The 134,915-nt window shown below is 38.1% G+C and overlaps 5 protein-coding genes across 8 annotated transcripts; 1 reads left to right on the plus strand and 4 right to left on the minus strand.

Annotated features, from left to right (window-relative positions):
* Positions 1 to 14,434: 14,434 nt before the first annotated feature.
* LOC5566352 (neurexin-4) lies at positions 14,435 to 93,811 on the minus strand. Of its 4 annotated transcripts, none has more exons than XM_021841076.1 (11): positions 93,430 to 93,811; positions 71,918 to 72,037; positions 33,883 to 34,079; positions 28,655 to 28,796; positions 28,214 to 28,584; positions 27,627 to 28,147; positions 18,544 to 18,579; positions 16,821 to 18,370; positions 16,238 to 16,762; positions 15,540 to 15,674; positions 14,435 to 15,478 (listed from the first exon to the last, which is right to left on the minus strand). In XM_021841076.1, exons 1-11 carry the CDS (start codon positions 93,494 to 93,496, stop codon positions 15,288 to 15,290), a joined length of 3,855 nt encoding a protein of 1,284 aa, XP_021696768.1. In that variant the 5' UTR covers positions 93,497 to 93,811; the 3' UTR covers positions 14,435 to 15,287. The 4 variants fall into 4 exon arrangements, with proteins under 4 accessions (XP_021696768.1, XP_021696767.1, XP_021696770.1 ...); XM_021841075.1 differs by lacking the exon at positions 33,883 to 34,079 and adding an exon at positions 34,673 to 34,869; XM_021841078.1 differs by lacking the exon at positions 18,544 to 18,579.
* On the minus strand, positions 54,749 to 55,875 carry LOC5578957 (L-aminoadipate-semialdehyde dehydrogenase-phosphopantetheinyl transferase). Its single transcript, XM_001664086.2, has one exon. It carries the CDS (start codon positions 55,665 to 55,667, stop codon positions 54,789 to 54,791), a length of 879 nt encoding a protein of 292 aa, XP_001664136.2. The 5' UTR covers positions 55,668 to 55,875; the 3' UTR covers positions 54,749 to 54,788.
* Positions 93,812 to 99,250: 5,439 nt separating the features above from the next.
* On the minus strand, positions 99,251 to 103,686 carry LOC5578958 (chromatin assembly factor 1 subunit B). Its single transcript, XM_001664087.2, has 4 exons — positions 103,417 to 103,686; positions 103,153 to 103,345; positions 100,983 to 101,496; positions 99,251 to 100,920 (listed from the first exon to the last, which is right to left on the minus strand). The coding sequence occupies exons 1-4, from the start codon at positions 103,549 to 103,551 to the stop codon at positions 99,330 to 99,332; spliced, it is 2,433 nt and encodes an 810-aa protein (XP_001664137.1). The 5' UTR covers positions 103,552 to 103,686; the 3' UTR covers positions 99,251 to 99,329.
* Positions 103,687 to 116,097: 12,411 nt separating this feature from the next.
* Positions 116,098 to 117,335, minus strand: LOC5564626 (vacuolar protein sorting-associated protein VTA1 homolog). The gene has a single exon (XM_001648921.2). The coding sequence runs from the start codon at positions 117,211 to 117,213 to the stop codon at positions 116,221 to 116,223; it is 993 nt and encodes a 330-aa protein (XP_001648971.2). The 5' UTR covers positions 117,214 to 117,335; the 3' UTR covers positions 116,098 to 116,220.
* An 11,617-nt stretch (positions 117,336 to 128,952) lies between these two features.
* On the plus strand, positions 128,953 to 132,163 carry LOC5564627 (peroxiredoxin-2). The gene is made up of 3 exons (XM_021841080.1): positions 128,953 to 129,829; positions 131,743 to 131,908; positions 131,968 to 132,163. The coding sequence occupies exons 1-3, from the start codon at positions 129,279 to 129,281 to the stop codon at positions 132,022 to 132,024; spliced, it is 774 nt and encodes a 257-aa protein (XP_021696772.1). The 5' UTR covers positions 128,953 to 129,278; the 3' UTR covers positions 132,025 to 132,163.
* The last annotated feature ends 2,752 nt before the right edge of the window (positions 132,164 to 134,915 follow it).

A 134,915-nucleotide genomic window follows, 5' to 3' on the forward strand; every position in this document is an offset into this window, starting at 1 on the left:
GCTTAGGTAGCATTTTCGGCATCTTCAACCATGCGGACACAGACCTCGATAGGAATCGATGAGCCAGCAGTGGACCCTGGACTTGGATCAACGTGATATAGAAGAGGTGAGGAGATGCTTTTGTGTAATACACAGCTGTTTGAATGTATTAGTGCACCGCTTAGGTTTTCACGCAGCAATCCTTTGCATTTTGACTATGTGTGACGTCATACAGTTTGTTATCGAATGTTTCTGGGGCTTCGTTGCTAACAACCCTTCTGTTACCAAGGTTGTTATGGACTGTTATTCAAACAAAAACATGAAAAAATGCAGCACGCGAAGATAGTACTCCAGGTACCGTTTTGATTCATATTACGGACACTTAAGGCCTCAGTGAAGTATAACCTAGCAGAGAGCATACAAAATAAATCATTCTGTATGATTCTTTAGCGTTATCAAGCGTTGGAAGCCCTTAACTTTCGAATGGTGGGTAAAGAATTCGCTTCCGCAACTTGAATAATTTTTAATAAATCAAAATGTGTGGCCTTTTCATGATTCTTATTCCGGACGCTTCTTCACTTTTGCCTCATATTCCGGACACTTTGATTCGAATTCCGGACAGCTCATGATAATCATTAATGGAACAGTCAAATCATTAATTGAAATCGTCAAACCACTAAAGAGACATCTAAGGTAGTTGGGCATTATAAATTTTCAAAGATATTTATGGAAAATGCTTACTAAAACGAGCCTTGGAATCGAGAACTTTTAAACGGCAAAAATTGAAACATTTCATGTGAAATGTTTCCCATACAAAGTAGAGTGTCCGGAATTTGAAGCTGTCCGTAATATGAATCAAAACGGTAATTAATTCAATTTAGTTCTAAATTTGTTTTATTTTAGGACAAAACTTGAACGAAGGATATAGAGGGACCGTGTGGAACTGATTGAAGTGCTGGAATTATTCCACGTTTCACGAATACTTCGTGTGAGATAACAGGTTCATGGCTGTAGTGCTGAAAGTCCTTATAACTGGAAAAGTTACGTAACTGGCAAATTAGTCAGGGATTCGGAGATTCAGGGATAAAGGTCCTGAATAAAATTATAAAACTTTTGCGTCAAGGTGTTCGCTGTAGTTTTTTTTTTTCAGTTATGCTCTTGAATACTTCCACAATATGCAGCGTTTCGTACCGGCTAACGGCATGATGAAACTGTATGACGTCATTCCCCTTTTACATAATGTTTGTTTTGATATTACACTACACTAATACAAGCACACATTGACTATCTTGGACACATTGGACTTGGATATCCGAGCTTCGGATCATCACGTGGCCTGACATGTAAAGGTAGTTGCATAAGCAATAACGGTAAACAGTCGGGTAGTTTACAATTATCATTGATAAGGCATAAAATTCATTTTTAGTTGAACCATGAGCAGTGTAGATCGCGATTCATATATTTTTAAAAGCTACGAAACACCTTATTTATTTATTGGATTTTTTTTGTATAAATTTAGCTTTGGTAAGCTCCATTAAGGCTGGTAGCAGTTTTTTAGAGACTTGGCCACTATTTTAATGTAAATCTCTAAAAAGTTTTTTTTAATGAAAGGTCTCAAAGCCACAGTGTTATGCTTTCTCCTCAAGGTGAAGATGAATCGAAGCCAAAGTTCAAATTTTCAAGAGCACGGATCTGGAGAACCAAACATCCGTTTGAGCTGAAAACCTAATCGAATGGTCACCACCAGCTAGTGACCAATCGATTGAGTTTTCAGCTTGAACGGATGTTCGGTTCTCCAGATCCGTGCTCTTGAAAATTTGAACTTTGGCTTCAATTCATCTTCACCGTAAGAGAATCCTGGTTCAAAATTCTAGAGGCTGTAGAGACATGTTCAGAGACTATTACTCGTTTATGTAAAAGGTTCTTCAGAAACATCGTTTCAGATCCCTGTAGGAAATGCTCAAGGATTTTTTCTAGTGATTTCTTCAGAAATGTCTTCCATAAAAGTTTCAGGTTTCCTCCGAAATTCTTTCAGTGATTCCCCACAAATTCTCAACCCAGTAACTCCAGTTCGTCAATGGTTGCTTCAGAGGATTTTTTCTCCATAGTTTGCTAAACGAAATATAACTCAACGATCTATAACAATTTTCACAATTACTCTAAAAAAATAACCAGAGAATATTTCAGGATTTTCAACAGAGATTATTTCACTTTCCACAGTTTAAGAAAATCGTTTAGAGACTCTTCCAGGAAACCTCACGAGAATTTCAGGAGGAGTTCCTACGTTAATTTTTCCAATCGTCCAATCATCAGTAGTAACAGTAGCTCTTCCAGAAATTTTCCAGGACAATTTAATTTAGAATTTATATCTCATTTCATTCAGTGTATGAATTTGCAATTTGCGCAATTTTTCAAGTAATACCTCCAATCATGTTTGTACAAAGTACTTTAGGGTTTCAGTTTGATTTAGACATCTTTGGAGAGATATTTGCGACGGAAATGTTAAATGTTTGAAAATATCTTCAACGAAATTAAAAAAAAAAGAAATCTTCAGGAAGTTTTCAAATGAACACTAAATGAACTCCCGAAGAAATCTTCAAAGTATATCTGAAGGAAACATTGGAAAAATATCTAAATAATTATTAACCTTTGCGTCCCTGGACTATTTTACCATCAAATTTTTGTGATCTTTTGTCTCTAATTTCCATAATTTTCAGTCGATTTCAATAAAATTTTGACACAACACAACAACACTATTCAAGTTTTGTGACCTGTACTGGAAACCTCAGTAGGACGGTCGCACAGTGGCGCATGGCCGCACACTGGGGCAGAATCTGAAAACACGGAAATAACCTGTAGTTCTATACTACAGGTATATACGTTCGATGTCTTCTGCGAAAATGATCTTTTAAATGAGGCCGATGTTTTGAGGTAAAGTCATATTTTTTAATGTTATTCGCATTAATGAGTCAAATGCCATTCCGGTCAAATGGCAGTTTAAGTGTATGGTTTCTTCGGCAAAGTTGATCGTTATTTTATGCTGAAAATAATTGCTGAAGACATCAAATTTCCAAGGCCTACTATTTTTGAAATATAGGCATTTATTTTTAAAATGTGCTAAGAACTGAAATATTTGAGTTTTGTTCGTAATTTTTCAATTTAAATACCATAAATCGTCTACGACTATGTCATTAATTAACATAGAGCAGGTCTGGTGAAAATTTTCTGGTAAAAATAAAATTTTGTTGGATTTTTTTAGTAAAATTCTCAAAAAAAAACAGGGATAATGCGTATAGGCCATTCATTCGGGCAGGTGTTTTCATCACCATCCAGATACGAAAGGTCAGAGCATTATTGTCTAATTTTTCCAAGGATATGATATTTAATTTATTTTTTCTATGCGATCTGAAAGTATGCTAAGCTTATAAAAAGGTTCAAAATTATGTTGAATGTTGAATAACAATGTAACAGTTTTATATTAAAAACAAAAGTTCAACATAATCATGAACATTCTTACGGTTTACTGGTACCCGAGCAGAAGAAAATAACTACTGAATACCAAATTGAGGTATTCCATACCAGATAATTTCCAATACTTACAACCTCAATGAGGTATGGATGAGCTCTGCTTAAGAGGTAAAATACCTCAAATAATACCTTCTGCATATTCTACAAATACCAAGCTGATAATTAGATCAGGTATTGTAATACCTAAATAATACGTGATGGATTTTTATATAAAAGTGAAATATTTCAATAGTAGTTCAATATTTCCAGCAGTCCTCAATAGCTATCGAATACCAAAATGAAGTATTTTTAATCGTTTTAAACATTTTTTCAAATACCATGATAATACCAAAATGAGGTATTGACAACTGAACAATACCTAATTATGGTATGATACCAAAATATGGTATGAATAAGTTATTATGAGTTATCCTTTCCTCCTCGGGTAGCCAAGTGTATTTATCTATTGTTTGTTACATTGCTTGTATATTTGCTATTCACAAAAACGCCCTAAGCGCCAGACTCATTATGTTAAACCATTTCGGCCCAATAGAAATTTAGGTATATGATTTCTTAGGCAAAATCGTTATTTTATGCTGAAAACAATTGCTAAAGATGCCAAATTTCCAAAGCCTACTATTTTTGAAAGTTATATACATAAGGCTTGTGTTATTTTTTCAGTTTAAATACCATTGAATAAGGCAGAGCTGATAAGAATTTAATGATGAACACAAAAAAAGGATGATTGCTGCAAGAATAGTCTGTAAGCAACATCCATGTTATTTTTTATTAGTTTTTTTTTTGCATTGTTTTTTGTTGTTAGGGTTTTGTTCTACTTCGTCGTAAGCGCTATTATTCGTCGTATCAAACCTCAAAATGTGCCGGCGGATATTCCAACTTACCTGCAAAAAAGATTAATTTTCCAAGTGTATTTTTATGAAAGCTGACATGGGTTGTACACTTGTACACCAGAAAAGCAATAAAAATACTGTATTTCGTTAAATAACTTCAGTTCAATTATTCACTTTGCACTTTTTCACCGAAATCGCATGGACGAACACGATTTGAGAGAAATGCTTAACGATCGACACAAGTCACACCGCTTTATGATATAAGTTTCTTCCCGCCCCCCTGTGAGACATACTTCGCCAGGCACTTATTTTGACTATGGAAAACCTTCGTACTTCTTCACTGAAGGATTTCACTCCAATCACACGCCGTAAAAGTTCTGTAATTCACGAAATTGTATGATGTTTCCTCACCGACCGCGGAAAATTGAGAATGTAAACAAAGTTCAATCCGTCGTACCGAGAAAAAAAAAAAGCTTGTGCGCGATGTTCGACGTAAAAATACGGTTCCTTTGATTGTGTTGTTTTAATTGCACTGTGAGCAAATGCAATAATTGTACGGTCAATTTTGATGAATTTTGATGACGAACAATGAATTTCAAAGGAAATTAGTAAAATAATTAGTATAAATATATATCATGCTGAAGGAATGGAGGGAGATACCCTTGGATCTATATATTCTAATATAAAAAATACTCATTTTGCATGATACTCCCAGTGGAAAAAAATGAAAATTGTCGCGTGAAAGGGTTTACAATCATCAGATTTATGTCTTTTTCTAGGGTTTCAGAATCGACTCCAGAACATTCCTGAGTACTTGTAAATGACCCTATGTTGCAAGAAATTACTCAATTTGCATTTCAGTGCGCATCGTACCTTCGTGCTGTGCGTACACGAATTCTCTCTGCTCTTGGAAGTTTTCTTAAAAACTACCTAAAGCAATAAAACAGTACTTTTCAGTGCTACAAAAACAGTACTTTTCAGTGCTAAAATTAAAAACGGTACTTTTCAGTGCTACTAAAACAGTACTTTTCAGTACTATTTTTTCTACTATTGATCCCTTTACGATCCTTGTTTGGACCCGTGCCTTCGATTTTTCGTTGGACCCGTTGGCGAAAGCTAGCGGTGGTAATCCTTCTTGGACACCGTCTACGGAAAAAACCTCTCGAAGGTCACGTCTTTCTCGTTTATTAACTAAACATGGTATCAACAACTAACAAAAGGAAGGGTGAATCTCTGAATTCACTACTTCCTTCCAAAAAAGTGGGTTTTAAAACTGTCACTACACGTGGCAAGAATGGAAGAAAGGACGTTTCCCCGGAATGCGAACTTTCTTCCAAGGGTGAAATGAATAATTGTATCGAAATGAGCAATCAGTTCGATGCTCTAGACAAATTTTCCGAACACCAAATCGAAGCAGCCTCTAGCCCAGGCTCTTTGATTCAAGTGAGGAAGCAAAGAGTGCCGCCTATCGTGGTCAGTTGTTCCGAATTTGGGGGATTTAGGCAGGAGATCTTGAACTCTATTAGGGTAATCAAGGTTTCCTTCCAAATCGCAAAGAAAGGAGACTGTCGCGTTTTGCCGGAAACTCTTAAAGATCGTGAACTTCTTCTCAAACATCTTGAAGAGAAGAAGCACAAGTTTTTTACTTATGACGACAAAACTGAACGTTTGTTCAAAGTTGTCTTGAAAGGTCTCTCAAGTGACTATAAGTCTCCTGAAGAGATCAAAAATGGAATAAATGATTTACTTGGATTTTCCCCAGTCCAAGTAATCATTATGAAAAAGAGAACCCAATCTGGCATTGTTCGGAAAGGGCTTTCTCAAGAATGTTATTTAGTTCACTTTAACAAAAAAGAACTAAATAATATTAAAGCTTTAGAAAAAGCAAAACTTTTGTTTGATGTCCGTGTGACATGGGAACATTTCCAGAAACCTGGAGGAAATTACCAGAACCCCACTCAGTGCCGTCGGTGCCAAAAGTGGGGTCACGGTACAAAAAATTGTCGCATGGATGCTAAATGCATGATTTGCGGAGGTTCTTCTCACGCTAAGGACGTCTGTCCAGTGAAGGAAGATACCACCAAATTCATATGCTGTAATTGCGGGGCTAACCATAAGTCCAATTTTTGGAATTGTCCTTCACGCAAAAGGGTCATTGAGGCTCGTGCCAGGCAGATGAAAGATAATATCCGTTACGATAACGGTCGTTTCCGGAATTTGCCTGGTAGAGTATCGAACAATGCTAATTTTTCAGTTAACGATCGCTTGATCATGAATCATACCCATCAGGAAGATCATAATCATGCTCATTCACAAACTAATTTTAATCCGTCGGGTAGCCGTTCGAATCTTTCAATTTCGAATGTATCTACCCACGGTAAATCCTTTGCCGATATCGTAGCAGGAAATTCGAACTCCTCCCCTGTTCGATCCATGGGTACCCATTCTACTTGTTTCAAATCAAATGGAAAAAACCCTACCGCCACAGGTAACTCCGCTTCTTCGTCTACCGGAAATTCCAATGGGAAATCACATGACATGTCTGCCTCTGATTTTAATTTTCTAACTGAACAATTGAATCTAATGATTGATGCAATGTTCAAAGCCACCACTATGACTGAAGCAGTCCAAGTAGGTGTAAAATTTACAAATCAAATTGTTATTGGATTACGTTTTTCTAATGGATCCAAATAATAATTTAAATATTTTAAATTGGAATGCTCGTTCTCTGAATGGTAAAGAGGACGAGCTGTTTAATTTTCTTACGGTTAATAACGTGCATATAGCAGTTATTACCGAAACGTATTTAAAACCTGGATCTAAACTCAAAAGAGATCCTAACTTTTTTGTTTATCGTAATGATCGACTTGATGGGGCATGTGGGGGAGTTGCAATCATCATTCATAGGCGTATAAAACATCAACTGTTTTCATCATTTGAAACTAAAGTTTTTGAAACTTTAGGTGTTTCTGTAGAAACACAGTTTGGTAAATATACTTTCATAGCTGCCTATTTGCCTTTTCAATGCTCTGGGCAGCAAGTTAATTTGCTCCAAACTGACTTGCGTAAATTGACTCGCAATAAGTCAAAATATTTTGTCATTGGTGACTTTAATGCCAAACATCGGTCATGGAATAATTCTCAAAGTAATTCCAACGGCAGAATTTTATTTGATGAGTGCTCTTCAGGATATTTCTCAATTCAATACCCTGATAGCCCCACATGTTTTTCCTCTTCTAGAAATCCATCTACGATTGATTTGGTCTTAACCGACTCTAGTCATCTTTGTAGCCAACTGATTACTCATGCTGATTTTGATTCTGATCATGTCCCTGTTACATTTCAAATATCCCATGAAGCGATTCTCAATCCTATCAGCTCCACTTTCAATTATTTACGAGCCGACTGGAATGTATATAAAACGTATGTTGACTCTAATCTTGATGTTAACATTTCTTTAGAAACTAAACTTGATATTGACAATGCTCTTGAAACTTTAACAAATTCCATTGTTGAAGCCAGGAGCATTGCAATTCCAAAATGTGATGTAAAATTTGAATCCGTGATTATAGACGATGATCTTAAACTCTTGATCCGTCTTAAAAACGTGAGGAGAAGGCAATTTCAACGCACTCGCGATCCTGCTATGAAAATTATATGGCAGGATTTGCAGAAAGAAATCAAGAAACGTTTTGCTCAATTAAGAAACAAAAATTTTGAAAATAAAATTTCTCAATTGGACCCTGGCTCAAAGCCCTTTTGGAAATTATCTAAAATCTTGAAAAAACCTCAGAAGCCAATACCGGCATTGAAAGAGGAAAACAAATTATTACTAACTAATTGCGAAAAAGCTCAAAAACTTGCTATGCAGTTTGAAAGTGCGCACAATTTTAATTTAGGACTTACTAGTCCAATTGAAAATGAAGTTACTCAGGAGTTCGAAAATATTCTCAATCAAGAGAACGTTTTCGAAAATGCCTGGGAGACTGATTTGGAAGAAGTGAGAACTATTATTAAAAAATTCAAAAACATGAAAGCTCCTGGCGATGATGGAATTTTCTACATCCTCATCAAGAAACTTCCAGAAAGTAGCTTATCATTTTTAGTTGATATATTTAACAAATGTTTTCAATTAGCATATTTTCCTGACAAATGGAAAAATGCTAAGGTTGTTCCAATTTTAAAACCAGACAAAAATCCTGCAGAAGCTTCTAGCTATCGTCCAATCAGTTTGCTTTCCTCCATCAGTAAACTTTTTGAAAAGGTTATTTTGAACAGAATGATGGCACACATCAACGAAAATTCAATTTTTGCCAATGAACAGTTCGGATTCCGCCATGGACATTCGACCACTCATCAACTTTTACGTGTAACAAATTTGATCCGTTCCAACAAATCTGAAGGCTATTCTACTGGTCTTGCTCTTCTAGACATAGAAAAAGCATTCGACAGTGTTTGGCATGAAGGTTTGATTGTAAAATTAAAAAAACTTTAATTTTCCAACATACATTGTTAGAATAATTCAAAGTTATCTGTCAAACCGTACACTTCAGGTTAATTATCAGAACTCCAGATCTGAAAGACTTCCTGTAAGAGCTGGTGTTCCTCAAGGCAGCATTTTGGGACCAATATTATACAATATTTTCACATCTGACTTACCTGAGCTACCTCAGGGATGTCAAAAATCTTTGTTTGCGGATGACACAGGCCTCTCCGCCAAAGGACGAAGCCTGCGTGTCATCTGTAGTCGATTGCAAAAAAGTTTGGATATTTTTTCTTCATACTTGCAAAAATGGAAGATTTCTCCTAATGCTTCCAAAACTCAACTAATAATATTCCCACATAAACCAAAAGCTCTTTATTTGAAACCTTCAAGTAGGCATGTTGTCACGATGAGAGGGGTTCCAATACATTGGTCAGATGAAGTTAAGTATCTAGGGCTCATGCTAGATAAGAATTTAACTTTCAAAAATCACATTGAGGGCATTCAAGCCAAATGTAATAAATATGTAAAATGTCTCTATCCCCTTATTAATAGAAAATCAAAACTTTGTCTTAAGAACAAGCTTTTGATTTTCAAACAAATTTTCAGGCCAGCCATGTTGTATGCTGTACCAATATGGACCAGCTGTTGTAATACCAGGAAGAAAGCTCTGCAGAGAATTCAAAATAAAATTTTGAAAATGATTCTGAGGCTTCCTCCCTGGTATAGTACCAATGAGTTACATAGAATATCCAATGTTGAAACATTGGGACAAATGTCAAATAAAATAATCAATAATTTCAGGCAAAAATCGTTACAATCTTCTATTGCCACGATTAATGCGTTATATGTTTAGGTTAAGTTAGGTTAAGTATATTAAAAACTTTTTTTTTCTCTTATAAGCAGGTGAAATCAACTCACCTGTAAAAAATCTGAACTGCTACGGCAAATGAAATGTAATATGTTGTTAACAAAATGGTTATAAAATCTTAGATTTGTTTTACCAAATTAGGATGATAGTGTTGTCAAATAACACAGAACACCTAGATATAAGAAATGAATGTAATGTTTGGAATGATACTAATAAAGAAATTAAAAAAAAAAAAAAAACTCAATTTGCATTTTATTATACTTTGGGATAAAAATCTTGATGATTGATGTGTCGCATGACATGGGTTTCAATCATCGGATCGATGTCCTTTTCCAGTGTTCCGGAATCGCCTCTAGGATATTCCGGAAGTATTGGTAGATTGCCCATACAATTACTCAATATGCATTGTATTACAATTATGTTGTAAAATCTTGTCTCCAACTGATGTCCCAGGAACCGGTTCCAGGGAATCCGGAACTGGCTAGAATGGTTCCATATGAGTTGAAAGAAATGGAATGGGTTATTAAGTATTATGACTGACTTGCGACACTGACGAAACGAGTCTTCTCACTGTCATTAGACGTAGTTATATTTCATGTGCTCACTTCGTCATGTCGCAATGACGGAGCTCTCATAAGAGCAATTTTAATGCCGTTTTGCTATTAAAATTTCTATCTCATTTTGAAGAACTTCGGGAAGTAAATGTGTTTGATAAGTTAAATGGATATCCTCCCATAATTGTAGCGATATAAATAACAATCATACCAGATAATAAACTAAAATTTATGAAGTTTAATATTCTGTCACAAGCTATAGCGACGGAAAAATAAAAGAGAATTTGAAAAAAAAATCTCTGTCATTGTCTTGCTGTACGATGACGGTGAGGGAAGCATCTATCTCTATTTACATTGAATCGAAACTTCACATGAACTGGCTAGTTCAGCTACAAGTGAACCACGAGCATTGGAATCATGACTTCTCCATGCTTGATGATGCCCATTGCAGTCACCTAGCATAATTATCGGTGTAGAGATTGATTGTACCGTAAAACGGGGTATCTTTGATAATGCGGGTAACTTTGATAGTGCGAAACCCACCATATACTAAACAAAATATCATAATTTCTGTTAATCAGTTAAGCAAAACGAATGCAAAACTAAAGAATATTGGTATGACACTTCATGTAAGAGCGGTTTTCATTTGAATCAAGAACATTTGAAGCATTTTATACGAATATTAAAAATTGACACCATTTTAGCATTTTCGAAACGCTTACAAACAATCTGTTCTACGATCACTATTTGAAGTAGTTTTGAATAGTTGGCTACTTATCTTTGATAGCCTAGTTATCCTAGAACTTGAATACGATCTCCAATCTCTTAGCGAAAAGCATTTTCACAAACTGGGACCATTTTTGTAATCTAAGTCAGAAATTTCCATATAACGTTAAACGCCTAGGGTTATGCAATGCACTACAAATGTTCGTTTTTCATTCAATTTTGTTCGATTCATACTCCATTATCAAAGTTACCCCAAAACAGAAAACCAACTTTCCATTATATGAAAAATTATATATTCATTCAAAATCAATCTTTTGGCAATCTATCGACTACACTCGATAGCTAGAATGCCAGTACTTGTTTTAAAAATATAAATTATAATTATTTGAAACAGCATGCATAAATATTTAAGTTTTCTTCGAAAAAACTATCAAAGTTACCCCGTCTTACGGTATTACATTTCTTAGCTGGTTTTCAAGATTTGGAACATTTCCATTCGGTAAGTAAAAACTAAAAAAGATACTACCGTTGCCGAGAAGGGCTAATCTAGTCTTGCTGCAACTATAGGAAGATCGGTGCCCAAAGGGATTTCAGTAAATTTAAGTTCGGACGAAATACCCAACGCGACCGAATGGTATAGGGTAAATGCACCGGTTTTGGCCAGTCTAAGAGGAAATGTCAAAATAAATTAAATGGGAAGTCGTATTTATACTACAAATATGTCAAATGCAAGCTTTCAATCCATATTATGTGTGTAAATATCAAAACAGAGCTTAAACCATTTTTTCGCTTTAAAAATCCCGTTGGTCAATATAGGCCAACGGAACCAGTTTCAGCCAGAGAGTTAACTTCGATTCCTAAATTGGCCAATTGCATTGATTTCTAACAAGAGTGGCCAACTTAGGAGTGCCCTGGCCAAATTAGGTGTATGGGAGTTGAAATTATAAGGAAAATTAATTGTTTTTCTCATGTTTTGAATCAATTTGGATGAGTAAATGAATGTAGCTCTATCATATGAATGTGATCCACTAAACACAAAAGGTTTTATGCTGATTGGCTAGGTAAAACGGTGTATAATCCACTATGGCTACAACTGGCGTATGGCCAAAACCGGTGCTTCTACCCTATATTGTTACCAGATTTTGCTATCCAGTTATATCTGGAAGACTTATTCAAACAGACTCAAATCAGAAAAGTTAACAAACTTACTTTATCAATCCTACGTGTTTCGCAGACGAAATTCTACACGTTCCACTCTAAACTAACTCGATTTTTCACTTTTATAAGCGGTGTCTTCACCAACGCTTAGGCCTTAAACCTGGTTTAATCGAAAGTAAGATTCTCCACATTCGCAACCTAACCGCTACTTTCGCCGCTCCGTTGTATGGGAGACAAAGTGACTTAACCACGATTCAAAACAAAACACTACTTGAGTCGATTTTACACTGGTACAAAATCGTCGTAAGTAACAGATTGAAACGGCTTATCATTTTGTCGTACAATTTTTGTGGAAAGTGATAGCAACTACTTTGATTTGATGATATGATATGATGATTTGCTCTTCCACAGCAGGTAGTTTCTTTTCGCAATGATGAAATAGATTGGCCCCGTAGTTTGGGGAGCACCGAGTCACAAAATCTACCTACATGCACCGCTCTGCTATAGCACTACTTTATCGAAACAATATACTCGCACTCTATTCAGGCAGGTTGAAAAGCACAACCGTACGCTATGAACGATAGCTGCCGACTGGCCTCTTTGAGGTGTATTCTCAAAAACAACTATATTCTGCCGTGCCAGAGAATTAATTTTGTTAAGTACATCGTCACCATGTTTCAATCATATTTTATTATGAAAAATTACCCTTGGTTGATCCATAACTGTGGGGTGACTGTATTTTTAACTTGTTATATTTGTGCTATTGCATTGGTCAGTTTGTTGTAAACAGGCATTGCAGAATTCGCTCCCATTAGATTTAGAAGCACGATCAAAGCTAACGAAGAAAAACATCCCATAGGTATGTATCGCTCCATGATCGGCAGCGTTTGGCAAGTTGTAATAACGCAACTTGGGTTTAATGTCTATACGGCTTAAACCAGCCGACGGTGTTCTGAAAAAAATCTGAAGTTCGTAGACACAAAAGTCAATTTAGACAAATAGAGATGTAAAATTGTGAAAAAAAATGGAATCGTTCTGGAAGGCTTCGATCCCACGACTCCCAATACGCTAGACCCCGAATCTAATCAGAGCTGGAGCAGTATACGATAAACAGGTTCTCATGATATGCTGCAAATCATGATTGTTACAGAGAGTGATACACGGAAAAAACAGGTTACCTAATTTTTGAGTTGACTTTACTCAAAAATAAGTATATCGATTATTCTCTCAAGCCAAAATCTCTCGGTATTCTCTCTCTTCCCCACCAATGTTTTCATAAACAGAGAGAGCTGCACCTACCTAATGGGGGTAGTTTGGCCCAATAAGCCAAATTGGGGTAAATGCATTATTCTCAAGCTTGGGTTGAATGAACTCAATTTTGCGTTGAATCAAACCAAATTTAAGTAAATTTTTCTTATGGATTTAATGGCAAAGTACCTAATTGAGGCCTTGGAAGTTTAGCCAAATTTGGGTTATTGGGCTCAACTACGGTTTTGCGTTGAAACAACTCAGATTTGAGTAGATCCGCGTTGCCGTGTACGTTAGAGATTAGCTCATATTTATCAAGCTTCAATCCCTGGGTTTATTCACAAATTTCATAACGCTGAAGGGGGTGGGTGGGTGTCCTAAAGATGTTACGGCTCATACAAAATTTGTAGAATATTCATACAAAAAGCGTTACGAAGGGGTGGGTGGGTGTCAAAAATGGTCGTTTGTGGCGTTATGAAATAAATGAATGAACCCCCTGGTTGTAAATAATATCCGATGTTATGAACAGTACATATCATAATTTGCACAAAAAATAATTGCTAATTTGTATCGTACATGAAACAAACTCCGTAATACTTTGGATATAACTATAGTAGGATATGTTATATTCTCGTTCTATTTGGTGCAGGTTTTGTTATTTTAACTACTAACGGTACATGTTTAATAACAACTGATGATATATAAACAATATTTTAGAGAAACACATTAAGTTATACACCCCTGAAATACATGCGCTTTCGATCGGAAGCCGTTTTGCATTCCCGTTTACATCAGCAAAATCAACTGGGACATGTTTTCGAACGAATAGGATTCGATCGAAAGTTGGATCCGCTGTAAACAAGAATGAGGGTTGTTTCATCCGTCTGGTTAGGATGGCTATCTGGATGCAAATCATTTGACGTGCTTCAAAATATCTTTGATACTACGATAAAACGAAAAGTTTGGAATGAAAGTTTGTTTAAAGAAGCTAATTTAAAATTTAAGGCTTTTCAAATTAAATTTGGCTTTCTTTCAATGAATAACAAAACGAAAAAAGTTTTCTAATTTGTTTCAATGTATTTTGAAAAACTATTTACACATCAGACATGGCTTCAGCTGTAAACTAGTCTGAAAAGCCGCATTCTGCAAAAACATGCGATCTACGTTGCTCTAGAAGATTTTCCTTAGTAAATTTGTTTTGCATGGGAAAGAATGTTTTCCTGAAATGCTCTTCAAACCTGATAATTTTTTAATTCTGCGTTAGGCTGTGGTACCTATAAAAGACTTGTTAGCGAAATGAGATTCTTGCCTCAACTAACTTCGTTTTACTAAACCTACTGAAGAAATTTTCCACTCGCTTCTGGCGTCAGCTTTTCAAAATTTGTTTTGTTTTCGAACTTAATTACTTAACCTTACAAACTACAACTCAGATTATCATCATTCGATTGTTAGAAATTAATCGTTTTCCAAAAAGAAAAAAAAAGTACGATAATGGACGGCTAAAATCAATAGTAATAAAAAATCTATCGCCTTACGAAATAAAAATCAAAACAATCTAGAACTAATCGAAATGCTGCTCCCGTTTACGGTTTTGCCTTTTTGTTTTGTGTTCGCGCTTTTTGTGTCAAGGCCGGACTATTTGTTTATCACGACCATTGCATTTTTGTGGTGATGTTCATACTTGTAAATGACTTTCACAATTGGTAGATGTTGGGTAAATCAAATGAGCTAACGATACAGATGAAAACAATCAACTTCTAAACGGAAGATTTTTGTAGATGTACGCGTGTTGAACACATTATTTACAGCTGCTGTTAATTTGTTGGTTGCTCTCTCTCTGTTTTTTGGAACGAACGCGCCCGTTTTAGATTGATTTTTGGAAACACGGGCTTATATTAGCTAATAGATCATTAAATAAACCATTCTTTTCGTTTGGTCACTTGATGGCCAGTAGTCGACTGCACGACCGCATCGTCCGGATCCAGGGCCGCATCGGCTCCTTTGTCCTCTTGCGTTAGATATTCGCCCTTGTGGCGGTTCATGTACCGACTGATCAGGATAGCCATGATTATAAGAAGCAAGAATAGCACTGCCAGGACACCTAGAAGAAGATTGAACGTTTCGATCTGCACGAATGGCCGTTATGAGGAATATGAACTTACCTCCCAGTATAGCAGTGTCTGGACCGTAAGCATCTCGTAGCCTATCTTCGTCCACCTCTGGTGGAGGACGGGTTTCGATTTCGATTGGAGGATGGGTAACTGGTTCAACTCCACAGAAATCTTCCGTCAAAGGAGCTGTAATCAAACATTACAATAATTAATATCTGGAATTTTAAGCAATATATCCCCAAATAACCATAAGCACGAACAATAAGCCCTATATCAGCATTAGGAAACCATATAGACATGCACTACAAATGCAGACAAGCCAATTACAGCATTTTAACCGCTTAGACACCCTATTACTGCATCATTCGCATATAGATATGCCTGACGTAGCCTCGAAAGTCCATTAGAAAAGTTCAACATTTCCTGCAGTGAATGTTACATCTTGACATTATAATGACACCCTATTTTGCTCTTTCTGACGTATAATTACATCTTGAACGTTTATAAAGCTGGTAGGCATCAAATGACTATACTAATTCAGCAAAATTAAATAGATTATGATTTTTTTAGTAAATAAGATTGTTTGAATTAATCGATCAAAACCGGTTGTGGTAATTTAAAAGGAATTTGCCTTACTCTACAACGATCTATAAGAAATAAATAAATAAATAAATAAGTAATGCGCACATAACGCTGCCAACGTGCCGCGTTGTCGTGCTTACTGATTTCTTGGATCAACCAATACTTACTTCCCAACGATTTCACATTTGGTGGTGGGTTCTCCTGGAACAGGAATTTCAACGGATAGATATCGTCAAACTCTACCCTTGAAATACATCCTATGAAGCCATCCTTCATCGTTTCGTTCTTTCCGATGTACATGTACTCAATGTTGTTGAACTGAGAATCTGCCGAATCCTTGATATCGAAATGATACTCCTGAGGTTCGTAATCATCGATTTCCAGCACTGCAGTTGCTCCGCCATTCTTTCTCGAGAATCGTACGTCATGGTACTGACCAAGACCGAAGTTCTTCGTCGGATAAATTAACTCCTGTCGTTCAAAGCCGAAATCGAACACCACCCGAAGATGCCCCGAGTTGGATACCATGATTGTTAGATATTCCTTCGATTGACTTGAGAAGAATCCAAGCAGGAAACCCTTTGGATTGGTGGTCGTGAAACCAACGCGGATTCGTTCGTGTAGTGTAGAACGGAAAGCACCCTGGAAGTCGTACTTAATCATCGAGCTGGCCTTCATGTTGACTCCGATCTCTGTGAAAACATAGAATGTTAGAATGATTCCATTGAAATTTATATATAATTTACTCACCATCGGCACAAATCGGTCCCTTGAATGCACTCCAACGGCAATCGCAAATGAAGTTGTCATACCGTTCTGTACAGGTACCATTGTTCAAGCAAGGACTAGATTCACAACGTCCAACGCATCCAGGGGAGACGCCATACAACTTACGTTCCGCATAACCTCTCAGATCCACGTGGTTTCCATTGAGCAGGAATGCACGAATACAGCCAACAAATCCATCTCTGTAATCAATACTAGCTCCCAACACTAGCTCCGAAGTCAAATACAAGGCACGAACCGGACCAGGAGGTTCTCGCACTTCTGCCCGGATGGACCCATCAACCACCAGTCGCGCTTCCTTACGATTTCGCTCAACGCTCACCGAGTGCCAGCGATCGTCGCTCAGCCAATAGCTAGTTTCTACGTAGACCTTTTGAGTTCCCGTACCCGCTTGGTATTCGAACAATAGCTTCGTACCACCGACAATGTTCAAACGGATGAAATCCGTAGGTCCTCGTGCATTCAGAATAACCGCATCCTCAATGGTGGTCTTGAACTCGAAGTAGATATCTCCCGAGTGACCCATATCAAACGGTGGTAGATTGATCGTAGCATCCTTGATGCGGAACGTAACAACGTTGTTGAACAGATCATCTCCTTCACACTTCAGGGGACCCAAAGTGTAGCGACCTAACTTCTCATCAACTGGAGTTCCCGTGTCACCGAACCTCAAAGCCTTCACCGGTAGGTACTCCTTTTCCCTGATCTCTCCACCATCTTCTTGCCACTCCAAGCTGTTCGCATCGCAGTTACACCACTTGGTTGGATCAACACAGGTACCCAGAATACCGCACTCACACTTCCTGGATCCAGGCAAGGCGCCCGCCCAATAATCCATGGGCTGATTATGCCGCGAAACCCACCAAGAATACGGCCGGAACGTCTCCACTTCTGAAGGAGAGTTGAACAACCTAGACGATCGACAAGCGTAGTTCAACCGCTGCCAACAGGACTGCGATCGGTTCAGCAAAGCCTCAATCTGTGGTAAATCCGCCTCGTAGATGATGTTCTGCTCAAACGATCCCGGTTCGGCGAAGCCATCCACCCTAGTCGTATGCTCCGAGCTGTGACTCAACACCGTAATCACCCGTCCGTCCGAGTAGAACTCGCAGGTTACCGGGAACGGCGCCAGCGGGCCACTTCCGTCCACATCGATGTTGATCGTAGTCCGCGACTGCACCACGTTGACGTTCTTGTACGCCTGGCAGGACAGCGGGTTCAACGAGGTGTGACACACGGCTCCGGCATACCCGGTTCCCGCACAGTCACACGTAAACTCCAACGAGTTTTGCTTGCATACACCGTTGTGTTTGCACGGATTTGGATTACAGCGGTCAATCATGTGACATGCGTCGAACAACATTTCGCCCTTGCAGCAGAATTCTTCCTCTTTCCAGTCGGACGGTGGACGGATGTTGCCGTCGATGATGATGGTTCGCATGCAACCGACGAAACCATCCTTGGTTTTGCCTCCGCCGATGTAGTACAGTTCGCCGGTGTTGATGTTCAATTGTCTGTGGATGGTTACGTAACAGAAAAGAATTAGTTTTGTGGAATTAATTTGTATTAGGGGGGTGGTAAGCATTGTAAATCATTAGGAGCCACACAGCACTCTTCATAGCTTATTACGCAAAGCTTAGCAAACGATCGCGCACACTTGGAACAATTTTGCTTGAAATGTCGTTACCTTAATATAGATCTAAAACGGCCATTGTTAACATTCCTGCATGATTAATAAATATCAATGTTATCATTTTGTATAATCCAAAAGCTTTTAATTAATCAAAGATTTACTGCTAGCTTGTTTTAACTCTCAAAAGTCCGAGACGGAAACTGCGTACTTCAAGTGACTCTAGCGATGGAGCATCCGATGCACTGTTTGTCGCGGGACAAACCGTTTGTCGGTTGTTGTAACATGTTGCGATTAACATGAATCAGAACGCGTTCACGGCATATTTTTTCGCACAAATCATGCCCGATTGACTTTCGGATCAGAAAAGACATACCAGAAGGCAGATCGCGGAATAAAAGTTAAAAAATCCTCTAAAACTTATGACTTTGGTTTGCGAACAATTGATCGTTAGCACACATGTCGAGCGATTCATTTTTCGCTGAGCGGAGTTTGTTGTTAGGGCTTGACGACTAATGGTTTATCGTTGTATAGTTTTTGTCAATGATACTATTTTTGTTTATAGAAAAGACGAAAGCAGAGACGCAACATGCGTAAGAAATAGTCTAACTCTGAGATGATTATGACAGTCGAATTGGTTCCCAGTCAAATTTAGTAACGTTGTAGCTTTGCCCACAGAAGGGCCCACAAACACTTTATTTAGCTCTATCATGGTTATTAGATACAATAACCAATAGGGTGCCAATGGAATGTATGGGAAAAATTTTGCCATCGAATTTCAAAAAATGGTAGTGCTCAAAAGTTTCGACGCTTCGAAAAAAGTCCCCATGCAAAATTTGAGCTCAATCGGCCTTCGTTAAGTGGACCCCCAAAGCGGTCAAAGTTTGGCCATGAAAAATCTCCCAAGGGGGGGGGTACATGAAATTTCCGAAATCGATTATTTTTTTTGATGCCAGATGTCTTTGAAATGCATGAAACGTCGAGATCTGGTGTTATTTGAAAAAAAAAATTTTGAAAAAATTAACCTTTTGGGACTAAATTTAAATTTAAATTGGTAAATTTTTGAGTTGGGGGAGTGAATTGAATTTGAAATGAACGATTTGAATTCAATGGCTGAGAAATTCAAGGCAAGAGTATTGAAACGTATCCTAAGGACTGTTCATTTTATAAAGTGGACACCTTGTGCATGCTGTATCTTTCTTATTAATCAATGAAATTTCACTCGTTTTTTTGCACATCGTTCGACTAGTATTGTACAATGTTGTGATAATAAAAATTCTCCAAAATAATTAAATTTCACACGAATATGGAACAACGATTAGATCGGTCGATTTTTTGAGGTTATCAAAATCAATGATTGTAAGAAATTGGCTGGAAAATTCGATAATTTATATTTTCTATTTTCAAAAAAGGCTTGTTCTTCGAAAGCATCATCAATCAGAAGCCTGATGGAAAAAATCAAGTTATGTTTGGAGCAACAATTTTACAGATATAATTAAATCAATTTTCCCGTATATTTTTAAAGAAATTTGTCTTAAATTTGATGGGAATTGATATGAGTAGAATTTTTTGTGTAAAAGTACGTCCTGACGGAAGTCCTAATATAGTATTAATATGAAAAATAACTTACGCCTTCATAGAGTTACTTAGTAAGTCCCCACGTCACATTCAAAGCACAACAGAAACACAATTGTTTTATTCTTAGAGGACCTATCAAAGTACATTGACAATCATCAAAATTGGCAACACTGCTGTAATAAAATCGATTTTATTTTCCACATATTATTTTCATAATATGTTATTCTGAGATTACCAATTGAAAAATTCGGAGAAAACTGTTTACAATTTGCTGTAGATCGATAAATATGCGTACATGATTTTAAAAGTATGAGACTTTTTAGTAAAACTACCATAAACAGTAAAATTTATACTTAAGAATGTAGTTTAATCTCACGATTTAGCTTTCGTTTATACTAATATAGTTTCTTTAGTAATCCAAACTAGTTTTGAACACGCTTTTTACTTTTCTCTTTTGCTGGGAGTGAAAGGATGGTGTATCAGCAAATTTGGCCATAAATGGGTAAATCACTAAAGTTACCTAATGTCATAGAATGGTGGAATATAATTGATATTTTTAAAGCTTTACCTTTAGTAGAATAGTAAAGGATACAAACATACAATTTGTTCATAAAAATAAGGATTTTTGTTTTGCGAAAAATAATGTTAAACTTTGACGGACAGCTTTTTTTTAAGAGTTTTTGGAAAAACTATTTAGCTCTTCAACCAAAAGCATTTTCAAAGATTTTATATTTTCATAGCATTTTAGAATAATAGGTCAACGATACACAGAAAACCGATTACGATTTTATCAATAAATAAAAAAGATATAGCATTAACAAAGTTTCCACTTTATAAAATGAACAGTCCTTATATCATTGTTGGCCACTGAAAGCATATTATATGTGATATTTCATTAGGGTGGTTCATTTATTTTCCATTAGAGCGTTTTTTTTTATTAAAGACATTTTACACTTTTCAGTGCATTCGTGTCTGTCCTTTTTGTTGAAAAATTAAAAAAAAATAGAATTTTAATTGAATATTGAAGACAATAGTATTGGAACATCTCTCACATTGACCATTTTCTACATTTAATATTTGGTATTTTATTAGGGTGGTTCACTTATTTTCCATAAGGGTGGGCCTTTCTTTCGAAAATTATAATTTGAATGGGATATTAAAAACAATAGTATTATATCACCTCTTTCATCATCGTAGGCCATTTCCTTCATTCGATTCGTGATATTTCATTGGGAAGGCTCACTTATATTCCATTACGGTGGTTCTTGAAAAAAAATTGAGAATTTGAATGGAATAGTAAATACAAGAGTAATTAAACATCTCCTATGTCATCGTAGGCCACTGTTAACATATAATATGTGATAATTTATTAGGGCTATTGTCCTCAGTTTTGCATAAGGGTGATCATTTAATTTGTAAATTAAAAAAAAATATTCTCAACAGATCTAACAAATCAACTTTGTTTGTATAGTTTTGAATCATGATTCTTTATTGGCATGCAACTCTTCGTTAAGATATTTTCATGAAGGTTTTCTTTTGAATAGTTAAAATAAAACGTTCCAATAACAATAATCAGTGAATTCAGTGAAACACAACTCTAACTGCCATAATAAAAATACAGAAAAAAAAGGAATTAAATAATTTTTGACGTATTCAGATTATGACAATAGCTTGATGGGCGACGATGAAGCGCAACAAAAGTGTTTAGTTTATATTTTCAAAAGAGATTCTCAGCCTTGGGCTCCTTCATTCCCGAAACAAAAGTACGTTGCCTTCTGCTTGCTATAGTACACGCGATTCGGTTGTGACAACGTAGGCAAAGAAAATCAAATCGATAGATTTTTGTCTATACCTAAGGGTGTTCAAAATAGAAGCTCCAAATAAATTGTATTTCAGTGGTGAATAAGAAAAGCAATTCGTGTGTCAAAAAAATAATCAAGGCGTGTGCAAGCGTTTTTTGTTAAAAATAGAGGATATTTGGCTAGTTGGAAAATATCTACCTTTGTTCCCCGAATCTGCAAATATGCCGACATACAATGAAGTATTCCGGAAATTCATGTTTCATTTGCGAGCAGAGAAGCAAAAGCCTAGAGCTAGCGCCCAGTAACAACACAAGCTTTGAAGACATCATGGAACAAAAAGCATTTGAACCATTTGATCGACGACGTGACAGTGGAACAAAAAATCTTGCGATACTATGAAACTTGGAAAAGCTTGCAGAAGCACATACTAAGGATGTCGGCGAAAGAAACTGAAAAGAGAAATGAATTCTCTCATTCATTGCGGAACCTTTTCGACATCGCAAAGAAGTATAAACCAAAAAATAAAGAGGAGAAAAAAGCATCTCAGTATTTGCAAGAATAACGAGAACAATCTACTCTTCCAACAACAACTGAGACTGGTCCAACGGAAACTATCTCATGTAGTGATTTTGAGGAGGAAGCTAATCTACAGGCAACAGAAGAGACTAATCCGTCAACTAGTGAGCAGAAAGAAGCAAGTCTACAGCAAAAGAAAACATTGACTGATAGTGATTTTGAGTCCTCATCTCAAACCCAGAGTGAGTCCTTCACTTCGATCGGTACTATCGGCGAAGATTTACAGATACCAGGTAAGTGTGAATTGAATACATTGCAAATATGTTTTAAAATGTTTTTCATGGATTATAATATTTCTGATTTTCATATTTTCTTCTATGTCCTTCAAAATCATCTTCAACTCCTAAACCACAATTAAAAAACGTTATTTCAACACTCGAGCTACACTCGTTTGTACAAGGATGTCAGGATACTAAAAAATTGTTCCATGCTCTAGAGATTCCGGAATCCTTGTTGGAAACTAATATTACGCAGTGGAATTGCAAAAAAGAATATGAAGATGCCAAAAGACGTATTCAAAGTTTGGAAGTAGTAAATGACAATGCGGAACGAGGTATTGCATTAATTAAAACATATAATTCGAAATTGTCAATCGATGAAAATCAGACACAGTTCATTTTGCAATTAATCGAAGAACATCGAAAAATGTACAAAAGTCCAAACAAATCAGATGTAATTTAGGAAATATATGCGATGTAATGTACCAAAAACAACCAACATGATATTTTTTTAATATCACAATTCCTTTCCTCTCCCTTTCGTTGCTTACCTTATTGCTACTACAACCATTGCCAAATCTAACAGTTCCCCATCTTAAGGGCTTCTCATTTTTTTTATCTGAGCTTGCACAGATGGTGCAAAATTGAATTGGAAAGGTCACTGAGGCTCAATGCTTGATCTCTGAGATGAGTGCATCTGAAATCACGAAGTAGCAAGCGGATTTTGTATGAGACAAGGACTCCGAACTGGTTCAGCTTAGTGTAGTGTTGCATTCCGAATAAAAACACGCAAAACTTTTCAAAAGGACCTTTCTGACAATGAGAGGCTTTCTAGAAAACTCCTTTGTTGTTAACTAAGTTACCTTTAAATTTTTCGTAGATCATTACGCAAATATTATGTAGTAGTCCACACCATAATCTTTCGGTCTGTAAACTATACGAAAAATGATGCACCCTAATGGAAAATGAGAGAAACTCCCTAATGAAATATGTTAACAGTGTCCTACGATGATGTCGCATATCAAATGGAACTAGAGGCGCATGAATTCAGAGGAATTTAAAGCCTCTCTAAACAAAAATGAAGACTATTGTGCTAAAAAAAGGATCAAATTCAAAAATTTTTGATTTTCTTTAATTTTCGACAAACATCAATGGAAAATAAGTGAGCCACCCTAATAAAATATCACGAATCTAACGAAGGAAGTGCCCTACGATGATGAAAGAGGTGATAAAATACTATTGTTTTTAATATCCCATTCAAATTATGATTTTTCGACAGAAAGGCCCACCCTAATGGAAAATAAGTGAACCAATACTATTGTCTTCAATATTCAATTAAAATTCTATTTTTTTATTTTTTTTTTTTAACAAAAAGGACCACCCTAATTGAAAGTAAATGAACCACCCTAAAGAAATATCACATATAATATGCTTTCAGTGGCCAACAATGATATAGGATACGTTTCAATACTATTGCCTTGAATTTCTCAGCAAATGAATTCAAATCGTTCATTTCAAATTCAATTCACTCCCCCAACTCAAAAAGGTCGATTTTTTCAAAAAACAATTTTCCAAATAACACCAGATCTCGACGTTTCATGCATTTCTAAGTCATCTAGCATCAAAAAAATTCGATTTCGGAAATTTCATGTACAACCCCCCTTTGGGAGATTTTTCATGGGTCAAAAAAGCCAAACTTTGACCGCTTTGGGGGTCCACTTAATGAAGTCCGATTGAGCTGAAATTTTGCATGGGGACTTTTTTCGAGAAGACAAAACTTTTGAGCACTACCATTTTTTGAAATTCGAAAAATCGATTTTCATTGGCACCCTACTCCATATATCCTTACCATGCGCGCGTAATGAGCAGTTCAAATCGTGCTTTTGAAAGAGCGACGGCCCTCTTAGACCATTCAAACACTATGTTGTTAGTCGCTATCAGAGGCGCGTCCACGTTCGGAACCATGGGTAGGACAAACATTAGATTTTTTTGTATGCTGTGAAGCTAAGAAAAAAGTTAACCCTAGGATGGAAATCGAAAGTTACTATATTTGAGGGGCTGACTACCATACAATTCTTATAGAATGAAAAATTGCTGAAAAAAGTTCAAAGTAGATTATCACAAAACTCGCTGACATCCCTTTGCTAACCCTTCATTTTCAAGCCAGTTTTAGCACAAGACTAAGGAAGCTTTTCGTCGGGCTGGTAGACCTAATGCCAAAAAGAGATATAAAAGGAATCAAAAAGAGACCAAACAGGAACCAAGAAACAAAATGAAATATAATAGAAGCCAGAAAATAAGAGTTTGATTCTTCATAGTATCAGGGCAGATAATTCTATAATAACCTGGATTTTGGAACAGAAATGTTATTTCTCTAAAAAATATTTCAGAAATCATCTGAATTCCTCCAAAATATCTTCGAGAAATTTTCCAAGAAAGTCATAACTCCTCCAAGATTTTATCCAATGGTTCATCCATCGATTTCCCTGGGACATCCTCCAAGATTCCCGGTCAAAACGAAAGTTTTTTCAGTAATTCTTCCAGGAATGTCTCCAGGGCAATGCCAAAGATTTTTTTTTTTCTGAAAAATAAATCGGTGAGTTATTTCTAAAAAAAACTTATATAGTAACCTCTGACAAAACTTGGGTAAGTTTTGAAGTACCCCTTAATGGACAAGGATCTCTGAAATAACTTCTGGGATTTTGAAGAAGTTTTAGAAGATTTCTTAGATAATTTGCCAAGACGATAAAAAAAATCAATCGAAACTCGGGATAGTATTGTGCAGGATTTTCTAAGAAATTCCTGGAAAAACATTGAACAGAAACTTTGCAGAAATTTGTGAAATAATAGGACGAAATATAGTGAAAATTCTGTGAATATGAGTTGTTGTTTTTTTTTCTTTGCACCAAAAAGACCCGGCTATTTGCAAAAGTTTTCAGGAGAAACTGAAGATGCTTGAAAAATGCTTCATCCCGCAGAAACTCCAACAAATATTTCGCTGGAATTTCTTGAAGAATTCTACAAAAAAAATCTTTCGAAAAATCGTCATAATCTGCTGGATAATTTTAATTAATGATGCCACAAAATATCAGTAGGAATTTGATCAAATATTTTTTAAAGAATTAACTAAGAATTACTTTCAAAAAACTCTACGGCAATTCTGAATCAACCAAGAATTTCTAGACAGTGTGCTGTAAGAGTTCTATAGGAATTGCTCTGCAAATCATCAAGAGATTTAGCAATGCTTTGATAGATTATATCAAGAGATATCGCACTTTCAGAAATCGCAAGCACCATCACACTCGTGCTGTTTATAACACGGTGGTATTAGACTGGTATTAGATTAGCCCATTACTTCATTCAAAGTTTCTTCAATAATATTCTGATAATTATCTTTGGATGTCCCAGAAACTTCTCAAAAATTATTTCCAGGAATGCTCACGGCAATTTGTCCCAGAACATATACAGGATATATAATATATCTACGGCCAATATATTTAAGAAACCATCTATTGATTAATTCAGAAATACTATAGAGGATTACGCCACTTATTTTTCTAATAGTTGAAGAAGTTTCTTGTAGCAATTATTACAGTTAATTTCCCATGATTTTCATTACAGATATTCTCAATCAATCTTCTCACGAGTCAGAACTTTTGGGGGTCATGTACAAACTATGTCATACTGGTCATACTCTACTCGGCATGAGAATATTATGGAAAGTCGTAAGGATCGTGTTTCTGCTGCTCTAGTGTTTTGTTTCGTTGAATCGTGGGTAGGACAATCCTTTGACTGTCCTACCCAGGTGATTTCGTGCGTAGTACATGTCCTACCTGTCCTACCCACTTCCCGCGCCACTGGTCGCTAGAGGTGATTTTTTTCCATCCTTGTTCACTAACGTTTAAATGAAAAATGTGAATTTTTGGCGTTTCTACTAATAGTGTTGAGAAATCTCATTATTGAACAGAATTCACATGATTTTGGCTACATAAACTAAGTTTTTCAAAATGCATTGTGACAAGAACTACTTCATTTCATCAGTTTTATCTTATTTTGTCAACAAAACAATAATTTGAGAAAATTGTATGAATATTCTGTAGGAATCTGTATATGTGCACGGTGAATGGAGGCCGCACGGCGACTGGTGACTTGTCGGTATTTAAGCCAACGAAAAACATTTAAAAATTGTGTAAACATGTATTTCTGGCCTAAACTTAAGTGTTTGGTGCTAAAATTAGGACAGGGCTTTGGGACCCTATTCTCACCTCACGCCAGTCGTAGAATAAACCGAAGAATCAGATACAATTGTGCTTATTATGTGCGGCGTGTTAGGCGAGACGAGTCGAATGACGTAACAATTGTTGACTCGCTCCCATTCGATTGACATTAGTCGCCTCACGTCACCCGAGGTGAGAACGACTCGTTTCGACTCACACGCCGCGCAGAATAAGCACAAATTGCATGAAGAGACTGGGTAATTCGGTTGACGCCTACCAAAACAGTACTGAAAAGTTCTAGAGTAGCACTTTTCAGCACTATTTCTTTCGGTAGGAAAAGTAGGCCGTTATGTTGATCAACTTCTCAATGAAAAGTTGATTGATTTGCAACGGAATTGCAAAAAGGTCTTTTTATTTCCAAGGGCAAGGTAAGCAGTTGTTGCATAATTTTTCCGACCTTTCAGATCACTAGATCGTCGTAAAAAAAAACCTACAATATGTAAATTGCTCTATTCCGCTTTTAAAACTTTTCATTTTAAAATTTATGGTGGTCAAAAGCATAGATAGGCGCTTGCATAATAATTACGAAAATTAGAATGACGCACGTACTACCTAAATAAGTTAACTGCTTTCGTAATAACTTTTAACTGCCAATTATCAAAATCTTTTTCGGAAAGTTATTTGACCTAAACTGGTTTATCTGCTACCTAGCAAAATTAACGCATACGAAATTTCCTCTTTGTACTTACTTGGTCGTTTCCATCGGCCGTTCATCAACGCTCAGCACCAGACTGTTCTTCTTGATGGCCAACATCAGCGAGTGCCAATTGCCATCGTTAAACTGCTCGTCGTAGTTATCCAGTATGGTCTCCGGAGCGCTCTCTTCGTTCTCGGTCTTAAGTCCAACTTTCACCTTTCCATCCTCCAGGTACACCTTGACCGAACCTCGGAGGAAATCGTGGTGCAACATCAAACCCTTCTCCTCGTACGTTCGGAACGAGAAGCTCACGTTCAGCTGCTTGACGCTGTAGTAACCCTTCAGACGTGCGTGAGAACCTCTGGTCAGGAATGTTACAGGACTAATTGGAGGCTCCGGACAGTTGTAATTGACATTCACTTTCAGATAGCGCAAGTGTTCTCCTTCGTAGAAGGCTTCCTTCATATCTCGAATGAAGTTCGTCGCGTTGAGATACAGATTCTCTATGCAACCGGTGAAATTCTGTTGTACAATCAATCCGTCCTGCATGTTGGGGACACCTCCGATGTAGAACTGCAAATATAGAAGATTTAGACATCCATGACCCCGAACTCAAAATCACATTCACAAAAAACTCACCGCCCTGTTCAAATTCAGCTTGTCGAACTCCCCTTTGATCTTCTTCTCCACGATCACCCGATCCACACTGAACATGATGTCCCGTCGGTTCCGCGAAATGACCACATCGTGCCAGATGTTATCGTCCAGCAGGCTGCCCACCGACAGCGAAGTCATGATCCTCGATCCCAGATCCATATTCAGCACCATTCGGTTGTCCTTGATCTGCAGGGCCAGATAGTCTCCCTGAGTGCCCCTGGAGTACAGCAGAATGCCGTTGGCTTGGGCCGTTTTGAAACGGAACCGGATGGTTTCCCGCGTAGCGGAAATCGGTTCTCGCAGCAGGTCGTACCGGATGAGACCCGTTCCGTTGAGGTAGACGTTTTCCGATTCTAGAAGAGTGATGGGAAGAGTGAGTATTATCCAGAACATTTCAAATGCAAGGGAGTATAGAGAACTTACCATAGTGACATCCGTACAGTTCGACGCGCAGGGAGATACGGTTCTGCCAACGTGTCGGATTGATTCGGATCCACTGGGCTATGATTGGCACTTCGAACGAATTGTGGCGGGTGGAGTCACCGTCTTTGTTGCCTTTGAAGAGCTTTAATTAAAATACGTGGAGTTAGTTGATTTGAACCGAATTATTTAACGGACAGGAGATTGGACAACACAACGGAATGAACCTAGTATAATCTGAAACATGTTTTTTCAATGCTACGTTTAATATTGGACGTTACGATGTATATTACTGATCATGTAAAACTAACTCTATTGTGTTCTACAATTGCATGCTTGTTAGTAGATGAATATTAAATGTTTGGTACTACTTATTTTAATACTTCAATTATGCTGATCAAGAGATGCTACACATTTCATATAAAGTACACACGTGATCATAGATTTATCCTTGAATTGAAAATGTTTCCTATACTTCGGAAATCTGAAGTTCTTATAAATTGGTGTGAGTTCATCGAACAATTCAATAGTCTTTGGTAAAGTTGTGACTGACGAATGTAACAAACAGTATCAGTGTAACCCTGAAGAGCACAAGAAGACTGCCGTGTTTCTCAAACGTCTTAAAGAGAAGAAGCACAAGTTTTTCACTTATGACAACAAAACTGAACGTTCAAGGTCGTCTTGAAAGGTCTCTCAAGTGACTATGAGTCACATGAAGAGACAAAAATTAAATAAATAATTTACTTGGCTTTTCCCCAGTCCAAGTACCTAATCATTATAAAAAAGAGAACCCAATCTGGCATTCGTCGAAAAGAACTTTCTCGAGAATATTATTTAGTTCACTTCAACAAAACTGATCTAAATAATTGAATCTTTAGAAAATTTAAACTATCGAACATATCTGTCTATCATATCACTATCTCAAACATATTGAACATATCTATCTATAATATCACATATCTATCATATCACTATCTAGACATCGAATATAGTTCGTGTGACATGGGAACATTTCCAGAAACCTGGAGGAAATTTTCAGAACCCCACTCAGTGTCGTCGGTGCCAAAAGTGGGGTCATGGTACCAAACAATACCGCATGGAAAAAAATGCAAGAAATGCACGATTTGTTAAAGTTCTTCTCACGCTAAGGGCGTCTGTCCTATGAAGAAATATACCAAAATATGTATGTATATGCGCAAATTTTAGGGCAACCATAAGTCTAATTTTAGGGATTGCCTTTCGCGCAAACGAATCGTTGAGGCTCGTACCAGGCAGATGAACGGCAACGTTTTTTTTTCTAGCCAGAATTACCCAGACAGAATCCTCAACCACATAAGGTAAATTATAATCACGCTCATTCACAAGCTGTTTTTTTTTCGGTCGGGTAACCGTTCGAATCTTTTAATTTCGAATAGATTTATCCAAGGAAAATCCTATGCCAATTTGTCGCAGGTATTTCCAGTTTCCCCCTTCAAATTTTCTTTTTACGAATAACCGTTTTAATTTTTTCGATTCAAATAGAAATACCACTGCAGCCGTAAGAAACTTCTATTCCGCCTCTTCATCAACGGAAAATCCCAACAGAAATCATCACAAAATGCACATGTCTCCCTCTGATTCTTATTTGTTTGATTGAAATTGAAGCAATTTATTGATGCAAGTTCAAAACCACCACTATTGCTAAATCAGTCCAAGTTTGTGTGAAATTTACTTATAGTCTGATCGGATTACGTTTCTCTAATAGACCCAAATAATATTTTAATTTTAATATTTTTTTGAATATTTTGAATTAAAATGCTTGTTTATTGAATGGTTATTTAATTTTCTAACAGCTAATAACATAGCAGTTATTACTGAAGCTTATTTGATACCTGGATCCAAACTTTTTTGTTTATCGTAATGATCGACTGGATGGGGCACGTGGGGGAGTTGCTATCATCATTCATAGGCGTATAAAACTTCAATTCTTTTCGACATTTGAAAGTTTTTGAAACTCTAGGGGTTTCTGTTGAAACATAGCTTGATAAATATACTTTCATAGCTGCATATTTGCCTTTTGAATGCACTGAGCAGCAAAAAAAAATTGCCTTCAAACTGATTTGCGTGAATTGACTAACAGTAAGTCATTTTTTTCATTGGTGACTTTAATGTAAAATATTGCTCAACGGCAAGAATTTTTTGTCTTCTTGTCTTCTTGTCTTCTTGTCTTCTTTTCTTGTCTTCTTGTCTTCTTGTCTTCTGTCTTCTTGTCTTCTTGTCTTCTTGTCTTCTTGTCTTCTTGTCTTCTTGTCTTCTTGTCTTCTTGTCTTCTTGTCTTCTTGTCTTCTTGTCTTCTTGTCTTCTTGTCTTCTTGTCTTCTTGTCTTCTTGTCTTCTTGTCTTCTTGTCTTCTTGTCTTCTTGTCTTCTTGTCTTCTTGTCTTCTTGTCTTCTTGTCTTCTTCTTGTCTTCTTGTCTTCTTGTCTTCTTGTCTTCTTGTCTTCTTGTCTTCTTGTCTTCTTGTCTTCAATCGCACCATTATTTGACCGCTAAGTGCACCAGCACGATAAGAAATTACTGATATACTGATACATATACTGATTTTTCATATTTCTGATCTGATTTTTTCATCTATCTATCTTCTATATAAATAAAAATGGAATGGTGTTTGTATGTCACGAAATGGCTTACGAACGGGTCAGCGGATTTTGATGATTCTTTCTCCATTCTGTTCGTCAAGGGTTCCGACGTGTTTGTGTGTATAAAAGTTCCAGGATATTCACCGGGAAAGTCGGAAAAACGAGAGTGAACGGAACTGTCATTTTGTATGAGACGATTCGTAGCGGTTTTCAACAGCCTACTTGATGGCAAGACGAAGTTTGCCGGGACCACTAGTATCTTGTATAAAATTAGCTCAGCCCGAAGGCTAACGATGCAAATCGGTGGTTGCAAACACCATGAAAATTTAATACGGCCTTCAAATATTTTTTATTATTGCAAATGAAGCTACGTTTCCTACGTTTTCTCTTTCCAAAACTATGTTACTGTTAAGGCGTTGTTGTAGAAATTTCTGGACTATGGCCAAGAATAGTCGAAAATCGAGGGGCCCTCAAAAACTGTTTTGATTCTAACTACTGAGGGGTGCATCAATTTGGCCAACGGATGGCAGTTTCTTTACTTACTCGACAGGAGCTTTCAAATTAGCATAAATTTAAACATTTTGAAAGACGAAGTGTAAACAGTAGGCCGATCTCTGCGATAATTACTTAAGAACAGTTGAATAGAATAAAAAAATATTACAATCTACTTAAATTTTGCCATACAACATATTTAAACTTTCACTCAGCTTCGAATGAACATATAAAAAAGAAAGAATCTGAATTTAAAGCAAACAAACAAATCCAGAGAAGTTATTTGGCCTTCCGTACAGCTCCTGACTTTGTAACCGTCCAAAAAAGCCATTTTAGATATAATTTAGTTGAATTAGCACGATTTAATAATAAATGTTGTAATACAGATGAAGTTTGAATTTTGTGGCAAACTAAGCAAATAAATTGCCACACAGGCTTACAAACTTACCTGCAAGTTGGCTTAAAAAGTTAAATTTTTCATTATTTTAATAGCCAATATCTCAAAAACTAGACGTGCTAAGATAATTTTCAAAACGGCAATGGATTCAGCAACTCTTGATTAATTAAATAGAGTTTCGTTGCTTGAGACAAAAACTTGTTTCGCAATGTTTTCCTGTTTTGTTAAGGTGAACCCAAGATGGCCATCAGAATGGTCGTCTTGTGCCCCTAGTCACGTTTTCAAATCTAAAAAGAGTAGAGTAAAGTGGGGCAAAAGTTGGTGCAAGAGTTTCTTTTTTAAGATTTCTAGCTCAATTCAAACCTAAACATATAAATGTCATGACGGTTTGAATGCTATTCAAGTAAGTTCACTCAAAATATCATAAAAATCGATTGAAATTTGGAAAAGTTATGGTTATTTGTTGTTTTTTGACGTTAATATTGAAATTTTTGGTCAAACTTAAGTTGCATGGAACCAAATACAGATAAAAACTTTTTCAATATATTATGTAAGGGCATTTTTAGGACTATCATAAGGATGTTTTGAGATGTATTAGTTTTTGCATAAATACTTGGAAACAATTTTTGGCCCATAGTGGGGCAAAAGTTCGACCCATGTATAAATTAATGGAAAAAGTGCAAAATGCCCAAAATCCACATATTATCATCAAATTTAGCTTAATTTACCTGATAGTGCGAAAAATGTCACCAAAATTTCATATTTTCACTAAGTTTTGTCACAAACTGCTATTTTTGTGTATATCAACTAATCCGGTTTTGGGCAATTTTTTTTATTAAAATTTGGTGTGTATTTTTCAGCAAACATAAGTTTACGGCTGATATACAGTATGCCTGTCACATGGCCTGTCATAAAAGTATCAATAGTTTGTGTTTTGGCCAGCAAACTTTTGTTCCACACTAGTGGGGCAAAAGTTCGTTTAAGACAAGCAATTTTGAAACTGTTATAACTTAAAATTGGTAAAAAATCGAAACAAGTCTGTTTAGCAACTCCTTCTTCTTTTCTGGCGTTACGTCCCCACTGGGACAGAGCCTGCTTCTCAGCTTAGTGTTCTTATGAGCACTTCCACAGTTATTAATTGAGAACTTACTATGCCAATGACCATTTTTGCATGCGTATATCGTGTGGCAGGTACGAAGATACTCTATGCCCTGGGAAGTCGAGAAAATTTCCAACCCGATAAGATCCTCGACCGGTGGGATTCGAACCCACGACCCTCAGCTTGGTCTTGCTGAATAGCTGCGCGTTTACCGCTACGGCTATCTGGGCCCCTCAAGCAACATTATAGCCAATATGTTGAAGGTTCACTGTATGGTATTTTTTTTTTGTTTCAACTGCTATTATTTTTCTGGAAACTTCGATTATACCACTAAGGTCGAACTTTTGCCCCACCTTACTCTATGTACCGACAGACGTTTCCAACTTCAAGTTGTCCATAAATTCAATAAATCTTGCTGTTAGTGACTCCATATTGTATATTTCAATATATTTTGCTTATATTTGTCACAATGTTCAAATCAAATTAGTTACATCAAAAACATATAAGCATATCTATCCAAACAAAACGAAAGCGTAACTCAAAGTAAGTCACATCGATCCACCTGGGGCATAGGACATTAGAAACACAGAACACATATAGAGAGGATTATCCAACGCCTGCAATTACCTGTTCCTCTCCGTCGCTGTCGGAGAACGACTTCCACATTTCGCCGTCGTCCGAGTACTGCACGATGTACTCGGTGACGCACTCGTTGGTGGAGGCCCGGCCAGCCGTCGCAATCTTCCGGACCATCTTCCGCTCGCCCAGGTCGACGGTCAGGAAGTGGAAGTAGGTGTTCTCGACCGGTGTCCACGCCGAGCGAGCTTCCGTTTTGTTAGTGGTTTGTTATTTTGGTATAATGCAATCACGGTTCGGTTAGTTTGTTTGGTGAGGGAATGGTCCGGTATTTCGTTTTTTTTTTGTGATAATGTGGATTAGTTGGGGGCGCACCAACACGATTTTTGTATCGATTTGCGTTTCCGGTTTGCATAATGGAGGAAAAAAAAATATTGTCAAAAATTCCAGTATTAGTATGTATTGCCAATATGTATCTTATATGATAATCGGAAGAGTTGTCTTACAAACTAGGGTGTAACAATCTATAAGTGTGAATAAAAACCAAAAATATGTAAATCTAAATTAATCATCCAAAACCATTGTGTAACACCATCACCGTGTCAAATCCAAGTAAGCTTCGAGAGAATGGGTGGATTAGCAGTAGGCTCTGTTATGCAAATCTCAGTAGACAGTGACTAGTGGTGAAAGACGAAGAATCACACCGGAAACCCAAGGGTGACTTTGTTACGCCTGCTATGGTAATGCATATTTACAGGAAGTTGTGAAGTGGCAGTGTGTGAATGGAGCAGCTGATGGTTCATTCGTTGTTGACGCCCCGGAATAAGAGGGCCATTGTTACCTTAGTGTTGCCACCGGGTTCTTTGTAGTCGATATAATCCTGTCCATTGAAGCCGTAGCTGATACTGAACTCGGTGACGTATTCGTTACTGTGCGGACGGCCCTGGATTTCGATTCGGGTCACGTTGCGCACAATGCCCAGATCGATCATAAGCTGCTGCTCGAAGTCGGACTGTTGAGCGGTCCAGGCACTGCCGGCTGAAGTACCGGAAAGATAACATGCGAAATTTGTGAGAATGTTCAATCAGAGCGCAGCGCAGGATTTTTCGGTTAGCGAAAGCAGACGGGACATTCGAAAACTAGAACAATCGTGACAAATCGAATTGCGGTTAGACAAATGTGTGACAAATAAACGCACGACAACCAGAAAAAAACGACAACTAGAACGAAGGGGCAGAAATGACGGCACCTGTGGAGAAACGGTGCCTCAAGAAATGAGTGGCACCCCTCGATGAGAACATTTCCCCTAACAATGACCTGAGGCTCGATTCGAACAATTTGATCAGCGAAAACTCTCTTAAACGAACAAAATATAGGGTTACCTGACGACATGGAAGTAGCTAGGTTTTAATCAAGGGGTGGAAAGCGGGAGAATGACAAGAAGCAAAAGTTAGCAACCCAACACAAAGAACAAAATATAGTGTTCGTAATCATTTTTCCGGTCAAGTTAACTATATTTTAAGGTTAATTTGGAGATAACTATAAATATAGTTGATTTGACAGTATATTATTAAAAAATAACTATACCATATAGTTGTTGACAACTATATTTTTTGTTGAATTTAAATATGTCAAAAGTCAAAAATCAACTATAATTTAGTTAACTCAAAGTAAGTTTGATTGAGTTTACAATATTTTGCAATTTTTACTCAGCATTTTGTTCTGCTTTATCAACATATCTGAGAAGATTCGCTACTGCTTTATCGATCTAAAAAAAAACATTGCAAAAATCAAAACAATGTGCGCGTCGTCAAACTTGATACGTGATCTCCTGCGTGAGAGGTGGCCATCTTAGCACCTATACTATTCCTTGCGAGTTAAAAGTTGTGAATGTTTTCGGATAGTGGTAATTATTCAAATTATAATTGATATAAGTACAAGTGGATAGCTGAATCACTGAAGTGTGTATATTTGATTTGACATTAATTTAGTGTTGGCGTAAGTTAATTTTACTTCGAAACAACTATTTGTGTGTAAGTAAAAGTAAATAACTGGATAGTAATCTCAACATAAAGAATTTCTTCTGCGTGAATATTGATTCAACGTGGCGTCCAGTGTTTTTGTTTTTGATGGGTCAAAACCTATGTTTTTATGGGTAGGAGACATCAATGATACCACCCAGATGCGTAGAACATTAAACAAAATGTTAAACTAAGTTATCAAATATGACGATATAAAGCGATATGTTTAATTGCCAGAAATCAACACTAGCAGCACATGAGCCGTACACTCGAAAATCTGGAGTAAGACGGAGATATAGTTTAAACGGAACATCAATTTTTCTCTTGAACTTTTTATATCATGAGTACCGTAATTTCGGGTGAAATTGATCATTTTTGACGGTTTTTCTAGTCTGTTTTCTATAATGTTAACAATGCCAAACAACTAAATGCAGAAAAACAAGTACGTAGGTGAGCCTCATCGATTTATGTACCGAAATTTTCTAATAAATGTAATTTTAGTGTCAATACAAATACCTCTAAAATTAAAAATCAGAGGACCTCATTTCGGGGTGAAATTGATCACTTGTCAATACCATTATTGTTAGTTTCCAAAACAACTCTATATGATAAATTTGAGCTCCCTGAATCCGAATATGCTTGTAAAATTCTTAACAATGCAATATTTATATAAATAACGAATAGTTAAATTTCTAGAATAACGCGGAAAACGCTTAAATGTATGCAATTTCCTAAGGAATTCAATGATATCTAACAGAAATTCAATTATTTCAACCATATGAGCAAATTAGTACGAGTTTTGGTGATGAAATCTGGTTTGGGGATATATCTTAAGCATCCTCACAAACTTTCAGGTTTATACCATGTTCAAATGCTTGCTTATTAATAGAAGTTCATAGGTGTTTGTCAGTACTGCACCGTGCATGATTTTGAAATTTTAAGTTTTTTTCATAGAAATAAACATTCTTTAACGCAAAAAACTTCACAACACACAATTCGACAATAGTTACGACAAGCAACGTTCATTTACTGCAACTTACATTGATATTTGAGCTCCATTACAAATAAGTAAAATCGTGTGATACGATGATCAATTTCACCCTACTGATCAATTACACCCGATTTTACGGTACCTAGAATCAAAATTATACGCGTTACAATCAAGCATGCTGGATTTGCATCATTTTATTGATTACGTGTTTCCATATTTTTGTGATTTCTGCATAGCACGTAATAAACTACCGCCAATGTGAACTTTTCTCATGCTCACGCGTTTAATGGCTAAGAACATAAACTTGAACGGATCATAAGCAAATGAGTCTCGGGAGCAAGTTAAGGTAAACCGACCAGAAAGTGGGAACCAAAACGCGAAGTACCAAAACGATGTGAGTAAGCTCCTGAATGTATGCAGATGACAGCCATGTCAGTTATTTGGTGGCAATCGACCTCAAAATTTCATGTTGGGGAACATGGCCTAATGCGATCTGATAGGGTAAAATGGCTCGACTCATTGACCCATTCCTGGAACGATTAAATTTGTATTCTTAGCCAAGCGATGTTGAAATATATTTACCTCAAAGTTGACGCTACAAGCCTTGCAGATAAACCCAATAATTTTCCGTCAATTTCCCGATGATATTAAACAGTTAATATTATTGTAAAGTTACTATTAATTTACTTCGAATAGCGTTATAATATAGATATCTTCACGAGAAACTGACACAAATCCTTAAAGTGGCATTTTGGACAATTTTACACTATAAATTTCCACAAGTTCCACTGATGAATTTCACATATTTCCTTATAAATTTGGGATTGATTCATGGATAATAACCATTTTTTTTCGTGAATCAACCTTTTTTTTAATAATTTCTTCTATAATTATTTTTATCAAGAAATTTCTCATTGCTCTTGGTAATAGTTCTGAGATTTTGAAAAAAATGGTTCATGAATTTCATGAATAATTCCTATTCTTTCCTAAGAATACATGCAAGAAATCCCCTTCCACACAAGACTTTCAAAATAAGCACCAGCAATTACAGGGTGATTACTATTTCCTTTCAGTAAAATAAGTAATCATGGAAAAACATGGTTGTATGAATTTTAATTACAAGTCCATATCCAGTTTTGGACATCTATAACATTTCAGAAGCATTACAGTTAACTCGCATGTTATTTAGAAGCAGATATTTTAACTAAAAAAGACATATATTTTTCGCTAAAATTATCCATAATCAGTCTTGTTCTATTCCCTAGTAAGTCTGAAAGATTGTGGTAACATACTGTTTTATCAGGCAAATTTTTCACTTTGCCAAAACAAATTTTATAGATGTACAAAACAGGATGTACACTGGAAATTAAAACTCATACATACATCTATTATCTACGATCAGTTACTTTACTGACAGGAATTAGTAATCACCCTGTACTCTAGGAATCCAAGAATGGCCAAAATCCCGTCAGTGATTATTCCAGAAATTTCTTCAGGTACTCCTACAGAATACTAGCCTAACTTTCCTCAGAAGAGCATCTTAAAATTCCTTCAAGTCTAACTTAAAGAATGCGGGCACAGATTTCTACATAAGTCAACCCAACAACCCAATTCACAAGAAGTAATATTTTTTTCGAAACTCTTAAGGCATGGCTTCCCAACCAGTGGTCCACAGACCCCTAGGGGGCCGTGAAGTCTTCTCAGAGGGTCCGCGGGGCCATAGTGAATACATAACTGTCTCCTAAGTCAAATTGAAAATTAACTGACATTGTTGCTAAAAGTATGCATAGGAAATTTCTTGTGTACTTTCAGCTAAATCCTTGAAATCAACTTTCATCGGCATGCTTTCTAGATCATCATATTATTGTGTTATGGCTATAGCGGTCATGCGACTCAAATATAAAGGGAGTCTATAGAAGATTAGAATAGAGCGACTAGATTGAAATTTGATTAGGTGGTGAAAATTGAGCAAGCCATTGTAAAGTCGGTAAGCATCGAATCGTCCTGTATTTTGCCTAACTTCTCCACTGGAGAAGGCCTACCTATTCATTTCATTTACTTATTTATTTCATTTCATTTACTTATCTTTGGGAAAAATGGTGAGAACTTTGTGAATTCTAGTGGAACTCTTGAGGAAACCCTAAAAAATGGACAAATTTCGATTCAAATTTAGGGATGGTTCTCGAAGAAATTTTCAACATACTCCCGGGAATATATTTGAGAGATTCCTGGCGGGAGTTTTTGTTAGAAACTTCTCGAATACCGTTTCTTTTTGTTGGATTTTGAAAAAATAACCTTTTATAATTTCCTAGATTTTGCAAAAATGAGGGCAGTTGACTGTTTTACGATGTTTCATTCTTGTTTAAGAGTCAGGAATTTGTCTCACACCTCTGACTTTGGTAACGAACGGGAAGTATGCAACTCTGATACAACCGTCTAGTATTGTACCACTTACGTAATTCTACAAATTGCTCAATGTTAAGTACATCTTTAGTAGAACGCAAACCTGCCTCTGAGGGTGCCTGCAAATAATATCTGTTAATTCACATGGAAATGTTTGGAAAACTTCCATAAATATTCATTTCAAGAGCATTTACTCTTAGGGGACCGCGGGATGTTTGTAAAACTTGAATGGGGGTCGCAAGGTTGGGAACCGCTATCCTAAGTAATCCAAAAAACGAATTCTTGGAGGTTTTCCCAAAGCTATTTTTCATGAATTAATCTCAATACTAAATCCTACAGCAAGCAACTAAACTCCTGAAACAATCTCCTAAATAACTCCTAATGTATTCTTGAAGCAATTTTTGGAAGGCATCATGAGGAAAAATATAATAATAATTTACAAGGAAATCTGTATTTCCTACATAAAAAAATAATTTCAACACATTTAGACGAAATCAAAACACCTGATGTAGAGGATATTCTGGTTGAATGTCAAAATTAGTTTACGATGATAATTGAAATTGAAGAACTTTTCGAGTAACTAAAGTAATCCTTAAACGAACTTCTGGAAAAATTAAATAACTAGATAGAATTCATCGACAAATTATTGGTGGAATTCTTTCTGCGGAAACCGCTGTTATAATTTTCTGAAGTAATATCTGTAGTAAATCATTGAGGAACCCGAAAAATATTTAAGAAAAAAAATCTCGAGAAATTTCATTTATCACTGGTTTCAGCATCCTGAAGAATTCTAGATAGCTTTTCTAAGGAGATTTTTAGAGTTATGTTTCAAATAACTTGAAGCAAATCTGTAAGATTCCGTGGAATATTTTTGAAGGAAGTTAAAAAAGAATGGAAACATTTTTTAAAGAATTTCTTGGAATATTCCTCGAAAGAGTTCAATCTAAAGTAAATTCTGTAAGAGCTCTAAAATTGAAATAAAAGGAACATTTGGAAAAGTATTTCAAATGTATATCTAAGCCATTTTTCTATGGGTTCCATGATGCAATTCATCAAGAACTCACAAAAAATATGGATGAGATTATTTTGAGTATCTTTGATGGAGCTTCAGGCTTCACTGGAGAAATCATAAGAAAATAAGGAAAATAAAACTTGCGAATAATGCAAAAAATGATCATCAAAAAATATTATAGCTAGAAAATATAACTTGTAGAAGAGTAACTTCTGAACGAATTCGAGAAGGATTGTTTGATCTTGAAGAAGATTTAAAATAATTCAAATTGTCGTGGATCAAAGAATGAAGCAATTGTTTGTAAAAGTTTCTTAAGGGTTGAGTAGATTAGTTTTCGGAGAAAACTTCAGAAATTGTTTATGATTCATAAGAAAAATCATATAAATTCTTGAAGAAACTCATGGTTGAAGTTCGGGACAGATTCTTAGATAAATATCGGAGAAAATATATGGTGCTGTTGCCTAAAACTGAGAGGGATTCGATGCACTACCACAAAAAAAATTGTATGGAAGTGTCTCTGGAGGAATTCTTGAGGAATTCGTTGGAAGCGATTCTTGAAAAATATTTAGAGCAAAATATGGAGGAATTTCTGGAAAAAAATCTGAAAATTACAATAATCCTGACTATTAAGTGGGCTCGAAGTATTTTTCGAGAAGTTTAACATGACGCAATTATGTTATAGTTATGATCGTTGAAGATGATATTTGAAAAAAAAAATGGCCCACTCTAGCTACACCCCTGCCTGGCGATAGAAATTGGAAGCGTCCCTATCATAAAAAATAAACCCCTAGATAAAAACGAATATTTACTCACGCTTGAACATTTATGAAGTAATAATAATAATAAATCTTATCCTGCTCATAACTCGGCTACCAGGGAAACGGCAAACCTAGACGGAACATATTCAATGAAATAAAAAAAACACGGCTGTGAGAATCCTACAACCTACATTGTTTTCCGATCGAAGCAGGCGTGCTTGTATGACGCAATCTCTCGGTCGATAGGGATCAGGAAAAAACACTCAAAACGTATCCATGTCGAGGATGCTCGACAATTTTTCATTCAACATCCACTAGCTACACTCTCGTACAAAAGCTTTGGGTTATCCCCTTAAAATAATAAAAACAGTTTTTTGTCCATATCTCTGTGGTCAAACGTCTAACTGAAACTTTCTATGGCTCATTCGAAAGACAATGAGTTGATCTTACTTCGTGTGTATATTGACAAAAGCATTTTTGAGTTTTGATTACTAAGATTTTACTAGAAGTTGTGATACTTTAGGAAGATTACACTTTGAAATCTTGGTTAATTTTCTCAGCTTTTCTTCCACCAAAATTTAAAACCACCGTACTGGTTAGAACCAAAACCTCATAAAGAACATTTGCAAAACTTCGGTGGAAAAATCTGAAAACTATTCAAATGTTTTAGGTTACTTAAACTAACATAAAACGTGAAAATTCTTTGAAATCATCTACCAATTATATAGGGGAATTTACGTATTTTCGGCAGTCTAAGCCAACGCCTCGCTTCTTTTGTAATTTTCTCGGACATAAGCAGACAAATTAAGAATAAGAACCGCAGGCAAATCTATTCGACAGCTCAAAATCAGTCACATTTTGAGACGTGTTCTTCTCAATTGATGACATTTCTGGCGAAATTGTTTGTTCAGTCTCGGAAATCTCATCAGCGGCAAGCTGACAGAACAAAAAAATAGCCTGAATGTTTTCATTTGTGTGTTTTGATAGAAAAATACTGTGTATTTGACGTTTGAAATTTGGTTGCCGATAATAGTCGAATGGAGCCGAAAACGTCAATTACCCTGCGTTTGATTATTTACGTTTTGATACGGCTCCAATGCCGCATTTATAATAGACACGTTTTTCAGTGTAATTTTTGAAAAATGTCACATAAATTAAGTAAACAAAATTTTAAAAAATGTCAAAATATCTACAAAGTAAGATCAACTCATTTCCTTCCAAATAAGCCATAGATAGTTTCAACTAGACGTTAAATCACAAAGATATAAAAAACACACTTGTGTATATATTTAAGAGAGTGAAACTTTTGAACGGGAGTGTATACCTGAGCGGGATACATAACGCAATTCATACGTTTGTTTTACTAGGACGATAAAAATATTTTTCAGTCCCATAAATTAATGAGAACATTTCCGGTGGAAATGAAACGCGGAATCGGTTCGCACCCCTTCCAGACAACAGTTAACCTCTCAATTGGAATCGAACAAACAAATAACGCTCTAGAAACCTAATTATAATGCACACCATAACATGCGGTATTGGAATGAAATGCAGCACGCTTCCCCTGAAAAGAAAAACGGTCTAATTTATTCAAATCGGTTTTCCCACGTGCATGCCCCGAAGCTGAAGTAGGTATTTAATCCTGTAAACGATAGCGAAATAACAAAACAATTATCGAAGGACGTGTCGTACGACGAACCGAAATCAAGCTGCAACGAAACAGTTGAAATTCTAGACACATGAAAAGCAACTCCGTGACAATTTGGGAAGCAATCAGTTTGGGTTGTGCGGTTGTCCTTAATTCCGCTTCAGGTCGGTTGTAATACAAGCCTGTCACGGATCATCAACCAACTTGACTGCATTCGAGCTCCTGTTGGTGAGTTGTCGGAGTGTTAGGATGTCTAGCATTTTCCCATTTGGTGGGTTTTTCGTCGTGTATTTATCTTTGGCAGTAAGGCAGTAAGACCAGTAAGACGCTAGTATGTTTTGGCAAGCACTACCCCTTCTCTTCCGTAGTTTACTGGTTTATAAGCCAACTGCAAACTGTAGGCGCCACTAGTATTGATTTGACTAGGAAAATTATCTTTGCAATTCAAAATTAGGCTGAAATTTGCGATTACACAGGGATTTATTTTCATATTTTGACATTTGATATTCCAACCAGAAGAGTTAAGGTGAAACAGTTTGAATCTCAAATATCCGTAGTGGTAAACACACAGATATTCAGTAAGATAATGCTGATGGAGTCAAATCCGGTCCAGGATCATCTTGGGATGAAATTTACTCAATTGCAGAAGCCATAGAGTATGTTCCTGCTTGCCACACGATATAGAAATGCAGAAATTGTCGATTGACATAGAAAGCTCTCAGTTGATAACTGTGGAAGTGCTCATAAGAACATTATTGCGGCGCTCATTTTAAATCCACATCCAGCGGCGGCGGTAACGCGCAGAAGATATGCGCGCAATTCAAACGCAACGTCAAAACTCAAGTAGGCTTGGATTTTTTCGTTCTTCAAAGACGCAAATGTTTCAAATTTGATAAATTTGAAACATTTGATGAGTTTTATTATCACTGCGACGGTATATCGACATTTTCAAATAATCGCATTTCGTGGATTTATCTTGCAGAGCACAATACTAAGCTGGTAAGAATGCTCTACCCCAATTGGGACGTAATACCACAAAAAATAAAAATGTTGAAAATTGAAATGAGTCACAGGCATTTACTGAGCCACAAATCGAAGCATCCTCTAGCCCAGGCTTATCGATTCAAGTGAAGAAGCAAAGCGTACCACCAATCGTGGTCAGTATTTCCGATTTCGGAGGAATTAGGCAGGAGATCTTGAACTCTATCATGGCAATCAAGATTTCTTTCCAAATCGCAAAGAAAAGAGGCAGTCGCGTTTTGCTAGAAGCTTTTAAGGATCGCGAACTACTTCTCAAACATCTTTAAAGGAAGGGATCGATTTTTCACAGGCTAAAATAACATGGTTTCCTCCCCTAAACGATGTTCTGTAATTAGATCTTAGGTTGGTTCTGAAATCTGTCTAAAAATAATCTAAAGACCATTGTACTACATGTGAGCAACAATCTACAACTAGGAGGCGCTAGTGAGCTACAAAAAATTCAAACTCACATATCTCACGATGTAGACCAGTTAGAAAGTCGACGTTTTCGGCAAAGTTGTTCGTTAGGACCTCTGGTGTTGCATGCTTGATTAGATCGTCATTCTATAACTAGAATGTGCTAGTGAGCACTGAAAATTAAATATTTAAATATTGACCAATGTTTTTTCGATGGAAGATTGTTGTTTTCGGTAAAGTCGCACGTTAGATCAACGGCTATAAACTGTATGTCTGGGGAGGTATTATAGATCATCAAATATTTTCAACTTATATCTCACGATGCTAAACAGGTTTTGAGCCAATGTTCTCAGCACCATTGTTTGTTAAGTTCAGGACTATGTGTTAATGCGATATTCTATCACATAGTCCTGAGCCTAACAAGCTAACAAGAGCAGTAACTCCAGTAACTCTCACAAACTACAACGGTATTGAGCCATTTGGGTGATTTCTGTTTTGCATAAAACTAGTAATAACTTTCATATTTTCTGGTAATGTAACCTTACACAGCTTGATTATAATCAATTGGATCATCGAACACCATTTTGGATGCAAACATAGCACAGAAAACGGAAAATATTCGCCTCTGGTACTTGATCAGAATAAGAGTGTGTCAGCGAGTGTAACACATTGTGACACACAGTGATCGGCGCCAAACAGTGGGTGGTGTGTGACTGTCTTTTTTTCCTTTCGTGGCTCGTTATATTCCACGAACGATAAATGTCATGCGTGTTGTGTGAATGCAAGCGGATAAATGGGTTAAAATTTTGGCTCATGGGTCAATGATCGTTAAATTTCCAAAAATAACTTCATGACTACTCATCCGATTTCAGATGTTTCTACATGCTTTCGAAGCTTATTTAGGTGTTTTCAAACTGTGTATACAGCACATTAAATTGAAAATAGTTTTGACTTGGTTTTTAACATAAACTACACTAATCGTGATATTTTAATGAAAAAAATCAAGATTTTTCGAAAATTTGTTTTTTTTTGCAGAAATTAAAATTTTACTGGTTAACCGAAGTTTTCAAAGCATATTGTTTCAACTACGAGTTGAGAAGTGCACATATTTTCAAAAAAAAAAACATAAATATTTTTGTTATAAATTCATGAAAAATTGCTTTTAAGACCATTTTGAACGTTTAAAAAATGAGGAAAACCAGTTTCAACTTAAGAGGAAAATAACCATCATCGTTTTATAAATTTTCAAAACCAGTTTTTTTGCTCAAAATAAAAGCGATGTTCAAGAAAATCTATCATTGCATTTCCCTTCCTATCTGGATTGCGATGATAGATTTCTCGCGTTTAGTATCATACAGGCGTATCTGCATTGATCGATTTCTCTTCGTCGATTTTCTCTTTGTTCTAGTACAGGGAATTCAATCGATTTAGGTAATACTTTCGATGTAATATGACGAAGGACCATGAGTTCTGTCTACTGAATCGAAAAAAGCAGTCAATAGCAGTTGCCCGACTGAGTGATTAGTAGAAGAGAAAATCGATGAAGAGAAATCGATCATTGCAGTTACGCCCTTATGATACTAAACGCGAGATTTTTATTAGGATTAATTTAAATTTGAATAAAAAAAACGGGTTTTTCATTTTTGATGATTGCTGATGATTGAATGATGGATTCTTGAGCCTTAAATAATGATGTTCAACTGACAAAAAGTTGAAAAATATAATAATTTTCGTTGAAAATTCATGTTTTGGGCAGTTTTTGTAAAATTAATTTGTTGTACCCACAGTTTAAAAACGGCTAAAATTGCTTCAAAAACATGTTAAAAGATTTAGAATTGGTTAAGAATTCACGAACTTATGGTCAAACAAAAGTGTTTTTTTCTAGTAAATAGAGGAAAAAATTAAAGAAAACTACTTTTAACTAAGATTAGTTTTCATTTAGGACAAATTTGATATTCTACAAACTTTTCATAAATTCAATTTTGAGGAGAATGATGTTTAGAGCTGGTTGGAAAATAACAAAGTTATGAAGACTTTACTGAAGTTCATATTTCATAACTTGAAAATTCACCTTCAAATCGCTTGCGCCACCTTTAAATCTCAATATTTTTGGTTCGAAATTAGAGGTTTACCATTTTATGTTATTGTGATCAGCATATTTCTTGCTTGAACTAATGCTGTATGAAGCCTACCTTTTTGTATTACTTTAACCTTAAGTAGTAAGGGGTTGTTCATAAATGACGTAGCATTTTAGGGGGGTGGGGTCTTCACGAATTTGTGACGATGTGTGACAACGGAAAAAAAAAAACAAAAAAAAAGGGGGGAGGGAGAGGTCCCAACTTGTTGATGTAGCATTTTGAATAATTTCGGTAAAAAGAGTAGCGTTGATAAAAGTGACAAACAGTTTTTATCAAATGTCTTTGTCTGACTTATTACACTTGGATTATAAAATGATAATTCAACTTCAAAACATTATTATGATAAAATTTTCTAAAAAATTTCAAATTTCTTGATAAATACAATCAAACAGATTTTAAGAAACTTTAAATGATTATGTGAATAATATATCGTATTCGTGTCTTAACTATTTTATTTATAAATAAATAACTTTTTTTTCTATCTTTATTAACGAGATTTTTAGCCCTGGGCTAGTTCATCACGGGAGCCGTGTGTTCTAACCACTACACCAGGTCCGTTTAATAAGTTATGTAATTTTTTTTTTTTTATTTGGAATTATTGTTTTTCCATTTATTAACAAAACATAGAATCAACCGTTTTAGTTTTATTCATATTTTCTGTTTGAGCTTAAATTTATCAGAAGAATACAATATGCCCATTTAGGCAAATATTAACGTAATTATAGTAAAACAAAATATTTATTCAGTGTGCTCAATGTTGCAGGAGATCTCAACTCATCGATTTGTTTTAATATATCAATGCTCTTGATGGAACAGCCTCAGGACATCAAATTCGAGTATTATCGAAATTGTCCTATTTTTCAATTTTCTTAATCATTCGCTAATTTGAGGCCGTTCAACGCAAATTCTTGCGCTTCGCCCTTCACCGACATAGGTGGAGAGATCCACTGAACTTGCCAAGCTATGAAAGCCGCTGCAAACTTATTGATCTGGACCTCCTTGATCCAATACACAATTTTGCAAAGGCGTGCTTCATCTCTGACCTTTTGCAAGGATAGACCAATAGAGTGCTCTCTGCTGCTCAGTTCAGTGGACATCAACACTCGTCGCCAAAATTTCCAGCTTCATCCATTTCTGAACATTCCTCTCGCTAGAACAAATTATGGTCTTCACGAACCAATGCGTAGCATGACCCGTGTGTTTAATGATTGTTACCGTGGTGAATCAAAATCCGGACAGTACCAATATCCGGACACCCCAGTGAAATTCATTGATTGAAGGTAAAATATAATATTATTTTGGTGATTTTTACGCATAACTTCTACTTCCAACAGTTCCCAACATATTACTATAAATTACAATCTAGTTACCATTGCTGATAATTATAATAAATAAAATAAAAACAACCAGCTGCTTCAAAAAGATGTCATTTTCTTGCAGTGCAAGTTTTTTGGTGATAGCGTCGCTAGCTCTCCACAAGTTTAGTTTGCGATAATGTGTGGAAAACTGAAATATTGAGGAAGCTGTTCAATGTGATTGTTCATAGAAAGGTAGTTTAACAGTTCTAAAACTCGGAAGTGATGAAATATGGTGTAGATATGCATTTTACAGCGTAACAGAGACTGTCCTGGAAACCATGAAAGTGTCTTTAAATCCGGACATCATTGTTAAGCCTTGTTATTTATCTATGTATGTGACTATTTTGAAAGTGAAACTGAAGGAACTTGATAATATCATCAAAAGGAATCTGCTTAGTGATCAGAATGTCTTTTATGTGGAAAAAACTCCATATTTTGGCTGTAGTTTGAACCACTATCGGCTGGTTGGATATATCTGTGCTGCACTTGAGATAAACTATGCGTTTATATACATATTTTTCATTATTCTATGCACAAGACAGCATGAAAATCTTAAAAATGTGATAATTAATTCGATGAGGGATGAAAACCAGTTTTTTTTAATATTTCACATTATAAAACCACTGTCCGGATTTTGATTCCAAAGTGTCCGGATTTAAAAACCCTGGGCTTGGGATTATATTTTCCAGGGAGCGATGAATTTTGATAATTGATCGCTGTTGTTAGTAGTTTTGATTAGATGTTGGGTAAATTTCAAAGCAATGGCAACCTTTTTATTACAAAATTTAGATTTTATCTTCTGACCTAAAGATTCTGGTTAAACTGCTGTACTATGCAGTTGGGCTGCACTACGCTATCACTCATAAAAATTACTTTCACTTCGGGAAAATATAATTTCAAACTGGCAAGAAGATTACAGACTGAGGGTGGGTTAGGAGCACAATCAGACCCTTGAATGTGCAAAGTGGGGTAGTAATTGGGAATGCCATTGACGGTTTGTAATCTTCTACGAGGTTTTCGAAAACCAACAGGGCGCGTGCACCGGGTTGCGGATAGGAGCAAAGGGAGATCAATAGCATCTACCTAAAATAATAGAGCAAAAAGCCGTTCCATGATTAGGTAATGTTAAGCGATCTTCTATGGTGTTCTAGTACTATAAAATTCTTCACTCACTGGGAATTCTGGCCTTGATAATATCAATAGTGATAAAAACATAAAATAATACCTAATACTTAATAAGTACAATGTAGCTTTAATGTAGTAATAAATGAAATAAAATCAATTTTCTATACTTGACAAGGTTTTGAAGACAATCAATGAGTGAAAGAACTACCTATTTGAAAAGCCACATCAGCTAAGTCTATACATATACAAATGTTGGTCATAGGGTCATGGCGAGCATTCGATATGTATGTCTATGACTGATTCTGATCTAATAGGGGCACTAGAAGACCACGCGGACAATTTCGAAACAAATTATTTTTATACATCGGTCTTACGTTCCGAAAGGCTCAGCTATGCTGCAAAGTAATTTTATAAGTTATTCATTACTGCTGTTTAATTGTTTATAATTCTAACAAAACTACATAATTAACTCATTACTAATCACTGTTCCTATATTCTCTTTTTCTCTCCTTCTTATCTGTTGCATGATTATGAGCATCACTAATATAATGCATGAGCATGCACAATAAGAATAATTTCAGGATTGAAAGCAGTACATGGATAGAATAGCTTCGAAAAGGGCGCTCAAAATATAATATTTCTGGTCAGGGAAGTATTTCATCAAGGGTATGTAAAATTTTTCCATTATTAACACCTAGATCACACAAACAAATGAACTAATATCAAATATTTTTTAAATATTTTTTATATAAATCAGCATCGTCAATCAGTGTAAAAACAGATAAAGTTTGTAAAGTTATCACCATCGATTAAATTGCGCTCTGTATAGTAATGTTCATTCAGTATCAAAATCTCCTAAAGCGTCGCATTGTGCCATCAGCAGCCCTTAGCATCACTCTCATATTGTTATTATTTTGTTGTTTATAAAATTTCTAGAAAGCGATCAGCATATTCTTTCTTACTTGTACAATGGCCGATCTATTTGGAATTTTAATAAGTCAAATCAAACTTCAAAACTCAAATTAAATTGCTTTCAGCACATTTACATTTTGCAGCATTAATCGCATTACTGTGTCAAGTCTTCTCCATTCCCTATACCCTACCCCAACCCTTCTTATCCTTTCCGATGGTGTTCAAGTGGTCCGCATAGACTATTACGGCCATTACCTATCCCTTTCCCCGGCTTTGGACTGACTTGCGCTCTCATTGCCCCACCAAACGCTGCAAAATGAAAAATGAAAATGAAAATGAAAGTGTCCGGATTTAAAAACAAAAATTGCTTAAGGTGTCCGGATTTAATGACAAGACATGCCATTGTATTTTAATGATTTTCATAGCATAATTGTGATTTTTACCATTAAATTATTTATCAACACAATAATCTGGTTTAGAACTGTTGGAAACATAAAATGACTTCATTTAAATCCAAAGCAAACATCTTAAAACTGAAGTTTGAACAATTGTCTCTGCTTAAGCGTCCGGGTATTGATGCAGCACGGTATCATGTGTTTAATTTTAATGTATCGCATGAAACAAATAAGGATAATTTTAGACAATTTTTATGTTAATTCATGTGAAATGTTCGTTTCGATATTTTTGTGCTTTTAAACTTAAGATCAATTGTGATTGGGGTGGGAACTTTACCTGTTGAATAAAGTAGTAAACATATAAATAATTTAGCGAAAGAGCATTTTTAATATTTCATTGTTTAATTATGTTATGATGTTTAATTATGAGTTGTGTAAGAATATCTCAGTATAGGGAACAATGATGAAGTTCAGCTGATATATTAATAAAAATGATTGTATAAAAATTGCTGATGTTTGAAAAATTTCAAATATTACAATTTGATAAAAATGTTTAATATATTATAAAATATTTTGAACCCTCTGTTGAGTTTATCAATCCGTATAAGATTTTTATCATTTTCATCTGTAAACTTGTTTTTGAGTGCTACAGTATATCAAACTATTTTTGTTCAAAGCCTGACGTTTCAGTGAGTAATTAAAATCAATTAATTTCAAATTTCGCTGAGAAAAAAAAATAGAGGGGGGGTGCATGACATGCTACGTATTGGCCAAGGGGGGTATCAGCATTTGTGACTAAATGCTACGGGGAGGGGGTGTAAAAAATCAGTGAAAAAATGCTACGTCATTTATGGACGGCCCCTAATGGCATATGGGTACAACTTTTTCTCGATAATTAGGAAATATTTAGTCTTGCAACCCTGCTAAACACACGCTAAACAAGCATTTTTGGATATTCGATGGTAGATAACTGTTTCAGTTTGGGAAGAACCACTGCGACCAGTTTCTTTTGTGGTACCCTGTACCCTTTGTGTAGTACATGTTGTTCTACTCCGTTACTCAGGTTGGTACCAAATTGCATTTTCTTCTAAGGATGCTTAATGTTTCATTGACATCACAGGCATTCCATGTTTTCTAGTTAGACGTCTATCTAATGATGATTTTGAGCTATTTCATTTCTATAAGAGTAAGGTTTGTTTAGAATTATTCACAAATTTTTTGAAGATGTAAATATGGGTATTACAGGTCTGCAAGCAAACTTTGAGTGTAAAAAATGTTGTGAAAGCTCAAGTGTGAACTACAGTCGAATTTCGTTCGTTGCACTATCTTTAAGTAGGCTACGTTTTAATTGGGCTCCCGTTAGTTGGGCTATAGCCCACCTAAAGCAAAGAGAATCGTCATTTTCTGATATAAGACGCAATTTTACCTCTGTTTTTCTTTTGTTCTATGTTATTCGACAGCTCGAAACTCAGCCCGATTAGTGAAAGTCATTCACTAAGTGGGCTACAGGCTTAGTGCAATGAACGAAAGTTGACTGTATTATTATTTGGTTTTACATCAATTAACTTGATAAAAACTCGCCAACAATATTTCGCCAATTCACTCGGTTCAAAGCCGCTTCTCTCCATCCTCGACTGCGACCCTCGCTCTCCAGGTCTTGTGAACTACTGAACTCATTTCTGAAATTGGTCCTAAAATGTTTAATGAATTCTTGTTTTTATTTAATAATACTAAAGAGTATGTTCTTGTAGCTCCTTTACCAATTTTTCCAGCTCAAATATTATAAACTTTAATTTAAAAAATGGTTTCGCATAAGAACTTTGACACTTTTGATCATGTTTGACGTTCACTTTGCCGATAAAAATGCCACAGGGCTTTCAGTTTTAACACTGGGGTTGTTCCTATCTGACATTTCGGAAGGGACACGGAAAACAAAATATACCCAAAAATTTGAGTTTAAACCAAGGGGTGTGACAAAATCTCAAAAACCGTAAAAAAAATGTTTTTTGGACTTGAACCAACAAAAATCATTTAAAAATTGAGTAAACATGTGTTTCTAGCCTAAGCTAAAGCGTTTGGTACTAAAATTGGACAGGGCTTTAGGACCCTATTGTACAGCGTTACAAGCATAGTGTTCTGCTCATAAAATAGATTATTCTCGAATAACGTGCTTATTTCAAAGGAAATTGTCTATATTTCGGCGTATTATGCAGATATAAACAGTTTAATTTTGCAATAAAATTATGAAATATATAAGTTATAAGAATTTTGACATCATTTTAAGACTCAGAAGATCCAAATTTAGTAGATGAGATTTTTTTATTTTGAAACATGCTTTTTATATGATGATCAAATTAGCCCTAGTGTGTCATATTCAATAATTGATATTAGAACGAATTTTATGACATGTTAAATATTATTTCATAAAAACTCGATTACATAAACTGGTAGAGATCAATGAAGTACTGATTTTGTCAAAATTTATTTGATGATATTCGAATTAAAGAGTGTAATATAACAAAAAGTTTTGAAATAGTGACCAATTTGCCCTCGGATTACGGTAGTCGTGTTTTATACATTTGAACTCGTAAAGTACTTGTCTCATGAATTGAGACTCGGAAGTCGATTGAGTCATTTTTCGTTCTCGATAAAATGTATGCTTGGTCACCAAGTATGCAATAACGAAGTGCATGGTTGCATTTAGAGACATGCACTAACTTAGTTGCAGTTCAGAGTATTTCACGTTGTTCAAGAATGTATCGAAGTTGGAACACTGAATTTTATTGTTTGTTTTTTTTTTTGTATATTATGTGTCTTTGGAGTTTTGGTATAAAACCGAAAATTTTATTCAGGGCTGTTCTGAAAAATCCGAAAACGAAATGTTTATTGAACCATAAATGTGAACATGTGTGTAAACACATCATTATAACCTCACAAAAGGATTGCCGCAACCTATCGTACAACCCCCTACCTAACAGCTGCCGCGAACTAAATGAGCATTCGTCGCATACAAAAAGAGCCGCATTCGATACACGCGCGCCATACGTACGGCAATCGCTCATACGCCCATCCGCCGGTGTCAGATATTCCCAAGAGATAATCCATTTCCTTCTACCAACAACCGAACAGAGTCCTCCTTCGGGACAGGTTCCAAATCCTTGTCGAACAAATCCCGCAACGCGCCTTCCGTTTCAACATGACTCCAATCGTTGCGTGACAGCAGGAAATTAACCAAAAGTGCGCGCTACCCTGTCGGCCACGCGGTAGCGATGTGGCTTTTAGCGTAATTTGATAAACTTTACCATCCGGACGTTCCCAGTTGTTGATGGAGGTTCGCGAAAATTATTTCCACCATTTGACTTCGACCCACAACGAACAACGAGCAGCAACAACGTGTTGTCTCGTGCTGAAAGTTTACACCTGTCATCTAGCTACATCAAAACCCAGTCAAGAAGCACTGGATGGCATGTAATTTGAGTATAGATCAAACAATCCAAGCTCATGCTTGTTTGCCACCATTAGGAGGAAGTTTGCCAAAATAAAATGTGTGTGGCCTCAATATGAATCATTGTCTGCGGGTTTTCCTTGATGGCTGTTCGTGACTCGGAATTGTTAATCCTGCGATAGGTTTCAGTGGTTTATGAGTAGGGGTAGACGGGGCAAGATGCGCACTAGTTCGGTTTCAATGGATCATTAAAATAACCAAAACGGCCGCTATGGAAAGCATATATAGCGCCACCGTAGCCTTGTGTGTTTGACAGAACAGCAATGCTGTCACAATGTTAATCCCATAGACAGTGGCGCCTTTGTTTTGATGCGACGAGCATTTGCAGAAACTACCTTCAATTATCCATTACAAAAGTATTCGTGATCAAACGTCAACATCCCACCGCAAAATCGCTAGTGGATTTGAACCTCCAAATTGCCAAATAACCTCAAAACCATCACCTCCAAGTTAGTTCTACACTCCGTTATATGAAATATGGTGGCGCGTCGATCGTCGCAAGTTTATCGTTAAACAGTCAATAGATCAATCTAGCCTCGCATGTCTTTCTTGCAATACTTACGGTAAAAACATAGGGTTCTGTTAAATTATCTACATTTTCGGTGGTGATTTGAAGGTGGCACAAAGGCGACGTTAATTTAAATGGCAATTAAGGCGAAGTAGGCCGTCATTGAAATTTGTACGCGTCGTTGATGATTGTTGCTAATTCATCCCACGATTTCAAATCAAAGAATATCAGTTGGTTTTGCACTGACACAGCTGAAAAAGTATCAGCATACTTTATGCATGTCAGTGCGTACAGTGATAATTTTTCAAGTCAATTTAAACTATCAAGGCTGAGTTTTATTACTTTGAAATGCAAGCTGAAAAATCATCATTGTTGCCAAAACGAATGACGGGCTACTTAGCCTTAATGCCATGCTGAAAATGTCTGGGTTCGATTCCCGGCAAAGAAAGCTCTCAAGCTAATAACTGCCCTACAAACATTTTTGCTGAATACAAGCTGAACAAATCACTCTGGAGTTCATTTCAGCTTGATGAACTATTTTTCAGCTTCTAATGTTACTTGGTTACTTGGGTGTGAAAGTGCTCATCGAACACTAAGCTGAGCAGCAGGCTCTGGACCAGTGAGGACGAAATGTCCCGTCTACCCCTAACCACGCTTACATAAGTAGTTTAATCAATAACAGTCATCAAGCGAATGAACAAGGCAATTTTGAAAATAAATGTGTACCAACAATGTAAATAAATCTTTTATTTAGATCTCTTATATTCCTTATTGATAATAACATCGCAGTAGTTTTCATCGATTGCCAAAAGTGGCTTATGGCCTTCTATAAGTGCGTCGAAACCGATAACTTCGAAGCAGTTCTCCGTTAGGTCTGCATCCAGCGGGAAGTTCTCCAAAGCCACAGCCACACAGTGATCTTTATCGATCAGAGATTCTTCGAAACGCCAATCTTTCAGCAGCTCATCGTTCAACTTCAGTGTACTATCACAGACAACCTTTTTGGTGTCCAAAACCTTGCTACCAATAGAGAAACTTATCTTTCTCAAGTCAACCGTAATCCCGACGCCAACGTTCTTAACATAACTCTCCTTCAAACACCAATTTCGCATAAATGCTTCCAACTGTTCTGCTTCGCTTGATTGCCCCTTAATGTATCGCCACTCGTCATCGGAAAAGTTCCGATTCATCAGCCTGAAAAACTCCCCCAACGGTTTCCCTCCGCTGTACTCGATTTTCATCACGTCAACGCCAATCTTCGGCGCCCTGCGATCTGTCAACTCATCCCTAGCTGTCACCAGCCCTGCCAGCACCGAATAGCGACCCTGATGCGAAACATTGAAATCGATCACGTAGCCTTCGTTCTTCAGGAACGGTTTCCCCTTCAGATCCCGATCGAACTGGATCTGGTCGTACTGCAGCCCGGTGGCCAGATGGACGAACCGTCGCATCATCAATCGCCCGATCAGTGAAGCGTTGAAGTCGTCGCGGAAAACAAATTTCGCCAGCCGGGCCTTCTCCTCCGGCTGGATGCATGACGTTGCCAGCAGCAAATCCGTCAAACAGGGTCGCCAGCTGGTCAGGTCAAAGGCCCAGCGTACATGACCACCATTGCGTAGGGACATACTGTCGTCGTTTGTGGTTTGAGTCACTGCTAAGAACTACGATGCGATCCGAATCCAACGCCGGAGGATTAGTTGGTAAACATCCCGTTAACGAGAAAACAGCTGGGAAATTTGTAAATATATACAAATCGTTTGGAAGAAACGCCGACTAATGATGAGGTGAGAACTGATAATGAATCGAAACCTGTTTGACAGCTGGTCGGAGCTACCAACCTAATCACGAAAAAACCTCGAAGTTTTGAACACACACCACTGAATCGGCATTTGAACAAGTGTGCGTCTTGTGAGAGCGGAGAGAGAACACTTTTGAAAGCGAAGAGACGCGGGCGAAAACATAAACATGTGAACGAAGAAAATAGTATCATAAATCGTTGAAATAAACCGCGAACGCTAGTGGGATTCCTTCTCCACACATAGGTTGCGAAGAAATTCGCATAGAAATAGAATTACTCGCAGAAAACAGTTGGTTCCGATGCGTTCTACTTACATCGTGACGGACGTAACCCACATATTCGGTTACGCATAGAAAGAAGTTCGAAAAGAGCGTACACCAGAGAACGAAAGGTCAATTTGACCGGGTCAACATAATCCAATTACTTACTGCTTCTGAGCTAAGCTGGAGGCCGACAACGGAAGGTAGTGCAGCATACTATAGTCTGCCTGCACACTATTTCTCGTTCCGTGCCGTACCAAGCGCATGAATCATCCGCTGTGGTAAACAGATATCTCTCACACTTCTGTTCACTCCCACCTGCCGCCGTGCCATAAAGGGTGCCCCACATCGAATTGCATCACTAAAAATTACCTATTGGGTATTTTCTCTTAAACATTTGGGTAGAAGTAGTTTAGAGTGTATTGTTTACACTGTATTTGTATCGCTGTCAGTTTTCGAAAATTTTACTTCACCTGAAGATCAACGTTGCGAGTTGATTTTGTGCAAGCACATGGAAGGTCCTCAACACTCTAATCAGGATATCGGGAAACAACTCGAAATCGTGCAGTCAACGGTGAGCCGTGTGATGAAATATTACTACGAAACTCTGAACTTCCTGAGCCGAGCGGTTAGAGTTCGCGGCTACCAAGCAAAGCCATGCTGCAGGTGTCTGGGTTCGGTTCCCAGTTGGATCTTTTCGGAGTCCCAGGATCTTTTCGTAATGGAAATTTCCTTGACTTCCCTGGGCATAGAGTATCATCGTACTTGCCACACGATATACGAATGCGAAAATGGCAACTTTGGGAAAGTAACTCTCAGTTAATAACTGTGGAAGTGCTCAAGCTGAGAAGCAGGCTCTGTCCCAGTGAGGACGTGAGGAGAAGAAGAAGAGTCACTTTTGTACCCAAGAACATGAACATGCTAATGGGTTATATTTTATTGTCTGAAAGTTTGAAAAGGATCTTTCAACTAGGTAATTTTCTACAACGTTTTTTTGTGATGCAATTCAGTGTGGGACACCCTTTAGTATCCAACTAACGATACGCTGTACCGGAGATGCTGAATGTTTCCGACAACGCAGAAAAGGCGAACGGCAAAGCAGAGGAAAAACGGTAATTTTATTAACGAGGTTTTCCACCTGGATAGGGTTGTCAGCATTCGAAACATATGGAATCTTACGAAGGATACTGCCACTGGAACTACCCTAAACCACGGAAGAAGATTCATCTTCTTTGCATAATTTTAATACCTCATTAAACAGACGGAAATCGGGAAGGCTAATGAAAGTATCAGTACCAGATTTCATTCGACACCTTGAAATGATACGAGGCTATAATCCGAACAAGAGCTTTTCCGCTGTCGGTAGATTCCCAAGTGTGAACGCATATAGAGAAGTATAGCAGAATATTGATTGACACGTAATTTTATGCACTGTGGAAAGCGTATTGTCGTCGGCCTCGTTGGATACAATCCAAATCATCCGAATACATAACTATGTATTTATTGGATGAATCACAACAACAGCTACGTATAACAATGGTTATTAGGAGGCTGTCAGCTGCTGGTGCATTGCAGATAAGCTTTAAACCTTTAAACGGTCATAGCTGCAACAGCCCGAATAATCGTTGCCGTCCGTCCGCTATGCAATAAATGGGTAAAGCGTGAAGCGCTAGTACATATCCAAACAATGGTGATTGCAGTGAAGAAAATTTAAAGCGTGAAATTACGAATCTTAGCCTTGAGGTAGTATTCATGGCTACATAGAAAAGCCACGCGAAAAGTATCTGTGTTCAATACCTAGTGACCTGCTCAACTATAAGATAGTTATTTGGACGATTTTTGTCAAGCTATTGCATTTTTTTCTAGATCTTTATAAATTCACTAGAAATAACGATTCGAATGTATTTTTATTTATTTTGGTTTATAACATCGGTAGTAAATTACCAAGGATCTTATCTGCCAAAAAATTTTATAAGAATTGAGCTGAGCATCCACTTAAAAGCCGCCAGAGAAACATCAATAAAAATGTACCAAGGATCTTGTACGAAATCATCAACCGGAATTTGACAAAATCCAAATTATTAGCCTCTTTCAAAGGAAAGGTAACTGCAAAGGTAACATTACAGCATCCAGAGAAATTACCATAAATTCTCTATGGCAAACTTGGGATTTGAAGGCAATTTTAAAATTCACAGCGATCAGATTATTCACGAATAAATGAGCGATGAAAATCCTTTGAATAAGGCCAGAAATCTCTGGATTTCACTACGATTCCACCTTAATATAAGGAATTTCCTTTTCAACCAAAATACATAGATTCCGTTGGGATCTTGTTTTGATTCGTCTAGGTAACGCTGAATGCCGCTAGGAAGACAACCAAAGCTGCAAGGAAGCTCCAGTTCGGCTAAACATCTCAAGAACAGTTTGGAGATTTTAAAGAACCCACAAGTTTTTGGTTAAAAATCGTTAAGATCCCACTAGGAATCGCACGAAACTCCCTGTATTCCATGGAGGTTAAAGCTTTTACTAAGAATTATTTTATTCCACTTGATTCTCCGAATGCTGTTGACATTTTTCATGAATTAGTTTGTAATCTCGTGAATACCACTAGGGATTTCCAGATTTGTTTTTTGGGAAACTCTCAAGGTACCGCTTAAAATTCTCAATCAATCCACGAATGTGGAATTTACGCATACGCCGAAAATGCTCGAATGAACATTTTTTTAAGGCTTAAGAATCCAATATTCAATCATTAGCAATCATCATAAATTAAAAACTGAAAAAATCTTTTGATAAATTTTGGATCAAATTCCCCTAGAACTTCAAAAAGAAATTGTGGAAGACAATTTGAAAAAAACAAACGAGGTAAAAATATATTTTGGAAATCTGTCAAAATTCCTCAAATTCTTGGAAGGTTTTTTTTAAGGATCTCTTTGCAATGCTTCTACGAAGAACTAGAGAAAACTCTTGAAATTTAATCTGATGGAATCGCTGAGAAGTTTCTGAAAAAAATAACTGCACGAATCCAAGAAGGACTACTTGGAAAAATTGAAACCAAAAGGATTCCCAATTGAGCGGTTCCACGCCAAATCGGTAAACGATGAAACTCGACTACCTTGTATTCAAATGGAATTTTGCACATAGTTTCGATATAATAGAATAAGTTTTTTCCACTGGTGGAGAGACCATTTAAAATCAAGAGTAACTTCTGATAAGGGCGCGTAAGTACTTTTAGCATCACCATCTAAAAAAAATGTACCTCGGAAACCGTTTGTTATAGAGAAAAAGTGTCTGAGGAGGGATGGTAGACAATCAAATAGGCTTTGTAAAAAAAAATATACAGTCATCTCTCCCTTACTCGATATTGAAGGGACCATCGAGTTAGGGAGGTATCGACATACAGAACACAAATTTTTCAATTTTTGAAATTTTGATTATTTCGACAAAGTACATCCAAAATAGTAAATTCAATGTGAAAAATAGTAAATTTTTAGTACATTTAGCTACGTGACACTTTTTGCATAGTCTTCAAAAATTCAATTTTTGGAGTTCTTTTTGTTCTTTCGACGTTGACGCTTGCTCCTGGGCAGTGCGTCAAGAAAGCCCGAGCAGTCTTCAGTTGTTTTGCCTCTCAGGTCGCGCGCCAATTTTCTCTGAGTGCTTTTATATAGCCGAGCAAACGAGTGAGGCTGAAAGTGGATTGTTGCTGCTCAAGGATGACGGATCAATTGGTGAGCTCGTTTCATGCTACTATTCTAATCTATGAAATAAGTTTGACTGCACCTTTAATCTTTACAACGGTGAGACGTCAATATGATTTTCCAACAAACTATGAAAGGTTCGTCACTGTGAGTGTCGACATAAACTCTGATTAATAAATCTATTATGTCTACTTATTTTTTCAAACACCTTTTTCCTTTTACCTTCATTTTTGTAATTAAAAATACTTTGAATGGTTCGACACTACGAGTGTAGACTTGCGAAAGGTTCACTTTATTCAACAAACTTTGAAAAGTTCGTCACGTCAAGTGTCGGCATAATTTTTCTCTATATACATATTGTTCGTATCAAATGAAAATATCATATTTACATATAAGCATGTTTATATCTCACCAATAATTATTTATCATGGTCTAATCGCTTATCAAAGTGAATCCTGTGACCCAACGATCCTCCCCATTAACAAATATCCCTCCCAGTAACCTTTGTGGAGATGCAGAGGCAAACACGGTCTCCAAATAGCAAAGGTTACACACTAACATTCCTTCCCCCAATCCCACCTGACTGCAAGGACGTGGCCGGCGCCGTTATTGACCATGTATAAATAGAGGCACTGAATTATGCACACTGATGAAGATTATGTCCAATCCCAGCCGATCTTCTAGTTGATTCTTTGTGCATTTTCACTGACTTCGGTCAATCACGGAATAGCAACCATTGATATGTGTAGTCAGTCTAAGCTAAGCTAAGCTAAGCTAAGCTAAGTCTTCAAAAATTCAATTTTTGATCACCCTAAAATGACATGTCAACCTTCATTTTACTATCACTATAATCATAATTATCAAATTTATGAAATTTATTAACATTTGAAGAATATTTGAAAATTTTCATAGAAATATCGAGTTAGAGAGGTAAACTTGTATAGTAAATTGAAACAGATCGCATCGAGTTAAGGAACATCGAGTTAGAGAGGTATTGACTTACAGAGGGATCAAAGTATGCTATATTGAAGGGACCGCGCATTCCATCGAGTTAGGGGAAATATCGAGATACAGAATATCGAGTAAGGGAGAGTTAACTGTACACTGAAAAAAATACTTTTATTTTCATGAAAAAATCGAAATTAAACCTTAAAACACAAATTGCAAGGGGCTCAGATAGCCGTAGCGGTAAACGCGCAGCTATTCAGCAAGACCAAGCTGAGGGTCGTGGGTTCGAATCCCACCGGTCGAGGATCTTTCCGGGTTGGAAATTTTCTCGACTTCCCAGGGCATAAAGTATCTTCGTACCTGCCACACGATATACACATGCAAAAATGGTTATTGGCATAGTAAGCTCTCAGTTAATAACTGTGGAAGTGCTCATAAGAACACTAAGCTGAGAAGCAGGCTTTGTCCCAGTGGGGACGTAACGCCAGAAAGAAGAAGAAGAAGAACAAATAGCAAAAAATAGGTATCTTCGATTTTTTTCAATTTTTTTCTGTAAAATTTCAATGTAAAACCAGATGTTTTAAGCACAATTTCAACATGGTGCAATCTAAAATAAAAAAGTTTTTCTAAGAGCAACTTTTGGTGCATTTCTGAAAATTCAATTTCTGACCGTAGAAAAGACGTTTTGATGCTGTAATATGATTCTTCACCCAAAAACAATTCAAAATGCTAATAACAATGATCTTCCTAAAACTAGCCGTTTTCTAGATATTTAGGATTCAATTATATTAATATCATAAAACTTAAGAAAATACGCCCGTTTCATAAGTTACTCCAGATGCTCCACCAACAATGTTACGTTTATCTCTTTCCACATTAATATCCCATGTTTTTTTGTGGGCTTCGTAGCCGTGTGGTAAGTGTCACCGAGGCATTTAGCCCCATCGTGCTAAGGAGTGTGGGTTCGATTCCCGCCTCAGGCCGAAAAACTTTTCGAGAGGAATGTTTTCCGACTGTGCCATTGGGCGTTGCATGCTAGTCCGTTGTCTAGTGTGGTGCTTCCTTCAAAGGGCAAATAGCCCACTGGAAGCATTAACGTGTAGTGTCTTTAAGGGCAGTTTCAACATGGTGCAATATAAAATAAAAGTTTTTCTAAGGGCAACTTTTGGTGTATTTCTGAAAATTCAATTTCTGGTTATAGAAAAGGTGTTTTGATGCTGCAATATGATTCTTTATCAAAAACAATTCAAAATTCTAATATCAATGATCTTTCTATAAGTAACCGCTTCAAGATATTTGGGATTGAATTATATTAATATCATAAAACTTAAGAAAATACGCCCGTTTCTTGCATTATTCCAGATGCTCCATCAACAATGTTACGTTAATCTCTTCCCACATTATTGGGTATTTTGTTCACCACTGGACTGCGTAGTCAGTTTTCATAAGTGCGAGAATGTAAATAAAAGTGCGATCCTGCATCAAATCTTGTTGGTGTCTTCAGCGCACTTACTCTACGATTTATAATGAATGAGTGCGCTGAAGACATCAACAAGATTAGATGCAGAATCGCATTTTTATTTTCCTTCCCTCACTTATAAAAACTAACTGCGGAGTCCAGTGGTGAATGAAATGCGCAATAATATCCCATCAACTTTATCTTTGACACTTACACAAATAAACGAATTGTTGAGAAGTAACAATAACATTATGTAACAATATTATTAGCCGCCACCAATCCCTCCAAAATGATCCGTCAAACAAACCAAGACAAATACGGAGGCAATGAAAACAATAGTGAGCTTATTGAACGAAATAACTTTTTGTGCCACATGTCCAACAGATGGCGGTAGTGTGAAATGTCAAACACGAAGGAAAGCGACGCGCGCGCCTCTGGTTGTGAACTTGACAACTGTTGTATTTTAAACTGATCGTTAAATTCGTGGGCGATGGAAATTTATCCAGTGTTACGTCTGTTTGTCTGTGGTAATACTTATATTAATTCTCAACAATATTCCAACAATCATCCTGTGTCTTTCGAACAGTTCATCCAACCGTCTAAATGTCAAAGAAAAAGTAGATGGGATATTAATGTGGGAAGAGATTAACGTAACATTGTTGATGGAGCATCTGGAATAATGTTAGAAACGGGCGTATTTCCTTAAGTTTTATGATATTAATATAATTCAATCCCAAATATCTTGAAGCGGTAACTAATAGGAAGATCATTGATATTAGAATTTTGAATTGTTTTTGGATAAAAAGATAGATTTCAAGAAGAATATTTACAATAACTAAAATCATTCTTGAACCCTGGAGTTGTTTGCAAAGGAACACTGGGGAAACTCCGGAAGGAATTTCTCAATGTATCCTTGGGAAAAAACTACTTGGAGGTCTCCTCAGTAAAATTCTTGGAAACCTTGAAATTCTTGAAATTCCTGGAATTATTCCTATAGGGTTTCTTAAAGAATCCTATAAAAAAATCAGAGTGGAGTTTTGACGAAATCTCTGATGCAATTTCTTAAAAAAAAAATCCAATGATTTCAATAGTTGTTCAAGAGATAATTACTTACTTGCAGGGGTTGAATTTTGAGAAAATTGAGAGTATCTCCCACTAATCGCTCTCTGTAAAAATCATGATCTGCAGAACATCATGAGAATCTGTGCATTGTCTACTTCTACAGCCCTGATTGGATCGGGGGGTGCATGATAAAAGCCATCTAAACAAGCTCCAAACCTAGGGGGCACTATTTCTATACGATGTTCGGGGTTGTTTATAACGCCAGCAAGGTGAATAAGCGAAAAATATGTGGTTTTTCATCGGGCTCTCGTTCGCAGCTGCTATTTATTAGAGATGGTCGGGTTCGGGTTTGAAAGTTTTAAATTTTTCGGGTTCTGGTCGGGTTCGGGCTTGAAAAAATTCGGATTATTATTAATTCCCCAGAATGGAACAGTCCCAGAAATTCATTCCCCAGAATGTGACAATCCCCAGAATCGTTTTTATTCATTTTCAAAGTATGAAAAAATAAAATAAATTTACAATTTTCTTTTTAATTTTCAGCAAAAAAAAAGTAGTTCAGTCGAAACATACCGTTTAAAAATTGAGTGTTTACGTGCTTTGTCTCGTTTTTAGTCTAGATTTATGCAATTCCTTGAATGCTGTCTTGTAATCCTTTGTCAGCTTAGCGTTAGATAGTTTGTTTCAGTTTTTGTTTTGTTCAATAATTCTTTATTCACTCGTTTTATACTTATGACACACTGGTGGTATATGTACCACAGTGATACCTCCATGAGTCGATGTTCCATGACTCTATATCGACTCATGGAACCGTACTAAAAACAAAATTTCATGGTTACTATGATGGTCCCTAGAAGCAGCTTTCCAAAGGATTGCTGTTCCATGACTCGATATTTCCTTCAGTCCATGGTCCCTTCAATGTCAACTCATGGAGGTTTCACTGTATGATACAATTATCATGAAATTACAGTCATCTCTCCCTTACTCGATATTGAAGGGACCATCGAGTTAGGGAGGTATCGAGTTACAGAACACAAAAGCAGTGCAACTGCGTTCCAAGGGACCATCGAGTTAGCCATGAAAACCAACTTTTACTATGGTTCTCTAACTCGATATCGAGATACGGAATATCGAGTAAGGGAGAGTTAACTGTAGTTTCATATCGATAATTATCTTCAATCAAGTCAACCTTGGAATAATTTTCTTGACAACTTTTACCATGGAATACTAGATATACTAGATAACTGTCCAAGGTATTACACAACATTCAGCCTGCAAATATCTCATACAGACTGTTCTTCTTGAAGTGCTTTGAGAATCGCATTTGTGTTTTATAAAAAAACAAGTAGAATTTACTGTGGATGCCTTATATGGAATTTATGGAACGCGATAAATCATCTAAGGGGCCGTCCATAAACCACTTGGCCCATACAAATTTCAAGATGTTTATACGGACAAAAAACCACTAGGGGAAAAGAGTGGGGTGCCTTGAAAATAAAAAAAAATACCACATCGACAGTCCCTAATGTATTGCTGTTTGCGTTTGACGTGCAAACCCTGGCTAACTGGGCTTCAAATGCGGTAACACAAAGCAATCAAAGCAACCATGTTCTTTATTACCGCCAACCTAGCAGAGAAAATCAAATTTTGACTTCGCCTTCCTTATGAAAAATCTTTCCGCGTTTGGTGTTCCCGCATTTGATATTTGCGTTTCAAACGCACACTGCAATACTCTGAATCTTTTGTAGGAGACAGTTTTTGTCTAAATGGTCTTATGTTTTGCATTTTAACAAAGTTATGAAAAACTACAAATATGTTCTTCATAACTTCAAAATCTTCAAGATAGTATTAGTATAAACTTTCTCTTACTCAATATTCCGTATCTCGATATCAAGTTAGATAAACATACTAAATGCTAGCCATGAAAAGCTACCTCGATGGTCCCTTGGATCGCATTTGCACTGGTTTTGTGTTCTGTAACTCGATACCTCCCTTAGACGATGGTCCCTTTAATATCTAATTATGGAAAGTTGACTGTATCAAAATCTTTTGTTTTCAAATTTTGCTTGAAAAACACCTTTCCGCGTAAATCTGCTGGGTGGACCACTGTGTAAGGCCACCCACTCGGAGGTGATACATTTCAAATGTATTATTCAAGAATTCAACAACAAATTCTCATAATCTGCTAATCTGCTAATATCAACGCACCCAAGAATTCAACAACAAATTCTCATAATTGAAAAAATACAACGAGTCAAAGTACAAGTGTTATCCAACATTCTATTATAATATATGCAGTTTGATCCTTTCTCACCCCCAACGATGGTATTATGAAATAACCGTACGAAGAGAACGGATTAAAGTTACAATTTAAGAAGCATTGAGGCAATATATAAGCTACACTTTGGCTCCATGATTTTTACCCTGTATAATAATCACAGTGCTTTTAGTGAGTCACTTTTTAGTGACTTGGTCACTATTTTAGGCCAGAGTCATTATTCGCAACAAAAAGTCACTATTTTGGTGATGATAAAGAATAAAATATGGAGTAGATTTTAAATTGAAATTGTCAAGAAACTCCTGGGATTTTAGTAGAAATTTGTGATATGAATTGAGGCATTTTAGATAAGACCTGAGGCTGAATTGAAAAAATGTGTCGAAAAAGCCTAATGTAGCCCCTATTGCATCAATTGCATTCGCATCTTACAAAATCTTAATATAATATGCCAATGCTATTCTAAGAGTAAATTTTAGATATTATTTCCAGATCTTTAATCGCTTATATCTATGAAGTTATCACTTTTAGCTATCTATATCAGAATTTTCTATTATTACGCTTTTTTTACCTGCTCGGAAATAAAAAAAGAGAAGTCTTTAAAATTACTATAATTAATCACATTTTAAATATACTATCCATTACTATAATAAACGTATTTTCATGCCCGTGTTTGAAATAATGTTTATAGTTTTGAAGTTACTATTTAGTAACATTTCACTAAAGTCACTATTATTTTGCTGCCTGGTCGCTACCAGCCCTGTACTCGGTCTTCTGCGGTTTCCGAACATCATATTCCTCAACATGACAAATAATGACTCTTGATCCCATATATGTGATTGCAATCTCACATTCATTTAGAGATCTAAAATACATTCCCGTGTGAACGTTCTCGACGAAATCCTGTGAATCCAATCTCGGCCAAGAATCACGATCTTCTTCATTCGTAGCTGCTGCTTTCGTTCATTTTCCTGGTTCATTTTGTTGTCAATTCATCTGGACTCATACCCAGTTATGTTTAATTGTAGAGATATCGTGGGACTGTGAATGAATGAATTATAAATGTCAAAGTAAGGAACAGAGTTGCCAAGAATAAAGTGAGTGAATGAATTTTCCCATCCTTGCTCTGAAGCAGTAATCAAAATCTTAGGCAGAAAACGCCTTTCTAACATACGTTATACAATATTTTATTATTAACTTTGGTACAAGCTGTTGGAAAAATTAATTGCTTTGTTGTTTTCATGGATTATTCTACTTTCTTTTAAAAAATTCTCAAAACAAATTGATGTAATTTGTTTTGTTGCTTTCATAGCATATTATCCCTTCTTTTGAACATTGATCTTTCTTTCTAGGTTTATTGTCTTCGTCTTATCAAGAATAATTAAACCGAATTTTATAGGTCTTTCAATTTAAACTGAGAAATTTGCAGGAAAATTGCCCAGGGGGTCCAACATATATTGGTTACCCTACATAAGAGAAGTACACTTCTCTTCTATGAAGATCTTTAGAAGATTTGCAACAAAACGTAAAGGCACTAAGTATAAAAGCCTGTGTGTACTTGGGTGGCCCATATTGATCAGACTACAAAAATCTTTAAATCCATTCTCCAAATTTGCTTTTGGAGGTCCAAGAAACTACTGTGAAAATTTGAGCGGAATCCATCAACTCTAAGGATTAGCCCCTCCTTAGTTTGAGTTGACGGATTCCACTCTAATTTTCAGAGTAGCTCCTGGGGTTCCCAATGAACCAATTTGGGGTGTAACTAACTTGAGATTTTTTTCATGTTGATATTTTCCATATAGGAATAGACCATCGTATTAGGAATATGACTTGTTTTGTATAAATTCTAGTTAAATGCTGTTGTAAAGGAAAAGCTTTCATTTTCGACCTACATGAATTGTACCAATTTTCAGATTTTTATGCAAAGTATACGCCAAAATCGTCTGGATGGCGCAAGAACTAATGCTAGGTCGAAAATTAGTTCTCTATTCTATCGATGTTCATTTACCTGGATTTTAGCAGTCCTAGTATCTTTCATTTTTTTCTGGGGAATAGATTTTTGGGAAATCTTCCATTCTGGGGAATGGGTTTCTGGGAAATGTCGTACAATTACCCCCATATTTTCAACAATTGACAACTGTGAATCGTCTAGTACACGACACTGAAAACGGCCTTACAGTTGAGGTCGAAATACGCGTATCTGTCAAAGAATACAAACTCTAGTGGAATTAAATGGTATAGTACTAAATTCGGTTCTTTCATCTACTTATAGGTATTCTACTAAACAGCTCGAAGATTTATTATCAACTGTGATTAGTTTTTTTTATTCTTTCGTTGAAATAAACTGTGCTGCTTGGGATTTTGCCTTAAATACCCACGAATCCGTTAAGAAATCTCAGGAATCCCATAACTTTGCCGAAATCTTACTGATAGTAAAGAAAATGATTATCTATTATATTCATGTAATAAGCGTGACAATCAAAAACACAGGTAGGTATCGAGAAAAAGGAAAGTTATCATGACAGATGTTTTCATTTTTATTTCGTTGTATTAAAGTTAGGTAACATTATGAAAAGTATTTAATTAACCAAATCAACATGATAAACATATTGTGAGTTCAACTTGTCATGAGAACTATGTGTGGAAGTTTTATTGAAATATTGAAGATTGTCAAAAGTGCATGATTTCAAGTTTTAGGAGATACTTGACAGTTGCTCTCCAACACCGTCTCTAAAGTCTTATGAGAGATTTATGATTGGGTTGAGGTAGATTTGAAGTATTACTGGTTTATAGAAATCACTTCAAGAATAGTATAAAATTTACATTGCAACTTGGGATATGTTACAACGCGCGGAGTAAAAGTCAGAACACATTTAGCAAGGATTTTGTGCAATTTTCCAGTTTTTTTTTTTTCTTTCAATTTTGCACTTTCCAATATAAACTTTAACGTTTTCGAATATTTTACTTTTTTATTATTGCTTGAGATTAATTATTCATGGAAGATTATGATTTTATTATGTTCTTCTTGAAAAGCAACAATGCTTATTTCTTTACTAGCAATTTAGCTAATGCTTAGGGAAAGTCGTGGATTATAGTTTGCCATTTATGTTTTAGTTTGTCTCCTCGATCTCCGTACTTTGGGGCTGTCCATTTATTACGTAAGACATTTTTCGGGGTTTTTTCTACAGAAACCCCCCTCCTCCGCCCTCCCCCCATGGTAAGATTTTTTGTATGAAAATTAAAAATAATTTGTATGGCACGTAAGAAATCTCAGAGCCTTCAAGCCCTGAAATTCAGCAAAAATTAAACCATGTATTACGGTTGTTAAGAAAATTTTCTGTTTTGCGGTAGCCGCCGAGTTCTACCGCAGCTGTCAAAGTTCTACCGCAGGCTTCGAAATCATTTTATCATTGAAGCAAACAATTCAATCATAGTATGCTTGAAAGAGAAAACGCTATGAAAAACACCAACAAACAACAATCATCAAGACGGTATCCAAGGTATTATTTAAGTCTACTGATGATTGACCAGTGCAAATCAGTGATGTGACAGCTGCGGTAGCTTTCCGTTGAACCGTAAAACGGAAAGTTTTCTCTGAAATTGCAATATTTAAAAGGAAATCTGCAGAAGTAATGACGATTTGCTTATCTTTAGCTAAAATTACAACTAATACAACTGTTTGCCAAAACTTTGCAAAAAAGCATGGTAACATTACTATTCAAAAATAATCGCACTCAACCATTTTTCGACATTCAAGGAACCCAATTCATCACACTGCACACAATTGCCATGAATGCAGTTTGCACCCCTTTTCTATAGAACCGGAACAAGCAACACCGTTTAACAGCTTGGCAAAAACACAAAACCAATTGCAATGATGGTACCGAATGGTAAGTGCGCTGATGTAATTGAACCCTACCGCACGTCATGTTCTGCAGATTCACCCACCAACCCACCCACAACGAGAATGGGTGAAAGGAGCTGACCGACCATATGGCAGATTTTCCACCCCCTCAGCTAACCATCACACGTGCCCGCGCGAAGACCGGTAGAAACCTCGTACAAATTTGCTGGAATACCATCGATTTGGTGTACATCACTCAGCAGTTGATAAAAACCGAAACGTTCGCTAATTTGCATAACTCACTAACCCGTCACATGGTAGAATCCAGGTTTTGCAGAACCCTTCCAACTTGTTGTGCATTGCATTGTATTTACAGGGGGGAAGCGAGTGCAAAGTTTCAGCGGAAAGTGCTAACACGAAATTATCGCTTCCAACCGAGGAAGAAAGCCGTGTGCAATGCATCTTGTCCCTCATCGATGCCTTGGGTTGTAAAACATTTCGCGGGTTGGAAACAAATCGTAAATCATAGGCGGTGATGGAAAGACGGAAAAAAATGAAACAAAATATCGAAACAAAAATAGGTATAATTACAATCGGAAATAGATACAATATGCGCTTAAAAACACACACAATAAGGCAAGCACGAAAGCAAAATGTGAACTACACAAATAAACACGCAAAGATCGGTTCGAGATAAACAAAAACAGAACGCGCGCTGATGAAGGGAGGATCTCGATCGGAAGAAAAACAAGACCACGTGCTGTTCCAAGAGAAAATACGATCATCACAGTAAGCGATGGACACATCAGATCGAGTGGAGGAGCGTACCGAAAAGTAGTCGCAAACATTTCAAACAATCTGAGAAATATAGAGTTGATCCCGTAAACAATTTCATTATTAAGAATACCATACAATGTACAGTCGCCTCTCCACATCTCGATATCGAAGGGACCATCGAGATAGGGAGAGATCGAGACAAACGACACTAATTTAATGAAAACTAGATTGAAAATCACTTCGTTACTAGGGAAATAATAAACAAACAAGCTTCATTTGGAGTTTTCAAATTGTTCTGAATCACTTAAATCTGGTCTAGTAACCTTTGATAATACCGTACACCCCCGCTAATTTCAACGGTACTTCATGCAAACCATCGGGGTTCATTTTTAATTTGAACTTATAGTCGCCCTACGAACAACAAAAAATCGTGCTTCTGGTTACCCTTTGGCTGTTTTGTTTTGATTCTGCGTTCCGTTCCACAGCGTTCCATTTCACTTTACTCCGTTCCATGAGCTGAATGACGTTTGAACCATTTTTAATCTGAACGATGTGCAAATTAGCGGGGTACACATTAAAAAGTCAGATTAAATGTGGTCAAACCAACGAGGGTATCCGGTATTCATATCGCCATATGGAGAGAAAATTGGGAACAAAAAACCAACAGGAACACATCGAGATAATATCTATGGATATGGAGATATCGAGTTAAGGCCCAAGTAAAAATGGCGCAAAAGTCAAAACTGAAAAAGCAGTTTTCTCTTTTTAAATATACAAATCAAAGAAAATAAAAACACACAGCTCTTTTATTTGCCAAATAAAAAGGCTATGTGTTTTTATTTTCATCAATTTGTTGTTTTAAAAGGAGAAAACTGCTTTTTCAATTCTGAATCCTGTGCCATTTTGTCTTGCGCCGAGGAGGATATCGAGATATGGAGAGAGAAATCGTATGCAGAATGAAGGGACCGAAGTAATCATCGACATTGGGACAGATATCGAGATGTAGAACATCGAGATTTGGAGAGTCGCTTGTATTTATAAGTGATGTTGTGGTAATATTAAATGTTTTAGGAAAACGGCATACTGTATGATTTTTTTTTTTTTTTTCAAATTACTAGCACATGATTTATGATAACAAGTGAATATATCTTTTTTTTTTCTTGGCATTAACGTCCTCACTGGGGCAGAGCCTGCTTCTCAGCTTAGTGTTCTTTTGAGCACTTCCACAGTTATTAAATGAAAGCTTGTTTTGCCAAATTTGCCATTTTTGCATTCGTATATCGTGTAGCAGGTACGGTTATACTCTATGCCCAGGGAAGTCAAAGAAATTTCCATTACGAAAAGATCCTGGACCGACCGGGAATCGAATTCAGACACCTTCAGCATGGATTTGCTTTGTAGTTGCGGACTCTAACCACTCGGCTAAGGAAGGTAAACATATGGGCATTTTATTCTCGTTGTTTTGAATGTTTGCGACTACTTTTCGATACACTTCTTAGGCACAGCTGAACGCGGAAAACATACACGCACACGAGAGATGGACAGATGATGGCGAGGGAAATGAATAGGGAAATTGCCGAGGAAGAGACACTTTGAAGTTCGGACACAAGAAGACGACCAAACCCAATCTGATGGCCGAGACGAAACGAGTGAGAGAAAACGAAACACACTGAACGAGGCGAGAAAAAAAACAGTTCAAAGTAATTAGTGAAGGACGGTTTTGAGATGGGATTTTTTGTCTGTGCTAAACTTACCATTTAGACGGGCATTTTCCGGCCCTCGTTCCCGCAGCTGCGAAGTGGCACTCAGCTTGGCGGTCTCCAACAGCGGCTCGTTGCAGTTGTACTCGGAGTAGGAGTCTTTTTGGTAGTATTCTGAGGGAAAATAAATACAGTTAAGGATTAAAGGGTGAATACTCGGATTCGGTTTCATCGGATAAATTGTTGCTTCCGCTGTCTGTCTGTGATGGATTGATTCAATGGTAACTTTTTGGTAATACAGTAAACTCTCCTTTACTAGATATTACGTATCTCGATATCGTGTTCGAGAACCATAGTAGAAGTTGATTTTCATGGCTACCTCGATGGTCCCTTGGATCGCAGTTGCCCTGGTTTTGTGTTCTATAACGTAACTCGATGGTCCCTTCAATATCGAGTTATGACTTATGAAGAGTCGATTGTATTTAGTTTTGCAGCACTGTTCAATTGGGTCCTAAAATTTTAAATGAAATCTTGTTTTTATTTAATAACACGAAAAAGCATGTAACTGTAACTACTTTAGCAATTTTTCCCGCTCAAATAATGGCTATATCATGTTTAAACTTTAATTTAAAAATTTGGTCCATAAATGAACCTTGACACTTTTAATCATATTTGACGTTCGCTTAGTCGACAAAAACACCACAGGGGTTTTAGATCGACCACTGGGGTTGTTCCTATCTGACATTTCGTAAGGGACACGGAAAACAAAATACACCCAAAATTTGAGTTTAAGCCAAAGGATGTGACAAAATCTAAAAAATGTTTTTTGGGCTTAAACCAACGAAAAACATTAGAAAATTGAGTAAACATGTGTTTTTGGCCTCAACTTAAGCGTTTGGCACTAAAATTGGGACAGGGCTTTAGGACCCTATTGCTAGACTTCTGTTTCTGTTCGGGATGAACCACTGCGACCAGTTTTCTTTGATCTTTTGTGGTATACTCGTGTCCTTTGTTTAGTGCATGTCTATTGAGAAATAATGAAGTAGTCGTTTTTTATACAAATATCATTCTTTACCATTTTGCATAGAGCCTCTTTAGAAAAATATACCGCTATTTATACCTTTTGGGGAAAACAGTTTGTCACCATTAAACTCTCAAAAGCGCGCCCCTTAATCAGCTTCGGCCACTAAGCTGGTTGAATGATACTGATTTTGACCATACATCGGTACTCTAGCGTATCAAATTATTGCTTCTACTTATAAGGTTCAAAGTCGTTTTTTGAAACTGTGAACAGGTTTCATCGCATGAGACATTCAGATTCCTTGAAACAAAAAGCTTATTTTAGAAGTTAAGAGGTCTGCTACTCCACTGATTCGGAATCGTTTCCCTCCTAGATATCGAAAGATAAACTCTTGAACTTGGAAAGAAATTGTCTCATGCGTTGAAACCAACCTCAGATGCTGATTGAGCCATTTTTCCACTTCGACCTCCTCATCATCTAGAACAAATAGGCGGGTCTTAGTGGCTTGTTACTCTCTTATACTCTTCCGACCGTAACTTATAAGTATTCACAAGAACAGATACAGCAAGAGTACAATTTGGTAGATCTTACCCCGTAACGCACCTCGAAAAGGTGATCTACCCGCGTTACGGGAAAATTGCTAGTTTTGAAAAAATGTGTAAAATTTCGAGATTTAATCTAGATGAGCTACATTACAATTCATACTGAAAACCAAATTTCTTGGTTACCATGACAACCAGCTTCTCAAAGATAATATGTTCCATTAATCGATAGTACCATAAGTCGATGATATTTTCCAAACCGGCAATACAAATACAATATTTCAACAATCAAAATCCCACTGATAACTCATTCAATTGTTTTTTTTTTCGTGATGCTATTGATACATTAGAGTTGGGTTATAATTAAACAAAATGAAAACTTCTTTTATCCCACGAAAACATACAAAACTGTACTGTAAAGCTATTCTGTCTCATGGCAGAGTTAAATATTGGAGAACTTAATCTTGACACTTCCTGAAATAGACTCAATCAAAAAAAATATCATAACAGATATCACCATTATGAATTCGTTTTCTATCATGAGCATCAAAATGATTATTAATTTTGATTTTGTTTTGTGTAAATAATGTCGCAACACGACAAATAACTAATATAGATTCAATAATTGATTAGCAAATAACTAAATAAGTTTGGTAAAATGCCGTCAAAATTTGTTATTATTCTGTTTATTTTCATACAATATTTTGATCTCATTGTTTGTTGTGATTGTTGTTAACTCGATCAGAATATTACCATGTTGATTTATCATATACGATGATATCACAACGTCTAAAATAGTTTTCGATTAGGGAATGTGTACCAGTTATGACCATTGTGGTTCCCTATTTGGCCATATGTGAAATTTTGATAACTTTCACATTTTAAATCTTTTTGAATGTTTCAACATCAAGATATATCTTAAATCTAACTACTACAACACACAAAAGTTTTCAAATTTTTAGGACATTAAAGTAATCAAGTATGGCGAAATAGGGAACCACTATGTGCATAACGGTGATTTTAATCAACGCAACATTGATTCTACATTCAAAATTACATTCTATGCTGACGATATGAAATTTTATTTGGAAATAAAAACTGCATAGGACAACATACTTTTAAACATGAAATACAAATCTCCCACACGTGGTGTCAGAAAAGCCTACTACAACTGAATGTAAAGAAAATGTAACTTTATATCTTTTAACAGGAAAAGAAGCATTCCTAATATAACAATAACTTTAGGCAATCAAAATGTTGCAAAATGTAATAGAATCAGAAACTTAGGCATAATTTTAGATTCAAAACTGACTTTCATTTATCACTATAACACTATGATAAATAAAGCTGATAATATTTTAGGTTTCATTGAACGCTTCGCTTATAACTTCAATGATCCATACACAATAAAAACATTGTTTATTGCATATGTTAGATCAATACTTGAATATTGCAGCATAATTTGGTCACATTTTTCAACAGTACATGAAGAAAGGATAGAGTCGGTGCAAAAACAATTTTTATTATATGCTCTTCGCAAATTAGGTTGGACCGGATTTCCATTACCATCTTACAAAGCTAGATGTATGTTGAATGATATTCAAACACTAAGAATATGCAATGATTTCATTTATGAACGATATTGTTTCTCATAAATTTGATTCGCCAGAATTATTATCTAATTTAAACTTTTATTTACCATCCAGACGTTTACACCATCGAGAACTATTTGCAATCAACTATCACCGTACTAATTATGCAAAATTTGGGCCAATGAACCAAATGATGACTACTTATAATAAACATTACAATTCAATCGACTTAACTTGGTCCGAAGCGAAGCTTAACCAATACTTCCGCACATTATCTTAAGAAGGAAAACTAGGTAATTGAATGTATTGGAGAAACTAGGGCATAAGAAACTCTCTGTAACAGTCTACAAACATGGTTGACGACAATAAATAAATAAATAAACTGGTACACCTACCCTACTTTACATTTCCTGCTCGGCTAGAGTTCTCAAAGCTTCCCATTGGAATAGGGTGATCATCTCCCGGAGATTCGAAATCAAGACATTTTGCAGTTTTCATAACTTTTATGTAAGTTCCATTTTGTCTCAAATTCCGATCATAACTCATATTCCGAACAGCAACGATCCAGAAGTTTTTTTTTATTTTTAATGTTGAAGACTTGTAATGTTAAAGAATGGATTGTCCTATGAACAAATTTGAGTGATTTTCTTTAGAACCCATGATTTGAAGATCAGTGTTTGGAACATTTGAATTTTGAGACGGCAAAACGGTATTTTAAGACTGTGATCTGTTATTACAGTCGCCTCTCCACAACACGATATCGAAGGGACCATCGAGATAGAGAGAGAGATCGAGGTATAGAACAAATTTTTAATGCATACTAGATTGAAAATCACTCCGTTACTAGGAAAATTGAAAACAAACAAACGTCATTTTGTCTTTGCAAATTGTTTTGTATTCTTAAAATCTAGTCTAGTAACCTTCGATAATGGGCATATCGACATACGGGGAGGAAATTGGGAATGAAAATCACATCGAGATAGGGAGATATCGAGATAAGGAGCTATGAAGAGTGAAAATGTATGCAGAATGAAGGGACCGAACAAATCATCGACATAGGGAGAAATATCGAGATGTAGAACATCGGGATGTGGAGAGTCGACTGTAATAACAAATGAAGGAGACATCTATTCTTCTATTGAAGTAAAAATATATTAGTTATTTGAACTCAAGTCCATCACTTGAAAATATTTGTCACATCTCTTGGAAGGTTTCAAAAAAATTCTAATAATAGAATAAAAAGTAAAGTATTAATTCTAATATTTTAGTTTTCTTTCAAAAACACTGGGTTGTTTTGACTACGTAACAATACTGATACTAGCGTTAAACCGTAAATGGAGGACTTTGTTTTGTTTTCAATCATAAAGCTCTTCAGCTGTTGTAATAATCTACCATCAAAAATGAAAATAAAAAACGGCGCATTCACTCATAATCCAGGTGCTGTGCAACCTCCATACATCTCAACAAAAAGACATAAATCATTCATTAGGCGCCATCAACTACCATTCGGCTACTATGTTAGACAGCTGAGCAATCGAAAATTTTAAAACCATTTCCATCGCCTACTTTACGCACTGTTCCTCACTCAATCCAAGACTGCAGACTTTTCCACTCGTCAAACATTTGAGTAGGGAGCGCGTGGAAAACGCCCAAGTGTGTCAATATAAGTAGGGCTGAACCAAACCAATTGTATGCTATGCGGTTTTGAAACATTCACCCAAATGTATCATATTTGCTCTCAAGTCAAAATCCTACGGGAGTGCGTCGAGCAGAACAACGATTATGAAGGGAGAGATATAGTGCACCTAGTCGTAAGAAATGACACCAGGAAATTAAAGATGGTGTATAAGGTTTCTACGTGCTTATTTGTAATAACCGCATTCGGTAGTTGCAGCTCAGTGGTTCCCACTACTCAAAAATATATATTAAAGTTCAAGTTAAATTAAAGATTTTCAATTTTACAATCAGCCTTCATGCCAAACACTGTCGAATTAGGAGCAAGACTAGTAGAAAAGCCTACAATTTTTTTTTGAATCAAACAAAATTGGTTATACGGTAAAAATTGATGAGTCCATATCGGAATCCGAACTGTTCATTGGCAAAAATTGAATTTTCATTAATCTGGACCATCATTCTGTTCAAAAGCTGCTGATTGGACGATAGCTTAAGCTTCTGCATGATTTGGAAGAAACCTTAGCATTTTTCAATTCGTCAGAAACTTTTTACAAGAATTTTAACATTTTTCATGTTTTCTACAAAGTTGTTAGATATCTTAAAACACCTGTTTATGCTGAACATAGCAAAACTCTATCTCTTAAAATAAAGAAGTTATCGACCGATTTATATTTTATAATGCTTATTTGTTTGATAACAAAAACGCATGAGAATACTCTTATAGACAAAAGTTTATATCAACTGCCGGTTGAGAATATATTGTATTTTCATAATTTGTAAGGGTTGTCTGCGCCATTTTGCACCGGAAGCTGGTTTAGGAGCCTTCACTGTAATTGATTAATATCTTTGTTATTTTAAAAGCTAGCGTGATAAATTGTTTAGCAAAAACATGTGTTTCTGCATGACGAACAACTATGTCGGAAACAAAAACAATTCCAAAAATCTTGGAAATAAGTTATGATAAAATCTCAAAAAGTATAAGAGATAGAAAAATCGTGTCTTCGACAAAGTTGTTTCCAGGGTTGCGATGGATCTTCTTCGTGAACAATGATCGACGCATCTTCGCGATCCAACATTCGCCAAAATTCATTTTTCATTTTTGCGTCACGAAGAGCATCGCAAAAAGCGAACGGATGCAACGTCGAAGAAGCAAAATGAACACACCGATAAGTGGTTCGCGAAGCCTTTCTCCTCGTAGGATTCATTTATCCACGTGCTGTTCATTCTCGTGATTCATTGCAAGGTTGCTTCTTCTCGTAAAGTCAAGCAAACACTCCACGCTAAGCCAGCTCCACGCAGCGCATGTGTTAAAACTACACAGAATGAGGCAACCAATGCAGAACTGGCTGACTGAGTGAAAATTTTGAGTAGGTCGCACTAATTCTGTGAGTTGCCGACGTTTTCGCCTTCGGCTGTCCGAGATCGATGGAAAGGGAACTGTCAATGATATCCCGCGTGGCAGCAAACAGCTGGCCGTTGGTAAGATGGGGAGTTTTCTGAGATGTTTTCTAGCGAAAAGCCGGAAGGTGGTCGCAAATGCGAAAGTTTTTTCCCCATTTGCTTCCGCTTCGGCTATTCAAATGAAAAAAATCTCTGAAAATCTTTAAAATTGGAATGTTTTATTTTTGTTTTCAGAAGCAAAACAAAAATGGAAACGAATTCCGCATTCCAAGCGTTCCTCCTCTGTGCGCAATTCACTCATTCAGTTTTGTTTACCACCGTTTGCACAAAATTGTGTACAGCCCCTTTGTACAGAATCTGTGCTGCACGAAAAGAGGCCAATTTTGTGCGCTCGGCACTCATTTTTGAGCGGTGCAAATTTAGCGTGATTGTTGCAAGCCCACATGAAGATGATCGAAATGAATATTTTTCTGTTCTTCGCGAAGAGCAGGCGGCGTGGATCGTACCGTTCACATTACCAAGCGATGGAAAATCACCCGATGATAGCGTCGGGAGAAACAGCGATCCGAAAACGAAACACGAACGAATGAAGCGCCCGAACGGTTGTTTGTGTTTATTCGCAGATTCTGTTTTGATGCCTACGAAAATTCATCGTGCCTCGCGTTTCCGATCGTTGTTCAGCAACATTGGTTGTTTCAAATTGCTACTTCTACAACTCTGCCTATGTCTACCCGAACGTTATAAAACAATAGTGTTTCTACCTCACTGCTAGGTGGTTTAATCACTAAACATTTTGCATCGAAAGATGCGCTTCAGTATAGGTACCGAGAAACTTCTCCGAAGTCCGAACATACTCTATATCGCTAAAATCAACGGTTTGGAGGCTGTTCAAAAAGCGCATGAAATCGACAGTGGAGTGGGTTGAATTCACCGCCTCAATATGCACTGAACATTGGGAACCTCTTAAGGAGGGTTTAGTAGGATACTGCAATTGCCTTTGATAAATCCCTCACCGTAGCGATTAAATACATACATGCGAATTGTTACTTTCTTCCGCCTAACTGGCCCTTGGATAGGGCAACCGCTTCCAGGCAAAATGGGCCGCACCGGACCGGATCCTACAGCAGAAATGCAGAGGGTTCGGCGGTACTCGACAAAGTAAGCCGACACAAAGCAACAGCAAGGCAAGGAGGGGACGACAGATCCGAAAATATTGTGATTTTTATTGGCTTTTTCCCTCATTTCCAGTGTGCCTACCGTTTTCCGAGCTCGTAAACAAAATCGATAATGAATGCAAACAGAGAGTTAAGGGTGTCCATTCAGTTTGCCGCTCGTAAATCTTTCCCATGTGATTAGAAATTGATTTCAGAACGGTTGTTCATTGAAACCTCACTAGTGCACTGTCGTTGCAGTTGCTGATGGGACAGATAAACAATCACATTATTTTAACAAAAGTGACAGCAGCCATGAAAGAGGAAATTCATCGACACGAATGACCAGGCTATTAAAAGTCAATTTTCCTGTGCTGATGATTCCTCCCCCTGGTTATTGGTTTCATCTAGTTGTAAGCGAGCATCATTTTCAAAAGGGATGACTTGATACTCATTTCACGCTCGAAATGTTTTCCGAAAAACTCGCCTCTAAGGAAGCCATAATGCTCCGGTCAAGAACGTTTATAATTGGCATTTCAAATTTAAAACCGTTTAAAGTGCACCGTTCAAAATCGCACCCGCACTTCTTTCGAACGTCATTGGCCGATACGTAAATCTCGGTCTTTGCTGCCGAAATCTGCTGGTTCCGGTTGTTGCTTTAGGTTATAGCTCAAAATTTGTCAGAAGACAAACATGAACCATACGGCGTTCGCGCGTGCTGGTGAAATTTGATCCCATTTAATCGCATCGCTTGGCCGCCCGCGCTTTGGTCGCTAATGCTTCTAACGCAACCACGTGTGAAACAAAATAAAAAAGGACGATCCAGAGTAGGCATATGCCCGCATGGATCATATTAAGAAGTGTTGGCGCCTTTTCGGCGGATGTATTTTCCGGTGCTAGGGTAGGGCATATCCGATTTTCGTGAAAACGCACTGTTTTAGGACTGTGATTTGTCAACAAATTGCCTATTTGCCCTTGTAAATGGATGTGCAGAATATTGGGTTTCAGTAGGTGGAAGTTCAATCGACATCGATTGCAGAACAATTTTGTTACTTTTCAAAGATACAACAGTCCGAATGATTTAGTATATGCTAAGAATTAGAAACCCCAAACTGTTTTCATCAAAGTTTAAAATATGAAAACGTTCAACGACTTTTTTGTTTTCAAATCAAGTGCTTACTAGGCAAATTTATAAAATATATCTGTCATGATGAACTTTTTGAAGAATCATTGTACTGCCGTTAAACGCATAATTGTCCCATGTGACTTATTGTGCATTTTGACTTTTTGTCATCAAACAATTAATTTTACGTATAGTTTTAGAAAACACTTACCAAAAATAAACTTTGTTCGGAAACTTAATGAAAAGCAAGCCAAGTCAATTTGTCCCATTGTTGAATTTCCACGCTTAACTGTCCCACTACTGTATTTCTACGCATAACTGTCACACTATACTATTCGCTGAGCTGATCTCGAACAAAATATTTAGTTGTCAGTTTTGAATTAGCTGGTATTTGGGAAAATCGTTTTGAACATCTTCTTACGTGGGCTTTACATCCCAGGTGGAACACAACCTGTTTAATGTGTTTGTATTGTCGGGATGCATTCATTATTCATGCGAGCCTGACGTCAAAATTGATTGAAATTTTCAATATCAAAATATGATTCCACATATGTTTTTCAATGAATTTCAGTTGAATTTTCAGGGTCAATCACAAAATTCTTCTAGTTTTTGGAACCGCTTGCCACACTGGCTTGCCACATATCATTTTTCATGAATTTGCAAATCAAGTCTAAAGGTAGTTCAAATAAATTTGAATGACTTGACGACATGTCGGATTATTCCGGATTCCCGGTTCCCTGGGGGAAATGGCTTCTAAACTGTCGGTTCTGAAACCTAGCTGGCAACATCAAACTTCTAAAATTCCCAAATCAAGGCTACATAAGGGTAATTCAAAGGTTCTTGGATGACTTGATAACATGCCAGGTTGGTTTGGATAACCAGTTTCCCAGAGGAATTGGCCATTATATTGGCAGTCCTGAGACCTATCTTGCGACATATTAAACTTGATGAAGTTAAGAAGTTAAAGTCAAGTTAAAAAAAGAATAGTTCAAAAGGTTTTGGATGACCTGATCACATACTGGGTTATTCCGCATAATTGGCTCTTTGATGCAAGTGGCAAACATGTTGATGGTTCTAAAACTTAATTTGCGATGTATCAAATATCATGATTTTGCAAACATAGTCCAAAGAAATGTCAAAACATGTGAAGATTTGTGTCGTGAATTTTGAGTTAAATATTTATTCCGCAGAATAACGTTGAATTCGCAGACGAGTTTCTGTCGAGCCTGCAGCTGGAAGAGTCAATATAGGATTTTTTACATCTTATAAACTCTCTTACTTACTCATCCACTCTTTCTTTCACTAACTCATACATTTTCTCATTATAGCACATAAAGAAAACTTTGCTTTCCATCTCAAACTATAAAATCGTATTTCTTCACTTCCCCACACGTGGCTCCGTTTGGCACATGTCACTTGAGCCTTCATTAGGTGCCTAAACCTAGTCTTGAGGATATACGTCCTCTACATTCGGTACAATCTATACGTAAGAACGGTCATCTACAGCAGTGTGCTTAGCATATAAATGGTCACTACTATCAGTGGGACTGTTATGCGTAGAAATTCATTAAAAACTCCGCATTTCTAGGCATAACAGTCCCACTTTGAATTTCGTAGCTAAATTTTCTTCATTCCCATAATACAAACTCTTGACTCTAATAAACACGCTATTCTTTATACTGTTGTAAAGATTTTAATTTAATTTACCACACACCTAGTCAATACGAGGCCTAAATGTGTTAAAATCTTTAAACGCGTTTATCTTGATTGCATATTCTGGAACATGGGACAATTATGCGTATAACGGCAGTGTAGTCCACACAACAATCAGACTTCTGCCATAACTCGTTGAAAGCTTTCATCAACAATCCGCAACGGATCTTGCGAGCAATTTTAAAATTGTTATAAAACTCAAAAACTACTATTTTTTTAAACAAATCTATCCAACAATTCGTGAGTTAATCTTTTCAGTGACACCTTCTGCAATGTGTTTACAGTAATATTTTCAGCTATTTTCCTGAGCGTCAATCTGCGAATCCGGAAGTTTATCCAAGGATTATGATAAAATTTCTTCAAAATATTTACAAGGCTTTTCTCTATAAACTACCCAAGTAACATTTTTAGTTTTTTCATTTACTACAAGCTGTTGTTACCACCATATCGTTAAAACACATTTTAGAACTTAATAGTCTTTATAACCTTAATAAACCTTTGATAAAACTCCGTTAAGCCCGAAAAGGCCCACACTACAGGAGGTTGTTAAGACTATACCTTAAAACTGTTTCTAAACTTCTTAGTTTTGTATCGTATGAATACATCTACCCTTGTAGTATGCTATAAAACATTCATAAGAGCTATTGTATAGCCTTATTGAGCTCAACTAGCGGTATTAAATCTTTTACGATATCCTAATACACGGAATAAAACCAATGTTAAGAGCTTATGATTGAACAAACATCAACCAATAAGTTGTTTATAAACCATAACCTTTTTTTGATATTTAAACCGTCATGATGTCTGCCGACTCATAATAATCAATAAAAATAATCATTTTTTGCGTGGCAGAAAATTTCCTTACGATCGCGTGAAATTCCTGCCAATAAAAATTTACTGGTGGAATGAAATAAAATTTTTCGATTTACAGCAACGCGCCACAGTTACGACATCATTATTGGCTATCTAATATTTTACTCTATTCAATTTTCAGAATGATTTCATGCTGATCTCAATCATAAATTGATTGCATATTGTAATTATCAATCCGAAACGGCGACAATAAAAATGGATTCCATCCAGTTAAATCTTGCTGGTCTTGTCTGGGATAGTTTAAGATCAATTGGTGATTATTCTGAACAATATAATCATTCATAAACGCTTTTGATCTTAAGAACCCGTGCGCAAAACCGTCACTGGCTAAAATATTCTTAAATCAGAATATTTGTTCTGCACTAAGACAAATAGGTTTTTTGGGAGCCTTGACTTAAACTTAATGCACTCAGGAAAGCTAGTGCTGTCAAAAAGGTAAACAAATCAGAAGATTCAGTTTTGTGATGCAATTCATTTTATTAAATTTGTGCCGTTATGCATCTAACTGTTTTATTGGACTGGTTTGTTATAATTAAGCCCGCCGTGCTCGATTCGTTGTATTGATGCAGAAAACGGTAAGTGATAAGTGCCTGAAAAATGAAAGTTTTTTTCGTGTAGCTCAGCTGTTGTGTGCAGCATAGTTGTCCCACTAGATCGGGAAGTTCAGGCAAGCATGGGAACAATATGCTTTATTTGGTAGTCTGTTAGTTCTTCGAGAGGAATATTTGTCATTTCTGTGTTTGCGTCCTGATTAATCCATAATTCACGACATGATTATCATTATCAACATAATGATATTGATAACCACACGCAGACTGCATTCCAATAACATGCATCAGACAGTTGAGATTTAAGAAGGCTTTAACATGACTTAGTGTAGTCTTAGAAGTTTTACCCATGCCTTGACAAGACAAGCAAGATGAGGTTTTATGTTTAAGTTTTAATAGACACTACACAGCTCCTTCAAAATTCAATTTATTATCAACAAATGTGACCAGCATATAAGTTTTAACGGTAGCTCTTGTAGATATCTACAAAGCATTTAAAAGTGGGTTTACCCGAAAAGAACCTTTGGCACTTTGCAATGCTTTATTAAATCTGTTAGGGATGAATACATCTCTAATAAAACCTCCATAAATAACATCTAAGATCGAAGAGCACTGAAATTGTTACTTGGGTACTCCATCTTTGTAATTCAGAATGAACTTTCTTCAAAACACAAGGAAATATTAAATATTTTTTTAGAAAATCTAAAAAAACTGTGAAGTATACCCACGAGTTCTAAGACGACGCCTACAAGGAACTTTATATATATATATATATATATATATATATATATATATATATATATATATATATATATATATATATATATATATATATATATATATATATATATATATATATATATATATATATATATATATATTTGTTATGACATTTATTCACGTAATACTTTCTAGACTAATTAAAAAAAAGCCATAATTACAGCTGGAAATTCCTCTTAGTATTATTTTCTTGAGTTTCTCGCAAAGGTCATTCAGCTTATTTATCATATTTCTTCAGAAAATGCGTCTTATAACTTTTAGGAATTATAGTTATATAACTGTCTTGAGATCCTGTCATAAATAACTCAAAAAAAACTCATCCAGAAGTCTTTTGAAAAACTCGTAAATTTTACTTAATAAATTCTCGATGAAATGCTAGAACTCATCAAAAAATTATCTAGAGTTTCCTCTGAGTACTCCTTTCTCCATAGAGACACTGAATCCTCCAGAAATTCTTATAGATATCCTCTATCATTCTGACAGATTTTAAATCAAACTGAATTCACAGAGATCAGAGATCTCAGAAATGCCACCAGAAATTGCTAATAGCGTCGGAAAATTGTTAAAGTAATTTTCCAAAATATCGCTCAGGAATTTCAATAAGAACATCCTTAGGCATCAAGCAATCCTCTTGGTAGAGGAATCCAGAGAAAAACCTTCAGAGAGTATTTTTTTAATTATTCCTTCTTGAATACTACCGAAAAAAAACTCCAGAAATTTGTCTAAAACAAGTTTAAGGTATTGCCCTGGTAACTCCTTCCGGAATGGTTTCTGCGATTCCAGTAAGCAGAATACATAAAACAATTGATACATACCGCATTTTGTTTTTCGAAGGATTAGCCCCTGGATCTGTCTGAAAAAAATCTTAATAGGAATAGGCTACTCTCAAAACTTTAAGATGGATTTTAAAGTTTTTAAGATATTCTCCAGTCCTCTTCAGGTATTCTTCCAGCTGCTATATTTTAATAATAATTTCAGGGATGTTTTCATCTAGTTCTACCTTCAAGTGTCACTACTGGGATTAATTCAAGTATACTCTGTAAAACACTTCCAAGAATTTGTGTACGAAATATTCAAGAAATTGTTTTTTTTCCTTTTCAAACTCATAAAAAAACCTCTCATTAGTAAAACTGTTATACACATACTTTGCGGACTTCTTGCACAATGTTTGAGACAATCTTGTAATATTTGCGAAAAATCCAATAACCCAAGTAACAATTTCAATCCTTTTTATCTTATATTTTATTTATGATTATTGATTATTGATTATTGAGAAGAGCTAAAAGTTCTTTCCAGTAAAAACCACTTTAAATTGCTTTGTAGATAATTATACGTGCTTCTGTTAAAACTTATTTGCCGGCCAAATTTGTTGATAATGATTTGTATTTTGAAGTAGCTGTATAGTGTCTATTGAAACCTATACTTAAAACCTCATCTTTTTTTTCCTTACAAAGCCATCGAAAACTCCCAAGACTGCACTAATTCATGTTAAAGTCTTCTTAAATCTCAACTGTCTGATGCATTTTGTTGGAATGCAGTCGGCGTGTGGTTATTAATATCGTTATGTCGATAATGATAAATATGTAAATAATTATGAGTTGATCAAACTCCTAAATAAAATGATATACATTTCTCTCTGACTACCGTGTGTAGCATATTTTTTCCATGCTTGGCTGAACTTCCCGTTCTAGGGGGACAACAAAGCTGTACACAACAGCTGAACTACACGAAACAATTTAATTCATTCCAGTAAAAACATAATTAGATACATAACGGAACGAATTTACTACAAGTGCATCTCAAAATCAAATCTTCCAATTTGTTAACCTTTTTGATAGAACTAGCTTTCCTGAGTGCAAAGTTTAGGCCAAGGCTCCCAAAAAAACCTTTTTATCTCAGTGCAGAACATATAATCTGATTTAAGAATATAAGAGCCAGTGAAGAATTTTGCGCAAGGATTAAAACCTCTCATGTATGATTGTATTGTATGGAATTATCACCAATTGAGCTTTAATAAATACAATATGCGTGAGAAATTTCAGTTGAGATGAGCTTGAAATCATTCTGAAAATGGAACGGAATAACATATCAGATAGGCATGTGTCGCGTTGTTGGAAATCGAAAAATGTTGTGTCATTCCACCAGTTAATTTTCTTTGGCATGAATTTCACGAGATTGTACGGAAATTTACTGCCAAGCAAAAAATAATTATTTCAATTTATTATCATGTGTCGGCAGACATCATGATGGCTTCAATATTATAAAAAAGGTTATGATTTATAAACAACTCGTTCGCCGATGTTTGTTCAATCATCAGCTCTTAACATTAGTTTTATTCTGTGTTTTAGGATATTGCAAAAGATTTAATACCGCTAGTTGAGCTCAATGATTTACAGTCAGTGACATAAGTTAGTAACCAAATGCTGTTTTTCCATACAAAATGCCCAAATTTGGGCTGCTGTATCTCAGCTTCTGGTAGTCCGAATTGGCTGAAATTTGGATGACGAACTACAAATAACTTGAAATTTTGCTTGTAATGGAATGATTACATGGCAGTCATTTTGCGAAGAGTTTCAGAGGGTTGTTCAAAGACAAAAGTAAGTAATCGAGAGACTTTTTAATTTAATTCGAAAACGGTAAGTCGTGGAAAGTTGGTGTGTTCTGCAAATTTGTGTGACTTCAGAAATTGAACAACTTTGTAGAACAGACCAACAACCCACAACTTACCGTTTTCGAATTGAATTAAAAAGTCTCTCGGTTACTTACTTTTGTCTTTGAACAACCCTCTAAAACTCTATGTAAAGTGACTGCAATGTAATGATTCCATTTCAAGCAAAATTTCAAGTTATTTGTAGTTCGTCATCCAAATTTCAGCCAATTCGGACTACCAGAAGCTGAGATACAGCACCCCAAACTTGGGCATTTTATATGGAAAAACAGCATTCGGTTACTAACTTATGTCACTGACTGTATGTATGTTTTATAGTACACTACAAGGGTAGATTTATTCATACTATACAAAACTAAGAAGTTTAGAAACGGTTTTAAGGTATAGTCTTAACAATCTCCTGTATGTAGGCTTTTTCGGGTTTGACGAAGTTTTATCAAAGGTATATAAGGGTTGTAAAGACTAATAAGTTCTCAAATGAGTTTTAACGATATATTTTTGGGAAGCAGTATTATTATTATTTTAAGGAATTTCTGTAGGAATTCATAGTGCCAAGTATCCATTGAAACAGCTGAATCATTTCTTCTATCAATATATTTCACCAGAAATTTCTCGTAGTAAATCTCCTGGGATTCTGTCTTGAATTTCATCAAGGCAGCCTTCAGAGAAACCACTGAGAATTGGGATTCCTCCAGAAATTCTTCCAGGCATTTTTAATGAAATTAAGCCAGAACATCCACTAGTAACTGCTAAAATGCCTTTCCATCAGAATTTTTGCAAGGAATTTGAAAGAATTCTTTCACAAATTTTAAGTGCTTGAATCAAACCCATCATAATAAACTTTCATAAAAGCTTGATTGTCTTTATTTATGAAGTTTTCAGCCGAACGCTGGTCTACCTCTCCGTTCATAAAGGTTGAAGAAGGTAAACATGTTGAGTTGCAAGACATATAAAAATTGAGATGTATAAATAGCAACTCTCTAGCTATCTGGTCCAAAGGCGAGTACGTTTCCAAACTAACATGGACAGCTTAGCCAAAGACGAAATCTGCTTCGATTGTGTCTTAGGTGCAAAAATGTAACAAGAAATAATAACTAAATTTATTCGGCTCCGTAATGCTATTTGATACATGAGCCCCAAACAAAAACCGATAAAACATTCGTTTTTTTCTTTAAATCTTCTTAGTTTTGTAATGGATTTAAAGACTCACTAAATGTATTCTCATTATCTATCTGATCTGTCATTCACCTAGGATTTTTTCGAATAAGATATTAAAATTTGGTTGGAATTCATTTAATAAAGGTAGCACATATTTTTAGTGCTCCTCCGTACATTAAACTATAACAATTACTCTAAGCGCACAACTGTTAATAATTGCAGGGATTCCTCCACTAATTTACTCTTCGATTTCATCCTGAAATACAACATAGATTTATATAAGCGTAAATACTCTTAAAATTCATTTTGATACACATAAAGCAATTTAAGCAGATATCTCTCTCGCAATCCAATTAAAATTACATTTCAAATTTTTGCTATTTTTTGCAGATATTCTTTCTTAGAATTTCTTAATTTTTTTGGGATTTTAACAGATTTCTCTTAAAGTTACAGTGAGAGGCAAAATAAAGTGCCCACCTTACCAGTTTTCGAATTTCTCTCATTGATTTGGTTCAAATTAAAGTTAACACACCTAAATCTTTTGTGATATTTTATTTTTGATGTTCTTTTAAAGTTGCACTTACGAAATTTTGATAAAAAAAAGAATTTTACTTAAAGAAAAAGAAAATCAATTTGTATTGAAAAAAAAGTAGTGACAAAAATAAGTGCCCACTTCCTTCTTGGCCCCAGAAAAGATGATTTAAGAAAAATAAAAAGCAATTTAATAGTTAATGTGTCCTCCTTTGGCCTTAAGGACTTGCTGGAGGCTCTTCGGCATGCTTTTCACCAGGTTTTGTAGGTGTTGTGGATCTAGTTCTTCCCAGGCGCGCTCCAAGGCTTCAAAATAATTATTTTTGTTGGTAACACCAGTTTTTTCAACCCTGGCATCGAGAATCGCCCACAAATTCTCGATGGGGTTGAGGTCTGGGCTTTGTGGAGGCCATTCCAGCGGTTTAATCCGACAAGACCGGAAAAAAGACTTGGTCTTCTTTCCAGTATGCTTCGGGTCGTTGTTCTAGAGAAATATGAATTTCTCTTCAAGGCCCGTCTGGATCAGCGAAACCTCCAGATTTTCCAGCAAGATGTTAATGTAGGAATCTGCCATCATTATTCCGTCGATTTTCACGAGGTTTTCTACTCCACTCCATGAAAAACACCCCCAGACCATCACATTTCCTCCTCCATGCTTCACCGTTCCTTGGATGTGGTGCTCTGCATCACACACGAGCCCGCCGCTCTCGGTTAGACAGCTCGAGCTTCAGGAGCGCCACATCCAAGGAACGGTGACGCATGGAAGTGTGATGTGATGAAATGTGATGGTCTGGGGGTGTTTTTCATGGAGTGGAGTAGGAAGCGTCGTGAAAATCGACGGAATAATGACGGCAGATTCCTACATTAACATCTTGCTGGAAAATCTGGAGGTTTCGCTGATCCAGACGGGCCTTGAAGAGAAATTCATATTTCTCTAGAACAACGACCCGAAGCATACTGGAAAGAAGACCAAGTCTTTTTTCCGGTCTTGTCGGATTAAACCGCTGGAATGGCCTCCACAAAGCCCAGACCTCAACCCCATCGAGAATTTGTGGGCGATTCTCGATGCTAGGGTTGAAAAAACTGGTGTTACCAACAAAAATAATTATTTTGAAGCCTTGGAGCGCGCCTGGGAAGAACTAGATCCACAACACCTACAAAACCTGGTGAAAAGCATGCCGAAGAGCCTCCAGCAAGTCCTTAAGGCCAAAGGAGGACACATTAACTATTAAATTGCTTTTTATTTTTCTTAAATCATCTTTTCTGGGGCCAAGAAGGAAGTGGGCACTTATTTTTGTCACTACTTTTTTTTCAATACAAATTGATTTTCTTTTTCTTTAAGTAAAATTCTTTTTTTAATCAAAATTTCGTAAGTGCAACTTTAAAAGAACATCAAAAATAAAATATCACAAAAGATTTAGGTGTGTTAACTTTAATTTGAACCAAATCAATGAGAGAAATTCGAAAACTGGTAAGGTGGGCACTTTATTTTGCCTCTCACTGTAAAGCCAATGCTTGCGTTATTTTCCTGCATCAATGGTATAATTCTTCTAAATTTTTTTATAAATACCTCCACAGATTTCTTGAGAAGTTTTTGAAATATACGATAACATAATATGAGTGAAGAACTAGCCGAATGTGTTGAAATTCACGTTAATAAAGCCAATAAAAGAGACAACATTATATTTTACACGAATTCATTTCAACATTCCTTCATGTTTTCCTCCAGAAATTCATCTCTAGTGTCTATAACTTGTTACAAGAATAACTCGAAGATCCCATCTGAAACATCCACAAGAATATCTCATTTTTTTTGCGGAAAAAAGTTTCCAGGTTTTTCATGATATTTATGAAGGAGGAAATCAAGGATCGAAAAAATCGAAAAGGAAGCTTCTGAAGCAATTTATGATGGTATAATGAATATCTACAAGAATCATCGAAAGATCTCTTGGAGGAATCTGTGCAATAATTTTTGAATGAATTAAGATAGAAATTTATGTTCTGATTCTCTCGTTGAATTTAGTGAAATCTAAGTAACAATGGAAAGAATGTCTAAAAGAAGTATAGGAAAACATCTTGTAAAATTTGGACCTGAAAAAAGTCTCAGAGCATTCCTTGGCGAAATTTGTGTTATAATTAAGAGAGGAGTAAATGCTTCTACTGTACAGCATGAATGAAGAACTGAAAATGATCGGATTAATCTGATCAGTAATAAATAACGGCCAAATTTGATTGATGTTTAATTTGATGCTAATTGATGGCTCCATACTTTTAACAAGTGCCAACAATCTAGACATACATATACTTTGATGCTCTTTCGTAAATCGCTTTTTACGGAAGAAACTCAAAGCTCCTATGATATACCCAATACTTATCGAGAACACATTTTTATCAGGTATTGAAAAGTCCAAACACAACTCACCAAAGGATTCTTTTAGTTTCCGATAGTTCAAGAGCGACGCAATTTAACGAAAGGCACGCATCTCATGCAGCACGTCGTTGGAACCTTATAAAGTCGCAATGCCAAATAGCCTGAAAGTGGGCAATTGATTTACAATTGTGCCGATTTATGATTTTATAATATGATCATATGAAGCTTTTCGATCACAGACATCAAATAGTTGGTCTCAAATGAATCAATTGCATCAATTCGTGCCCTGCACGAATGGGAACCCTAAATCAAGTGCTAATCATGAAGACAGCAATTCATAGGTTGTCGACCAAAAGCAGTCAGCTCACCAAAACAAAAGTATTTGGCTACGGGATCGACTTGAGGTCCCATAACATTTTCTACGAAAATTCACATCCCGTAAGGGATGGTACACAAATTATGTCACGCTGAATTTCAACTTTTTTGACCCCCCCCCCTTTGTCATGTTTTTTGTATGAGTCCTCCAAAATTTTTGTAAGGCTTGTCACGCTTGGCCTGAACCCCTCCCCCCCCCCTCGGAGCGTGACGTAATTTGTGCATGACCCCTAAGGGCTAAAAGTGTGCCGTTTCTCTATTAAAAAAATGGAAAAGGTTACCAATCAGAAACACCAGCATGTAACGTATCGTTAGGTGTTGAGTAATTCGCTTAATTATGATTTTCTCTAAAAAAAATGTTTACATTGGTGCCCTTCTTAGGGCCTGTCCTTTTTTTTATTCAACATGAGGGTCTATAATTCAATGATTATTGATTTATGTAAATCATCGACATAGAAAATAGGCTTCATAGTTCTAACATTCATGTTTGATGTGTTTGAATGTTCAATTATTCTTCGAGATATGTATGACATAGAACTCTTTGATTGTTATCAATGCACAAGTCTTTCTGGTGTTCAACTTCTTCGAATCAAACCTATGGTTAACTACACGGTTTAAAATTTAAATTTGGTGTGTATCACATAAAAATACGAACATTATTTGTTTTGTTAGCTATTCTTAGCAAACAAAAAAAAAAACTTCAGCACAAGTACATCTAATCCAAAAGCTGCACGTGCATATCTTTTCGAAAGCTTAATCGATCCTAATACGCATCAGCTAGCATCATTAGAAAAAATGCCAAATTCACTTTCCCGCAGTACATATCACACTCTACCCCCAATACTACAAAGCAGTTAACGCCACGCGACCGACACGAAAAAATGTCCATAAATCAAATGGTTTGAACTTGAGTGTATTTCTCTTTCAACTTTTCTCCGGTATTGCATCAACCAAGCAGTTTTGCTTGCAAGAATTGTGCTGACCGGCGTATCGATTTTCCGGACCCGGAAAATCCCCTGTTCCGTAAGAAACGAGCACTCACACAGCGAAACACTATTCACCTCTTACGATGATAGTGGAGTTCATACTTTCTGATAATGCCCAGCATCCTCCGGTTGACGCAATGCGCAGTTCTACTGCACTTTCGACACAGCATCAGTTATAGATCGCACCGGTAGTGTCTGGCCATGCCAGACACCGGCCACGTGTATGGCATCAAAAGAAATAGCTTTCATAACATCGACCACTTTTCAGCAGTCCATTTAAATGTCATTAGACACATTCTGCTCATTCTTTTCGGTTTTCGTCTTCATGTTTTGACGGTTGACGGTGCAGTTAAGGAGTGGCTCTCTTCATTATCACCCGCCTCGACAGGTTGACTCATCCATCGACCGCAACGGTTATTCATGTGTACGCTACGCTCTATAGCTGACGGAGCTCGTTTGCCTCCTCTTTTGCTGCCTCCTCCCATTCTTCTCCATCTTGGATGAATAGTAGGCCTTGCTGACTATCTACTGTTGAAAGTGATTGCTTGGATTTTTGATATTTAGAGGAATAGCTCGCCTTCTTTGATTTATATTGACATTTTAGTCAATAAATGATTCTCTTGCATTACAAATGCTGAATAAGGCATTTAAGCTGGGATTTGTTTGATTAATTCATGACATCACACTTCGTCACCACTACCGCTGAAGTATAGAAACTTCACACCAAGGTGTTTCGTAATAAATAAAGCTTTGACTCGTACACGCAGATAATAGCCTGCCACAGAAGGGGGTACACACCCATTTTCCCGAGGGCACGTTCCAGTCACGCGAGTTGATAAGATAACCGCTCCTCGATGAGTTCTTATCAACCTCGGTCATATTTACAAACAATTCCATTCAAGTGGTTCGCCAAAAATTGCTACAACAAAAAATCACGCCAACAAAAGGAACGGTGGTTGTTCAGTCGGGAATGCCACCACCATCACAGACAGACTCACGGAGAGAGGGCAGGGCTGGGCCCTCGCCCGATTTCACTGCTTCTGATGACGAATTTCTAACCTGCAATCGCTGGCCGCATCCCGCTGCCGAGGCATAATGCTAACACAAATCCTAACACTAGATGCATCTTGGATCACTTGTTCTCTAATTTTACGCGATACACATTTGGCCGCAGTGACTGGAGACGGTTTGGCCAAATTCCTTCTGGATGCAACTTTAAGAATTAAAAATAAAGCACTCTGCCACTGCCTGCCCCGACTATACGTGAAACACACGCACACTACAATTGTACGGTACACACTCGCGCACTCACACCACTCCGAATTTCCCTCTGTGGAATGTGTGTTGTGGCGCTACCGAAACACAGCGCTTAGATCCCTATAGTAGGCGCGTCGTAGTCAATGAAGACACTTCTTACCGCCGCGGCGTCCGATCTCAAACTGAATGGGAGAGGCAGATGTTGAGTCAACTGGACTGGCTGACTGAATGACAAAGCCAGTGGATGAGTGTGTTAGTTTGAGAGCGGGCGAAGAGAGTCCCATGTATTTTTCAACAGAGAGACATTCAAAACTACGAAGATGTTCGTTACGAATTCAAGGCACATGATTCTTATGTGTCGAATTGTTCGCCAACATAGTTCACCTTTCGTTTCTTTTTTTTTTCAATAATATGTTTTTAACGATTTGCTCTAAAAGTTACGTCTGTTTATCTGTGCTTTCAATATTCATTTATTGCATCAATAGAAATAATAAACCATATAAGAATAATGTCGCTGGTGTTCTCTTCGTTCTCGCTCAGAAACATGCTGGGTACATAAGTGTCAAACTGCATACATTTTCAGTCAATTTTTTTTGTCATTGGTGACTTTAATGCCAAACATCGGTCATGAAATAATTCTCAAAGTAATTCCAACGGCAGAATTTTATTTGATGAATGCTCTTCAGGATATTTCTCAATTCAATGCCCTGATAGCCCTACATGTTTTTTCTCTTCTAGAAATCCATCTACGATTGATTTGGTTTTAACCGACCCATCTTTGTAGCCAATTAGTTACTCATGCTGATTTTGATTCTGATCATGTCCCTGTTACATTTCAAAAATCCCATGAAGCGATTCTCAATCCAATAAGCTCCACTTTCAATTATTTTCGAGCCGACTGAAATATATATGAAACATATATTGACTCTAATCTTGATGTTAACATTAATCTCGCGGAACATTACTAAAGGACCTATCTAACATTGAGAGGCTCTCTTTGTTTACTTTCTCTTTCATTAATAACTGAGTCATATTAACCTCTTCTGTTGCATTTTTTGTATGAAACGCTAGTCAAGGAAATTGACTTTCGATCTATAGTGAAAAAGTTCCCAAAATCTTTAGTATTCCACTGTTATAATCGAAAGAGAACGAGAGAGGAGAGAATCTCTCATTTGTACATAGGTCCTTTAGTAATGTTCCGCGAGAAATTTTCTTTACAAACAAAACTTGATATTGACAATGCTCTTGCAACTTTAACAAATTCCATTGTTGAAGCGTAACCTGTAGTGGTGGTATCACATTTTGACATTTTTGCTTAAAACCGCGTCATAATTTGTATGGCATAGACGTACTAACATCTCCGATGTGATCCAACGGACGTTCTGCGTCGTTGATACCATTGATGCCCATTTCAAATAATTATTCTATTCGAAGTGTAATGTCCACTATACTATTCGCGACGATCAGTTAGCCTTTTGCTAACCATAATGATCCGTAGCCACTCTTACTATTAGCTAGCTAGATACTAGAGATTGTCGGGTTTCACATTTTTCAAACCCAAACCCGACCCGTACACGACTTATTTTATTTCTTCAAACCCGGACCCGACCCGAACCCGAGAACATAATTGAAAAGCAAACCCGGACCCGACCCGAACCCGAAAAATGTTTGCTGTGTAAACCCGACTCGAAACCCGAAAAATGTTTGTAAGAAAAACCCGAGTTTGAAAGATGGTAAATTCATCGTTTCTGATGCATAGGGAAGCTTTTAGGTTGTTACTCTGTTCACAATCCTCACCAAACCCGGCCTAAGCCCGACTTTTTGTAAGCCTGAACCAGACCCGTACCCGATAATTTTGTAGCCTTCAAACTCAACCCGAACCCGAACCCGAAAAAATTCAAATTTTCAAACCCGAGACCCGACCATCTCTACTACTATCGTTATCATATACGACGTAGGGAAATAACTCTGAGGAAAATGGCTAGTAGATTCACTGAATAGAAATAAGTGGCGACAATCTTATTTTAATATGGTTTTTACATTACCATAACAAGGAATACCTCTTTTGTAACAATGGTATAAACAATCTAATTCCAGCTTCATTTTCGCAAAATTTACAAGTAGAAAGTGCTTTACAACGCGCATTGCATTTGCCACCGAAAAGTGAATCTTGTAGGAGACTGCAATAGAAGCATAAGGTAACTTTACTGTTAAATATTCAGTACAATAATGACTATTGAAAGTAAGACGCTGAGATCGATCATTAAGGTACACTTGCTAGTTTCGAGAAATTGTTGAACAGACAAGTGACTTTTTCTTTAAGGATATATGAACGTAATGACCAATAAATGCCTTTAACAACAAAAAACGAAATTAACTAGAACTAATACTAAACAGTCAATTTTGTTAAGGCTTGACGACAATTGACATTTAAGACTCTAATCTTACGTAAAAGACAGGAGTAATCAGAATAACACTTAAATGACAAATTATTCAAAATCATTTCGACTAGACTGTATTAGTAATGACACTACTACACTACACAGCCGATTCAGATTACCGACCCCAGTAAAATTTTACTGGGTTTTGGAACTACGGTTTTTTCGGTAATTTTTACGATTACCGAAAAAACCCAGTAAACCAAAATATGTTTTGATTGATGGAAATTACTGACTTAGTCAGTAAAATTATTGAGCGTTTTTACTGGCTTTCCAGTTTCCCATGCTTTTTGTCGATCAGCCGTTGGAATGCTCCTGGCGCGGATTTCACCCCTGGAGCGAGGCGGTTGAATTGGAACAGCCCCTTGTGCGTGTTGATGGTTAGTAGCTTCTTCGACTCGTCGTCCACTTCAACCTGCAGGTATGCGTCAGACAGGTCGATGATGCTGAAGACGCGACTACCGGCCAGCTCGGCGAAAATTTCCTCCGGCGTCGGCAGAGGGTAGTGATTCGCTTCTAACGCATCGTTGAGACCAGTCGAATAGTCCGCACAGATGCGGACCCGTCCATTTGGCTTGCGGACAGCGACGATCGGAGCGGCCCACTCCGAAAAATCGACTGGAGAGATGATTCCCAACGATTCGAGTCGATTGAGCTCGGTGTCCACCAACGGAATCGTGTTGAATGGCACCGGACGCTTTGGACAAAAACAGGACGTGCGTTAGATTTAAGGAAAAGTTTTACCTTTGTCTTAGTGCAGTGGCCCAGCGAGTCGTCGAAAACGTTCGGATGTTCGCTTTGAAGCTTCTGGACCTCGTCATCAAACGCTGGCTTGGAAGTCGAAGCGATGCTGTTGCAGATCGAATCGAATGGCAGCGACCACAAATCGAACATATCGATCCAATCGATGCCGAAGACGTTGAGATTGGGGGACGACGTGAGCATTTGCCACGTTTCGTTGTTCCGTTGAGCGTGACGTCGCATTAGAACTCACCAATGAGCCCCAGTGGCTCACCGGATGCGTTGACTGCTTCGATCGATGGTGGCGTCGTTTCCGGTTTACCCAGCTGTTACCAGGTTTGCTCGCAAATCACCGTGATGTCGCTGGCTGAGTCCAATTGTAACGACGTTGTGACGTTGTTGATGGCTGTCGTTACGAAGCGTCGCTTCTTGGAACGGCTTGCAATGTGGTTCACCACGGAGACTCCTCGAGTTTGGGAACTGGAACCACTTGACTTATTTTGCTTCTTCTTTGCATGCTTCTTACCGGTCGAATGCGTATGACTGGATTCGCCGACGGTTGACTTCTTGATGCAGCCGCAGTAATCTTCCTTGTGGCCGACGCGATCGCAGGTTTTGCAACGATGGTCGGAAAATGAACAGTCCCGCACGTAGTGGACCTGACCACATTGCCAACATGGTGTGAATGGTAGCTGCTTACCTTTCGCTTTCGGTGGACGTTGTGACTGATTCTCCTTTTTATCCGAGGCCGCGTGGACGATGTGCTTCGAAGCTGATGGTTTTTCGATGAGCGTTGTGTCCGCCTTGAGGTTGACAAGTCGCTGGAACTCGTCGATTAGTGTCTGGAGAGTCACTTGCGCTCCAGCCGTCTCGCCCTCAATGCGGGAAAGAAGCCGTGCCCGAATGTCTGCGTAGCGGGATGCTTCGAGACCACAGACGATAACCAAGCACTTGAAGTGGTCGATTTTAACTTTATCGAACTCGAACTCCTCGCATGCCCGATTTACCTTCCCGCTGTAGCTGATGATGTCTTCTGCCTCATTTTTCACCAGCTGTAGGCAATGGAAGCGTTTGTTGAAAACGGACGTCGGTGTGCCGAAAATTTTTTCAGCGTGGCTACCGTATCGTCGAACTGGATGTCTCTGGGAAGCTGGGGCAGGATGTAGTTCACATAACGGCTGTGTGAAGCATGATCCAACTTCCGCAGGAGAAGACGTACCTTGGCCGCGTCGTCGAGATTCCGAGCGTCGTTGTCGAAAAGGTCCGAATAACGTACAAACCACTTTTCAAATGTGATGCCGTTTTCGGGGTCGAACACAAATTCGCTGATGTTGGTGGAGAGCGACTGTAGAATTTTCTCCTGGTTGATCGACGTGGCCAATCGTTGGAGTAGTTCAGCCATTTGCAGGATCGCTTGCTGCATTTCCCCACGGTTTGCGTTGATCGAATTTGTCGCCATTTCCGTTTTCGCGTATGCTGGAGCTCGTTGCGTAGGGCAGTCTTCTTCACTTTTTACCTCGTCGCCAAAAAATGTTGTGTTTCGGGATCAGCCGAAACAGTGAAAAACGTGGTTTTGACTAACTTAACCAGAGCTAATTTTATTACGTCTTCACTAATCTACGGTTTACGGCAAAAGAGACCGAGTTATGCTCGGGCAACGCACAGGTTGCTGTGATTGAAAATTTGGTTGCTAATGGTTACCATTCAAAATTCAAATTTAGCCCGGTGTGCTACGATCACACCTAACACTTACCAGTTTGTATTGTAGTTAATTTCATAGTCATATTATGTTCACCTAACCATAAACACGATAAATTCAACACAGCTGACTTTTTTCCACTCGCCCCGCAACGCATTCAAAGAATCAAACACTAAATCTCTTTTTTGATTGATTTTACTATAAAAACATTTAGATAGTCTAATTAGCATGTCACAGAATGCGGATTGCGAATTTAACTATATCCACTATTATCACTTCACAAGGCAATTTTTCTGTTCACAATATTCGCTAGGTGGCATTCTGCTGTTCTACGCATATTTGTCCCACGCTCCATAAGGTTTACATAGAACATGGCACAGAAGATGGGCAGCATAGCGGTTTCTAAATTTCACCAGCCGATTTGGAAATAACGCGGAAACGAAACAAAACGTGGCAGCGAATTCAAAACGCAAAAGCCCACGCGCACAGCCTGCTGCTCAGTTTCAATCGAATGAATGTGCTCCCAAATGCACGGTCCTCCGTGCGATATCTTCTGATGACTGAATGAAGTGTTTCTTGAAGGAACTGCAAATCGAACCCATGGTCATCCGCTCCTCACCTCGTGGCTGTGGGACTTCCCTCGTTCATTCATACTTACCACGATGACAAAGACACAATCATTTTCAGCTTTGAATCCTTATAATCCACGGCAACTAAGGCTTTCGGATGCGTCGATCACCCAGTGTTCCATTCGAACGATTATATTTTACCCTAAAAACTAACCTTAAACAATTAGCACAGAAAAAGACCGCCAATCGGTTGCTCTACAACAACTTCTTCTTCGACTTAGGTGTCGACAATGTCCGGAACTCCACCCGTCGAGGCGTTTTCGGCGTGGTGGCCGTCGCAACCGGAGTCGATTGGGTTTTGTCCTTCTCGGTAGGGGCCTTGTCCGAATCGCTATCGGCGGCACTACCAGCGTCATCGGATTGCGGCTTTTCCGTAGTGGTTGCAGGAGGGTGTTCTTCGTCGTCCGATATGACCAGTTTGAAGTCCTCGGTCTGTTCACTGATTCCCAGGGAACTGTTCTGAACCACCGTTTTGGCGACGACTGGTTTCGGTTGATCGATTGGCCACGTATCGACGGCATCCTCTTCGAAAGTGGGCTTCGATTTGCTGGAAGACTCTGTCGATTTATCATTTGAGGAGGATAAATTGCGAGGCTGTCGGCGAACAGCGATGGGAGTGGCCGAATTTTTGTTGCCGGTTTTTGGCGTGGCATCACGATCGTTTTCAGACGAAGACGGAGTTACGTCCGGAGTGCGGGGATGTCGCCTCACAGCGATAGGCGTCACGGGACGATTCTTCCTCGAAGGACTGTCGAACTTTTCGTCACTGCTGATGATCTTTTCCGTTTCGATTATGATTTCTTTAGCTGGTTGGACAATCTTTTCGTCCGTTGTGGTGTTGGCAGGGGGAATTTCCTTAATAACGATTCCTGCTTTGGGATCGGTCGTCTCCAACGAGACCAAACGCACCGCCACAGGATTGGCTTCCTCCGAAGGCTGCTCTTTTTCAGAGCTGTTGGAACGAGGACGTTTTCGAGATTCGTCGCTTTGGGTGTCGGGCTCAGCCTTGGAGTCTTCTGAGGAATCTTTAGGTTTACGCTTTACAGCAATCGGTTGAGCTGGCTTATCTTCCTCACGTGGCTTGCGCCTAATCTCGATAGGAGTTGGCTTAGCTGGCTCCTTCGGTTCTGGCTTCGTTTCGCTGTTTGCTTCAGGTTCTTTCGGTTTCCTTCGGAAGGCAATCGGTTGAGCGACTTTCTCTTCTTTCTTCGGTTCTTCTGCTTCAGGTTCCTTGGGTTTCCTTCTGAAGGCAATTGGTTGAGCAACTGTTTCGCTTTTTTTAGGCTCTTTCGTTTCCTCTCTTTTCTCCTCTTTTTTCGACTCTTCCGGGACCGTTTCCATCTTCTTAACTTCTTTTTTCTCATCATCTTTCCCATCCTTTGACTTCTTTCGATTCGATGTAGCTTTTTTCGTTGGAGTTTTCTCTTTTTCCAGACCCGCTGACTCGTCAACTTCCAAAACGTGGAGCTCACCCAGTTCACCATCAGTGAAGGATATCATCGAACAAAAACCATCCGTTGATGAAACAATCAGGATCTTTCCGTCACCGGACCAGGAAATGTCTGTTAGACGCGTGTAGTGAATGTTGGAAATCAGTGCAAATGGGGTTTTCTGCTGGGTGTCATACAGGTATACGGAACTTTTAGTGGCAACTGCGAAAATCATCCGGTATGGCAACGGAATGATTGGTGGCTTGTTTTCCGGATGAGGACGCAATTTGAAGTACTGTGGGCAGAATCGAACAGCAACGGTGTACTGATCCGGCGAGGGCAATGTAATGGCAGGCCTGAAACAAGCATATTTTTATCATCGAGTTCAATTTACTATGACAAACACCTTATAACTTACTGCTTCAAAGAATTCCTCGTGTAGATGTACGTAGTATTCAGAGGTTTTGGAATACCCTCAATCTCAGCCACGCCCGAAGGAGTAACTATGAGGTTTCCATCCGGACTAAAACTCAACCGGCGGAAGAATGTCTGCAATGTGTCGTCGTGGTACAGACGCACCGTTTTACCATGCAGGGGAGAATCCTTCGGAACCGGAAGCACACATTTGTTGTTCCGGGTCAACACCTTCTTCGTTTGCAGGTCAAACACTCGGAAGTATCGATCCGTGCTCAGGGTAGCCAAATACTGGTTCTTGGGATCCCATGCAACTCCTTGCACAAATCCTTTATGGTCTGAATAGATGTGCATTGATTTTCCTTTGTTGATGTCCCAAACCATGGCCGTATTGTCGACAGATCCGCTGGTCAAGAACATAGAATTGGGCGACCATGACAAGTCGTACACATCTTCCATGTGTCCTCGGAGAATCTTCAATGTCAACCAGATTTCCTTATCCTGGTCGTTGGTCGCGTCTGAAATCGAATCATAAGCATTCACAAAGAAGAATCTTTTAATTACGAGGCTGACATACAGATCTCAAAAAGTTCAAAGTTCGTATTTGAGCTTAAGTCAATAGTTTTGTAACGAAATGTTGAGGACTGCTACACCGTTAGTAGTTTCATGAGTGATGGGGAAGTATAGACGATTTAGAGGCCTAGGATGGATACGTTTCATAACGTTTTGTCTGTTTGTCAGTGCTTTGAGTTTGAAGTAAATGTTAAGAAAAAAGATCCAGAAATGGATACATTCCTTTGGAACCCATGAAGGAATTTCTGGAGAAATTACTTGGAGTGATCCTTGAAAAGATTGTCCTAGTGTAATGCAGTGGCGACTCGTAACCTCACTTTCTACCTGTTCTACGACTCTAAAACTGACTATTTCGGCAAATTTAGATTATAAATTAAAAAATTATTTATTAAAATCGTCCTTTGTAACAAAACTCTATTCATTACATACAAATTTGTTGCTGAAATTCAAGAATTTCTATTCATGGAACAGGTAGATTCGAGGTTAGGGAATCGCCACTGGTGTAATGACTTAAGAAAGCTTAGAAGACGTCTTTGAAAGAACATCTGTAGGGATTTTTCCTGAATTAATCCTTGAAGAAGCCTCTGGAAGAATTTCTAGAGCAATGTCTGCAGGAATATCAGGATAAATCGCTTACAGTATACTTGGAGGAATCCCTGATGTAATCTCTGGAGGAATCCTTGACGAAATTCCTTTAGGAATCCCATGAGGAATCTGTGAAGGAATCACTAAAGGCATTCCTGCAGGGACTCCCTGCAAAATCACTATTGGAACCCCTTAGAGATTTTCCCGCAGGAATCCTTGGAATAATCCTTGAAAGAATCCCAGGTAGAATTTGTAGAGGAACTACTGGCAGAGCTCCTGGAGGAATTGCTAAAGGTATTCCTGAAACCCTATCGAAAACAGGCTAAAAAAATGATAGCGATCAAAAGTACTTCCTGGAGGAATCTCTGGTGAAATTCCTAGTAAAAACCCCGGATAAATAGCTATAAATAATATTTTAGAAGAATTTTCTGATAAAAATCATGTAGAAGAGTTCAGGAGGTCTCGAGTCTTTTTCAGAAACGTTGCTGTTAAGCTCATTTTGCCTGCCCACGCAAATGAACACCACTAAAGGCAGCGCAAGTAAAAAAGTGGAAGGCGCTATTCGGTTTAGTGCCCATTTTTAAGACAGATTTAGGTTATGCGAAAGATCTACGTGAGCTGTTGGGATTTGATTTCGATGCTTGTAAACTTCTGAGCTATTGAATCATTAAGTGATTCGGTAGCTTAGTTGGTTAATTACTCGTCTACCACACAAGAGTCGGGGGTTCGAATCCCACCATAGTAAGTGGGTTTTTACATATACTTTCAATCATAATTTGTCACTCATGAAAGTACAACTAATAGTGAAGCGATCTTCAAAATTTCATGAAAAACTATTGACTTATGCTCAAATACAAGCAATTTAAATTTTGTATGTCAATTGTATTTGTAATTTATTGGCAAAACGATAATATGTTAGTATTTACAACTTTATATCATGTCAAGGAACAATCAATCATGTAGCCTACAAATGATTCATGAGATAGCTTACGGGTTAACAAAAATAATCTACTCACCCAAAATGTTGATCACCTCGGAATCGCTTTTCTGCTTCCAGATGAAAATGACACTCTCGTCGTCGCCGGAGGCCAGCAGTTCCCCATTTGGGGACCACCGGACGGCATTCACTGCCCGTTGATGGCGAGCCAAATCGGCCACCACATCCAGCGAAATCGTTCCGCATTCGGCATTCTGAGTCATGTACCAAATCTACAATCGATAAAATTACCCCCTCTTTAATTAGAACCGCCATTACCAGGTAGGATCCTCCAAGAAATTACCAAAACATGAGAGTCGGTTCCGCCCGAAGCCAACCGGTAGAAGTCGCCCTTATCGCCGCTCGTTCGCGGTTGAATGTCCACACTCAGAACCGGATCGCGATTGTGCCACGATATTTCCGGGATCTGGCACTTCATGTTTGCGACGAGTTTGGACACTTTCAACAATGATTTCAATATTTATAATTGCACCAAATTTTTTAAACCATCGACGGACACTTTCACGCCTCCACTTCTCTCTGCGGTGAGGATGTTTTGAGCGCGCAAACTTGACGTTCCAGATGCAGTGAACTCGACGGATGGGTGAACCTGGATGAACTTTTTAGGCGTTCGAGCTCGACAGGGCCGTACTTGGGAATTCACGAAAATGGACCGATGCACGAGTTCACTAATTTGACGTTTGAGCGGTGCCGAATAGGCCAGGAGAAGTGGATGAACTTGTCATTCATTTTTCTGTCAAATCTCATACAAAATCTACTTTTTCTTTGACAGAAATTCACTCTAGGTGAACCACTTCCCCTGGCCTATTCACTGGTTTCCATGGTCACATAAATAACACGGCACCGCTAAAACGTCAACGAGTGAACTCGTGCATCGGTCCATAACTAAACATGTGGGGGGTTCAGCGATGCTTTTGAATTACGTTAGAAGCGCTGACTGAAATCTCACATAATTCGCCGAGGCCGGCGAAATAAATTGCCGAGAAGCCAACTGCTGAGATCTCGGCAAAAATTTCGGTAAAAGTTCAAAGTTCCGACTACATTGTAAAGCCTGATTTGCTGCTGAACAGGAATCGCTAAAGAAATTTCTCGCCGATTCCTTGCAGAAAATTTCTACAGCGACTCCCGTTTGAACTGACAGTTCTTTTCAACTGCGTACTGCGATCAGAAAAAAGCGCTTCCTTGATCGATTCCTTGCAGGAATTTCCCATGCATCAAGATAGGCCAAGAAATCAGCAGCGAATCAGGCTTGAAATAAGAATGAAGCGATGCACGAGTTCACTAATTTGACGTTTGAGCGGTGCCGAATTCACTGGTTTCCATGGTCACATAAATAACACGGCACCGCTAAAACGTCAACGAGTGAACTCGTGCATCGGTCCATAACTAAACATGTGGGGGGTTCAGCGATGCTTTTGAATTACGTTAGAAGAGCTGACTGAAATCTCACATAATTCGCCGAGGCCGGCGAAATAAATTGCCGAGAAGCCAACTGCTGAGATCTCGGCAAAAATTTCGGTAAAAGTTCAAAGTTCCGACTACATTGTAAAGCCTGATTTGCTGCTGAACAGGAATCGCTAAAGAAATTTCTCGCCGATTCCTTGCAGGAAATTTCTACAGTGACTCCCGTTTGAACTGACAGTTCTTTTCAACTGCGTACTGCGATCAGAAAAAAGCGCTTCCTTGATCGATTCCTTGCAGGAATTTCCCATGCATCAAGATAGGCCAAGAAATCAGCAGCGAATCAGGCTTGAAATAAGAATGAAGCGATGCACGAGTTCACTAATTTGACGTTTGAGCGGTGCCAAATTCACTGGTTTCCATGGTCACATAAATAACACGGCACCGCTAAAACGTCAAATAGTGAACCCGTGCATAGGTCCATATGTTCCAAACGAAAAGCGTTCAGTATAGCAGCGCCGACTCGCATCGCCCAATGCTGAACGCAACGATGTGCGTTTGGAAAGGAAGGAGAGAAACGCGCGAAAACGACGACGAAATGGAAGAAGGAAAGCGAGAGAAAAGCAAATGCGAACGCCATTATTTGTTCACCCGCCAACCGAACAGGCAATATCGCGACGCGTTCGTGCATGTTCCAAAAAAGTTTTAGAGAAGTTAGTTCTGACTCCGTTTTTTCCAACCGCGATCGGAAAGGAAACCCGAAATTCCGCCCGATAAGAACTGTACTCTGGAAGTCCCGAAAATACAGTCCACCGAAACACGACCGAACATATGGTTCGGATTGGACTTCCCGAGTGCGTGCCACCCCGAAACCAATTTCTGAAACGTGATCCTGCTGAGGCAGAACAGAGCGAAAGTTAATTCCTGCTGCGGCAGAACAGTGCGAAAAAGTAAATTCCTGCTGAGGCAGAACAGTGCTAAGAAGAAGATTCCTGCTGAGGCAGAACAGTGAGAAAAAAGAACGAAAACAAAATGTCGGAGAACGTATTCCGTGGTTTCGACGAAAACGAAATGGCTTCCGATGGAACTGGCAAAATTGCCAGCTAAATACCCGTCGTAACAGATCCCGTAATAGCAGCTCGGCTAAATCGCTAAATCGCCAGCGAAATCTGGCAATGAACAAGGTTCTTCGCATCTACGAAAATGTCGACGTCCAACTTCCGATCGATTCTGCAAACTTGAAAGTGTACGCATCGAAATTGCAAACGACGAATATTCAATATCGCTATAGTCCCGGACGATGCGGTGAGTGTGCAGGAGGACGAGTACATTCGCTTCGAGGATTATTACAAACACACTTCCGTCGCAGTCGAATCTCGCCTCATGCGGCAACCTGTCAATCACGTGGCCCCTCCAGCGCAGATCATCGTTCACCAGCAGCCATTGAAAGCTCCGATACACCAAGTGGCCAAAATTCAAAGCCATGTTTCAGGACGTAGTGGCACAATCCCGCGACTCGGATGCGATAAAGCTCTACCACTTCGACAAGGCGCTGATGGGAGCAGCGGCAGGAGTATTGGGTAAGAAAATTATAAACGAGGGCAATTACGCTCAAGCATGGACACTTCTATCCGAACGCTACGGGAACAAACGAGTGATTGTTGAGACTCACTAGTTTCCTCTGTGGGAATACTTCATCATCCGTGGTCTACTTTCACTCAAGAAAAGGGATGCTTAATCATTCATTTGCTCAGAAACAATGAGCTTCACACAGGGTTACCAATGGCTTTTAGGGCGTTATCCCAGATTATGCGAGAAATGTAATTTCTACTACATCGCGAGGCTCATGTATAATTTAAATGTGTCTGTTAGGTGGTTATTGTCGCGCAGCCACCAAACCGGAACGCACCAGTGTGACTCGCGACGCGCCTCACTTTTCGAAATCAGTTTTTAAGTGTGGCGCTGTATTTTTACGAACACAGCGAACTATTCAAATATTAGTCGCAACCAAGGATTGGATCACTTCTGATGCATCTGTTAAATTTCAATGCATTTAAATGCACACTCAGAAAATTGGCATGCTCCAATGTTTATTTTCTATCCTTGTCAAAATTGCGTGTTTCGGAGCGCTCAGGAAAAGCTACTGAAAAAAACACTATCTGTGATACCTCGTATTGTAACCGGTATTATCCTCCATCCCGACTGATCTAGCGACTGATAAAGGGTGATACCACCCGCTTACTCTATTCGTAGCCAGTGCGAAGGTGCTATTTTCTGATGCCAATCGTAGTAAGAGAAGTCTTTATAACATACTACAAACCGGCAGCTAAGCGCTTCAATGAAGCTTCAGGCCAGCTCCAATTATTGTTTTTTTGCTGGCCGCAGTTAGGAAAATTCTAAAAACTTCACTTTCGGTCGGCTCAGGAATACGTGCTTCGAAGAAGCCTCGGCCTAGCTACTTGTGTCACTCTCCGGACCCATTGGAGTATCGTATATGGAATCAATATAATCCCAATCATTCATCCGCTTGAATGTTCAGAATCCTTATCTCCCGTCATTCTGTAAGTTAGACAGTGTAGTCGCAGGTATCCATAAATAAATTTTGTAGTATCTGTTATTTCAATGACTTTTAGACACCAGTTATTTTACCTACAGTCGTGTTCCTTCATGTAATCCAAATATTGCGGTGATTAAACGCTCCGACGTAGAAATGTACATTCTGCAAGGAAAACTGGAAGAAATACTTGAAGAGGAAAATGTCAATTTAAAGAACTCATTGGTCTTCAACTGTCCCCAAGATCCCCAACCGACATTGTATAAAATAAAATAAGATGTTTGGACAAAAAAAGTACCTAATTGGTTGTTTTATTTTTTTAATCATTAATTTGCAAATCTATGCAGATTTCTATTTGCCACTGATAAGCAGACTGTAGCTAGGTTTCTTGGAAAGAAGGTTCCAAGTACTTCTGATCAGTCCTCAGAACGTGCGACAATGTGTTCCTGTCAACCATTTATCATTTCTCCACTATGTATGCACCTAAAACTACATAGACCGTTCTTGACGTAAAGTCTTTAAGTAATCAGATGCTTGACATTAAAGTCTCGAAGTTTAGGAACAGTCAGGTATTTAAACCAGGGACGAAAAAAATCATGCTCACTATACTCAATTCAATAGTTATCTTCTTTCTGGCATTACGTCACCACTGGGACAGAGCCTGCTACTCAACACAGTTATTAACTGAGAGCATACTGTGCCAACGACCATTTTTGCATGCGTATATCGTGTGGCAGGTACGAAGATACTCTATGCCCTGGGAAGTCGAGAAAATTTCCAACCCGAAAAGATCCTCGACCGGTGGGATTCGAACCCACGAACGAAAGGTTCGAGGTCAGAAACTGGACATCGAATTCGTCATTAGTACTCAGTGGTATAGGAGAGGAAAATTCGAATGGATTGGTACACTTTCACCTAGATAAGGCAACCGATAATGAAAGAGTACTAGGCGTTCTCTGGAATCCGCATCTAGATACTCTGTCGTTTGCAGTTCCATCAGAAATTGAAATTTCAGCAGAACGTCCTGAAAAGCCGACAAAAAGAATAATCCTCAACTCGGTAATGGCCCTCTTCGATCCATTGGGCCTGCTAGCTCCATTCACCACATTGGGAAAGATGCTTATCCAAGATCTCTGGAGAACTGGGTGCGACTGGGATCAAGCAGTTGACGAAGAGTCGTTCAAAAAGTGGAAATCATGGATTGGGCTGCTTCCAGAAATCTCCAAGTTGAAAATACCTCGTAGCTACTTCGGAACGGTGCAATCCAAGGATTTTGGACCGGTGCAACTGCACGTATTTTGTGATGCAGGCGAAAGCGCTTTCGGGTGTGCCGGATTCCTGCCACCATCCCTCGCCTAAAACTGAAAGCAGCTGTATTGGGCTCGCGCTTGTGACACACAATCAAGAAAAATTTGTCTCTCCAAATAAATCAAACTTTTTTCTGGACTGACTCCCAAACTGTCTTGTCGTGGCTGACGTCGGATCAAAAGCGCTATAAACAATTTGTTTGCTTCAGAATCGGAGAGATTTTAAGCCCAACGAAACTGTCCGAATGGAGATGGGTACCCTCGAGGATGAACATTGCTGATAGCCTAACAAAATGGAAGAGTGATTTTGGTATTTTCACCCGAGTGGTTTAGCGGACCGAACTTTCTCTATCAACTCCAAGAACTATGGCCATCTAAGCAATTTCCGCCGGCGAATATAAAAATCGAATTGCGAGCTGTACATCTGTTCCACGACATCATACTCCCGGATATGCTGATCGATGCAACGAGATTTTCAAAATGGAATGTGCTCATCAGATCGATTGCCAGCGTACTGCGGTTTGTTTCCAACTGTCGTCGGAAAGCAAATGGGGAACCCATCGAAACGCTGAAACCAACAGCAAGTCAACGAGATCAAATAATCGTCGAGATGCATTCGGTTCGAGTTCCGCTGAAGCAGAGCGAGTATCAATGGGCCGAGAAAGTGCTATGGAGATTCACGCAAAGTAATGTCTTTGGTGACGAAATTAAAACGCTTCGGATGAATCTGGATCGCGAACCGCCCAAATGGATTTCTTTGGAGAAGAGTAGTCCGCTCTATAAGCTGACACCGCTCTTAGATAACGAAATGGTGCTGCGAGTAGATGGACGAAGTGACAAAGCCGGACATTTGCCTTTCGACATGCGGTTTCCAGTAACCCTTCCTAGGGACGGAGCAGTCACCGCTAGTACGTTACTACCATGAAACCTTTGGTCACTCTTTCAGAGAAAAGGTAAAAAATGAAATTAAGCAACGCTTCTATGTCTTCAATCTGACTTCGGTGCTGGCAAAAATAGAGCGAAGTTGTATCTGGTGCAAGGTTCACAAGAATGGCCTCTATTCCCGTGCAGCGTCTAACACCGTCCAAAAGACCTTTCACATTTGTTGGTATTGACTACCTTGGACCAGTAGAAGTCTCGGTAGGCCGTCGCTCAGAGAAAAGATATATCGTACCATTCACTTGTTTGGTGGTTCGAGCTATCCACCTTGAAGTGGCCTATAACCTGACTGCGCAATCGTGCATAATGACAATTTGACGCTTCATTTGCCGTTTAGGACCTGCGGCATAATATTTTTCGGACAACGGCACTAATCTTAAAGCTGCTAGTAAGGAGTTTGTCCAAGTAATACGGAACGAATGTGCTGAAAAGTTTACGAGTGCCCGGACAAAGTGGCATTTCAATCCCCCGGCCGCACCCCACATGGGGGGCATATGGGATCGAATGGTCAGGACTGTGAAGAACGTGTTGACGGTCCTAAACGATGGACGTAGATTAACCGACGAAATTCTGCACACAAGCCTAGCTGAAACTGAAGACATGGTAAACAGCCGTCCACTTGTCTATGCTCCACAAGAATCTCAGTACGAATCGCTGTCTCCTAACCATTTTCTACGGGGTATAGCTGCCAACAAGCCCCATGAAGTACTTCCTCCTACTGATCCTGCAAGTGCGCTACGTGACACGTATCAGCGCTCAGTACAGCTGTCCAACAATTTGTGGGAACGCTGGCTTAAAGAGTATCCCGAATAAAAAATACAATACAAAAACAATATAACGTATTGTAACAGTACCCTTCAATATATTGGAAATACAATACAGTATATGTAAAATGACAATACAATTACAGTACAATATATTGTTTTGAACAGTTTACTGTACGGTATATGAGATTTTTGCAATATAATGTATGGGTGGTTAAGTATCGTAACAATACAAATATAGATATTTTCTCATACAAAAATTTTGAAAATACAATACGATATAATGTTCATGTATTGTCTTGATTAGCAATTCGTGTATTGTTGTACAATACAAAAACAATTCAACGAACTGTATCATGGTTGCATTCGTCGTTACAGCTAATGTCAAGTGACTTCTAAAAAAATACTTATTTTTACTTTTTGAATATTTTTCACCCAATATTTCTTGCTTTCTGAACTTGTTTTGTTTATTTCTTTCAGCAAAGCTACATAGAAAAAAGCAACAGTTGTTTTACGCGAAAATAGGAATTTGACCAAAATTGTAAGGTATAAAACCAATTAAAAACAATACAATGTTCTGTTACAATATATTATATTGTTTTTGAATTATATATCCAAACAAGAATAATATTGCTTCGACATTCAATTACAATACGCTGTATTGTATCTAATACGTTATATTGTACATTAATGATTTATTCCATTCACTGAATGATACGTTTTTATCCGGGATGTCCCGAACATAAATCGACGCAGTAAATGGTTTAATGACTCGACACCGCTGAAGAAAGGTGATCTAGTATTCGTTGTCGACGGAGACCGACGTAAGTCGTGGACAAGAGGAGTAGTTGAAGAACCGATAGTGTCGATTGATGGGAGGATTCGCCAAGCACTCATCAGGACAAATTACGGTACAGTTCGACGGGAAACTGCCAATCTAGCAGTACTGGAGATAAAGGGAAGTAACGCTGTTCCAGATGATAACTCCGGACCAGGATTACGAGCCGGGATGTGTTCGAAACATCGGAACAACCCTGTCGCGCTGAGATTATAGCTGACTCTTTGGGAAATATAGACCATCGCGATCCAACGCAGAAGCAGCGTGTGTCATCGGAGTTGTCAGCAGAAACGCGAGTAGAAGGCACAGCAGAATGACAGAACAAAAGTGGAATCAATGCTATTAAGAAGACACGTTTATGGAGTTTGTAAAATTTCCCAAATTTGATGAATTTAATATTGTGCTTTGCTTAGATAAATGGATTATTGGGAAAGTTGTGTATCGCACTTTGAAGGTCACCAAGCAGTGGTTCTAAATATGTTTCCATGCAAATGGATCCATACCCAAAGTACTTCAAATCCACATTTACGCGACAAATTACACTGGTTTTTCTATCCAAATGCAGATTTGCACTTGACTGCATCATTGCCACAATTAATAATAATCGAACAAGCCTATTTCAAGTGGCTGACATACTTTTACAAATGTTTTACAAGCAAGTTTTCGTGAAACAAAAAAAAAAACAAACAAACTAGCAATCCTGCTGAGAGCACATGCTTTTGCTAAAACGAAAACAATTTTTGTTGGCGCGAAACCGATTCACTGCCTTTTCTTGCCCGCCAACGGCGAAAACAAAGGGTTTGACGTTTCCGCACTTATGAACCCGCCCGCACTTCTGAAGGCGGGGTCCAATAAGGTGGGAACTGCGCAATATTCTATTCCCCATCATTTTAAGCGCAATTAGTGACACCTAAGTTCTTATTTTTTCACTGAGTGAGTTACCATTGAATTTGTAGAAATTACGGCTAAAGTAATCGTAAATTGTTTATTCCTAGATGCGCTAAAGAATTTGATAACCTAAAATCACTAGTGATAAAGATTAAATCACTAGTTAATTAGTAAATAAGTTACGGAACAGCTTCGAAATTAGTTTAAATACTCAAAATACCCTATTTACTTAATTTAGTTTTTAAATCCTACGAAGAAACCGTAAATTCCCAGTGCAAGATATTCCTTCTGGTTACTTCTTCAAGACAGAAGAAAAACTTGATGTAAGTCTCTGATAACCCTAGCAAAATCCTATGAAAAACCTAATAAAACTTATTTTTAGCTTTAAGCCTGATTCACTGCTGGCAAGTAAATTCTCGGCCTAACTTGATGCATGGGAAATTTCTGCAAGGAATCGCTCAAGAATGCGCTTTTTTCTGATCGCAGTACGCAGTTGAAAAGAAATGTCATTTCAAACGGGAGTCGCTGTAGAAAATTTCTGCAAGGAATCGGCGAGAAATTTCTTTAGCGATTCCTGTTCAGCAGCAAATCAGGCTTTAAGCTGTCATCACTAACGACTGCTTTGAGGACAGTTTGCATTTGTATCCGAACAGTATTGTAAAAACCTCATATAACATACAGTGAATTGTTCAAAACAATATATTGTACTGTGATTGTATTGTTATTTTACAATGCACTTAGGGCTCATTCATTTATTTCATAAAACTAAGTATGCTGTTCCGCTCAAGAAAAGTAAAAATTTCTGCGGGAAGAAATGGTCAAGAAATTTTCTACAGGAAGCTCCATTTGAAATGACATTTCTTTTCAACTGCGTACTGTGATCAAAGAAAAATGCTTTTCTTGACCATTTCTTGCAAGAAATTTTCCACGCATCGAGATAGGCAATGGACCAATGGACCGATGCACGAGTTCACTATTTGACGTTTGAGCGGTGCCGTGTTATTTACGTGACCATGGCAACGAGTGAATTCGGTACCGCTCAAACGTCAAATTCGTGAACCCGTGCATCGGTCCATGCACGAGTTCACTAATTTGACATTTGAGCGGTGCCGAATGGACCTATGCACGGATTCACTATCTGACGTTTGAGCGGTGCCGTGTTATTTACGTGACCATGGCAACGAGTGAATTCGGCACCGTTCAAACTTTAAATTAGTGAACTCGTGCATCGGTCCATGGACCAATGCACGAGTTCATTATCTGACGTTTGAGCGGTGCCGTGTTATTTACGTGACCATGGCAACTAATGAATTCGGCACCGCTCAAACGTCATATTAGTGAACTTGTGCATTGGTCCATAGGCCAGGAGAAGTGGATGAACTTGTCATTCATTTTTCTGTCAAATCTTATACAAAATCTACTTTTTCTCTGACAGAAATTCACTCTAGGTGAACCACTTCCCCTGGCCTATTCACTCGTTGCCATGGTCACGTAAAAAACACGGCACCGCTGAAACGTCAAACAGTGAACTCATGCACAGGTCCATTACTTTTCTGTTGAGGTGCATACTTCGCTTAAAGCTAAGTATGCTGTTTCGTTCAAGAAAAGTAAAGAAATTCCTTGACTGTATGGCTCAAGAAATTCCCTACAGGGGGCCCCCTTTGAAATGACATTTCTTCTGAACTGCGTACTGCGATCAGAAAAATGTGATTTTTGGAGCATTTCTGGGGAGAAATTTTCCACGCATCGAGATAGGCGATTCCTTTTCTTGTCAGTAGCAAACCAGCCTTCACGCTAAAATTGACCATTTTGATCACCCACCCACCCCTTGTAACGCTTTTTGTATAAACATTATTCAATTTTTGTATACAACCCCGGCATTACCCTTTAGGGAGTAAAAAATACCCTTTTTTCAATGATATATGGAGCTGTCAAAATAACGGGTTCTTGAAAAGTTTCAAAAGAGGGTATTTTTTGCCCTCTTGTTAGTTTTGGACATATACCCATTAAAGGGTGAAAAAATACATTCAAGATTCACAACTTTGAATCAGTAAGATCCTAAGGGTTCATCAAAAACTGTTTTAACTGCTATTTAACGGTAAGTATTTTCAATCCTCATCGATTAAAATCATCGAACGACCTCTGAAGATTATTTTTTATATATTTTTTTATCAGATTCAAACAATGCAGAACGGGTGGAGGAAGATGCGAGCTGGAACAAACGAAGACCTCGAAAAAATCAACCGATCTTCCAAGCTGTCCTGATTTCTTCAATGAGATGCCGGTTCAGCATTACATGTTAGAGTTTATTTATAAATGTTAATGAATCATATGTTTGTTAAATAAATGTTGTAGTTCATTTTAGTTTCATTAGTTTTCTCGTTTTTCACCAAAATAATATATTCTATAAGGTTATTCATCGAGGCACAAAGAGGGCAAAATTTACCCATTTTATTGTTTTCTTCAAACCAAGTAATGGGTAAAATTTACACCTTCATTTGACGTACAGGTGGTTTACCCATTAAAGAGTACAAGCACTGTACTCTTTTTATGAGTTAAACTAGTTTTTCTCAAAGAGGGTACTTTTTTACCCTTTAAAGGGTACTTTAGTCCTACAGTGTATGTGCTGTAACATCGTTAGGAGACCCACCCACCCCCTGCAGCGTTATGAATTTTGTGAATTGTTTATAAATATATTTTATTCTTTGAACAAGAAAATTACATCCCTTCGATTTTTCCATTTACGAGCCCCTCCTTCATGAACCTTAACCGCGGCTCTCGTTCTAAATTCACTTGGAAACATCTGCCAAACAGTTCACTCCGTTCATCTTTGCTTGCTTTTGTTTGGTTGTTTGCTACAAAGTTGTTTTTTCTTTGAAGCAGTGTCGATGTCGGTGTGCGGATTCGCATTAAATATTTTTACTGAAATATTTCAGTTTCACGCTCTGTGAATAAGTTTCAAATTAGTGACTGCGCGCGCGTTTCCTAATGGAAAATCCTGAAAAGATCGTGTGGCAGAACCTGATGAAATCATCGCCAGACCGCAGCAGCGATGTGGAATTTGTTCTGGGTGGAAGGAGGAACGCCAGCAGCAGCTCTGCTAGCAAGTTGAAACGGAAAGATCAACATCCGGTGCGGAAGGAATTTGTCCAAACTGCAGAAACGCAGTACAAGTGCCTGCACTGTGACTGGACCACGGTCATGAATGCCACCCGGATGGTGAAGCATATCGTGGAACAGTGTCAGAATGCACCGGATCTGGTGCGGGAGGAAATCGCCGCCATTCAACAGGCCACACTTGATAAGGAACGGAATTCGTTGTTCGTGGCTGAGAACAAGAAGGATATTCACGGTTTGTTCCGGGCGACGGACAATAAAAGATCGTGCATATTCTGCCAGTGGACAACGGTGCGAAATTTGACTCGCATGAGGAACCATATCGTGTCACAATGTACGGAGGTTCCAATGAAATTGAAATCTCTGTTCATAAAGAAGGACCAATTTCCGGACGAACCAACGGAGATTGTTCAGGATCAAGAAGGATCGTATCAAGTGTTTTCAGTGGACGAGAACCGATGGGACGAAAACACGATGGATCCGATGGATTACGACACCGGAGGCGATGATGAGAGTGGACAACAGGAATTGAACGAACAACAAATGGGTGGCAGTTATTTAGAAATCGAAGAACTGGAGGAACGTAACTGCAACTACTGTGGTAAAGCTATCAGCTACGATGTCTCCGAAGAAGAAACAGAAAGCGAAATCTTCTGCTCGGATTTGTGTCTTCAACGCATGGAGAAAACACGTCAATTGACGGAGCAAGTGGACCAACTAAAAGAAGCAAAGCGAAGGAAAAGACCCATGACTGATCCGGTCGAACCAGAAGACCAAATAGCCACAAAAGAGTTCAAAGTTGTGCTGGTCTCGAATAATCCTCCGCAAACAAGCCCAGTAAAACAAATACCTCTTCCCGTGCAGACCATCAAAACCGAAAACGAGAAACGAATCTCGACGGTGGTTGAAATCCTGAACTACACCATCGAGCATGAAGACGGTGGATCAACATCGCTTTCTGACGCAACTCCATTGCCCAAAACTCCGGCAAGAATGGTGCCTAAGGTATCTTCTGGCAAGGCTGCTGCATCGTCTCCCAAGACGCCATCAACCACCCCTGCTCGGGTTGCGAAACGGACATCCCCAACACCACCGGTGACCCGGTCAGTGGCGAAAGAAGCCAGAACTCAGGTGAGTCAATTATTAAAATGTTTGATTAGGTTAGTAAATAATCTTTATTGAAAGCCCAAAAGCGTTGCGTGTACAATCCTATATGCCTAACATTTAATAATGGTGTGTGAATAACGAGACTCTGTTCGCGTCAATACTCAACAAGCCCTTAACTATCTTGCCCAGTTTGCAGCAATCGTAGCGCCTTCTGCAAATTGTCGATCGCCGTCTTGATGTCCTCGTAGTTGAGCGCACTTCCGGCCCATTTGCAGTACTTCTGAGCCTTCGTCAACTGATCCGCCGTCAATTGCACTCCAGTTGCGTTGAACACTGGCGCCGGAACTTCTCCGCTAGTCACTGCAGGGCCTGTGTAGGGCTGGAACCCACCTGGGGGCTTTTCCGGTTCACTTGGTGGCGTTGGGGCTTTCACGTTGCTGAAAGGATCGTTGGTAACGAAATTGGTTGGCCCTGACGGAGGACCGGATGAAATAGGCGCAGGAGGTTGCTCTCCCCCTCCCGGTTGGGGCCAGCTTTGGAATCCCATCGACGGATAGGGCGCCTGTGGTTGGGTATTGCTTGGACCTGCCATCGGTTCGTCGTTTCTCTCCGAAGGTCCTGGTCCTAATCCGGCTAATTCGTTATCCAGCTCATTGTCTTCGTCGGTTTTCATCGGTCCCGGAACAGGAGTTTCTCCATTTTTCAAACAATTGTGAATGTATGAAGCCTTCCACTTGGCGTACTTCCTGTTTTGAGTAACCTCTTCCGTCAGTTCCCCAAAAGTTTGCATCACATCGTACAGCATCCCAGCCGTATAAAACGCCTTCACAACATTCTTCCCGAAATTACCCGCCCGATCTTGTTTGTCCGCGTACAAAAACAACCTCAGTGCGTAGTTCTCCAGATAAGCTTGGGCGGCCACTTCGTGAATGATGCAATCATTATCAGCATTCGCTTTCTTTGTCGTCTCCAGCCAGTCCATAACGTAAATCAGAAACTTCCGCTCCTCGACTCCCTGGCTATTGATTTTCATTCCCAGCTGCAAGGCATACAATCTGCACCAGTAGCTGACGATGGGATCGCGAGTATCGTGCTCCTGAGCCGTCTTCAAGTAGTGGCTGATCGTCTTCAACGAGGCAGGGACTTCCGGTAGATTGGAGGCCATTGCTAAGATTCTGGAACCACCAATCTGCGTTTAAAACTTGAAAATTTGGGAAAAGTTGCACTGAAAACCCACAACAATGACTAATCTGCGACTAATCGAACTTTGACGTTTTCGAATTTATGTTTTGTTGCGGATGAACCAGATGAATGCATTTTGTTTACGAAAGTGAAGTGTAGCTTACAGCGCTAATTTAGTTCATTTCCAGTACAGTAATCAAGAGCAACTTATGAAACTGGCGGTTTTTCAAAATCATCAAATTGTAAAATAAACAGCTGGCTAATTCTGTACACTTTTATTCAAAAGGGCGAAATGATATCGACGCGAATTTGAGAAATCGATGATCATATTTCTCAAACATAAATTTGATTCTCTTTTTTCTACAGTGCGCATTTTTGGCCCGCATTACACTGAGAAAAATCTACACGTCAAGATCGTGTGTTTTACTTGTAGATTTGCGCAATGCGGAAAATCACATGAATTGAGTGTAGTAGCCATATGGATTTCGTCATTGACTTCATTGTAGTTAATTATAAGCGTCTTTTCAAGCCAAGATTAAACCAATAACTGACAGTATATTTCTTGCTTGGTTTCCATATCGTATTTCTCTAAGCCTGCTTAGAATGCGCTGTTGCCTGAATAGATAACTTGAACACTCTTCATTACTTCCTTACAGGTATAATGACATGTGTATCAACATTAAGTTGTCATGTGAGGCAAACATGAATGTCTAAATATTAAATCATGAAAACCGACTGATTTGCTTATTGAATTTGAAATGGAGTGGCTTTAGATAGCCATGTGTGACAGAACATGAATGTCATGAGACTGAATGAAAAAAAAGCTAGATTTTGCCCCTTAAAATATGGATTCGAGGTTCCTCTGCTTGTCGCAAGCTCACCTGAAGAGATTTGGTCTTGTTCGGATCTCAAAAGTGGGAAGGAAGTAGTAAATAGAGCTTGATGAACAAATAACAGTTTATTGTAGAGTTGTAATAAAATACGTCTGCTCTTGATGAGGGCTTGATTAGGAATAACAAATCAGGTCGATGATGATTGGCAGCTCAGATCTTCAAAGGTAACTTTGATCACAGTTGCTGAACGATCGCCACAAATGGTAACTTCGATTACACCCCCTCTCGATCGTGTAACCCTAGATTCTTCCGGAGAGTAGCAAAACGATCACCATCTAGTGCCTTCGTACATAAGTCAGCCAATTGTTCCTTTGTTCCTATTGGTCGTACGTCAAGCTTCCCTTCGGCAACATGATCACGGACAAAATGATATCGGATGTCTATATGTTTAGCTCGTTTGGACTCCAAATTTTTCGCCATACCGATGCATCCGTGATTATCTTCGAACATCGTAACCGGTTCGATTTGCTTCACTCCTAAATCCTCCAGAATACCTGTCAACCATATAGCTTCAGCAGCAGCACAACTCAAGGCAACGTATTCGGCTTCGCTCGATGACATTGCAACACTTGTTTGTTTCTTGCTAGACCACGATATGGTGTTTCCATAGACTTGAAAAATGTATCCGCTCACTGACTTGCGATCTTCTCGGTCACCAGCCCAGTCCGCATCAGCAAAACCAATAAGCGGCTTTGCGTGGTCGTACCGTTTGAGTTCCATCACTATATGTTGAGTTCCTTCTAAATAACGTACGACACGTTTGAGTGCCATCCAGTGCTGTTGATTTGGTTGTTGTTGAAATCTGCCAAGGTACCCAACAGAGAAGCAGATATCCGGCCTTGTCGACATCATCGTGTACATCAGACTTCCTAGAAGCTCTCGATATGGCTCTTGGGTTCGCTCACCTTGGGTTTTATTTAGTTGTAGACCTTTCTCCATAGGACTGCGTGATGAATTGCATTCAGCCATACCGAATTTTTCAAGCATCTTCGCGATATTAGCTTTCTGCGATAATTCCATTCTTCCGTTTTGCTGATCGTATTGGATCTTGACCCCAAGAATGTGCTTCACTACTCCACAGTCGGTCATATTGAACACACGGGACAGCTGCAGTTTCAGGGACTGAATTTCGCTCAAATGGGCTCCAGCTATAAGTAGGTCATCCACGTAAAGTACCAAGAATATGGTTTCACCGGCTGTTTTTCCAAGTCGCACATAAAGACAATGATCATGTCTAGACCTCTTGAATCCGAGATTCAAAATGACATTGTTGAATTTCTCGTTCCAACATCTTGGCGACTGCTTAAGGCCATAAAGGGACTTCTTCAGTTGGCACACTTCACCATGGTTCGCCCTCACTCCGTCTGGAATCGCCATGTAAATCTGCTCGCGTAATTCGCCATGCAGAAAAGCTGTTTTCACATCCATCTGGTGGAAGTAATATCCTTTTTGAACGCCAACTGCCAATACTGTCCGTATCGTCGTGAGTTTTGCCACTGGAGCATACGTCTCTTGATAGTCCAATCCAGGTTTCTGCAGGTAACCCTTGATTACAAGTCTTGCCTTGTGTCTGATGACAACGCCGTTTTCGTCTTGTTTAGTGCAGAAAACCCATTTCGATTGTAACGGTCTCACACCATCCGGGCATTGAACGATCTTCCAAACTTGATTGTCCTTCAAGGATTTTAGTTCGTCGTTCACAGCAGCATACCAAAGCGCCCTATCATCACGGTCTGTGATTTCCGCATAGTTCGTCGGTGAATCTACATGGTTGGGAATTTTAACAGCAGAGGTTGCTCTAAAACCGGTGAAAAAATCCAGGAACTTACCTGGGAGTCTGCGCTCCCGTTCGCTGCGCCTCGTGGTTGACTCTATGCAGTCTTCACGTCTTGAATGCGAAGGGAGCGCCTCAGGTTGTGTATCGTGTCGGTCTTCAACTTGAGATTCGTCCTCGTCTGTACTCAGTTCATCGGGGAAATTTTCGGAAACTTGATCAGCGTCATCATCATCATTATCTGTGTCACATTCACGGGCGGTTTCCACGTCGTTCGCAGCATCATCAACTTGATTCTCCCCCTCTTGCTCGTAACGTATTGGAATCACCAGCGGACTATCATCAACCGGCTCCGAATTTGTTGCAAACGGCATACAGGACTAATTGAAGCGTACATCTCTCGCAATGAAAACTTTTCTTGCTGACCTATCCCATAAACGGTAACCGTTCGGAGCATATCCGATCATGACTCCTTCACGGCTTTTTCCATCCAGCTTCTTCCTCAGTTGGGTAGGTATCCATGCAAATGCTTTGCATCCAAATATTCGTAGCTTCCCTAAATCCGGTTTAGTTCTGGTCCAACATTCAGCAGGGGTACTCTTTTCTTGAATTGCCATGGTCGGGCTTCTATTCAGCAGGTACGTTGCAGTAAACGCAGTTTCACACCACATATTTTTCGGCATTCTTGAGTCGATTAGCATGCATCTTACCTTCTCAACCAACGTGCGATTGAATCGCTCCGCAACACCATTTTGCTGCGGTGAGTAAGCGACCGTTGGCTGGATCAGGATTCCCTTTTGCCTGTAAAATTTCCGTTGCTCATTCGAACAATATTCAGTGCCTTGGTCTACAGTCAACTTGCTGATCTTGAGGTACCAATGGGCTGACGCCATCGCCACATATTCTTTAAAGCAATCAAATACCTGTGATTTCCTCTTGATGGTGTAAATTACAGCAAAGTGGGTGAAGTCGTCTATGAATGAAACAAAATAGCGGGATCCATCCCACGCTGGAGGATCTATGGGTCCACAGACATCCGAGTGTATCCGCTCCAAAGCACGACTTGTTCGTTCACGGCAACCATTAAACGGATCTCTACACTGCTTTCCCTTGACACATGTTTCACAGAAATCGATTTTCTTCAGCTTTTCTTGGATTTCGGTAACCATTTCGTGCTTCATAAGATTATCCATGGAATTTTGGCTGGCATGACCCAGACGGCGATGCCATATTGAACTCACCTCAGCTCCACACAAGTTGGCCTTCGGTGTAACTTCGTCAACAACCAATTCAAGCTCATACAGATTTCTATTCAGGAACGCTTCTGCAATTACTTCACCGTCATGCTTCATTATAGCTGAATTTCTTCCAGTTTTACCGGTAAACGACAGATCGATGTCAGCTTCGGATAGCTTCTTCACAGACAACAAATTCTCACGGAGGTCTGGCAGATAAACTACATTCTTCATCTCAAACCGGATCCCAGTTTTGGTGAAACCTCGTATCTCACATTCGTACTCTCCGATCAACGTCACACCATCCTTAGCTACATCCACAACGAACGGTTTTTCCAACTTCCGCAGGGACTGAAGATAATTCTTGTTGTTGACCAGGTGGTCACTACATCCCGAGTCAACGCAGAACACAATTTGATTGGATTTCTTCAACGATGTGGTTCGGTTCACCATGAAGGAGACTGCCTTCGCTTCACATGCCAAGTTTGCTTCACCCTGATGTTTCTTCAGCCGGCAGTCCTTCTGCATATGCCCGACTTTGCCACAGTGGTGACATTTTCCGTAAACTTCTTAACTTTCTTATTCCGTCCTCCCACAAACGCTGCTCCCTTTTCTTGAATAGGGTCTTCATAACGATCCGTGCGCTTCATTTCCTCAGCCAATAATCTTTGCTTCACAACTTCCAGCGTAAGTTCAGCTTCATTCATGTTTTCTAACGCCGTAACAACAGGATCGTAGCTGTCCGGCAATGTCAGGAACAGCTGCGATACTAAATCGTTCTCTTCTAACTTAGCACCTGCTGTCTTGAGCTGCCGTACAAGGTCATCGAAAGCTTGAAAATGACTGCGCATTGACGATCCTGCCTTAACCGGAGTCTTGCCAGTTGCTTCCGTAGTACCATTTGGTTTGCAATCGACTTCTTGCCAAACGTAACTTCAAGCGCCTTCCACATGGCCTTGGCCGTTTGCTTTTCCCGAACTATCTCGAGACACTCATCAGAGATGAAGCTGACCAGTAAGGATTTGGCCTTCCGGTCCATTTGAAGAAACCTCTTCCGTTCGGGATCTGCACCTGGAACATCTTCTTCTAGCGCTTCTGAAACTTCCGCGGCTTCCATATGCAACTTGACTCTAAACTGCCAGTTCGCAAAATTCTCCCCTTTCAGTTGAGGAATTCCGTAATTCTCTTTCGCCGAGGGACCCATAACCTGAAGAGATTTGGGCTTGTTCGGATCTCAAAAGTGGGAAGGAAGTAGTAAATAGAGCTTGATGAACAAATAACAGTTTATTGTAGAGTTGTAATAAAATATGTCAGCTCTTGATGAGGGCTTGATTAGGAATAACAAATCAGGTCGATGATGATTGGCAGCTCAGATCTTCAAAGGTAACTTTGATCACAGTTGCTGAACGATCGCCACAAATGGTAACTTCGATTACATCACCACAATGTTTTTTTTTCAAACATGTCAGCAAGTTGAGTGAGCAGTAGCAAGTGAGTTTGTGGGCCTTCCTCAGCCGAGTGGTTAGAGTCCGCGGCTACAAAGCAAAGCAATGCTGAAGGTGTCTGGGTTCAAATCCCGGTCGGTCCAGGATATTTTCGTTAAGGAAATTTCCTTGACTTCCCTAGGCATAGAGTATAATCGGACCTGCCACACGATATACGAATGCAAAAAAGCAACTTAGGCAAAGAAAGCTCTCAGTTAATAACTGTGGAAGTGCTCATAAAAAACACTAAGCTGAGAAGCAGGCTCTGTCCCAGCGAGGACGTTTAGTGGAATCCAATTTTTCTTCTAAGCTATATTAAAAAGGTTGAATCTTGTTATATCGGACAACTTTACTAATAAAAGGAAAATCGAATTCACAAATTTTCATCTAACACTTTCAAAATTTGCTTCTTTTGTTTGAAAGCATGACGATGACTGTCGTTCGACACGAAGTCCAATCGCAATTTAGTTTGCTATGGATTGATCACAAACAATTTAGAAGTTTTGAACATGGAAAAGGATAGCAAAGCTCATCGATTTCATTTTAACAAACTCATTGCGCAAATCGATGAATTGACCAACTTGGGCATGATGATCATGACACAAGCTAACAATAAGCAAAACAAACTGAATCCGTGTTGGGTGATAATCTACAGTGGCTCAATTTCATTTTCGTACGGGGCACTGTTTTCATATCAAGTTGGTATAAAACTATTAAATGGTGCATGGACTTTGATATACTTTATCAATAATGAAGGTTATAGCCCGCATAGAAAAATACAATTCGCCTTATGTTGAAAACAGTATTTTAATTCTAACTGATACGGTTAAAATATCTCAAACAGTGCCTTTTCTATTGAACAATTTGAAGCATAGAGCAGTAAACTGTTAAAGATGGTTTATGTAATTCATATCAAACAGTGACAGTTTATTACAGTGTGCAGAAAAAGTCAAACAATACAGAAGTTAGAAATTTTTAGAAATGGTAAAAGTTTAACTTAACCATTTTTCGAATGGTATGCGTTTCGATTTTCACAACACACTGACACATGTGCATTCTACTATTCAAAACTTATTCTTTACAGTTTGACAAACAGTTTTACGCGTTGGTGTTCGTGAACGATATTCTTCAAAATTTCCATGCTTTAACCGCATTTGCGTGTGATTTGTTCCGTTTGTTTATTTTGTGAAAACGCGAGTGGAAAAAATGTTAAAAAAAAATCCTTTAAAACAAAGTGCAGCAGCCGGTACAAAACCGAAGGAAGCTCCGCTGTTTCTGATAGGCAGCCGACATTCAGCTACTTAGTATAGCCGGGCAAGTGGTAGCCCTCGTCCAGCACTGCAGTTTTGTCTTCATCTATCCAACAGCGTTGAAATCTCTCCAGTAGGTTCCGTTCCCAGTATCCGCCGGATGAATTCGATCGTAATCTGTTGGCAGGTATTTTCTACATTATTTTATACCGAGAAAATCCTCGAAATGTTTGTTTTACTCAGGTTGAAAGCGGTGCCCATAAGCTGACTTCGTATCATCGGCCAATAGTCTGCGGATTTTCCCGCAGCATCAAACGAGAGCAGACATTTATTTCGAGCAACTTTAGGCAAACCTACTTCCAAGGAGCCAACATTCCAAGATGCTATCGATGGCGGTGCTGGCATCTTTTGATCCGGATAATGAGGAATCACCTATCCCTGTTTAACGTCGAAGTTCGGACAAGCCTCTTTTCCCGCTGCAGTTATCTGATCCAAAAACGTGCTGATTTATACATATGATTTAGATTATTGCGACAAAGTAATTAAAAAACATTATAATGTATATATGCGTTTTTTCATTAAGTTCTAAACATATCAGAATGGTACAGTAAAGGGTGAAATTACTATAACTTACTGTAAACCAACAGTAACACATATATTCTTTGCTTTATTCTAACTTTATTGTTCAACTATTCTTAAATAGTTTGCTTTACAGTGCATGTGAGAAAAAATGGATAATATATAGACCATTACGCAAATTGTACACGTAAAATTTTGTTCGGGAAAATCGCCATTTTCAAATGGTTACATAACTTAACCGCCTATTTCCCATACTGTGATTTTCCAATTTACCATTTGCCAGACTGTGAAAATAGTTTGATGTACTGTAGCCTTATTGTTAATTTGTCTATTTTGCGGAATTGTTAAGCTATTGTCGCAAATTGTTGTGGATGGTCTGGGAAACAGTGAGAGTATAGTTCATATTTATGCGGGAGGTGTCATCTATTGTTTGGCAATGACAAACTGTATTCATTTGCTTAAATCTTTGGAATAATGGAAAAGTATTGAGATTGTGTCTATAATTGACCCAATTCCATATTCGTACACCTAACAAAAAAGAAATATACAGCATTCAAAACTAATTTTTTATGGACTAGATGACTACTTAAGCTCTTCGTTGTGTTGTTCAGATGCAGTAGAATACATTTGGAAAATTTATAAACGGATATATTTGAAACTTAAGTAAATATTAAGAAAAATACCAGTTTTTCCATGTTTTTTTGCTAAAATATTCGGTAAGTCGAACAATAAATTGCATTTTTTTCATCATCGCTTCCTTAAGTATGATAATTGCGAATATTGCACAAGTTTCAAAAAATTATAATCAGTTTTAGAGTAGCTAAGAGTGGATATCGACAACTTATACTTTTGAATCTTAGGTAATATAATATTTATAACAAATCCAAAACCAAAAATTTTAGTCAATTTCTTCATGTTTGGCTCCTAAATGTATATACATAATCCATAGTTAATGCGTTTGAATTTTGGTAGGTGTACGAATATGGAATTGGGTGAATTTTAGACATCAATTCAATACTTTTCTATTAATCCAAAGATGAATGTAAATGGAAACATTTTGTGATTGGCAAACAATAGATGACACCTATTACCTTCAATGTGGATAAAGTATTTGTAGCTCAATACTTCATTTAATAGTTTTTTACTAACTTGATGTGGAATCAGTATCCTGTACGAATATGAAATTGGGCCACTGTATGCGTCCATAGATTGACGCATACGAATCTAAAGGGAGAGCTTCGGGAACTTATGAATCAATCTATAAAGTGAAACAAAGGATTTTAATGTGTAACACAGTTTGCAAGGAAATCACAGCAACTCGATATGGACGTTCATGAACCGATCCATAATTTTAAACACACGGATCGAACGCGTGGATTTTTATCAGAGCAGTTTAGTTCTCCAGCGCCATATGGAAATGCCTGCAAAAGTTCCGTGCACTTCCGTTTGGGATGTACTTCCTTGTGACAGAATCTGCAACTTTTGACCTGATTTTCGTAGGTCACCAGGGTCTGATTTTGTTCAATTTCGATGTAAGAAGGTATCGGGTTGGACAGATGCATCCTCAGCAAACGCACGCCATTTGGAATACCCGGAAAATAATGCTTCCAGCGTTCTCTTCCGATAGAAAGTACCACGCCGTATCCGTCTTCAATGTCATTTTCACGGTGGTATGAGAAATGTCCGAATGAAGGTCATGAATCCGGACGGTAACGTTGGCATTGTCAACGTACACCGGGAGTTTAACACTTCTTCCTTCATGAACTATTGTGAATCCCGATAAAATTCAGAAAAATAACTTCGCTCTATTTCCTCTTCTTTATCAACGAACTTAAGGTAACACACGATAGACTCATTGTGGCATCCATGAACAATCTATGTTCAAACTATCGTTGAAAAGAAAATATTTTTGTTTCATATCATGTCAATCATTCGGTGATCTATCCGGATCATATGCTTGTTAACGACAGGCATGTAGATACACTTTCAGTTCATCTATGTCCGGTAGAACCGATATCACATCCCCAAAACTACAAAATTGATCATCATTTATGGATAACAAACAGTTGCACCTTAAGCACCGCCAACAAATTTCCAATCGGGAGGATTTTGGCGCGCTCGAACTGACAAATCCTCCGTTGTGGTGAAACTTCTTCCGTCGATGTGATGTTGGACAGTTTTCTAAAACAGTCGAGATAAAAGCCGAGCCGGCAGAGCAATGACAGTTAGTTCGTTCAAAACTTCGCTTCGGAAGTCCAACCGGTGAACTCCAGATTAGTGCTGCGAAGTCAATACAATGTGCTTCAAGTTGTTCCGGTTTTGATATTGTTTAGCTAAATCAACACTGTTCAGTTCAACTAAAACTCAGTTTCGGATGGCATGGAACTGTATTGTTGCAACGTCCTTCAGTTCGAGTTTGATACAGTCAACTCTCCCTTACTCGACATTGAAGGGACCATCGAGTTAGGGAGGCATCGAGTTATAGAACACAAAATCAGTGCAACTGCGATTCAAGGGACCATCGAGTTAGCCATAAAAACCAATTTTTACTATGGTTCTCTAACTCGATATCGAGATACGGAATATCGAGTAAAAGAGAGTTAACTGTATAATCCAATGAAACTTTCTGAATATTAGCCATTTTCGGTCGCACTGGCAGGACACGAAAATCAACAATGTATTTTTGTGCACGTTCTCTATCGTGGAAAACACTTTGAAATCTCTGGATCAAATTTCGCACACGTCTTCTTCTTCTTTCTGGCGTTACGTCCCCACTGGGATAGAGCCTGCTTCTCAGCTTAGTGTTCTTATGAGCACTTTCACAGTTATTAACTGAGATCTTACTATGCCAATGACCATTTTTGCATGCGTATATCGTGTGGCAGGTACGAAGATACTCTATGCCCTGGGAAGTCGAGAAAATTTCCAACCCGAAAAGATCCTCGACCGATGGGATTCGAACCCACGACCCTCAGCTTGGTCTTGCTGAATAGCTGCGCGTTTACCGCTACGGCTATCTGGGCCCCGACGTCTGTTATCTAAAAATCGCACACGTCTGTTATCTAAAAATCGTGACTGTTAACTGTGATCTTGACCATTTCTACCGCAAAAAAATTTTCTTTTTTTGCATACTTAGTTTTCAGTTGAACGAAATGTACATGTAATTGTAACGAAATGTACATTTTATTTTATTTATTTATTTATTTATTTATTTAACTTTAAATTTAGAAAGAGGGAAAAGTGAAGCCCCTTTGAATGATTATCTTACAAATTCTTAAAAAGTCATAAAACCTCTTTGTCTTTTCAAATAACAATATAAAATAAAACTGTGCTAAAGGGTCAAACGGTATCAATCCATGGCAGAGCCAAAATCTTCAATAAGGACCAGGACGGATACTTCAGATCAGTGCTGGGAATGGTAATAGTAGTAGGCTTGAATTTCGCGAAAATCACGTGGCTTTCCCAGTACAGTAGTTCAAAAACGTGAATCTCATCTAGTGGCCTATGTTGGGTGCATGAATTTTCTAAATCGTTAGTGTCATTGAAGGCTCTAAATGCGGGAAATGCAGCGGGAAATAGAACATTTTTCTACAGTAATTTTGGGTTGCCCTTAGCAACGGGTGTTTTGCAATTTTCAAGGCATTTGCCTACAGCAGCGATGGGAGTGAGTTTCACTGGGTTCGCTGACTGCGATTGGCTTCGTTTGGCTACTGTAGAATGAATTTCAGATTTTTTCCCAACCCTGCTTCAGATCATCAAAATGTAAATCGGTCAAGGAAATAATTTCTTCAATGGACCAATGCACGAGTTCACTAATTTGACGTTTGAGCGGTGCCGAATTCATTAGTAACCATGGTCACATAAATAGGCCAGGAGAAGTGGATGAACTTGTCATTCATTTTTATGTCAAATCTCATACAAAATCTACTTTTTCTCTGACAGAAATTCACTCTAGGTGAACCACTTCCCCTGGCCTATAACACGGCACCGCTGAAACGTCAAAAAGTGAATTCGTGTATAATTTGATTCTGAAATGAGAAAAAAACAACAACAGTATCGTACAAAATAAGAAGCATCATTTAAAAACCTGTAAATAACGAAATGTAATTGTTTTTGCGAGAACAATGCAAAATATCAAAGTTTTATTTATCGGAACATTGAATTTGTTTACGAACTTCTCGAACTTACAAGTTGGAACAAAGTTGTGGATTTGTACGATATTTATTTTTACACAATCATCATTCAGAAAATAAATCCTGGGATTTGCTATTACTCTAACAGGAGCCATTTTTGTAATCCACCATCCCCTCGGTGTGTAAACATTCACTCACTTGTTCATTGAACGGCCTCATGCGTTCATTTTTCTAACGGTTTCGTCTCACTTCTTCGTTCATTTTCACCCAGAATCAACGTAAACAAAAGCCCCATTTGGTGAGAATTTGAGTCAGGAATCTCACCTTTTCACCCCTTTTTTACCACAACAACGCCCCTTTTTCTCACCCTCCGTCAGTCAGAATCATCATCCATCAGCACTCAACTCAAACCAGAAACCGGCCGAACATCGAAAAGCCAACGCGTCTTCGGTTTTCTCTCTGCGATAATTTTCCTCGCGCGCTGCTTCCAAATTGGTCCTTTCTTATCAAAATTCCCTAACGCTTATCACCTGCTGTCGCAACCAATCGCAGTTTCATTCGTTTCGTGCGCTTAGATTTTCCCAGTGCGATTATAGAAGTTCTCTCGATTCGTTTCGATTTTTTGTATGCGTGGCTAATTGGATTTGCTCCTCGTCATCATCGTCGTTCGGAACGGTTTTATAGGGCGGAAGAAAACAACATGCGGCCAATCGCGTCCCACCGGGTGCTGTTTCTGATTATTGGTACTACGTTATGTGCTTTGTTCACCTCATCCCAACAGACGGCATCATCCAACGATGAGGGTTCCTGCCATTCATTTGCCGGAGGCCATGTCTACCCCCAGGAAGACGTCCGATCGGCGGACCATAAGCTCCAGTGGACCAAGGCCGTGATATCCCGTCCGGCCCCGAATTTCGAAGCGACCGCCGTGGTGGAGGGAGCATTCAAGAAGATCAAGCTGTCCGACTACCGGGGCAAGTATCTGGTGTTCTTCTTCTACCCGCTGGACTTTACCTTCGTGTGCCCGACGGAAATCCTTGCCTTCTCGGACCGGGTCAAGGAGTTCAAGAAGCTGAACGCCGAAGTCATTGCCGCCAGCATCGATTCGCACTTTACCCATCTGGCGTGGATCAATACACCGCGGAAGGAGGGCGGTCTGGGCAAGATCAACATTCCACTGGTGAGCGACATTACGCACAGCATCGCCAAGGACTACGGAGTGTACCTGGATGACCTGGGTCATACGCTGAGGTAAGAGGAGCCTTTATTTCACAAATAATAGAACCTAAGGGTATGATTAAAAGTTATAAAAACTAACTGTTACCGTTTTACCATTAAGTGACAAAAGTTAGTAGGTAATCAAATGCTGTTTATCCATACAAAATGCCCAAGTTTGGGAATCTGTATGTCGGTTTCTGGAAGTTTGAACTGGCTAAATACTGAATGACGAACTACTGATAACCTGAAGTTTTGTCTGTGAATTAATAAAATTTCAGATATTTTTTAAAATTTGCAAAAAACACGTACTGCTTAATACTCACCGTTTTTGAAATAATGTACTTCGCATATTCTACAAAAAAAAGGCTGGGTAAAAAGGAAAAACATCAACAGTTCAATACAGAGTCAGAATTAGGGCGAATGTGAAGCCTAATACATTCTCAGAAAAATAGATTTGAAGTTCAGCGGATGTAATTTTAATTCTATATTATGATTCCGATCAATTTAATCGCATGATGCATTTTTGTAGGATCCGTTTTAATATTACTTTTGCAGCAAAACATTTAATTTATTTACATATTATGAATAACATGTTAAAATAAATAAAAAACCATCATGCGCCATTCATCAAAATTAAGAATTGTTGCGCCCCTCGGTTTTTCGTGTCCTTCAGTTTGACAGCAGCGATTGCGCCTTTTGACCTCGTCCTTCTGGTTTGACAATCATCAGCTTCGCCGTTTTGCTACGCTCTTTCACACGAACCTTCTTCACTATCGACCTTCTGCACACTTAGTTTTAAATGCGCCCTACTGCCACACTCAATCTCAAATGCGCCCGGTTACCGCAAGGGGGGAAGTTGGGCGAAATTGACATCAGAGTTTGTATCGAAAGAGAATATCAAATGCGCTTTTCTGTTTTTCTCAATTATTTCGTGAAAAACGTTATTTTTAAGGAACAGATGTGAATTATATGATTGTAATTTATTAAGTAAAGTGTTAGGTGAATAAAACTCAGTTTGTTTACATTTGTCAGTTAGGCCGTTAATCTGGTACTGTATTGAGTTATAAAAAATACTATATTTATCAAAAAAGCAGGTTTCTTTTTAGAATCCTGTCCACGATTTAATTGCAAGTCTCCAAATAGTCTATTTTTGGTGTAATAGAGACCTTACTTTCTATTTTAATCAAACTAGTATCTAAAGTCACTTTGTGGCCTTGATCTACTTGCAGTGAATCCGGTGAAAAATTGTAGAAGCTTCAGAAAAACCTACAGAGACTATTACGCGACTATTCAACAAATTCTTAATGATATTTTTCTCAGATCTCGAGGAATAGCTCAGGAATTTTAATGATTACTCTTAAAATTCCTTCTGGAATGCTTTCAGGTATTCCTTCAGGAATGGTACCATCGATTTCTCAAGCGAAGATAGAAGAATTTGGTCAAGAAAATCTTAGAGCACTCATATGCTTCTATCTCCAGTAATTTTCACAGAGCTTACTCTGAAACATCCTGGCGATTATCCCAATATTGCCTCCAAATGTATGTAATAAGTGAAAAAACATCTACAGTAAAACAAGCAGTCATACTTATCGTAATGTCTCTTGGAATTCCTAAAAAGTCTTTGAAATGTCTCTCCAAATCAGAAATCAAAATTTTAAGGTGTGGCTCTTGTTAGATTTAATTCTGCTCTTGTTTTAGGAAAGAGGTCTTTTTTTAAGACGGCCAGCCACTCTTTTTTATCAAAAAAATGTTTATTTTTGTAAACTGCTTTGCTAGCTGACGTACGAGGGGCCCACCAATATCAATTAACCGAATTAACCAAAACGACCCTCCTCTTATTCGACCGAACAGCGACAATAAATTGGACTTCTAACGATACGTGCCGATGGCGTCCTGGTTTCAGAGAGAATTACTCCTAAGCTAAATTTCGTAAACCATTCTTGCAGAGGACTCTTCATCATCGATGACCGCGGCATTTTGCGACAGATTACCATGAATGACCTGCCCGTTGGACGTTCGGTTGACGAAACCCTTCGATTGGTGCAAGCCTTCCAGTATACGGACAAGCACGGAGAGGTGTGCCCTGCCGGATGGAAACCTGGCCAGGATACGGTGAGCATTTTCAATCTTTCAAACGGTCTGACATCATAGTAAGACACTTCTCATTGCAGATTGTGCCAAACCCGGAGGAAAAGATGAAGTACTTCGAGAAGAACCATAAATACTAGAATAGGCTATTGTTTTAATTTTAATCGATTCCACAATTTTCGTATTTCGATTCCGCGTGTACTGACTAGTTTCAATGAAATTTGCGCGGCGAACATTATGAGTTCTAATTTGGCAAAATACAATTTACCTACAACTAAATCAAATGTGTTTTCATGTAGAGCAACGTGTCCTATTTTTTGGGATGATTGAATTTTTTACTTAAAATGAATCGTAGTAGGCATCGCGCGCGAACGGATGTGTTGAAAATTTATCTGTCACGTTTTTATCGTCTCCGCAAATTGGTCACTCGCTGGTGGTGACCAATCGATCAAGTTTTCAGCTTGAGCCGCCGTCTGGTTTTCTAGATTTGTGCTGTTGAGGGTTTGAGTTTTGGCTTCACCAGAAAAATCGAGTTCGTTTCAACTTCACCAGAAAAATCGGTTTTGCTTTTGCGTCGTTTTTGCACGCGTCTTGAGTGCAATCGAGTTCAGGTTTTCGCGTTGTCGGAGGGATATTTTGCTTCTGTGAAATGAGCATGCTTGTCAAAGTGGTTTTCAGTTGCTCAATCAAGGATGGATGATCAATTTAGTGAGCTCGTTTCATGCTTTTATTTTCAATGTACAATATATTATGAATCGTATTTTTAACATGACAACAGTGGACATGGTACTTAAATGAATTGATTTAACAAAATATGAACAGTTCGTCACTGTAAGTGTCGACATAGACTCTTGCACATTAATATTTGGAACCCCATACGAGTGTTGACACATATTTTTCAATTTTCATCTGTGTTTTCGGTCAAAAAAATCTTTTTCATCTTTAGTAAACCTTCAAAAATCTTGGTAAAAATCTGTGTTGCGTAAAAAAAATCAAATTTCAATCAATTAGATTAACAAGAGCTTCTACAAACCTATCCTGCCTGTTCTTTGAATGTTAACAAATATGAATGTAAGTTTTTTTACTAAAAATTATACTGCCTACCTCGCAAATCAATAATCACATTTGATAAAACATGAAAGTTTCTTAAACTTTGAAAACTTTGGTAAGTTTTTGAGAAAAACTAAGCAGAAGAACACACTCAGTTGAACTCGACTAATTGCCATTATTTTACCGACATCCGCCCAGCCAAGCGGTCAGCAACTGAATTTTAACTGATGTGTAAGCTAAAAATGAAGTTGGTTTAAAGCAGCACCTTTGGGTGTCGCTGTCATCAAACGTCCCTTTTGCTAAGATGTCAGCAAATGAACTTTAACTGAGATTTGCATAGCTGAGATCGGCATTCTGATTTAAGTGTGAATGGCATTTATATTTTCCAAAATCGAGCCCAAGAATCGAGTTAAGTCCAAAAATCTTAAAAATCTTAGTTTATCTAAAAAATCTGTGATCTGCACACTTAAATTTTTTTCACGAGCTCGGCTGTGCGAATCTCGGCTTTACGATTTTAACCGAGACTCAGCTACCGAATTCTCCGGTTGCTTAGCAACGAAGCACGATTTACTGATACTCGGCTTTTATTTGCTGAGATCCCAGGTAATTTGTTTGCCGACTACTCGGCTGTGCGGATCTCGGTTAAAATTAGCCGAGATTTTGCATTCTGAATTAAGTGTGTGTAATCACATATATCTGTAGGCCAGACCAGCAAAAAATCTGTGTAATTACAGATAAATCTGTGTATGTGGCATCACTGCCCCATACCTTTGAATGGTTCGATGCTACTGTGTCGACTTACCGTATGTCCATGTTGTCTTTAGAGTACTTATAGTTAGGTGATTTTTAGAACTGAGTTTGCATGAATCGCATCATTTACCAATGTGAATCCTTATCATGCAGCCATTACCCCTCCCCACTAACAAAACTCCTTCCCATGACAATCATGGAGATGCAGAGGTGATCTCAGTCTCTAGTAACAATGGATGTCATACTAACATTCCCTCCCTTCCCCGATGACCGTGAGGACGTGGCCAGCGCCTTTATTGACTTTTTAGTGTTTAGAGTTCTCGAAAGTGTACATTGAAGATGGAAAGCTACTCTCAAGCTACATCTCTTGGTTCCTCGTGCAATTTCGATTATTCTGGTCAATCACGGAGTAGCAACTACGAATTTTACGGTCATTAATTAAATTAAATTAATGCTTATGCTTAATTGAAACTTGTACTTAAAATTGTTGGTTTGCTGGTGTGATATTTGGATTTTAAACCGATTTCTTTTGAGATGCTAAAAGATTTCTGTTGATTCATGGAAAATCTTGATTAGGTTTTTAAAAGAATCCTTAGGATTCAATCCTAACGGGAATAATCTAGGCTAGGCGATAATTGGTCAGGTATTAGAAAGTAACAAAAAAAAAACTGAGGGTAATTAATGGACTGATAATAAGATTTTCAGTGGATTCAATAAAAAATGGGGGAAAGGCTCTACAATAAAGATATTATTTTTTATCCACGGCTGTTTTTTCTTTGAAACTAAGCTAAGCAGAATTGTCAGCAAATTTTCGATGAAGTTTCAGTTTGGTTTGCTGATATTTTTCGCAAATTCTGCTGACGACCAACAACGTTTCGCTGGATGGTTTTACAGCTTATGCTCGATAACTGGGCTGAGAGAACCTTCCAGTTAGCGAGCAGTGCTCGATAACTGGACTGCCATTCCAACGCACACACACATTCAAATAAAAATCGAGGGGGACTTAGATGCAAAGTTTTGGTTGGCGTCATTCGGTTTTGGAATCGCGTCGTGTTCGTGTCATTCCGTCATTGAATTCGCGTTTTAATCGTACCGTCTTGTAAATTTTGAGGTGAATTAAACAGTTTTCGTTCCTGCAATGGACATCCCACCGGGCACCAACCGCAAACGGAAACAAAAAACCCTTACGTTGGTGGAAAATGTTAAAATTATCGACGATTTCGAAAGAGGA

This window comes from Aedes aegypti, chromosome 2 (genome assembly GCF_002204515.2).
Source record: "Aedes aegypti strain LVP_AGWG chromosome 2, AaegL5.0 Primary Assembly, whole genome shotgun sequence".
Lineage (NCBI taxonomy): Eukaryota > Metazoa > Arthropoda > Insecta > Diptera > Culicidae > Aedes > Aedes aegypti.

Bases quoted from the DNA above. Each gene is read 5' to 3' on its own strand.
- LOC5578957 (XM_001664086.2), bottom strand. From the start codon at position 55,667: ATGTCCCTACGCAATGGTGGTCATGTACGCTGGGCCTTTGACCTGACC.
- LOC5566352 (XM_021841076.1), bottom strand. From the start codon at position 93,496: ATGCATCTAGTGTTAGGATTTGTGTTAGCATTATGCCTCGGCAGCGGG. The intron at 72,038-93,429 runs GTTAGAAATTCG...ATTTTCCCTCAG, and splicing joins GATGCGGCCAGCGATTGCAG to AATACTACCAAAAAGACTCC. The intron at 15,479-15,539 runs GTAAGTTCATAT...ATCTTCTTCTAG, and splicing joins AGACACTGCTATACTGGGAG to GTGTCCTGGCAGTGCTATTC.
- LOC5578958 (XM_001664087.2), bottom strand. From the start codon at position 103,551: ATGAAGTGCCAGATCCCGGAAATATCGTGGCACAATCGCGATCCGGTT. The intron at 103,346-103,416 runs GTAATTTCTTGG...TATCGATTGTAG, and splicing joins GAACCGACTCTCATGTTTTG to ATTTGGTACATGACTCAGAA. The intron at 101,497-103,152 runs GTGAGTAGATTA...ATTCGATTTCAG, and splicing joins CGAGGTGATCAACATTTTGG to ACGCGACCAACGACCAGGAT.
- LOC5564626 (XM_001648921.2), bottom strand. From the start codon at position 117,213: ATGGCCTCCAATCTACCGGAAGTCCCTGCCTCGTTGAAGACGATCAGC.
- LOC5564627 (XM_021841080.1), top strand. From the start codon at position 129,279: ATGCGGCCAATCGCGTCCCACCGGGTGCTGTTTCTGATTATTGGTACT. The intron at 129,830-131,742 runs GTAAGAGGAGCC...CCATTCTTGCAG, and splicing joins GACCTGGGTCATACGCTGAG to AGGACTCTTCATCATCGATG. The intron at 131,909-131,967 runs GTGAGCATTTTC...TTCTCATTGCAG, and splicing joins GGAAACCTGGCCAGGATACG to ATTGTGCCAAACCCGGAGGA.